Source organism: Haemaphysalis longicornis, unplaced genomic scaffold (genome assembly GCF_048455015.1).
Source record: "Haemaphysalis longicornis isolate Haplotype H1 unplaced genomic scaffold, Haemaphysalis longicornis Haplotype H1 scaffold_5, whole genome shotgun sequence".
NCBI lineage: Eukaryota > Metazoa > Arthropoda > Arachnida > Ixodida > Ixodidae > Haemaphysalis > Haemaphysalis longicornis.
In genome coordinates, this window is record NW_027526385.1 from 17,523,213 (window position 1) to 17,666,887 (window position 143,675).

The 143,675-nt window shown below is 47.1% G+C and overlaps 3 protein-coding genes across 9 annotated transcripts; 1 reads left to right on the plus strand and 2 right to left on the minus strand.

The window, feature by feature from the left end:
- Nucleotides 1–24,665: 24,665 nt before the first annotated feature.
- Nucleotides 24,666–36,834, minus strand: LOC144137927 (uncharacterized). Of its 2 annotated transcripts, none has more exons than XM_077669950.1 (6): nucleotides 35,104–36,834; nucleotides 33,323–33,392; nucleotides 33,049–33,246; nucleotides 32,483–32,550; nucleotides 30,787–30,865; nucleotides 24,666–25,092 (listed from the first exon to the last, which is right to left on the minus strand). In XM_077669950.1, exons 1-5 carry the CDS (start codon nucleotides 35,143–35,145, stop codon nucleotides 30,818–30,820), a joined length of 426 nt encoding a protein of 141 aa, XP_077526076.1. In that variant the 5' UTR covers nucleotides 35,146–36,834; the 3' UTR covers nucleotides 24,666–25,092; nucleotides 30,787–30,817. The 2 variants fall into 2 exon arrangements, with proteins under 2 accessions (XP_077526076.1, XP_077526075.1); XM_077669949.1 differs by having other exon boundaries at nucleotides 33,323–33,428.
- Nucleotides 36,835–47,964: 11,130 nt separating this feature from the next.
- On the minus strand, nucleotides 47,965–113,520 carry Arpc1 (Actin-related protein 2/3 complex, subunit 1A). Of its 5 annotated transcripts, none has more exons than XM_077669953.1 (10): nucleotides 113,417–113,520; nucleotides 67,220–67,305; nucleotides 62,793–63,080; nucleotides 61,830–62,007; nucleotides 60,053–60,162; nucleotides 57,184–57,362; nucleotides 55,750–55,850; nucleotides 54,866–54,943; nucleotides 52,906–53,086; nucleotides 47,965–51,849 (listed from the first exon to the last, which is right to left on the minus strand). In XM_077669953.1, the coding sequence occupies exons 2-10, from the start codon at nucleotides 67,281–67,283 to the stop codon at nucleotides 51,811–51,813; spliced, it is 1,218 nt and encodes a 405-aa protein (XP_077526079.1). In that variant the 5' UTR covers nucleotides 67,284–67,305; nucleotides 113,417–113,520; the 3' UTR covers nucleotides 47,965–51,810. The 5 variants fall into 5 exon arrangements, with proteins under 5 accessions (XP_077526079.1, XP_077526084.1, XP_077526083.1 ...); XM_077669958.1 differs by lacking the exon at nucleotides 113,417–113,520 and adding an exon at nucleotides 70,208–70,331; XM_077669957.1 differs by lacking the exon at nucleotides 113,417–113,520 and adding an exon at nucleotides 69,823–69,960.
- LOC144137928 (transmembrane protein 104) lies at nucleotides 70,557–107,578 on the plus strand. Of its 2 annotated transcripts, XM_077669951.1 has the most exons (13): nucleotides 70,557–70,776; nucleotides 75,677–75,798; nucleotides 78,899–79,040; nucleotides 82,308–82,463; nucleotides 83,753–83,825; nucleotides 84,515–84,582; nucleotides 84,685–84,715; nucleotides 92,883–92,982; nucleotides 94,289–94,418; nucleotides 95,804–95,897; nucleotides 97,145–97,437; nucleotides 101,074–101,331; nucleotides 103,103–107,578. In XM_077669951.1, exons 1-13 carry the CDS (start codon nucleotides 70,732–70,734, stop codon nucleotides 103,409–103,411), a joined length of 1,821 nt encoding a protein of 606 aa, XP_077526077.1. In that variant the 5' UTR covers nucleotides 70,557–70,731; the 3' UTR covers nucleotides 103,412–107,578. The 2 variants fall into 2 exon arrangements, with proteins under 2 accessions (XP_077526077.1, XP_077526078.1); XM_077669952.1 differs by lacking the exon at nucleotides 82,308–82,463.
- Nucleotides 113,521–143,675: the final 30,155 nt, after the last annotated feature.

Below are 143,675 nucleotides of genomic sequence, written 5' to 3' on the forward strand. Positions count from 1 at the left end.
TAGCTTGTCCTGACACACGATACTGCAGGGTCTACATAAAGCCCGTTTTCTCCGGAACCTAAGGGAAGGGGTTTCGTGAAAAGTCGCTCCTGGTGCGAATTCGGACGGAAACCGGTTTTCTGGGAGAACGGAACGAATTTCTTCCGTTGAGGATCCAAACAGAAAGGTTCCCGTCGGGAGTCGCTCCTGACGCGAATTCGGATGGGAGAACGGAAGACGTTCCGTTGTGGTTCGTTTTTGCAGTACGGACCCAACCAAATGGAAGAAGGGGTACTACGCAACGACAGCCTGATCGACGGGCACTGTGGCTCGGCCGCTTGGTTTCACTGCGGCTGCAGACGCAGCGAAAACGACATTGCAAATGTGTACACGTGTTTTTAGCCACCACACAGGCGTACCCTTTACTGCGATGTGCCTCAGCGGCCCAGAAAAACAGATCATCTGTTTCTATGCACACCAATTCGGGCATGCTCTCACTCTCTCTCCATTCCGCGCTTGGACAAATAATGGCCTCGTGGCCGGATATCGTGTTGCTACCGTACGAGCACGCAGGCCGGACGAGTCTTCGCAGGCCAGCTGAGACGCCCGTGTCCCTTCCCAGCCGATAAGGGACTGCGCCACTGAACACTGGCAACAGACGACCACCGCGCCCCACATGCACGATGCGCAAGGACGTGTGCAGCTCGCTCATCCATGCGAGCAGGCGTCAGTCACGGATGCATTTGCAAGTCCAAGCGCGCATCCTCGTCGCCTCGAACGGAAAGGACACGCGCTCGCCAAGAAAAGAGAAAAGCGCCGAATCGAAGACATGCGCGGCCTCGGTGTGGCGGAGAACGGGATGCTACGCGAAGGAGGAGGAGGTCGAGCGACGGAAAGGAAGATAAAACGGAAGTGTTGGCAGCACACGAGATGGGGGGCAGAAAGATTGATGACCAACACATTCGCCTGCGACGACACCATGCCTCACGTGTCCCCGGCGCGTAGAGAAGCTCGGCTGCAACCCGTCGTCGACAGTGCTTCATCTCTCGAAAGGAAGTCGTTTCGCGCTCGCCTCAGCAGGCCTGCCTGCGCACGAATCGCAAGGCAACGGCAAACAGTCCAGGAGAAAATTACTTGCCACCAAGTTTCCCTACGCCATCCCTCCATCGAGTTATCGGCTTCCTCCTATTTCTAGTGTCGTCAATAGATGTTTACTCTCTCTCTCTCTCTCTCTCTCTCTCTCTCTCTCTCTCTCTCTCTCTCTCTCTCTCTCTCTCTCTCTCTCTCTCTCTCTCTCTCTCTCTTCTCTCTCTCTCTCTCTCTCTCTCTCTCTCTCTGTAGCCCGCCGCTTGTCTGTTCTCCACATACCACGCCTAATCCAACGCCACCTCTTCTCTTAATTTGCGCTAGGATATGTTTTTTCCATACAAGTGTGTTCTATTCCAAAGCGTTTGCTCCTATCACCATTATTTCCTTAAATCGTTAAAGGGACCCTGCAACACTTTTTTAAACTTCCTTCCAAATCCAAGATGCTTTCAGAGCGTAGTCAACAAGCACAGTCAGCAGATAGGATAGGGGGTCACGGAGTACCTCAGCCAAAAATCCCTGCTCTATGCCCATCAGATAACTTAGAAACTTGCTCAAAAGAATTTTCTCCCTTTCCCAGCCTTGGCGTTCTTCGAGCGCTGGAATTACGTCATTGCAACAGTGTAGCCACTATTGGCCGGCTTCCTTTAAGTTGCAGCAATCAATGAATTCGATAGCCACTTTTAAAAATAAAGTCACAAAACAAAAGCAGAAACGGAAAGCGTATCTCGTGCGAAGAGCAAATCGCGCAGTGCCGCTCCGTGCTGGCGAAAACTACAGCTCTCGCAATGCTTCCAGACGCGAAGGAAAGAGTGAGAGCGTTTACCGGAAGTGTTGCAGGGTGTTCTTCCGAGTGTTCTACCGGTGAGTCATCACCGGAAGCACGCATTGGTTGTACGCCTTTCTCCTTAGTGTACACACCTTTATTCGTCCAACCTCTCTCAGCGTTTCATTACCCGAGAGAGTGGGATGACTGCTTCCGCATATATATTTGACGTTACTTTCGACCTCTCCATATTTTGAAACTCCACAACTAATCTCTCAATAGTTCCTGAGGCATCCTATTGCACGTGATTTCCCATACCACCGAACAAGGTGATGTCATTCGCCAAGTGGCTGAAATATTCTCCATTTACGCACTAAGCGACTTGAAAGGAAACTTAGATTTGCCCAACCGGCTATGTTAAGAAGATAACAAAAAGCTGCGTGGATTAGGGAACTGACTGGTCCGAAGACATTCTAGCTAAAATTAAGCGAATAAAACGCATGGGCATGGGCGGTCACGTCATGCACATGGGGGACAACATGTGCGACATCGGAGGCGCTACCAACAGACCGCAAACGCAATAGAGGTCGGTCAAGGGCTCGATAGGGGGGTGAGCTGCGAAAATTAGGGGGAAAGGATGTGCTCGGCTATATACGCCGTTGAAATCTTTGGTAGACGCCATCGTCGTGCGGTGGACACAAACAGGATGACGATGCTGATGATTATGACGATGATCCGTATCCCTGACTTCTCCGAGTTAAAGTTACTTCTGAGTACCGCAATTTAGACATACTGTGAACAATCTCGGTGAGATGGTGTCCCTTTGTCTCAGGCTTTTTCTAATAAAGAACTCCCCACCTTGCTTACAAAGGTTCACGTGCCCATACCTTCCTTGTACGTTCTCCAGGGGCATTATGCAGGTCTCGTGTGCTCCCTGGTCTCTCAATGCTTCCATCAATGCGACGGCGTCTACTGATAAAAATGTTTTATAGGTCTATAAATGTCATGTAAAACATATATGCGCGTGCACAAAAGATTGCGTGTGTAGTTTGTGGTGCGGTGGATTTACTTAGGACGACGACGACGACGACGACGACGACGATGGTGGTGGTGGTGGTGGTGGCGGTGGCTTCGACGGTTTTCATTTTTCCGGCCTGGTAAAGCGCCCAAAAGCAGGCTGGACACAGAAAGAAACAGTGTGGAGTGGCTAACAGCACTTCTAAAGTGCAAACTAAAATGCATCGGATGTAAATAAAGCAGAGTATGTTACACTGGCTAAGTGAGTGCATACGCGATGCTCATAGTTTGCGATGTTCGTAGTTGGTTGCATTCAGTTGACGACGATGATGGTGATTATGATAAAAGTCGCGGTGCTGCAGAGAGCGACATTCAAATCCGCCTACAAAAGATAATTGAATGCACCGAATCACAGAGATGGTTAAAATGGGTAAAAATTGGCGCGCTCTGTTCCGTTCCAGAAATGCGCAGGAGCGCTTGCGCTTTATTTTCCCTGCGTGGAAGCGTGATAGTCATAAAAATTTCGGAACACGTTACAGGGAGAGGTTTTACTCCCTGTCGTCGAAACGTGCGTGCCATTTATCGACCCTACTCGCGCGCAAAACAACAACAAAGAAGAAACGAACACATAAAACGTTGACACGTCTTGCACATGCACGCCCGGCATCCGTACTTCCTACACTTCCACGGCGCGCGGATCGCTACAGGGTGGTACTGGCGCGCACAGCGTCTCGAGAATTCATTCATTTTGTCTATTTATTTCTGCGCTCGACGACTGCGAGCTCGGAGGAACCCGAGGTGTATGCGTCTCCTTTTATTTTTGCTATCTCTTCGAGCCCCGCATTTTATGGTAAGCGTGGTGGATGTTGCGCCCGTCTTTCCAAGTCCGGTCACACGTATACGCTTTTACGCATCGCTCGGTTCAGGCCCTCGCGCATGCGCAGTGCGGCGCGTGCCTGCCAGCACGACCGATTTTCTGCCGCAGCATACTTCTCTTTTTTGTCTCTGCTGTACATCTCCGCGTCGTCTAAGGCGGCGGGGCTGGGCCCTGATGTTAATCGCTGACGTAGCGGTTCCCCGTTGAGGTAAGAAGGTGCGGTTACGCTCTGCTTTGCTCAGGTTGCTGCGGAAAATGCGGATATGCGCTCGCGAAATTACGGCCGACCACGACGATAAGGCGTCGCCGTTTCGTTTATTTGTTTACTTTTCTTCGCTCACCACTGCAGCAAGCGTTGGCTGCGTGCCGACGGTGGGAGGGCTCGAAATCTTCGAAGACAACGCGGGAGCTTTTTATAGCCAGAATAAAGAGACGCTGTCGTTGGCTCATTTTTTTTTTTTTGTGACAACCTGCAACGAGTTAATTACCGCCCAACTTTTGATTCTAATCAGATGGGAGTCCCGATACCTCTGTACTGCTGATCATCACCTCGGGACAAAAACCAGGAAAAACGCATACGTTAGTAGAACGTGTAATTTATTAGTTTATTTTGCGCTGTTTTTAAGTGCAGAGCACTTTAGGTGCTCGCCTTGTCGTCGTAGCTCGCTCGCTGGACCCAAGCAGAGCCACACGGCGTTTCGTCGTAGCGGCTGTCGTCGCGGCGTAACCCAGAGGCTTCGAAAGCCAAGCGGTTTAATAGTCATTACCGTTCGAAACTCGTAACCCGCTGGCGCTTGTCATTCATCTCCACATTGTTTAGCGCAACGAAAACTGCAGGTACATTTTAGGCAAAATATACGCAATTAACCGGCAGCGCCCGCGTTCATTAACTTCATTTAGTTAGGAACGCTCGTTGGGTTGGTTTTTGGCAGTGCAAAAAAAAAAAAAATGGCAGTGCAACGCCGGCACGTGCGGGAGGAAAAGCACGCACCAAAAGAACAGGACTCCCGCTGGCACTGTTTCAGGCAGGGGGCGCGCGAGCACTGCGAGGGCGGGAAATTTGAATTGCATTGGGTGGTAGCAGTGAGCGGATAGCGGCGCTACAGCCCATTATGGCGAATCACTACTCTGCACTTCCGACAGCTTTCACATTGAGTGGAACGGCTTTAATTTTGCACAAAGACGACAAGGAAGGTACGATGCACATATTAGACAAATAAATAAATAATAAATTAGACAAATAATGCAAGGGGATAGTAAATAATAATAATATAACAACTAAATTAATTTAATGCAATAATAACAATTGTCCTTGGGACGGGGGAACTGCACTGATCTATTTAAAATCCGGGTGCGGATGCAGACCGATGAGAGTGAGTGAGTGAGTGAGTGAGTAAGTGAGTGAGTGAGTGAGTGAGTGAGTGAGTGAGTGAGTGAGTGAGTGAGTGAGTGAGTGAGTGAATGCGCGTGCGTGCGTGCCTACATCTGTCTGTTATCGCACAGACAAGCATTCCTTTCTTCGCCAAAACTGATCGTAGCAACGGAATGCCGGCCCCCTTTGTACCTTCGCTCCCGCACGGGAACGACGGGAGAACGCGGCGGCGTTCGCAAATAGACGGGCGCGCATTGGGGAAGGCTTCGTGATCCGGGGCGATGCAAACTGCACGTGCGCGTTCTCGGCGCATCTTTAATTGACTGCATTGATCCATCGATCGGAACTGGGGCGCGCATCATTAGCCGCGGCGGAAGAGGGTATCCGCAGCACCCTCGCCCGATCTGCCAGCTTCGGCAGAGGTTGATAAAGGTCGGCCGTGACGTGACGCACGGGGAGATAGATCGAAGATGCCGTGCCTTCTTCGCGCGAGACGGGGCCGTTTTATTAAACGGGGGGGGGGCGCTGGATTCGGCCGCCAAATCGAAACTGACGGGGCTGCCGTGGAAATGTGGTATGGGAAATAGCAGGAGTTGCCGTGGTTGCCTCGCGATTTATTATTATAGCCCCGCAAAGGAACTCATAATTTGATTGGGTTAATTCTGCAATGAGGACAGGTTTCTAAGCGAACGTTGCACATACATGGCGAGGGTTTCGTGCACTTTTCACTATCGAGGCTGCACGTGTCTTCGAGGCGCAAGGCGTTGCAAAACGGACGCGGTCCCGGTATGTGTGCGGTTACCGCCGAAGTCGCACGCGTTCAAAATTTCGGTTTGCACGTTAACGTGCGCCAAAAGTACCCAGGTGCTCAAATTAATACAGAGGAGCAGTCCACTACGGCGCACCTCATCGCCTGTGTAGCGTCGGAGCGTTAAAACAGCATAATCAATCAATCAATCAATCAATTAATCGATCGATTGGAGTGGATTAGTTATCAATGGGCACCATTCTCAAGACCAGTACAGTCACAACAAAAGTGTGTGCGCATTTCCTAGCAATGGCCGCCATTAACAGTCAAGAAATAAAATCTGCTCGCATACTTTTCATCTACATTATGTGTCACCTCCGTGTCGTGTGCTAAAAGCTTCGCTGGTATCCACCTTCATAGAGTGACATGGCTCAATTTTTCTTTTTGTAGTCTGGAAGTTCGTTCTGTAGACGTCTCTGGGTTTCTAAAGCTCGAATAGGTGCGAGAGGGCTGTGGACCACGGCGCGCACGTGCTACTCCACAAGCATTGGGAATGCACCAATTCTGCAGGTACAATAAACCCTTGTCACAACGAAGCCCTCTATACAGAAAATTTAGTGGCTTCGTTATAAGCGGTAGTTCGTTTAAAACGGAGACGGCGTACTCTTAATCCACTGCAGTGGCGGCTGTGAGACACTTTCGTTATAAGGTTACAAAGCAATTTCGTTGTAACGGGCGTTTGCTGTGTAGAGAACAGCACGGCGGTATAATGGCGAAGTCGAGAACGCGAAAACGGGAAAAGGGTGTGTAGGTGTGTAGTGTGGCGTCGCGAACGAGGTGGCCGGTTCGATTCCCGGCAGTGTGGAACGTAATCTGCACGCAGACAAAACACGGAAACGCGCGTGCTGCGTTGGAGGTAACACTGAAGCCAGGCGCGAACTTTTCGGCGCCTGAAACGTCCAAAGTTGAGTTCAAAAATTCAGTCGGCGACAAGAGTAAGCTGGAGTTGAGAGTAAATTTACTCAACCTGGAGGATTGACTTTGAGAGCGCGATTTACTGCCGTATGCACAACGGCCCCGGCGCGGCTACGTACGTACGCACACGCGCATCACGGACGCCGCGGCGTGGTTGGTGACACATTCGTTCGGCGGCGCGCGCTATTCCCACTCCCGCGCTCGGCATTGTCCTGTCCCATGCCCCCCCACTGTTCCGTTATTAGCGTGCTCATTGTCGTCGCCGCTTCCTACGGCCTTCCAGCCCTCCGGGCTCGGGACTGCGGCCCGTCCCTTGCAGGTGCGCCCGTTAGCAACGCAATTACCGAGGCCGCTGGACGCGGCCCGTAGTACATGTGGTACACAGAGCCGCGTGACGGATTAACGGAATCGGGAGGCGGCTTTCTTGACGCAAGGACGAGCCGTTTGACGTCGGTGGAGATTCATTATCGCTGGTGACTTTTTTTTTTTTTTCAAAATGCGTCACCACGCACACTGTGGGGAAGAGAACGACACCGCTGACTTGCGACTGGAAGACGGCAGCTTAAGTATAAGTATTAATAGCTCACGCGTGGTTAAGGCGAAAACTATACGTTATAATGCGGTGCTCATATAATAATAAAAAAGGGCTTACAAGATGAAATAAGATGATTCAAGGCGTCTTGCTAGAAGCTTAATTATTCTACGTTTCGAGATAGCTCCTTTCCCGACTGCTGCAGCTATAGCCCCGTTCTAAATAGCGCGAATACGCAGCTGCGGCGGCGCTCGTGATCTCGAATCAAATCGCACGACAATAAACCGCTAAGACGGCTCTAACAGTAACGCCGACTTTCACCTAATTTTGATAATTACGTAGTTCACAGTTAAGTTGTAGTTGTGTAATTCCCATCTGCTGTCAATGCATACGGGCTTCGACGGGAGGGAAACGGGACATGTTTAACCGCTAGAGTAAAACTCTAGTCCTTCCAACTTTTAGTTCAGGTAATTAACTAGGGGGTACGTTCAATCGCAGATTACGAACAAAGGTGTTCTGTTCCATGCGTAGATGCGCCTGTTCCATGCGTAGATGCGCCGACTGACGTAAAACACAGCCCAGCCCCGCTGCTAGCCCTTCACAGAGAGAAACAACTGATGAATTTGTTTTTTAAAGCGAAGCTTTTAGTATTCTCACTGATGGCGTCTGCGACGCAAAAACGCCAGTGAAAGAAAAAAAAAACGCTTACTGTGACCGGAATCGAACTTGGGTACCTCGCGTTATGAAGGCGGCGTCTATCCGATTGCTACATTTCGACTTTTGTTTTCCCTTTAATGCATGGAAAATTTAGGCACACTCACATCCATACGTAATGACTAAAAGACAATACAACGGCTAGCAGGCATCGATAGAGAATCACAAATCCAACTGCGTCTTGCGTCCTTCCAAAGTCAGGCAAGCAGATACAGGCACCCAAAAGATTCAACCAGACCGGTGGATCATTCTGCGCCGCATGAACACTCCTCACCAACGCAGCCAGCTCACGATAAATGGGATTAGTAGTCCTGGGGGATTCCGCATGCCTGTCAGTCATGCGGCACTGCAACAAGCTGTACAAACCCAGCACTACAAAAACGTCATAAGGCACCCGATTAACATCATGAAAAGGCAGGAACCGAACGGTGTAAGGAGAAATTTCAATGTCCTTCTCGAGGGTCCGCTGCAAAACGTCCCAGAAGAACGCCGCGTCACGGCACAACACAATGATCAATTGTCTCTGGTTGATTGCATAGGCGACAATTGTCCAACCGAGGAATAGACGTTCCCTTTTCACGCAGCCACGTCTCAACTGGGAGTGTGGAAGAACGAAGCTTGAAGAAAAACGTTTTTGCATTAGGCGGAACACGCATACTCATTACACGTTTTAAACCACTGCTGGTCGAAGCGGTTTGGGAAACTTATACCCCTGTCACACGGGCACTTTCAATCGCGATTGGAGTGAATCGCGATCGAGTTTTCGAGCGCGCTCGGCGTACTGCCGCTGCTACACGGCACGTTTCAAGCGCGATTGAGAAGTTGCACGGGTTGCGCTTGTGTTCGCCAGATGGCGCTAACCATGTACTTGCGGCCGGCGTCTGGTAACTTCGCGCGGTCGTAGGTATACGTAACTATGTAAATATTACCTCACGCTTATTTGAGTCAAGTTATTTGACACAATTTGTGGTGTTAGTTGAAGTTGTCACATTCGGTGCCATTACTGAGCGGGGACGAGAGTATCGCCGCTTTCGTTCGATCGCGCTTGGAAGCCTCGATCGCGCTTGAGAAACCAGGATTGAGTTCGAGCGGGATCGAACTCGATCGCGATTGAAACTGCCGTGTAGCAGGTGTCCGATCCGGATTGAGCTCGATCCGGATCGACTCAATCGCGATTGAAAGTGCCCGTGTGACAGGGGTATTAGACAACCAAAGAATCCGTCACGAGAAATCTTCGCATTCAACCATCGTCGCTGTTTGACGGACGGGTGCATGATTTTTTTAGATGCGACGCTCAGAGCATCTCTTGTCGGCGGCCCTGTCCTTCCTGCGTGCGTCCGTTGTTGTCCGCGTGCGTCCGTTGTTGTCCGCAGCCACTCTCCCCCTCTCCTCTCCGATAGCGAACACTCTCTCGCGGGGGGCATTGGATTGGATTCGATTGGCTTGGCTTGGCTTGGCTTGACTTGACTTGGTTTGGATTGGATGTGGATTGGATTAAAGTGGATTGTGTTGCGTCATAGCCGCGGCACTCTCTCTCTCCGCGGTCTCCTCTCCTTCGGGCGCGCTGCGCATATAAACGGTGTGCCGCTCTCCGGCGGCCTTTCGGTCGACGGTTGCTCTCCGCTGGCGCTTGAACCCCCCTCAGCGTCGCATCACACCAGGGTTCCCGCGAGGGGAGGTGGGCGTAATTTTTGTGCATGAGGCATATACGGCTTTTGCCGCAATTATTCTCTCATTAGCAACGCGTCTCCCTCTGCTGTTGAGGCCCACTCCAAGATATATCGTCGGATGATCAAAATCGTTACACCACACCTACAGCTAATCTGCGCCCAAGTCCCCTAACAGCGCTGGTCGCGGTAGTAGTAGTGGAGACAGGAGCCAACGGAGCGGCGACTGTTCTCTTTCAGTGCCTCGTCTCCCCCATTATGCACAAGCATCCCGGTGCTTGCGGCCCATTCGGCAGCCGTAACAAGGACTTATCGTACATACACATACAGCACCGGCCTTTCTTCCGAGCGAAGAGCACGCACTTACGTAGTCCCGTCCTTTGTTCTCGCGTAACGCCCAGGGGGTGCGCGCGCGGTAACAAGCCCGTGTACCGCACGCGTCTCGGCCGGTGCAAGAGCCCGGAGAACGAGCGCAAGGAGAAGGGGGAGAGCATCGCTGGACGACAACGAAGGCTGGCTACCGGCAATATGTGCAGGGACAATGGTGGAAACGGGCGGAAGAGAGCGGAGAAAGGCCGACACCAGTCGAAGAAGAGAAGAGGCAGACTGCAGATTGGAAGGAATGGAAAAAGAAATAAAAAAAGTAGCCGGCTAGATGCGAACACCGCCGCGGAGTATACCCTCTCCTTCCGATTGTCTCGAACATTATATTGTCAACGGCTGCCGTTTCTCGGAAACGCTGCGCTGAATCCGCTAATGTGTGCAAAAGAAAAGGCGGCGTATAGGTCGGGAGAGTTGCTGGGAGGGGAATCACGATTGCGCGAGTTTGCAGCCGCTTCGAGCGCAGGTGTGGTCCTTCACTGGCAAGGTCGAGTTAACGAGCGCCGTGCGTAATTGTCCTCTCTCGCTGTCAGCGCGTAGTGTTGCCCAACTGTTCACCGGCCCCGGCGACCTGATCGTCGTCTACGCCTTAAGGGGAGCAGCTGGGTCTTTGGGACCAAAAAATTGCCCAAAAAAGCATGTTTTTAGGTATCACTTTTCTCTTGATTTGCACAATTTTTTCTCCGGAAATTCCGCACGTGGAACAGTATCAGGTACTTATAAAAGCCGTAGAGGACCGATTTCAACAAAGAAATAATTATTTTCGATTGATTGATTGATTGATTGATTGATTGATTGTAGCGTTTAACGCGCCGACGCAACGCAGGCGATGAGGCGCGCCGTAGTGGAGGGCTCCGGATTAATTTTGACCACCTGGGGATCTTTATCGTGCGCCGAAATCTCGTACACACGGGCGTTTTTGCTTTTCGCCTCCATCAGAAAAGCGGCCGCCGCGGCCGGGAATCGAACAATAATTATTTTCACATAATTCCCCACTTTTTCGCCACGAGTGGTATGGCAGTGATACAAACTTCTCGAGAGGTACATCCCAGCATGTAGTGCAGCTACGAAGATCATTTCTTTTGCACTGTGAAGCTGAATGTTTAAACCATGCGATATGGGAAGCAGGTTTTGCATTTTGTGTTTCAGTAGTTGTTTAATTAGCATTATTGTAAATTGGTTAGCAGGGGTAGTTCAAACTTAGAAGTTAGAATTAATGTAAACGTGTATGGTGCAAAACGAAAAAAAAAAGTTTCCGATATTTCCTTCTACACAACTTCTGGTATCTATTTATGTCTTGCTGGTAGTCTTTTGTTGAATAGTTTTTTTTTTCATTGTTCTCAAGAACGATCAAATAATTTTTTTTAATTAACTCTGAAACTAGTGATCTCACATCAAAACTTATTAGATATTTGAAATCAGCTAAAATAACTGAACAAGCCCATGAAGTTTCGTCAAACTTGGTTGGAAAGCAAAAAAAAAAAAAAAGTGTGCCCCCTTAAGAGAATCGGCCGAAACTTGTGGATAAACCGTCCTAAATCGGTTCGAAAATCCAAATGGATCTTTCCCACGGTCCGCAGACGTGCAGACGGCGACCAATGCGGAAACAATGGCCGCCACTGTCAGCGAAGCCGCTCGAGTTGCAGAGGCTCCAACGCGGCGGCGTGAAGGTGACACCTGGCACCACCATCGGCCGGGGCTCACAGCGGATGCATGCTTACGCCAGATCGGGAAATTTGCTGCCGCTATCCGAGGGGCCCACAGCGCGTTCGTCGTGCACACCGAGAACTGCTCGCTGCAAGACTGCAACGGTCGTTTCTAGTCAGAAGTCAACGGCAGCGGAGCGCCGTTTGAACAGCGTTGTTTGGAACGGCTGAAAGCAACCACGGTGTCGCTGTTTACCGCAGGCCACTGGTTTTAACGGCCGTTTTGCATCGCAGCGTGAGAAGCGTGGTTATAGAGCTGCGTTCTGGCGACACGTTCACGCGAGACTTCGCGAACTCGGGTACCGGTGTGAGACACGACGTGAAAGTGACCGATGGTCGGTGGGAGTCAGAGACTACTATGCAGCACATGAATATAATAATGAAAATGAACCGGGAATGGACGCCTTGAAGTCAAGCAATCAGGACGAGAGGAAGGTTTATGGCGTTTTGAACGGGCGCTGCAATGTTTCTTTGCGCTCTGGTAGTGGTTTACCGGTGGAAGGTACAAATTACTCTATTCCAATGACGCCGGTGTTATTACACAACATTGTACTCCCGTTTCTCTCTTATTATATTTAAAATCGCAACATCTAAAACCTCACAACACCATACGTGTATGTCGAGAGACAGAGAGGGGGGGGAGAGAGAGCTATGTTCCGTTCTCTACGAGAGCTAAACACAACGGAGCCGCCGACTTCTTCCTTTGACTCGGAGCCGTAAACTTGGGCTACTTATTCCGTTCTCACCTCCAAGTTCGGTCCTTACAGATGAGAGCGAACGGAGATCGATCGTCACATTATATGATGCTTCTTGGCGGCTATTGGAAGAGGGGGACGGTCACCCCGGTCATTGCCGCAAACGTCCGGCAACCGAGGGACGGCAGCCGATGCGGGGACAGCAGCAAGCGACGTGCCCAATGTTCTAAGTGCCGTTTCGAATGCCGGGCTTACGGTGTACGCAGCATCGCTAGGCGACGGTCTTGGTCATACCATCGGCGAAGTGGCCCCCGGGGGATATCTCGATGCAAGACGCATCCGATTGGCAAACAGGGAGCACAAGTAAAGGTAATATACGACTGCTGGCACCGAGGCCTAGAGGCCAACGAGTACGTCCGCCCATTCCTCTTTCTCGGCTACGTCTCCGTTTCCTTGCCCCGGGCTCCTGACTCAGGAAGCAGTGGAGGCGTCTCACCGAGAACAAATGAAAGATAAGTCCTTCCTTCGCAGCGGTCAAGGGCCAATTTATGCTAGGAAACCGTGAGAGAGAACGATCTTTAATGAAGTCTGGCGATGTTGCTGACGTCAGTTGATGATGCGGCGAAGACGATGGCGATGGTGTTGAAGAACTTGATGCACACAGAGACGTTGAGACTAGGAAACTGCCTGCGCAACTCCCTGCGATCTGCTCAGTCCGAAAAGGCTAGAGGGGTAAAAGCAAAAGTTTGGCAGAGGAACGACCGCAACAAGTGACGGTGGACATTGATGGCTGATCAAAAAGTTGCCCAGCAAAGCTGCCTATAATTTCATCGCAGAATCATCGTCATCATCACCAGCCTGTCCGTGTCCACTGCAGGACAAAGCCCGGGCCTTTTTCGTGTTCACCCGACCTTCCGGGCCTGCGATGCCATAGTCCATTCTTTGCCTACGAACTTTCTGATTTCATCCCTCCACTGAATCTCCTCCTTAGTGACAACGCCGTTCCTCCTCTCTAGAAGGCCAATACCGCGTCACTGGATCCTCACTAACGGCAGGATGAGTGACGGATTGGGGAACGTGAAAACCTACAGTTCCTCCTTTCTTCAGCAGTGTAACCACAACCCTTCTTCCCCGGGAGGAACAGCCCAGTACTTCGCTGCCGTGACGAGGGATGACGGAATCGGGACACGATAGATTCTGGCATGACCTGCATATAGTTTTTTTTTCCCCAGGACTGCTGGAGACTGGAATTCTTTACCTCCTGACGTTTTAAAAGCAAAAGATTTTGCAGAAGCGTTACAGCGTTATCTTTTTTTTTTTTTTTTTTTCAAATTAATGTGTTCTGTCGCGTTGCTCTTGTAATACATGTGTACAAGATGCAGGGTACAATGAATTGTTTCTGATATATTTATTGCCTATGTTTTCTTTCGTACTCGTCTCATTCATATGTTTTGTATAGCCCCTCCTGCTTGGGTCAAAGTATCTGTAAATAAATAAACTAAAATAATAAGGTGGACGCCGTTCGAATGCGATACTACTGGATCTCGGGTCCTGATGGCATCTCCTGCTACGGTAGCGTGTGGCAACGCCCGTCTTCGGGTTGCCAGGGTGAAGGGACACAAATCGACGGAGGAGAACGAAACAGACGTCCATTTGCACGGCGAGATGATGGGAGTCGAGTGCAAAAACATAGGTACGGCTTTTTATGCCGCCTACGCAGCGCTGCCAGATTGGAAAGAGGTTGCGACACCAGTCCCTGGTCAAAATTTCGCTATTTTTAGCCAGCACTAAAATACTGTCTGATAACGCTATTCTGGCTCCTGCGTCTCTTCTGCGCATACAATTTGCCGAAGAAGAGTGTTTAAGATGCGCGTGTTCGTTGCTCGGCTCAAATTTTAAATGAAAATTCTTATTCATATATGTCGCAGTGCTAAATAAAAGAACACTTACCCAGTTTTCTATAGGCGTGGTAGCCTCACAGGAAGTTATCACGCTTCCGATCCTATAGGGTCGAACATAAAACATGGCGCAACGCATATTTCTCTCAGATTATGTGAGGTTAGAGCCCTTTGTTTTAAATACAAAATGTCACATTTGGGCTTTGATTACTTTCAAGAGGTAGAGAAAGCCAAAAATACTTATCGGCCACAATAAATACGCGTGCACTCCGTGGTGGGGGCCACTCGCGGTGCTCAGGAGCTGGAAAAGCTTCCATTCAAGCAAGGAAAACCATGGTTCTAAGCAGTAACACTCTTTTAGGGGGCGAAGCCCCTCAGGGGCTGGGGCTGTCGGCGTCTCATGTCGTCGTCATAACCGTCGTCTCATGTAGCCACGCTACTACAACACCGGAACACTCGTTTACGCCTCGCGCTGGAACCCTTCGCAACGCGTACTGAAAGAACACACCGGGACACTCGTTTTCCAACGCCTCGCGCTGGAGAGCTTCGTGCTTCAAAGACAATGGACTTTTACAGCAAAGCTGTACACCTCTACCCTCCAACGGTTTCATTTCCGAGGGCAAAAACGCCAAGGCGCCAAGAATACACTGGTACTCTGCAGGCTTCGCTCCTCCCCAGGTTTCACGGTAGTGGAGATGGCCCGGGATTTTTTTTTTTTCACTACTTTTCACCAGCTATCGTCAGGTGTAACCGCACTGGTAACACCAGTGTCCCCCAAATTTCGCAGATTTCCACTATCTGGCGCTGGCAACGCTGTGCCACCGTTCCCCAGGATTCCCCGGGTTTCCCCGAGGATTCCAAAGACGCAGTCCAAGTCGGTCCGCTCTACAACACGCGAACGAGTCCGCAGTCCACGAGCACTACAGGGGTATCAAATCGGCGATGCTGCCCGTCTCGTGAGCCCATCACAATGCTTCTTAGAGGCGGGATGCCGAGAACAAAATGGGAGCACGACTCAGTCGTGCGACGGGAGATACCTCCACGGCTTATCCGGAACGGTTCGTCACACTCCCAACCCTCACAGATAGCGAGGTCGAGATGCTCACGCACGAGCACAGGAGCTGACAAGAAAAGGGTTTGCACCTTGTTGATATCACATTCGTATCATTTAGATTTTGCACCACACACGTTTTCTGTCTGTAGGTACTGTGAAGAATTAAATCAGTTGATAGTTCGCACATCGTCCTGTCTCTCTGTGTGTTGTTCCTTTCCTGTTTAACTCTTAAAACAGCGCGATTCAGCAGCATCGACGACCAACTAGCCCCAGTTCTAGCCTTGCTCCTAATCAGCTGCAGCATCTAGTGGCGTAGACAAATATTTTTTCCGGCTGTTATACGCCACCTGCAAAAAAAAAATCCTAGAAGAAAAGATAGCCTGTGTGCAAACGTCATTTCATTAACTGATCTATTTTTATTTTTGTTTATACATATCAATACACTGATGCTGAGTTTGAACAGCGTGGACGAAAAAAAGGTCGAAATGTGGCGGGGATGAGCGGGGTAGAGACACTGAAACATCCTCTCTGGCTACACCACTGGTAGCGTCGTCCCTGTACAGGTAAGGAAGTGGGGATGCAGATTGGAACGTTTTCATCCATCAGCACTGAAAAGGAAGACGCGGCCACGACATTCCCCCTGGGTCAACGGCCCAGCGTGGAGACGACCTTCCACGGCCGCGCCAATCTTAACACTCCTCTCTCCCTCGCCAAGCAAGATGAAAATTCATTGAAGTTTCGAGACAAAATCAGCACTGTCGGACGTCAACGAATCGCCCTGCCCTTGTGTGCCTTGCGTAGAGAAATTTCCTCATTCGGGTTTCGCTCAATGCTTTCCGTTGTGCTGGTCGCGATGTACGGGTCGTTCCAGTGAAAGCACGTAAAAGCAACGGTTTTCTCCGCAACCCTGTCTTGATCGTGCCGCAATTAAGCTTCCAGTGACTCCATCTTAAGTTTATTATCCTTCCCCGCCTATTCTTTATGTTCTCAGCGCTTATCGAGAGAGTGAATGAATTTTTGAAGGGGGACGAATGCCCTGATGGTGAAGAAAGACGAGGGAAGAGGAGGGGCCGATGAAAGAGTCGTCGCAGTTCAAGGTTATAGGGTTCCTGCAATGTTCGAGAGCTAAAAAGTCCCTTGAAGTAATCTTGGTTACTCAGTAAGTATTTTAACAGTTCGAATGAAACCATTGCTTGAGATCAACATTCGTGTTCCCCCAGGAAAACCACTACGCTTGCGCTTCGTTTTCGCGTTGACTGCTCAAAATTCAACGAAACATCCGCCGCGGTTGCTCAGTGGCCAAAGCGTTGTGCTGCTGAGCACGAGGACGCGGGTTCGATTCCCGGCTGCGGCAGCCGCTTTTCTGATGGAGGCGAAAAGCAAAAACGCCCGTGTGCACGAGATTTCGGCGCACGCTAAAGATCCCCGAGTGGTCAAAATTAATCCGGAGCCCTCCACAACGGCGCGCCTCATCGCCTGCGTTGCGTCGGCGCGTTAAACCCGACAATCAATCAATCAAAATTAAACGAAACCTGGCCTTAACAAAAACTATTTAACAGACGCAGAAATTATCCCCCTAGCCGAGATCGGAGATTAAAAACGCAGAAATTATCCCCCTAGCCGAGATCGGAGATTAAAAACGACAGCTACCACAAGGTTTCTGAAAAAAACAAAGCGTCATTTAATCAGCGCGACCAAACGAGTATAATTTCCCCCAGTCCGCACGGCGGGTCAGTTAATACAATAGCTGGTGAACGAGGAGGGATTATGGGATACTTGAAACTGTGAATAATTAAGCGTACGCAGTAGTTTTCATTCGAGTATTCGCGTAGCGGACACCACACACACGAGGATGCGCTCAGCTTGCCGACGGACGCAGATGCAGGGCTCAACCGAAAAGCCAATCGCATTACCTTCCTCCCCGCCCATCTCAGATGGAAATGTGGAAAAGCAAAAATAATAACGTGTCTGTCCGGTGACGCAACGTGCTCGCGCGGTTCCCCGCGTTCTGACAGCCAAAACAAATAAAGTCGGAGGAGACGGGCGCTCCGTGCCTTGCGAGGAAGCCCGCCGATCGATTTTACGGGGGGAAAACAGAGACTCTCCTCTCGCCTTTCTCTTCCTTCTATTTATTTCCCGCCGCTGCTTTCGTCTTTGTTCTCCTCTCTCTCTCACTTTTTGTGGCAATCAATGACACGCCGTGCACGTAAGGCAACACGGAGAGCTTGAAAACTCCGCAAATGCCGAGCCGAAAGGCGCCCCCGACTGAATTCGACAGACGCGCCCAGAGAAAAAACGTCGCTTCGCAGATGTTCGCACGAAAAAAAAAAAAAAGCGACGGAAATGTTGAAAAACGAACTGAAAAAAAAAAAACGAGGTCGGATCGTAGGTGGGCGTTCCCCCCTTAAAAATGTCTTCTGCGGCGCGCACTGAAAACAGTCGAATTCAAACCCGGACAAGAGAGAAGAATTGCAAGACTCCCACAAGCAGCGAAAAAAGAACTGTTTTCACCTGCGCGTACATTTTATCTCAGCGCACACGACAAAGCGGAAACATCGCACGACCAGGCTTGCTCAGCGGTCAGCGGCGATGGTTTCCGAGACGACTACACACACAGACCCCGAACTTGACCCGACAGCTGAAAGCCCAGTTACACGACGTGGGCTAGGCCTAAGTTCGACGAGAGAGCGTACACTGCGCGCGAGTCCCTCAGCGTCGGAGCAGACGATAGCGTCGTTTGCGTCCCCGCCGTCACCTGCGCCCAGCGCCGTTCCCTTGGAAGCGCACTCTGAGCATAGCGCGGGCCGAGAGTGAATCCTTAGAGGGTACCGACGGCCAAAATGTTTTTCCACGCGGGCGCCGCTGCGGTGTGACAAAGAAGGATCGATGCCGCTTTTCGCGCCGCCGGAGAGTGGGCTTCCCCGGATAACACCGCCGTGAAAATGCATCAGCGCCCGTTCTCTCGCGCGCGTGGTCGCTCGGAGACGCGACCGACGGAAGCGACAAAGGAGGGAAATACGTGCGTAGCGCCTCCGATTTCTTGCGCGTACGGGGAGACCGTGCAAGTCGCGTCAAAAAGGTCGCCGCGCGCGAGATGCGTTCGTGGCAGCAGGCCGTGGTGGTGCTCGATCGGCGCTTACCTTGTGGTCGATGCCGAGAGCTGCCTCGTAGGAGACGATGTCCGCACCGTTGTAGTAGCCTCCTCCGTCGGCCTGCGTGCCCGCCGACGACTTCTCCTTGACGATCTCGAGCGAGCCGGTGTCGTGAACGAGTCCCGCGGCGCCGTTCAGGAGGCGGGTGGTCGCCATGGATCGGTCGCCGCCGTGCTGGGAGAACTGGCTGGGGGGCTGGCTGCCTCCGTCCGTCGGGCCGCGCTGTCAGCGGCGCGGGCTCCCTTCGTCGCGGTTAGGCCTAAAACGCTCCCTTTCGAGCGCCGCGTCTGCGCCGTGCGTCGTCGCGCCGATGGTCGTTCGAAGGAGCGCGCCGTTCGTTTTTTCCCCCGGTTGCGTCTTCTCTCACGTGGGACCGCTCCCTCCTTTTTTTTCGCCTTTTTTTCTTTATTTTGAGACGGTGGTATGTGTCCGCTGTTACCTGCGGTGATCGAAGGAAAAGGAGGGGTGAGAGGTCAGGGCAGAGGAGCGCTTGAGTGTGTTATAAACGGAAATAGGAGCGCAAGAAGAAAAAAAAAACCGTTGAGGCGACTGGCGCCTCGTATCGGCAAAACGCAGGTGGGTAAGCGCTGCCAACAGTCGTAACTGTACGCTGGCACTGCGAACTTCAAGATTGTTGCGCGCCAACTTCTGCGAGAAGTGGTTTGTTCCCTACGCGCCAACTACTTGGGAGTTTTGAAACCGGAAAAACTTTGTGGAGGAACTCAGATTCGGCACAGCCACCCGTACTAAATCGTTTGAAACTCCGCCTTCGGGTGAAAAGCAAAAAAAAAAAAAAAAAACCCGAGTGTAAACCGCGCGGCAACAGCGCGCGCGCGCGCGACTCGGATGCTGCAGACGACAGCCAGTTTAGCCTCGAACTAAGACGCGCCTGTCAAGTTGCCGCACCACCATCTGTCCCCCGAGTATTGGATTCTTCCCGGTGCAAAAAGTGCGCTCTCTTCGGGTCAACCATTGACAGTTCACATGACATCACGCGCGTGCAACTTTTGTCATATTGCTTGCAAAAGAAACGGTGCTCCCACGGGAAGACAGCCTTTTTTTATCCAAACTCGATTAAACGAAATATAAGCGCCGCAAACGATCACTCCGGTTTGTTCTTTTGATAATTTACCGCCGCTGCCGAATATAGTGAGTAGGGTGAAGTAAAATGAAGGTGTTTTCTTTTTAATCTGACCCGTTATTGTCATACATAACATACTAGCGCCGCCGCGTCGACCGGCGAGACTGTGATGGACGCGTGCTTTGTCTGGCGAAGCCTGCCCGGCATGCACCTTCTTTGTCACAAGAGCGCTTCGTAAACGCGTGAATGATTTGTAACAATCATCAGGACAACTGAATAAGTACACTTACTTGTCTGTAGGTCAACTTAAATCCAAGAGGAGACTTCCTGAATCCGGAATTTTGAGCCGATCGACTAACCGCCACACAGACGTAGAGCGCACAGACGACGCGAACAGCAGACGACAGCGACACGCACGCTCTGCACAAATAATCACAGCACCGGCGGCACGGACACAACACAGCGCTTTCTTGCACGATCGGACGACGTGAACGCAGCACGATCGGTGCTGGCGAGATCGCTCAGGCCGAGATCGTTCGGCGCACACAAAACCGTCAGTCACGGAGAACACGTTTCGAGAAAGATACGCCGACTTCGCGTACTGTACACCACCACCAGCAACACCGCCACGGGACGGCCCGTTCGCGGGTTCGCATTGGGGGAGGGTCGGGCGAGGAGGTGACGCGACGGGTGTTGCGAAGGGGAAGGTTAAGGGACGGAGGCTGCTTCGCCGAGAAAGCAGCAAGATGTGCTCGCTACAAAGGCAGAAGAAGCACAAAATATAATCCTTCGCCACGTTCCTTTCGCAGAAACGTTCCCCGATCGCTTTTCAGGAGCGCCGGGGCAGAAGCCCAGTACAAAGGCGGGGTGGCGAGGAAGGGGGGAGAGGGGGGCAGGCGGGGCTGTTTTTCTTTCTGTTGCCCCCCAGAGCGGGGGGGTAGCGCGAGAGTTGAAGGGCAAGGATGCGGGGGCAAAATACTTGCCGGGAGGGGAGGGATGTGTCCCCCTCTTCGCTAAAGCCGAGAGGGAGAGTGCCCGAATACCTCGAGGGGGGAACGGAGGGGAGAGGAGACATGTAATGAATGGGGCCTAGCAGAAAAGATGTGGTTTGCTCAGGCTCCGCTTTTGATATTCTCTTCTTTTGTGGAGGCGTTGCCCCGCTTGGATGGAGGGTATGCCCCTCCTCCCCCCCCCCACGCCGAAAAAGAGGGCTTCCTTCCTTCTCTCTCGTGTTCGGTTCGACTCCCTCGCCCGCCTTTAATAATTCGCTTCCCGCCGCTTACCGCGACGCTTCTTGTCACACTCGTGCCGCCGTCACGCTAGTATTTCAACGGAGATCGCGAAGAGTAGGTGCCGGCTCCTACAGCGACGTGAAAGGTTTTCGGGGTCCAATGTTTCTTTGTTTGCTGTGTTGTTTTCTGTCAGTCGTTCCTTTCTGTCCCTCCCAAGACACTTTTTTTGCAGCTGTCTCTGGGTGGTTTTTGAATATTTTTGGGCTCGCGGGCAGAGTCGCGTTGACAAAGAATTTTGAACCTCGCGGCAAAGCCAACTTTCCGGTGAATGCTGTGTCGCTCTCAATCTGACGTAGGCATCTTGAAAAAAAAAAAACTCGTACTAAAATAGGGCACTTGGGCCACTCTATTACGCCAAGTTTCTTTCACTTGTCATATTAATTATATGGTCACAGTGAAGGGTTAAACGCTACAGAATTTCCGGCTGCTGCCAATACATGACCGGCTACGGAGGGAGTATTATTGTTACAGAAAACGGCTGTAGCCTGTAACTGCTGTTTAATCGAAACTATCCCGAAACAAATTGTATGGCAATTATCCGCTAAGCCGATTCTAACATTTTTTCCGAGTTTCGTCTACTTTTCGTAATTACGTAGTTCGCATTGAAGTTGTAAATTTCGTGAAATTCCCGATAGCTGTCAATACTTGCGATTCTACGAGAAAGAAATGGACAGCCCCGTGTTTTTCCGCTAGATTAAAACAGTAGCCCTTCGAATTTTCACTCAGCTGGTTAACTACGAAGTATGCTCAATCGCGTGCACTTCTTGGACTGCCCCCCACCTCCACTGGTGATACTTCTTCACATAGTGGAACGGCACTGAGTTTTTCTTTTGTTGTTTTGTTTTTTAAAGGTATATAGTCTTCCATAGTCTACAACAGGAGAGGTTTACACCAGAGAATGTTGAACAATCATTCAGCAATGCTTCTGAAAGCAGCACTTGCGTTCCGATATTTTATTTAATTTGCTAATTCGACCAACGGCGGCAGTGCCTCAGCGCATTTTTAGGCCACGGCAAGCAGCGTTCTTTCTGTCGGTTGTGGAAGTGCCTCCCATGCAGGCGACGCGTCATAAGACCTTTGCATGAGAACATTCTACGTGAAAACCAAAATGCCACGCGGATGTTCGCGAGCCACTTGTGTTCATCCTGTCGGGGTATAATTGAGCGTGCCAAATGTCAGAAAATGTCGTTTGCAATCTCCGTTCAAGGGTCGTGGGTCCATATTGTTACGTTTCGAATATGTTCTCAAGATGAAAATTTCGGAGATGTTTTCGTGGTCTTTATTGTATCTTTTCGTTCGCCGCTGAAACTTGGGACATGGATCGTGTTTGATGAATTTAGTTTTAGATGCGACTGCATCTCATTCACTCGCCTTGTCCCTCCATACGGCGTTGTCGTTGTCCGTCCACACCCCTCCCCCATTCTCCTCGACGCGTGAGCTGCGCTCTACGCCGCTCACTCCCTCTCCTCTCCGATAGCGAACACTCTCTCGCGAGGGGCATTGGATTGGATTCGATTGGATTGGGTTGGGTTGGATTTGGATTGGATTAAAGTGGATTGTGTTGCGTCATAGCCGCGCCACGTTGCGTCATAGCCGCGGCAGGGGGTGCACGGCACGTTTCACGTGATGGGAGAATCAACCTAACGGAAACAACAACGGAACCTCCTATGTGTCGCACCTACACAGGGGTTCCCGCGAGCTGAGGTGGGTATAATTTTTTTAGCCGTAGGCTTGATAGCAGTGAACCCGTTAGGTCAGTTAAGGATAAAACACCTCTTTTCGTTCGAAATCTTTTTGCGCTATAACACTGTCTGACGCTATGAGCTTTTCCCGAAAAATTTTTCGGCATACTCGTGGAAGCTAGTGCTTCATGTACAGCGTCGATAAATCCCGTTTTTAGTATACAACGCTTCATAATAATTCTGCATTTGCTAAATTCCCACGCGTGCAGAAATCGGAGTGGTGTGAAACGCGCATGCAGGCAGCCCTTATTCATCTTAGGTGAAGGAATACTATAAAATACAACTATTCGAATGAATGTCTATCGAACTGATGCTATAACTGTCGGGACTCGAGACCACGAGGGAGCACCGGACAAGCCATTCCAAGAAAAACTCTGGCTGATTCCTCCGTCGTAGGAATCGGTAAAACACGAAAGTGAAAATGGGGCAGCGAAATCTGCAGCTGAGCATGATTTCCGGGTCGGCGGCTGTGGCTGTCTTATGGGTGGGCTACGCGAGCGACGTCCTGCTGCCGGGTCTCTTGTGCAAAGGTGTACTAGCGTCATTTCCGTGACGGATATGACGTCAGTGAAATCTTAGTGTATACCAGCATCAAACACTTTCGTGTTAAAATATGAAAACCGAAAACAAACAACCCTAAGTATAACTTACTCTTTAGTACTAAAGGTTGCTTCCCCGCAAGCAGACCCTGTGTGCAGGGGTGCACCCTTTACAGGCCGCTTGCTTCGTTGTACTGGCGTCACTTCCGTGACGGATACGACGTCGGTGAATCTTTGTGTATCCGGGAATAAAACACTTTCGGGTTAAAAGAAATCCAGCAGGCGAAAGAAACGGAGTCGGGCAGGGCATTCGGAGAACTGCAGCAAACGGGCGGACCAGCGGAATGACAGAATTCGCTACCAACGGGCGCGACTAGCAGTAAAAGACGGGTACCTTGATGGTGGTATGGGATGACCAGTTCGAGGGCAAATAATTTGTTCGGGTAGAGAGAGACAAAAAAAAGCTTTAATGAAAACTAGGGCTGGGAGTCGGTTAAAAAATTTAACCCGGTTAAACGGCAGGCTATAATCGGTTAATTGATCCATTAATCGGTTGCGTTAGTTTAAGAAGAAAAACGATAAAAATAGTTTTCAGTAATGAGCCTAATGTATAATAGTAAAAGTATAATCAATATGCTCCCCGGCCCGTTCACCGACATTCCAAATGAAGTAAGCAGAGCATCGTCATCATGGCGCTGGTGGGGGCGGGACGCTTATCAGCGTACAGTTTGGACGAGTTGGAGACGAACATATAAAGAAGGCACAACAGAAAGTTGGAAGTTAGCGTTCTGTGTGCCTTCTTTATGTTTTGGGCGCTTATCAGCGCGTTCTTCATTAGCACTATATTTCTACAACCAGGAACTCCGGCACTCGCCATTATTACAAGGGGCGCCGATTATTCGTAGTTCACTTACGCCAGAGTTAGTTTATATAACGGTAAAACGCACACTAAGAAAAAAAGGAGTCCCTGTGACCCTCTTTGGGGGGTATTTACTTGCCACAGATTTGACTCTTCATCGACCCCTTTCGCAGAGTCACGCTACTCTTATTGAAAGGGGGTCACACGGACCCCGTCGCAGTAGTCACAGTAGAATATGGGTGACTACCTCCTTAGAGTCAGCACTGACTGCCACGAAAGAAAAAAGAGAGTCACGGGACCCCTGCCTGATGATCATCGCGACCCTGTAACAAGAGTTGTGAGGACGCCCCCTTTTAAAGAGTCCCGTGATGCTTATGGCGACAGAGTCGTGGAAGTGTATGGGTGACCTTCCCAGAGATGGTCAGTAATACTGCTGGTGGAATCATTGCAGTATACGTGCAAGTGCAATTTTAGCCCACATGCATGCAGCTTCATGAGCAGTTTCATACAAGTATAGCAAAGCAAACCAAAAGTATTTGAAAATTATTTTATTAAAGACGAAAGTGATACACATTTGAATGAAAAGCCAGCTTAGGGTATCACAGCTGTTTTAAATCACAAAATAACCAGCAAATAGCCTAAAAATACAGATACACTAAGCATGTTTTACTGCTTGCTATGGCTTGTCACAACGCAGGTTTGCTAGACTAACAGGCATGATATTAAATCACAAAAACAAGTTTTGTGTTAACCAGCTTTGCATACCTGCTGGTGCAAGGTTAAACTGGTGTGGAAATAAATTGCAATAATTTTTAAAGGCTTCTTTCCTTGTTGCTGTTTTTCTAAGGCAGACGTCTTACAGAAGTCCATGAAGTCAATCCAGAAATCTTCACAAGCCGTGCACAAGCGTTGCAAGGTGTCCTCGGGTCCTGGCGTCTCGAACCAGGCCTTGTCTCGGACCTGCCAGAAATATCAATGAAAAGAAATTGAACGATAAGACAAAAGCAAAATGAAATTGTAGCCAGCACAGTAAAATCATCAACAACAGGCTAACTGCCCAGTGCCTGACAAAAGAGAGGGCGAGGAGCACACCTCTTGCCATTACATTTCGTTGCTTCACCATTTGGCTTTTGTTATGAAATGTTTTGTATGAGGGAACATATGTATAATGTATGAAGTCCCATATGGACACCCCAGAAATGCAAAGGCTTCAAAAATTATTGCATCCATAAAGAGGATCTGAAAGCTCCAGGGAGGGAGACTAAGAATTTATGAGTGCAAAAGGCTGCTACTCCCCCCTTTTGATGGTATGAAAATATCTATGTAAAGCTTAAAGGCAGCACGAGTAACAAAGCAGTAAGTGAACTGAGACACCTGCTGCACAAAGGGCATGCTCCACACTGCAAAACACTGGAGGGGTACAAAGTCTAACTTAAACTGTTCAGTAAAAAGCATGAGGCAAGTTGGTACATAGTTCTTAAAAAGTCGAGTCCATAGCACATGACAAAGAAGATGATAGGACAAGCACTTGCTTGCAACTACGTTTATTGAGTGCATCGTCTAAAATGACACCCTTTAATAGTGGGCCGCACAATGGTAACAAAGGAATCATAGTGAAGTTTCTAAATATTCAAGCTCATTGCAATACAGGTTCACTGTGCTCCTGTTTTTTATGTAATAAACATCTAAAAGCTCCCAAATCAGTGCTTTAGCTTCTTTGCAGAAGTCAAACTTGGCCCAAGAAAGGCTTGTACTTGCATGATTCGCAATGAGTGGGTACATGCAAAACGCCAAGGGACAAATTGGATACATCGACTTTCCAGATGGGAACGACACATCATAGATTCCCCCCATTCCCTGGGCAAAAACCGCTGGGTGTGCTGCTTGTTGCGCTTTTCTTTTGCTTTTAGGCTTGATAGCAATTTGCCTGAACCTTCTATCTACGCTTCACTGATTAACTTTGACGCTTTTTTAAAGTTATTCAATACGCTGACTATATTTTCTACTCTGCATGCAATATCTGCACCCCGTTTCGTTTTTTCCTTCAACAGTTTTTAGCTTAAGTGAAAGCATGAAGCACTAAATAATGCTTACAGTTGTAGTTATCTAGATCACACTTATTACTGATGGAGAAGAAACCTAAGTTGTCAGTACAAAGGGCACCACTGCCTTGTTACGTGCCTCGGTTTCTTCATGTTTTTAGTGGCCACAAGAAAAAATTTTAAACCACTTGTCTATTTGAATTATTGTCAACGCGTTTAGTTTCTGTACCCTGATTTTTTAACTTCTCATATAATTAAATTTGGCACAAAACTTGTTCCAAAGTTTCTAATTCCCTGGATGGGCTTTTCTGCACGAGTTGTGAGCGATGCAGTAAAGCTGACACTACAGCCTTGATGGCACATGCCACAATAATTAGTTTCCCTATCCCAATTTATTGACTTTGGATGTCCAATTTTTTGTTCTCGAACTTCTCATGCACTAGAGGGGCTTCTCTGCACAAATTCAGAGTCATGCAGTAAAGCTGACACCAGCGTTGATTTCAACTCTTTTGTTACCGCAGAAAATTGACCAGTTTTTAGGGCTCTAAGAAAACATTTCTTTTTGCTAAATGTGTTGGTTAGGCACATAGTGCAGTGGCAAAAATGCGGATGATTCAACGTCCGTGCTAGCACCAGTTGTGTAATGTTTGCATAAATAATGATCGCAAAAAAAAAACCCAAATCAAAATTTTGTCACTGTAAAGAAAAATGAAAAAAAAAGAAGTTGTGTATAACAAACCACCAATAGTGGAAAAAATTTAGAATGCGCATTTTGAAGGTTTACATTAAAAAATCCTGTCCAAGAAAAAATTCACTAGTGAAAATTAATTTGTCCCCGTGGTGCCCACGTGGTGCTTGCACGCATGGTGCCTGCGTCTCGTGGTGAAGCCGAACATTCATTCCAAAATACACAATTTTGGATGGTTCTCTGAAATGGTTTGATATTATTAGGGGCCCAACTTAGTCCCCACGTGATGTAAAAACATCTTATTAAGGACTACAGCAAGCACCAGATTCACGGCAAGCAAGAGATGCCAAAAAATCCACTTGGAATTTAAAACCAACCTCAGTGGTGCATTTTTGTTGACATTCTGATCATCACTTATCTACCAGAACTTCCACTTGCGGTTTATTGTCATCTTCTGACTCGCTATGGTAGCCCTGCTTGCAGGAATAACTTGCGATGCACTAGAATTGTGCCCAGCAAGCTTTCGCACGGCGAAAAGAGTGCTGCCTAACATTTTCAAAAAGGCACCATATCAAACCTTTTGGAGACTGCCAGAATAGACAGTCGCAGTAAGAAGCAACACTAGACCTCCAAAAATAGCCTCGTACTAACAAAATTGGCCAGTGAACAGCTGGCAGTGTTCAAGGCTGATTGGAAATCTCTACTTGTCTGAGCTGATATCCGATGACTTGGTGTTATTTTTTGAGTTTCAGCTGGAGTTATCGCAAAAGTAGGGCATGAGTGAAGCGATATCACAAAAGGCATTCTTTTTTCGAGGAATAGTAGAGGGCGACGGGGGTGCTATGGCAAATCGGCTTGAAGTTGGGTAACTGCGTAGTAGCACGAAATATTAGGTTTGCAACACACAAACAGAATGAAAACTGCTCGATTCGCGGCCGCGGCGGCCGCTTTTCTGATGGAGGCGAAAAGCAAAAACGCCCGTGTGTACGAGATTTCGGCGCACGTTAAAGATCCCCAAGGTGGTCAAAATTAATCCGGAGCCCTCCACTACCGCGCCTCATCACCTGCGTTGCGTCGGCGCGTTAAACCCTACAATTAATCAATCAGAATGAAAACTGCTGGAAAGTGGCTCAAAATGCCACGTCCACTTGATACACATGCGGGGAACCTTCAGAAATAAGCTTTCACAAAATAAAACGACCCTTTCTTTGAACCAAAGCTCAGTAGTGGAAAGCTGGTGTCATTTCCAGGTAATTATCATCTGTCACTGCCATCGGATTGCAAAACTGGCAAAATGATTTGGTATTTGGCTTGCTGGAAGACTTTTGGTCAAGAAAATTCCATGGTAATGCAGCATGACCACGAGTCGCATGCTTTTTTATCAAGCGCAGCAGCAACGCTCCCTTCTGAGAAAACATACACACCTCACCTTGCAAAAAACTGCCGAAAATCTCAAGGTTGCCTAAACGTGTAGTGTCTAGACTAACCACCGTGGTACATGAGAAACAACTACAACATCACAAAATCGGCAATATAAAGCACCGATCACCGATGCTGTATATTCCTGATATCCATGTTGTCATTTCTCTTGCAACTAACGCATCCCACTGGTTAGTCTAGGCACTGCAGTTTTAGAATCAGTTCTAATTTTCCTGCTCTGGCTACACTGAAATTTCTGACGGTGTTTTTGAGGGTTGAGCAGCATGTGTTGTTTCGATAGGTGCCATGGCTGCTGCGCTATACAAAAAAGGATGTCACTTGTGGTTACGCTGCATTACCATTAGATTTTTTGATCAAATGGCTCACAGAAGTCAAGTATCAAATGATGTCGTCAGCTTTGCAATCAAGGTGAGAACTACCAGAAAATGACACCAGGTATGCACTAGTGAGCTTTGGTTTAGAGGACGGGTAGCTTTTTTTCAGTCAAAGTATTCGTGGATGTCTCCGCATGTCTGACAAGTGCACTTAGCATTTTCAGCCCTTTTCCTGTCATTTGTTTCATTTCTGCATTGCGCAATTTATATTTGGCACTACTAGACAGAGAACTTCAACCCGATTTACCTTAACGCCTTCGTTGCCCTCTACTTTTCCTCAAAAAAAGCATGCCGTTTGTGATTTCCCTTCACCCATGCCTTACTTGTGCAATAAGAGTTCCAGTTGATAGTCAATTGATAACCTCAAGTCATCGGACATCAGTTAAGGCAAGGAGAGAGCTTAAAATTGGCTTCAGTTTTGATTCTGTACGAGGATATTTTCGGAGGTCTAGAGTTGCTCCTCAGTAGAACTACATATTCTGACAGTCTGCCACAAGTTTGGTATTGTTTGTTTTCTAAAATGTTAGGTGGAGGTGCAATGCAGGAGGCTCATAGAGCTGAACGCCTTTTTCATTTGTCACGCAACAGTTACTCGGGGATAGCTAGCTGGGCACTGCTCCAGTGCATCGCACCTCATTCCTGAAAGCAGGGTTAGAAAAGTGAGCCAGAAGATTATAACAACCAGCAAGTGAAAGCTTCAACAGGTGCATGATAGTAAACTGACAGTGAAAGAGTTTTGTTTTCAGCCACAAGCAGTTTTTGTCCTATCCCGAATTTTTACCTTACCATTAATGCGATGTCAACCATTGACAAGATGTTTCTACATCATGTGGGGACAACTAGTGCCTCTAATAATGCCAAACCACCCGATTTTTTTCAGTAAACTATCCGAAATTGCATATTCTGAAACAGAGGTAGGGCTTCACTGCAGAACGAGGGCACCACACATGGTAACATGTTTTTCATATCTGACAAATTGTACTGGGCAACTAAACTTTTTTCCAAGATGTGTTTTTTATGTTTGGCAAAAATTATACTCCAAACTTTTTAAACTATTTGCGAACTGATATACAAAACTTATCCATATTTGCAACGTTTGGCCAAAAACTGATTTTGTTAATTTGCGAATCTGCTCTTGTTGGAAAGGGCATCGAATAATCTGCATTTTGAGCTGATGCAGAATGTGCCTAATCAATATGTTTACACAAAAATGTTTTGTTAGACCCCAAAAAATGGTAGACTTTCTGCGATAAAAAGAAAGTTACCGCCCTGTCTGCGTGCCATATTCTGAAGTCTATTCTTAGCAGATATCAGCGTCAACGCCAGAAATAGTGTACTTAGCGAGCATCGCAATGCATACGGCAGCTTCTGGATTTTCGGGCCGTCTCGAGCGTTTTGATGTTCGGGACAGGTTTTAGTAGTAGGAAGCATCGCTTCGTTCACAGAAAAAGAATTACCTTTAAACTCTAGCTTTAATCAGCTGTCATGAGACAAATTCAACCAAGCTATTTTTCTTAGAAAACTGTTACTAAAGACAACTGTTTTTCTAGTGGCTCATTTTATTCATGACTACGTTGGCTGAAGTTGTTGAAATTGCAACTGTGTGAGAACTTTTTATGAGTTGAATATGGGAGCTTTAACCTAATTGCTTGTAGTATTAGCATGAATAGGCCGATCTGGAAGACCATTTCGTGAGAAACGAGCGTTATCACTGCCAAAATAGCTTAAAAATACAAAACCCACCCACACATCAAGATATTCATTGATGCCAGGGTCCGTATGGGAAATTTAGGAGGTGTGTCACGGTGTCACAGTGGTGGCGTGGTTATCAGACCAGGTAGTTGTTTTGAAGGTTGGTAGCTAGTAGCTCACAATATGCCTTTTTTGTCTGCTTCTTCGGGTTTTTTTTATTGGAAGATTATTCGGAGCGAGATTATAGAGAAATCGATAGATGATTTTTGAAGACTGGGAACGATTCCAAGAAATTTAAGCAATTTTGCTGACACAACCGTTTTTCTAAAAATTCTAAAACCACACAAAGAAGCAACACTCAGTTTTTCCAAAGCTCCTGCGAAGTGATTTCATTAAAAGTAATTACTGCTGTACTTACCAGTGCTTCTCTGAAGGCTTCGACACCACTTTCATTCAGCAAAACAGGCCGCAGGACAGCGTATCCACCCCTCTTGCATCTAATGATAAAAAAAATACATATCACTGACATGGAAATTAATAAGATGTGGGGGACCAACAAAAGAGTATAGAAGAGGCCATAAGGAAAAATATCCACAGGGCTCCAGCTTAACAAATGCAATGTGGTAATTGCTACGTTCCTCATATTTTCACGGTGTATTAACAATTGCTTTATTATCAGGGTCTCTACTTCCGCACTACTTTCATTTAGCAGTATTAGAAGTGGAACTGGATTACAAGTTTGTGAAAAACGCGGAATTGCTGTAAACACACAGATGACAACGTCAGCACTGTTTCTGCAGCAAGCAAGCGATAACACATGCAGTAAAGGGTCCATAAAGACTGAATACAGCTTTGTTTAGTTTGAATGAACTAGCTTTTCAGTACTCACTCGGCTCCCTTCCAAGCCGGAAATACATTAGTCAGAAATACGCAAGCAACACAGAATATTTTCAAATTTCTCACTGAGGCTTTGGCATGAGAGACGCAATATGGGCTAGCACTAAAAAATGTCGACAGACAAGAGTCTTCTGCCAGCCCTGCTACATTAGAGTGGCGCTTCTCCACCACGTCCTCTTAGGTGTTTTTCTAGCATTTTCTGGGCATGTATTCGCTTCTAAACTTCACTTCACATCAGACTACTGCCCTGGTCAATGAAGGGAGGAAAACTGCTTCTTCCTGTGTTGTGGCCCACAAAAATGATTAAACATATCAGATGTGCAATATACATAGCAAAAGTTGCCGCAAGGGAAGACAGAAGCCGCACCGCACATAGTGAACTCCGTCTGGAACAACTTCTATCTAGCCTGATAATTTTACTTAGATTTTGTTTCGATGGTAGGCCATATTTGGCCCCTCGCACCAATTTGAGCCCTCCGGGAAGGCGTTGTTGCACTGTTCCCTTCAAGTTTCCATTCTTCTATTGCTCCCTTTGTCAATTTCTGCTCTTAAGGCTGACCAGCCCTCCTTTTCTTCTGTCCCCTATTTTACCCTCTCCCAGTCTCCTTTGCCTTTGTGCTATCGAGAATAACTGGTTTGCATGTTTTCATTTATGTTGGTTACATGCTCACAAAACCGGAGGGTGGAAAAAAAACTTTTCCGAACTAGTGTTTGCCGTGCTCAGCATTATTTTAGTGTAATATTGCCTTGAGGAAGCTTTGTCCACTGATCAAATCTGTCTGAATATTCAAATCCTCGTTAGGGTTTCTACAGCTGTTGTATGAAGGTTTCGACGTATTCATAGTATTTCAGGATTCCTTCACCTGCTTTTCTCAACGGAATTGGCGGTGGCCAATTTTTGGGCCAGAACGTTTCGCGTGGAATGACCCATTAGTATTATGAAGCTTTGGTTTTTTTATGTGAAGCCTTTGGTGCGTAAACAAAAAGCACAAAACTGACACAACCTCTCTGGGAATAAAAAAGAAGTGACACCAAGGTTCAATTTAAACAATTTTCACAGCATTTTAACATCCAAAGATGCCTTCGTGCAATAACAGTAGCTAACCGTTATTTGGAATTAATTTGAAATCAACAATATTTATGCGATCTCTAGGAGAGCAAATGGTGGTTACGAGCTGAACTGAAAGAACTAAGATAGAGACAAGTGTAATACAAACCTCCAAAAAGGCAAAGTACCCCGTGAGCATGGACATCCACAGGACTTGAGGATTAAGAGCAGCCATACCTGTTAGAGCCAAAGGTGAAGGCAAAAAGTAAGGGCAGGAGCAGTTGCAACAAATGACAATTTTACACAGATGTCAACCGCACAAGCAATTCGAAGTCTCAAGGGCCAGTCCAAAGCAGGCACAAGCAAATTTTATATCCCCTGAAACCTACTAAAACCCGCATAACCTCACACAGCCATGTCGATGAAAATCTGCAGCCCTGCAAGATTTTACCTGCTGTTATGACATGTTTCAAATGCTGGGTCTTTCCATGCCAAACAGCCAAGTGTATGGTGCTTGACACTCTAACCTTTCGGGAAAAATTAATTGTTGATGCGAATATTCTCTTGGCCTTGCAGGAGTGTGACACGTTCACACGGAACTCGGGAGAAAGGGAACAGAATGAGTTACAATGGCGAACGGTGAAAGGGAAACTTAGCACCAAACAAGGACACAAGGGTCAACGTGCAGCCCCCGAAATCCAGTTCAAGCGAAGAGAAAAACGGAAATGCTCTCACCAACACGAGAAGCCCCATTCAGCGATGTGTGCCGCGGGTCATCGTTGGTCCAGGTTGCAGCAGAGCATTGGCCCCCGAATGCATGTACTGCTCGGAGAAAGCAGCACAGGCAGCACCACGCCCTGCGTGGCAGGTGTGGTGATCCATCCTGGGCCGTGGCCACCAACCGCGGCCAGGTGTAGAACCGAGCCCGGTTGTCTGCAAGCCAACTCGCTCGTCTGGAACCTCTGGTACACAGAATCCGCAAGCCCATCTCCAGTCCTGGTTAGCTCACCAGCTTCAGAGTCCTCTGGTTCCGCGATCGGCCTCCACCCGAACCTTGTTCCTTGCTTGAGCACCTCCTCCTTAATTAATGTAGACAAGCTGATGTGTTTATGGCTCTGAAATACAGTACATACAAAATATAACGAGAGGGAAGATGAAGACTTGGTTGCTGGCTAGTTGAAAGACTGCGCAAAAGATGAGGGTGAGAGGAAGAGCGCTGAAGCATGTCTACTTGTGCAACACTGGTCTGCACGCTGGAGTAATGCCCAAGTGACAACATGTCTGGCAGACAATAATGATGCAAACAGGCGACTCACTAAATACAGAAAGTACACTCTGAGTGTGTGATCAGGACATGTAATATTTTGCACAGCTTTATGTCGGGCTAATTGGTGTAAGCTTTTAAAGGAAAATTGCTCTTGTTACGATCACAGAGACGGGCACAAGAAAAACGTCCGCTTTCACGAGAAGATGGCGCCGTCTACTCGTGAAATTGTACGTAGTTTTCTTGTGTCCGTCTATGTGATCATAAAAAGCACAACCTACCTTCAAAAGAATATTTAGCATGCTCCAGGCTTCTTTTGATGCCTATATTAAAGGATTCATTTTGCATTGGGGCCTATTTTCTTTACCTGCAAATATCGCGCGAACGTGACAATACAAGCCAATATGCCATTCATAATGGCTTTTCCCCATAAAAAGGACGCTAAACGGTCCCAACAAGTTTGCCTATACGGGCAGACCAGTGTTAAAAATGACGCTGCACCAAAGGGTTCAAAACGATTTACACCCCCCATGTACTGTTTTTTTTTGTAGTTCGGTTTGTTATTTCACGAAACGTCAAAGAAGAAAACTACAGAATAAAAAGGGAACACTTGACACACTTTTGAATAGCCTGCCATTGCAAACTAGCGCCGTGTATTACAGAATTGTACCGCTCCGCCCAACAGTCAAATGGTTTTCTGCGACCGACGGTGCAAAAAGCAGCCGTTAGACAGCGAACACAACAGTAGAGCTAGAGACAAGCTTGACGTGGGCTAATGGACGAGGGCAAAAGGAGTGGCTGAAGAATACGGACGGCATGAACAAGTTAGAACAGGCGCCTCGTAGGCGCTGTAAAATACCCCTCCTCCCCACACACACACCCCGAAACTTAATTCCCTGCGAGGCCACATGTCCGCCTTTCACCTCCAATTTCCACGTATATGAATTCTGTGCCCCTGTGAACTCTACGTGAACTCAAAGACGGGCTTCGTCATTAGCTCGTGAAGCTTGGCAACGTCAGGCGTTGTGGAACTGCCGTACTCGCTCGCTGGCGCGCGGCCCGAACTCTCTCTCCGTGTCCTGCATTTGCATACTATTTTCTCCCCCTTGCACATTGCAAATTCTCATCTGTTTAACTACATTTCCTGCGTCCTCACCTCTTGCCAACTTTTTTTTCCCGACAACGCCGCCAGCACACGGTCAACGCGTACGCTGTAGGGGCGCGTTGGCGAGCGAGTACGGCCACAGAACAGGGAGTACGGCAGTTTCACGACGCATATCGCGGCCCGCAGACCGCGAGCAGCCGCGAGGAAGGGCGGTCGCGGCGGCGGCAGCCGGTCTCGCGAGCGCGATAGCTTAGAACAGTCTCAAATAGGGAGGAGGGGGCGAAGGAGAGATTTCACAATGCTTACGAGGCGCCAGGCAGCAAGCAAACAAGCACAGCATATGCAACTTTTTCGGCATGTGTCCGGAAAGCTAACCGAGACAACTATTTCACTTGGTATTATTAGCAGGGACAGTACTCACGTGAAAAAACACGATGACACAGCCTTTGTTCCGGCTTCGCATTCAACCGTTGCACGCCGTCGACTTGCCGAACTGAAGAACTCTAGTAGACGATTTCAGGCGGTGCGCAATGAATTCCGCACAGCAAATTTCATACCGGTGTCACGCCGTTTCCATCCCGCAGCGGTTTTGATACGCGAATTCGACAAAAATGCGTCAACTCGCCCCGCCGGCCCCGCTGCCTTCGCGCCACTCACTGGCTTACTCTACTTGGCTCGCAGTGGATTCTATTGATTCGCGTTGTCTAAAATATTTGCATTTGTATTCTTGTTATTGAGTTTTAAAGCAAACGCTAGACAAAAGAAATCTGGTTCTGGCAGGAACTTTTTATATATGTACGTTTTACGTAATGTACAGAAGTTTTTATAAAACGAACGCAAATCAGTCACGTGACTACTTGGCGGCTTTTTTAAACGCACTAAAACAGGCGACGCTCGCACACAGGTTCAAATATATAATTGTGAGCAACATGCATGAATCATTTAAATAAAAAGATTGTCGCAATATGAAGTAGTTTTTATTGAATAAAAGCAACTACAAGTAAGGATTTGAATGACTAACACTTGAATTCTGCTTTTTGGTCGGGCAGCTTGGTGTAAGTTTACACGACATCTGAACCCAGAGCTCTGTACGCGCGCAAGTGCGATGCCTTACATCGATATGTACTTAATGTACAAAATTACTAGTGGCACATGAAGCAGTGAACATACTGCTTAATTGGTAAAACGCGAATGAGAATAACATCTGCAGTAAAGTAGGCTTTGTTGCACGACAACGAAGCTTTGCAAGAAAGCAGGCACGCAACATCGTGCATAGAGAGGCTGAATTGTAGAGCGGCAGAATTGTGGCGCAAAAGCTAGTTACGTACACGCCACACGTCCTGATATTCTCCCGCCTATTTTGTAGGGTTCCTGAGAAGGCCATTTAGTTGCGTAGCAATATATATTTCGAAGCATAGTTTTATTCGTGTTCTTATTCGCAGAGCGTTATCCGGTGCACAGTTGGCAATGTTTTTAACGTAAAAAATAGACAACCCATTTAAATCATATACAGAAGCAATGTCAATCATACTTTCTGCTTATTTCATCAACATTGAACAGCATTGCAGTAAAGACTTTAATTCGTATATATTAAGTATATTGTGTTATTGTTACATGTGGTTTCTATGCAATGTTAAAATATTTGCTAGTCTTTGCGCACTTTAGCATTTCCATTCGCCCATAGTTACCGACAATTGTAAGAACAAAATAATTTGGCTACCACAGGTATGGTATGTATTGTAGATGATTAGATGATTGCTTTCTGATACGACATATTCAAAAATATTGTTAAAGTGAACCTCTCTATGCCCACTCATGGCGCTTTTACGGCTGTACGCACTGCAGGAAAGCCAGCTTTATCAAATGGGAGGGCTTACGGTGGTGATGATGATGATAAACTCAGCGCAGGAAAGCCAACTTTAAACGATGGGAGGGCAAATTGTGGTGTCGTTGATAAAACGCGAAGTAGGAAAGCCAACTTTACAAATTTGGAGGGCACATATTGAAAAAGAATAATAAGAAGACGAAGAGGAGCAGGATGAAAAAGGCGAAGCTTTCTCCGATACAAATGAAAAGTCCACACTCCTATCCGCCAAAGTCCAAATCAATGACAACACTGAGCTAACCGAAGCAGCATATTCAGATGACCCAATTACACTCTAAAAATTATAATCACCCCATTAGCTTAGCTCAGCAATTTGCATTGTGGACTTTGCGTTTGTATCGTAGAAAGCTTGGCGTTTCAACCTTGTGTGTTCCATAAACAGCGTTAGATTTTTTATGCTTTACAGTCCTAGAAAATCAAATTTTGTACCGTTTGCACAGAAGCGGACAAAGTCACGGGACACACACCTGTGTGCCCTTACTTTTCATGTTTTTGTATCTGCGCCACTAAATCTTGCAATACGGTAGCAACAAACCTAAGTATCACTGTGGAAATTCAATCAGTCAATGAATATATGCTAAAAATGCTGTTGACCCGTGACTCCCATTGTAAAGTGCAAGAGTCCCGTGACCCCTCCCTGTTTTAACGAGGGTCGTGGAGCGTAAAAGAGAGTCTTAGTAGAGTCTAAGAGAGTCATTGCAGCGACGACTCCCTTTGGACTCTCTTTTTTTTTAGAGTGCGGTGTGAATTCCCGGTCGCAGTTTTTTCTACCATGTACATTTGTATTAGGAGTAGCAATTTTCCTGTTTGTCTTGAAGATCAACTTGCAGTTTCAATCACTATCATCTTTGATGATTATTGATTGACTGATTTGATTGATTGATTGATTGATTGATTGATTGATTGATTGATTGATTGATTGATTGATTGATTGATTGATTGATTGATTGATTGATTGATTGATTGATTGATTTCGGGGTTTAAAGCACCGAAGCAACACCTGGCTATGAGGCGCGTCGTTGTGGAGGGCTCCGGATTAATTTTGACCACCTGGGGATCATTACGAGCGCCGAAATCTCGACACAGGGGCGTTTTCGCTTTTCGCCTCCATCAGAAAAGCAGCCTCCGTGGTCGGGATCGAACTCGCGACCTGGTGCTCAGCAGCAGAATCTGAGCATACTAGTATCGTTTTTATTGTGACGTTAGGCGGGTTATTTGAACCCAAAAATTATTTTTGACACGCTTGCTTCGCGCACACGCTTGCTTCGCGCACTATCTCAGAAGCTAGCTGCAGCACTGTGGAGGCTACATTGTTGTCCCCCTCAGGGCGCCTAACTCACCGCGAAAGAGGCGACAAAAGGCGCCGGGGCCGTGCGGTGCCACTTGCCGAGAGGGGAGAAGGGAGTGTCCTTTCAGGCCCCTCTTCACGGCGGATTAGGCGCCCTCAGTGGGCGCACTATTGATAACAATGTGGCCTCCACAGTGCTGCAGCTAGCTTGTGAGATGAACTATAGTTTCATTTTGCTGACGTGACTTCAACCGATTAACCGATTAAAAAATTAATCGCGACCAGAGCATTAATCGATTATTCGGAAAGTGAAGCCCGCCCCCGATGAAAACTGAAGAGGTCAGCCCCACTAACGGTAGGGCTTGCTACTCCAGATCAGCGTTGCGGAATGGGCAGTCCCATTCCATTCGAATTCCATTTCGATGGAATTAAAGCTTTTCCCCATTTCCATTCCTTTCAATTCCGCCGAACACCAAAATTTTGCCCATTCTCACTCCTGGAATGGCCGGGAAGTCCAATTCCATTCCTGTAATTCCTCAACGTAGAAACTACCTCCTGGTGGCTGTATAGAGTTTCCAATGAATGCAACGTAGAGTTTATGTTTCCAGAAGCGTTAAGAAAAAAAAGAACTAAACCCCCTTCCACCCAGTGTGAAATCTACTGAAGCAGCGGAGCTTCGGGTTGTCTTTACGAAGATTCCATTTAGCTTAGGCTTCTTTCTTGTGCGTAATTTCACAGTCATCTTGGTGGCTAAGTGTCATGTAATTTGTTTCCGGGTAGTTCCGGTAAAAAAAAAAAAAGAAACAGTTACGGCCGTTTTCTGTAACCATACGCCCTCCCCAGATGGTCATGTATTTGTGACATTAACCAACTGTGAACTAACCAATTGTGACAAGTAAACGAAGCTCAGCAAATGGTAGAATCACCTTGGCAGCTAACAGTCATATAATTTGTTTCGGGATACGATAACACAACAGTTCGAGCCATTTTCTGTAATCATGCCCCCTCCGTAAATGGCCACGCTTCACTGGGCAGCACACGATGTTGAAAAGCCAGCTTACAAAATACTCAACCTTACACCGGTCCACCTAAAGTCGGCTTCACCTGTAAGCGGTAATGCATTGCTAGGTAGACATTATTTTCAGGGGCAGTATAAGCCGTCTTAGTGCATCGAAATATGATGGCCCTAGGACCTGTTTTAAGTTTTTCAATTACTTTTGTTTCTATACTGGGAAACGGTTTTTGTGCAGCGGATAAACCTGCTCCCGAGAGAGCGTGGCACGATACCAGCCGAGACTGCCGTCAGGGCCGGCGCCAGAACAGATCCGCTGTGAAAAAAAAATGGCCGCGTGGTCACAGACAGGTCCACTCGCTTCATCAAGGTCGCCAATAACACCGTGCAATGGTGTATCGTGCCTTATCAATAAGGTGTAACACTTGCGAGTTGTCTAGGGGAGGGAGTCGCCAAGGCGCAGTTTAGGCAGCCTGAGCCTGGCTGAGTATGCCTCTATGTACGGACATAGACATGAGTACAGACATAGGCGTGCGCAGAGTTCTCGATTTGGGGGGGCAAAGTCTTACCGCTGCGCCCCCCCCCCCCCCCCCCCCCCCCTCTTACCGCAACTCCCGACCTCTTCCCACTGAAGGTCTAGCGGTCCGAACGCAGTGCAAAGAAGGATGGTAATAAAATTTTTATTTCAGTGCGATAGAATTGCAACACATGCAAAATATTTCTGAGGAGAAATTTTTATTTTCAGGTGTTACATCGACATGGTATGGGGCAAATTTGGCGCCCCCCTTCAGATGATTAGAGGGGGCGGCCGCCCCCCCTGCCCCCCCTGTGCGCACGCCTATGAGTACAGAGTACAACTGATACGTGTGTGAACTGTTGTGGCTCTTATGTTGACTCCCACGCGGGAACTCTGGTGTCTGGACCTTGTGCCGTGGACATTACTGTAAAGAGCCTTCGGTGCGGTGGACCCTTTTTTGTGGGATGTTTACTTCGTTTCCTCTATTGCGTATATCCTGTGCCCTGTCGACCCGTGTAGTAGCTAACTACAGCGGGTCCTAGCTGTAACTAGTTTTAATAAATTCTTTTTCCGACAGACCAAAATTTCTGCGTTTAAGTGGCCCAACAACGACTATCGTCTTCAATATGCATACACGTCGCCAAAGACGAGGAATTGCGGCAGCTGGGTGACATCTCGAGCAGAACAACCACTTTTCCAATTCACAAGGGGCCAGTATTCCCGATCCATATTATAATATTTGCATGATCTACATGTTGTAATGGCTTGCTCTTGCGCGGCACTGGAAAAAGAATACGCTGCTGTCTAGTTGTTTCGTCTTGCACAGCCTTTCACGTGTTACCTTACCTCACTATGCATGGGTTTCGCGTATCATCACACCATGCCATTACCCTGTTGTAGCGAACTCAGAGGCGTCCGTACATTGATTATGCCCACATGCACTCGTAATCCTTTGCAGAGCACTGAGCCGAAATGTTATCCTGCCAGCGTAGTTTGGCATTCACCGTACGAAAGTGGCCAAATCTTCCACATTAACGTAATTCCGCTTGTTGATTGTCTTGGAATTGACACTATAGTCGGTGACAGCTTAACTCTGCAGCGGCTTTTTCAACATCAAGTTGATTTTGTGTTCATCCGCAACCAATGGCGTCTCGCCCGGTTTGCCATAATTAGTTCTCGGTGAAATTGTGAACGTTACAGAATTCCCGCCCGCTGCCAATGTACATGGCCATGTTTACAGGAGGAGTATGGTTTCAGAAAGCGGTTGTAACTGTTGTTTAATCGAAACAACCACGAAACAAATTGCATGTCAAATAGTCGCTAAGAGGACTCTAACATTACGCCGAGTTTCATTTAATTGTGTCATGGTTATTTAGTACGTAGTGAAGTTTCAAGCGTTACACAATTTCCGTCTCCTGACATGCATCATGCATGCCGTAGACAGACTACATTGCCGCCTACGGAGGGAGTATGGTTACAAAAAAATGCTGTAACACTTGTTTAATCGAAACTATCTCGAAACAAATTACATGGCTATTAGTCGCTGGTACGACTCTAACACTTCGCGGAATTTCATTTATTGTGACAATTACAGTAGAATCTCGATAAACGGAAATCGCTTAAACGGAATTGCCGCTTAAACGGAACAGGAGCCTGTAAGTTGGTTGGTTTTGTATTCAGATAACGTAAAAAAACTCTCGGTAATCGGAACTAAAATTTCCGCGTCACCGTGTAAACGGAACCAGAAATGGAGCTCTTGTGAAACCCATTGACATGAGAATCAGATTTTTACGGTTCTGGCCCTTTCGTTTTTCTTTTTTTTTTTTCCCTTCCTCCATGTTTTTTTTTTAATATAGCCACGTTGGCCTCGTAAGCGTCGTCTCGTTCGTGGTCAGCCGTGTTAGCGCAACGAATGCAACATCGCAGTTTCCGTTCCAGTCGTTCGGTCTCAATTCAAGACGACCGATGTTACAGGTCTCAGCTCCTGCCACCTCGTTCATGCCATCGTTCTATTCGCGCTTCATTACCGCGTTGCCGTCTTTCAAATTCGGTGGCTCGTAAGCACTCGCGAGGTTGAGGCCTCTAGCCTCCGTGAAGATGCAGTTGCAAGGACTCAAACAAAAATAATTGACGCATTTTGTAGTGCACAGCGGCTCATTGTTGCCAAATCAACTTTGTGAATGCTGTGCCTAAACCTCTTGTAGTTTTCTTGCTTTCTGAAAACCTGTGAGCTACATTCACCTTCTAGTGCTTAGAGTTCCATGGAATGGTATTAAGAGTGTATAAATTTGCACTTCCACTCATCTCTCTCAGTAAACGGAACTCCTGTTAAACGGAACTAATTTTTTTCGGTCCCTTGAAGTTCCGTTTATCGAGAGTCTACTGTATATAGTTCACAGTCAAGTTGTAAATATTGTGGAATTCTGCTGCCAATACGTGGGCTTCTGTATAAGGGAGGGTAACGGACAACCCCATATTTGTCCGCTAGATTAAAGCTCTAGTGGAAGTATATATACTCAATCGCAAATGACATATGTATTTTGTTTCGTGCACTCTTTGCACTGCGTCCAGCTTCGCTGGTCACCGTTCTTCACAGATTGGAAGGGCCCTGAATTTTTTTTTTCTCGAATCTCTGTCCACAAGACCTTTCAATAAACACGATTGTGTTCTTGTATGTGGTACCGCTGGTTCCGTTTGATGTCGTCACGGAGCAGAGTCCCCGCGCAGTGTATCGGGAAATTTAAAAGGTTGTAAATTTTTGGGGTGCGCAAAACGTCCTTTAAAGCAGGAATACACGTTAGCGAGTTGTCAGAATCTAGTTCTCTCTCTTCCCCCCCCCCCTCCCTCCCCCAAAAAGAAAAAAATTGCGCGAGGCACAACGTGTTTGCGCGTGTTTCCTCATCTTGCGTTTGCGTCTGCGTGCCCCGCAGGTCCCTTGCATTGATACTTTTTTTCGCAAATCCCTCTACACAAGAACTTATACCTCGTTCTCGTTCGAACCTACCCTTTCACGGGCCTCGAATCTCCCGTAGGCGATTAAATCATTCTCCGCTGCACCCTGAAATGACCCTGTGGGGACTTGATCATGCAGCCAGCATTGTTGAGAAATGTGCAAAGTCGTCCTTCCACGTCTTCGCCGTTTTCGTTTTCATTTTATTTTTTCTACTTTTTCTACGTTTCCTTCTGTTATTCTTTATTCAGAAACGAAGCGGAAAGCGCGTTCATTCACCGTGCCGAATCCAAAAGCACGCTGCCTGCACGTGTGCTGCTTTCTTAGAAAATTGCCGTTTCGTGCTCGCTGTGTGCGCGGGTGCGTCACCGCGACTGATGACCGCTTCTTTCCAACGCATGCACGGTGAGCATTGGACGCAGAGCTGGAAGAACGAGATGCACGCAACTTCTGGTCTAGGCAGTGGCGTAAATACCTTCTCTGGAGGACACGAAAATGAATGGCTCAGCAGCGGGACACACATTCTGGGGGGACTCTCAATTTATACTTTCTTTCTATTGGCCTTCTTCCTAGTGGCCGGATCGAGTATGGTCAGATATTGAAGAGAAAGAATCTAGGAGTCTACGCCTCAGATTTGCGTTAGATGAAGCTTCGTACTTGCGTGTCCTTGCTTTGTCTGTGTGCTCTAGATATCTTCTAACAGCACATTCGCTCTCTTGTGAATTTCTGATATACGAACAAGTTTTTACGCTCTCTTCGAATTCGTCTTGGCTGGTGGACTTGGCTATATTTGTACTCATTCTGGAGCGCATTTCCTTTCCCCACTAACGGGCACCTGATACGTGTGTACAAGCAACTAAAGAAGGGTGGAGAGGGAAACGACGGAGGAAATGCACGCACGCAGGCGCCGGTCGAGGCCACGAATAATTTCATCCGCTGTCTAGGAGGGCGCCGGATGTCCCTGTCGGCGGCCAGCCGTGCGTTTGACCGATACATTTCGAGCAAACTGGCCATCCATGTACATACATAATTGCGCAGCGCATCCGCCGTCGCGCGCCTTCCGAGTGAAAGGAGCGGCTTCTTCGTTCCCGTCTTCCGTCGTAGCGGTGGCCCAGATGTGCGAGACGTCCCATCGACGCCGGCACCAAAGCAGCCCCAGAAGCCACCTCATCAGGCCGGCTCTTCTTAGGCACGCCATTGGCTGTTCGTAGCCAGACCTCTCTGAATCAGCCAATGACAAGGCGCCATTTCCCTTCTCTCTCTCTTGAGCCGGCGCGCATCCTTTGAAGCAGGGCGCGACGTGACAAGGTCGTCGCGGGTGCGGTGATGAAGACCACATGTGCGTCCGACGGCAGCTGTTCGACGCTTGGCATGTTCTCGCGGGTGCTTTCTCCTTTCTCAAAGAACCGCTACCATATCCGCTGTTCCTTTATTAATTAGCGCTCGCGAAGGACGCGGCCCGTTGTTCCCAAATCAGCTTCCCGGCTTTCTTGTCGCTGTGGTGCGCTTTGAGGTGCCTCACTCCGTCAGACGTCATTGGTGTCGTCCCGAAAAAAGGCTTGCAGCATTTTCTAATCATACCGCTGCTCGGACAGACGCAATGTGACACCAGTCCAAGGCAACAGCGTATTCTGAACTCTGCGTTTCTTAGGTTAGTGACAGGCTGGCGCGAAATTAACACTGTCGATCAGTAGTAACTCGTCTCACGGGGCACTCGGTCGCCGCTCAGAGCCTTCGAACGTAAAACACGTTTCGCGAAAGAGCAAATGTTCGTCCGCGCCTGTCGAAGATTTGCGGCCGCAAAAGAGCAAATGTTCGTCCGCGCCTGTCGAAGATTTGCGGCCGCAAAAGAGCAAATGTTCGTCCGCGCCTGTCGAAGATTTGCGGCCGCATTGCGCGGTTTCAGAGTTAACGCAAGTCATTGATTGATTGAAGGATTTAACGCGCCGACGCAACGCAGGTGATGAGGCACGCCGTAGTGGAGGGCTCTGGATTAATTTTGACCACCTGGGGATCTTTCATCATCATCATCATCACCAGCCTATCTACGCCAACTGCAGGGCAAAGGCCTCTCCCCATGGAGGAAAGAAAAGGTTAGGAGAGGCCCTGACGTCACATTTGTGAAGCCGAGTGCCGCCATGACTTGAGCCCACTGAGCCCAGCACTCTATCCCATCATCCTTTGCAATCTCCGGTTTGATTTGACTAACATGGCGTCGCCCTGCCCTCCCGCTTCGCAACGAAAACAGCTTCGTCGCTAATTCCTCGGTACGATGTCATGTTCTAAGCTGTTGATTTCGCCTTCAATTTGCCCATTCTAACCCTCACCCAAAGTTTCAATCAAAAAACGGCCTTCGTTTTTGAGATAGAAGGACGATTTTTCAGCTCTTAAGCCTGGCAAAGTAGCGTTTGTCGTCGTCATAGCAACAGACTCGCGGGATGGCGAGCGCATACAAGTTAAGGCCGCCTCCGACGGCAGAGTTTTCAAACTGGCCTAATCTAAAAACGTTTGTCGTAGCGAGTGTACTGGTTTGCAAGCGTTGCGAGGCAGCCACATACTAAGCGCCTTAAAAATTTGTCCGTTCTATTTGCCAAAATTTGGCCGCCGCAGTTGTAAACAAGTAAGCAACATTGTCCATGGGCTCAAGAAAAATGACGCCACTTCCTCCACACTTTTCGCAATGCATTGGGATGCTAGGGGCCTCTCCTGAGTTTCTTTCCTCCATGCCTCTCCCATTATTCTCCAATTATCTCGGTCCTGTGCCAACTGTGACCAATTTTTCCCCGCGAACTTCTTGATCTCATCTGCCCATCTAACTTTCTGCCCCCCCCCCCTGCAACGCTTGCCTTCTCTAGGGATCCACTCTGTTGCCCTTAATGACCAGCGGTTATCTTGCCCTCGCATTACATGCCCTGCCCACGTCCATTTCTTCTTCTTAATTTCTACTAATCTGTCTTTAACACCAGTTTGCTCCCTTACCCACTCCGCTCTCTTCTTGTCCCTTTATGTTACCCCTATCATTTTCCGCTCCATTGCCCGCTGAGTCGTTCTCAATTTAAGTTGAACCCTCTTAGTGAGCCTCCAAGTTTCTGCCCCGTAGGTGAGTACCGGTAAGATGCAGCTGTCATACACTTTCTTCTTCAGCGACAATGGTAGGCTGCTATTCATTATCTGAGAATGTCTGCCATATGCACCCCACCCCATTCTGATCCTTCTAATTATCTCTGCCTCATGGTTGGGATCTGGGGTCACAACTTGGCCTAAGTAGATATATTCGCTTACCACTTCCACTGCCTCGCCACCTATCTCGCCACCTATGGGGATCTTTAACGTGCGCCGAAATCTCGTATACACGGGCGTTTTTGCTTTCCGCCTCCATCAGAAAAGCGGCCGCCGCGGCCGGGAATCGAACCCGCGACCTCGTGCTCAGCAGCACAACGCCTTAGCCACTGAGCCACCGCGGCGGCAGATTAATTTGCACGAAGCGTACTGCACGTGAAGGAAATCGACGACAAAGTGAAATGCACAGCTAGCGAGCGAGGCAGTTGTGTTTGCTTTTTACTCGTCGAGTTACCGCGACCGGCGCGGATGAGAGAACTCGTTTTCTGTCGTTGACCGCGCAGTAATATGGCCGAATATTCATCCCGCCGCCAGTCATTGTTTTCGCACGCGTGGCTGCACCGTTCGGGGCGATAAACTGCACGAGACCGGCGTTGTGCCTTTTTCGCCTGCGTTTCGCGGTGCGTCGAGGGTCGCGTGGGAGAGCGAGTCGCTAGGCGTTACGGCACCAGCGTTGCGTAACCGCTAGTCTTACGAGGGCCGCGTTACGCGGCACCGAAATCTCGTCACCCCTTTCTGAGCAATATTGATCCAGCTGTTCCATCATCCTGTTTTTACGACCGCAGTACTTGGGCCTTCCCAAGGCCGCTGAATCGCTTCATTTACCGTTAGTTTCGGTTTTGCGTTTGCCGCCAGTGCCGAGTGCCTGTGCTGCTTTGTTTGCTCCGACCCGAAGTGGCCCGAAACCGCAGAGCTAACCTTAGCCGACATTCTCTTTCGGGGAATTATTCAGAGCGTTTCGGTTCGCCGGATGAACCAACTGCTAATGTTTACACAAGATTCGGTGGAAGAAGGAAAGTGGGGCGGGGGGCGCTGCTTATTGCTACTGATAGTTGCTGCACACAGGTTATGGAACACTGCGACCAATTAAACAAGAAAAACAGAGCGCACACACGAGTCCGCCAACTGATAGTGAGGTTACGATCCATGCCTCATATCAGCTCCTAATTTATTTGGCCAGTCGAATTCCTCTCTCCCCTTCATTAATATCAATACTCAGGACGGATATACGCCGGCCTTTGTCACCACAATCCCACTCACAGTTCCGTTTTGAACGTAACTCAACCATAAGGGCTGCGGAACTAAGCCGTAATCGAGGGGTCACAGGAACACTATTCCTCAATAACCTTAGGTGAGACAAGACGAACACACTGCCATCGATGCTGTTTGGCCTCACCTAGTAATGAGCAACCATGTAGGGCAGCAGGATAAGGTTGTGGAAGGATTTCATGAGACGTACATCATCAGGGGGGGGGGGGGGGGAGCAGACATATTTTTGTGCATTCCTTTTAAGTGTGGAGCACTTCATGGGTGTGGCTTGTCGTACCTAGTCCGGGGTCACGGTACCTGGCCACCGTAGTCACGGCGTCACGCACCCAAACAGAAGCTTCGAAAAGATCACTGCTTCTCCTGGTCGGTATCAAACGTGGGTCCCATCGCGTCACAAAGCCGATGTCAATCCCATTGCACCAGAGCGGCACACGTCACTCATTTGCAAAGCGTTGGGGGTGACCTTTGCGCTGCTCCGTTTACATGGAGGCTGCCACTGCTGGGCCACAAATAAGCGCACAGAAATATAACACACTAATTGCCCCCAACTACCCAATTAATGAAAATTCAATCCAGCACCTTTTTGTAGGCCTTTTCAGGGGTTGTAATGCCCCGTCTTTACTACTTTTGGTATTAACGCCAGCCTGATATTGAAAAAAGTCAAGAAAGGGTGCCACACCCCCTGTGGCAAATCGTTGCCCTGCACTTCGACAGCTCTCAAGCTGAGTGGAACTGCTTTCATTTTGCTATCTGTGTCTGTCGGCATACGTCTCCAACAAAGATTTATCAACAAAAAACCTGATCTTCAAATGGCTTTTGAGCTTTCCCGAGGAAAGGCAACTAGTCTTTGAAAAGGAAAAACGGATCGGCTTACAGAGCCAGTCACTAAAGTAAGGGCGACATTTTGCGCGCAATTGATCCCTGGCCAACCCTGCATGTATGTAACTGTGTACCAGATATGTCAATGTAGAGCAAGTCTTGTTTTATCGGCAGCATCACTGGAGATGGGAGCAGCAGGCTGGGAAGCTACACCTGCTCAATGCATTGTTTGCGTGGAAAGTGTTAACGCAGCAAAACTATGGTATGGCATGATATCTGGCTTCAAAAAGAAAAAAGAAAACCAAGAAAAGCACCTTTCCAGGTTCGTCAAAATATACTTTGCACAAAGAGGTACAACCACAGGGCTAGTGCTCATCCAGGCAGAGGCAGCAACACCTTGCAGAACACAAGCAGCCAGGAGAGAAAAAGCACAAGACTTTTAATCATCGTTATCTTACAACCTTGAGAGGCCAGGCATCCCAGTTTCGGAGGCGTGACCACATCTTCTGACACAACAGCCGAAAACAGCGCAGAAAAGCATCACAGAGATGGCTCTCACAGCCCGGTACCAGTTTTCTTCCCCCAGATTTGCATCGCACAAACAAGCCATTTGGTGTAAGAATAAATAACACAATGTTTGGCCATTACTAGAGCAAACAGTTTCAGAAGACGTTCAGCGACACTGGAAAAATGAAGCAATGTCATGGCGACACTTGCCCAAATCACCGCAAGCAGCATAACGCAGCGAGACGCAGAGCACTGATTTACAAGGCGTGGTTTGTCTCCCATTTGTTAAGTTAATCATGTTTTCATACCTCTATTGGCCTGTTCCGTGCTTTGCACACATTACATTCATTAGACAGCGTTTCAGGCTGCTTTTCATGCACTTTTGCACCACATAACATTGCTCAACTGCTGCAAATTTAAGACTGGAACGCATCAGTTGAAATTTACAACTTCCTGAAAAAAGGATAACTTTGTAGAGACTAACTTCTAAGATCTACTAAATCCATCTTTAACCTTGTTCTTTACTGTTCTGTCAGCTAAGCAGAGAGAGGGCGTAGAATGAGAAGGGTACCCTAAAGAATTTTACAGTTTAGTGCACAGTGCTCCATATTTGCACATTAGTTACTAGAGGGACTTAAAACATGCTAATTATTAACCAGTCTCAAATGTCTAGACCATGTTATATACTATTTTAGTTAAGTCAAGCACAAACAAGCGGGGTCCTGTTGTCAACCATCTTTCTTGCGAATTTGTGATGGCATCGTCACACTAAGAAGTACAAAGGTCTGGATTTAGCGAATAGCATGCACCTGTATCTAACCTGAACAAACTGTGTTGACGCAAACAGTCGATTTGACCAAGAAACAGGGAGAAAACACAGGCTTCAAACACTGAAATAGCGTCAGCAGGGATTAGAAACCCATGCAACGTCATTGCAGTAGTCCACGAGGTGACCTGAATGTCGCGTGGCGATTTTTTCACTCCAAGCTTTACAAACAAGGGCTCTAGACTTCCATTAGATAGTGAAATGAAAACATTACGTGAACTAGGTTATACTACGCAGCCACAAACAAATTCAGTTCAGTGTCCTTCTCCAGACGGCGATCCCAGCAGCGGCAGCTGCTTTTCTAGTGGAGGCAAAAAAAAAACAAGAACACCCGGTTTGGGTGACAAGATTTCAACGCGCGCTAAAGATGCCCAAGTGGTCAAAATTAATCCGGAGCCATCTACTATGGTGTGCCTCACAGCCCAGGCATAGCTTCGGCGCGTTAAATCTCCACACAATCAATTTTTTTTTTCCTCTAAATGTCAATCGTTGCATATAACTCAATTACAGTATAGCCCACTCATAGCGAACCCAGTTTTAGCAAACAAATCTTCGTTTCCCATTACTACTGTATTTATTCGAATATAAGGCGAGGTTTCTTTCCAAAATCCGTAGTCACAAAGTCATACCCCACCTTACATTCGAAGCTCAGTATATGTATATGGCGATTTTTTGTACTCTCCAAACTGCACCATCGCCTTATAATCGTGACCGCCTTATAATCAAGTAAATACGATATCTGTACACATCGATTTTGTGCCCGATATAGCGAAAAGAAGATATAACGAACCGATTCCAGTTTCCTGGTGTGTTCGCTATAAGCGGGCTTGACTATACCAGCTGTTCACAAGCCCCACACATCGCACACAGTTGCAACATTGCACATGTAAAAACATGTGCCACAGATGAACTACAGGTGATACTTCAGGCCCCCTCTCCCTATATACATAGAAGAACAAAGGCAGGAAGCAGAAGTCCTCGACACAGTCATCATAGCTGAGCACATCAGTTGGTAGGACAAGAAGACAGCAACTCTGTACAATTATTGGCATTACTCAAGATCGAGATGATGCTTTGTAGACCCTGCTAGCTATCGGGCGTTGGTGCGCTAGCTTATTGTACAGGCTGGGCTAGCAGACAAAACTTGCGGGCACTTGCAGACAACTGCACGTTGACAACATTGTGCAGCTTCGGATAAAGCCGCCCTTGGATTCGTGTAACAGGATTAAAAAAGAAATAAAGCGTGCTTCAATACCTTTTTTTCAAGCTAATCATCCTCACTCGCACACTCACAGGGTACGGTACAAGAATACCTCGCATCAACATTAAACAAACCAACTTAAAGTAAAACAACAAAACTATGCTGAATTAGCTTTAGTGACAGTGATTGCATAAGCAACAGGCATCTAACATGGGTCCTGTAAGCGAAATCACCGCACGATGTTTCTCGTGAACAATCTGCAAGCATCAATTTACGTAAACTGTGAACAATACTATCAGGGACATCTGCTTCATTCCCCTTTTAATCCGTTGAGCTTTAAATTAGTAGGGTTTCTGTGATAACGAAAAAAAATACGGTAAGCTGACGGCAAACATTCCAAGTCACACTACAGTGCATCGCACTACTGCCATCACCTCAAGTGATTGGTGGAAACAGGATTCTGCAACCAGCATCCCATTCTTTCTTAGCAAGGCCTCTAAAACCAGAGGAGACAAATTCAAAAAGTCCTGTGCATTAGAATTGCTTTTGTAGCTACTCAGAGCTCATTCAACTAGTTTTACAAGTTGGCCTCATTCAAACAGCGGCAGCCTTTTTGTAATCTCAGTTGGATCACAAGACACCTAACCACGGCTTCACTAAAAGCACGCACTGCATCATCATGCAGGTAACACTCCGTTTGCATCGAAACAATGTTACAGAGGAACGCAAAAAAAAAAAAAAAAGGCAGGAAGGGACACCAATGATGGCCACAAACACAAGCAAAAGCCGCAAGGAATGCATACAACCTTCAATTATTTTTTCTCAATACTGAACGCACGAGGGAATCAAGTTGCAACACTGACAAAAATCACCAGCAGCTGAACTCTGCGAAGTCAGCGTTGAGCGTTCAAGGAAACCTAGTCCCGCAAAACGATGCCTGTGGCATTCACACCAACGTAGTCCATAGATCAGACACAACTTGAAGTTCATGCAAACGACACATCGCGAAGTTTTGCTTCAATGTGGCTCACTCATATCATTACTCTACAACTACCTACTACGTGAAGATCACCCACCAAACGTGTTGTTGACACTGCCTTTCCATATCAGTTCAAACACTGAACGTAGGTGCTGAACGTAAAATGACATAGGTGCTTAGGCCATTTTATATTTCTTCCCCTTAAGAAAGAACCCCATGTTTCAGTAATGAGTGGAAGGAGGAATGACGAAACACAGTTTGCAACATATCTTCGATAAATTAACCGGCAAAGTCAGTGATTTGTTAGAGAACGCGCAAGATTATTCCCAAGGGAAAAAAAAACTACGCTGTTGGAGAGAAATAATTCATAGGTCACGGGGGAAAAAAAGCAAGAAAAATACGGAGAAAAAACAAAAAAAATAAACGCAAGCACAGAGTGGTCGCCGACACGTGCAAAACATCTCCAAGTAAGCACGTGTCGCAGTTTCCACCTCACTAGGTTTAAAAAGAAACAAACAAAAGCGAGGGAAAAACGCAGCCCTCCATTCTTGCTTGTGCCGCAAGCCGACCGAAGCCGACCGCAATCAGCCAACTCGTTCCGGCTTGCCGCTGTCGATCTGGAAGACGTTCGCCGGGCCAGCCGCCGACCGGATTGGTGGTTCCCCTCTGGGCCGTCGCAGACGTCACGTGCAGCACGCTAGGGGTTCCCGTTGGTCGCCCATGCTGGGGCAGATGCCTACACCGATCGTCGGGGGTCAGACAATGCGCATGCCTGCCATCGAGGACTGCAGCGACTGCAGAAGATGGGGGCAAGAAAACGGTACTCAGGGTTAACTCAAAGGTACCGTTGATAATGAACGAGTGCGGCATGCTCATCAAAGTGTCCACTAAGGCAAAGGTGTTGCCTTCGAGATGGAACAAACACGCGTGAGAGTGAAACACGGTTACAGCAAATGCTGGACTCCGACAGAAGCACTTGCGGTTGTCACTTAGAATAACTTTTTCCGCCCATGCAAAGTGCTGGATGAACAGAGTGGGATCTTACTGTCGCCCCCTTTCCCACTGTACTGCTAGCTTGTGAATGCAAAAGGACACCGCCATCACGGTCCCCCCCCCCCCCCCCTTCTCTCTCCCTCCCCTTCCCCCTCCGTCCTCCGCCATCAATATTAACAGTGGAGCTGTTGTACAAGCTGCAAGTTCGCCATTGCAGGAAAACATATCGAGAAAATATCGAGAGCGCTTCCCTCGCGGCGACTGCACATAACAGCGCTGTTGTCAAGCGCTAGTGTGCACTGTTAATTGGCACGAGGAACGCGACAATACCGATGCATTCGATGATGACTGCTACAAGCACAGTGCAAAGTGTAACGTGAATTTACATGCACAGTTTGTGCAGCTAAACAATTTTAAACTTGTACAAATGTGTGCTGATGCGTCCTTCAGTGCTTGCGTATAAAGAAATCCTGCAGCTTCGCCATGGTTCAAGCCTTGCGCAACTTAATGCAAGCTCCGCCAGTTGAGCTCGTGGAAGTCTACAATGCCAAGATCAGATACACCCGCTCCAGACTGAACAGGCCACCGACATGCCCCCACCAGTGGTGGTGGCTCAGTGGCCACGGCATTGTACCGCTGAGCCCAAGGTCGTGGGCTTCATCCCGTCTGCGGCGGCCCCTTATCAGATGGAGGCAAAAAGCAAGAACGCCCACGTGTACGACACTATCCCCAGGTGGTCGGAAGTTATCCAGGTGAGCCCCACACTTATACATAGCCCAGGCGTGTCTTCGGCACTTTAAGCACCACCTTTTCCTGCCTCCCTCTCCCTCTCTCTAGGGGTCAAAGGTCAGAGGTACCTTGAGGTCCCAGAGGACGAGCCGTCCGTCCATGCCCTGGGTGCAGACGCGGGAGGCGTTGTCCCGCTCCCCCTGCACCAGGGTGACCAGGGTGATGGCGTTCTGGTGCGCCGTGTCCAGCAGGGTGTCGCCCCGGCTCTCCACCGCGTGCTTGTCCATGTTCAGGAACTTGCGCATCGCACTGCAGGTGCACATTTGGGGAGAGAGAGCAGCGAGTGAGCCCACTTACAGGGGCACGCACAGGGGCCTTGGCATTCTTACGGCTCCTTACGGGGCATCAGAATGCCACGAGTTGCATTTTACATTGCCCCATTTAACTGGCACGAAGGCGTTAGCACTAGACTACTGAAAAAGAAACCACTTTCCTCCTCTATCGTAGCACAGGAGTACACATCTGCGTATACACCATGTTTTACATTCTGCAAATTCATACCTTTGATGAACACCTCATCTGCTAAGGACAGCGTGAGTGACCCTAATAGCTTTGATCACTATGACATTATGCATACCTCGCATGGGACGGAACCTGCTTGCTGCACACATAGTAACGTTTCCTGGGACTAGATAACCGTGCTTAAGCTCAGACAAGCAGCCGAGAAGAGACCAGTATGCCACCCTTGTCAGAGAAACATTAGTCGTAAACACTGTGTAGCCATGGTATCAGCTTGCAGCTTTGAGCGTGTAGTAAATCCCTACATTTTCCTTTTTTTCATTCATGAGAAGTGTGGTTTATTAAGGCTGCTTCCCTAGCACGATCCCCACCAACCAATTTGCTGACACAAGCTAAGGCAATGCACTTGCAAGTTTTCACGGCAGCATTTGGCACACTTGCACTAAATAGTTAATAAATGAAGGATTACAAGAATGAAAATACAGAATGGGCCTGCAAATAACAAGTTTCACAAATTCAAAAAAGTGGGCCCACCTTCAACAGTCCAACTTTTCCACAGCGGCATTCTAAATGCACACTGCAAGCAGCAAGCTGGCACACAACACACACAGCCACAACAAACAGCGACTTTCCAGTCAACATTCCAGCCAAACAAGTACCAGTGTACTTCAACTAATGTTAGTGCACCACCTAGCTGGCAAACGTCAAGTGCAACCTTTATATGCAGCAAAAATGACGCAAGCAGCTGGCTACACTGCGGCACAAAACTTGAACAAAACGCAAACACTTAATAACGCTGCCATTAGGGGTAACTGCTGTCAGATAATCGCCCAGTTCCACACCATTCACAGGGTGGGTCACCTCAAACCGGTTTCTATACATCTATTATTCCAAAGAGCCGCAACCACCTCTAACGTTGATTTTAAAACCTGCACTCCATCAATGCCACTTTTTCACAGAACAGCTTACACCTGATGGCGGAGGCCAGAGCTGCTCTACAGGTTGGTTTTAAGCCCAGGAATCAGGAAACTTAGCTTGAATTTGGCCAAAACAGCACAGTGCCAATAACCCAGAAGACCTGACAAGCAGTAGCCCAATTCTTCCCTTCCTACTCAAGGCAAACCACACCACACACAGAGTCCCATTTCCAAAGCCATACCCACCGTATCCAGCCGCAGAAAGACTGGCAATAAACTGCTGCCAGTTAGCCACAAGCGGTTCACTACTGCGAACCACTTAGAAGCTGTTGACTTGCACAGTGCCAAGATGCGCATCTTTTTTCTACTCTCAGGGAGTAATTTGAACACTTTTTACTAATACGCATCTACAGGAGCAACGGTGTTCCAAGGGCCCACCTACAGCTACGAGTGCCACTCTACACGGGTACTTCTTCTAACAGGGACAGGGCTACAGCACACACAGGCAAGAAACAACAGCAATGTTAGCCTATGGGGGGCCAGGCCACCAAAGGTGAGAGTGGTGTTATTTCCGGGGGTGCTCAACAACCGAATGCACACCACACACACACAGTTTAGTTTCGTTCGCTTTCTGTTCTTCTTGCTCACATACGCAGCTGGGCTGATAACTTCGGGGTCACCGTCGGCTGCCGAACCTTGCTGGCTGTCTTCTGAAGCTACGACCTTACCACTGTACACGTTTGGGGGGGGGGAAAACGGCATCGAGTCAGCACGGCCTACACCCTAGGGCACGCAAAAAACAGCGCTCTGATGACACCAGCGAGGCACTAATGTTTCGACTGTGCAAGAATGAGCTAGATGGAGGGAAAAATTAAGTTTCGTAGCTTTTATTGCCCGGTTTTGCTGAACAGTGGACTAAACTTTACAGAGGATGTAGAGCTACATTCTGCTTGTTCAACCTCTGTCCTAAAATTAGGTAAACATCAGCTGTGGCTGTCTTTTATGAGGAATGCCTTGTAGGCTGTTCGAAATGGCATTGCTGAAGACATTATTCCCACTAATGAATTATGGTGGTATGGTGATGCCCACATATATAACAGAAAAATGACCCCTTCCAAGTAACAAACAAAATAACACAAAGACTACTACTGCCGCAAGGTGCATGCCAATGACTGCTGTACATCCAGACTAGAAAGCTGCTTTTAACTAATAAAAAGGCTTCCCGCTTCATCTCTTGTTGCCTCCTTTTGAGTCGCACCTTTTCTTTTCAACTATTCCACGGGATGTACCACTCAAAACTCCCTCACCCTCCGTCAAGAGTGACTAGAGATGGCTCAGACCAGGTAGGCTAGGCGAGCCTTATTGATTAAAATTCCCGCACCACTCAAAATACACTTTTAGACACCAGTGCAATGTGAATTCCGATGCAAGACTTTATGAACGGTGAACTCTCTCGCCGGCTGTGTCCTTTCCAAGTGAGAACTGAGGTGCCACTGCCACCGAAAATAAAGTGCCCCGAGTGAATGAATGGCTGACCTGACACCGTCGACTTCCTTGCGCTGCGACTTGTCCAGCTTGTCGACAAAGCTCAGCTGGCCATTGCTGTACTCGTACACCATGGGGCAGCAGTCGTAGCCCTGGCAGGACAAAAAGGTAAACATCAAGATGAACTCTGTCGGAATGCTCAATTATTCCCGCATTCCTCCAAAGCGGTCCCGCTCTCGCGACGGGTGTCGCGGCGTGCAGGAGCGGCAGCAGGCGAGATACGGCTGCTTCGTTTTCCCGTGTGCTGCGTAGCCCGCGGGGGTGCGCTGCTGTCCGTCAGGGGAGCGAAGGAAGTCTCTCTCGAGTTCGGACCACCGAAGGAGGCATAAGTAGGCCACCCCCGCTCCGTCGACCTGGGTCCTCTTGTGCTTTGTTGGAGCATCCCCAGCCCGGGTAAGCCTGACCGACCTTTCTATTTTTTATGCACGCGGAATCAGAGTTATCTAGTGTGTTTTGTATGTTTCAGTTATTCAATAAATGTGTTTGGGAGAGTCCAGATGTCCGTTTTTGCCCGAACCTGCTGTGGCCGCTATCCAGCGCGACGCGGGTTGGGATCGCTATCTTTTTCGCGCGGGAGCCGGTAGGCGAAGCCCGCTTACCAGGCTGAACAAGTAAAGCGACCCCATAACTCGGACAGTCTCTCTCGGTCATTTGGCAAATGTGCCTCAACAACCATCTTACAAAGAGATTTTCAATCCAAAGCACCACATGCTCACATGTGCCTGCATATTACTTTGGTGAAACATCGATGTCAGCTCATTTACTTGGTACGTGGTGTTGGTGCTCTGCGGCCATTCCTTTTATGACGTGGCAACGAGGCTGTTTTGTAGGCCTAGTAGTTCCCACAGCCCCCAGTGCGAAAAACTTGCTTTGGCTGTACTCTGGTCACCAATAGTGTTCCACAAACCGCTCACAGGCCTTGGTCGAGTGAGAATGGCAGAGATCGAAAGGTTTTCATCATCGTGGCGATAACGGAGGGGGAGCAATGTACCACGATATGCGTACAAACCTCCCAAGATGCCACTGTCAGCCGCAGCACTGCCACGACTCGGTGAATGCAGCTAACGTGATGATGGCAGTGTGCTGTTTCATACATTACAAACAAGCTTTTCCTCAAAGCTACGGGCACATGGTCTATGACCCATCTTGCATATATTTACGACATATCTATATTATATCTATATTATATCCATTATATCTATACACATCACTTGTACATATCTATGACAAAGCCACGGAGGTTGCTGCACAAACAATGCAACGTGGCCCCTGTCGACAACCTGCACGCCAGTTTCTCACGCGACCGCGGAACTGTAAATCCTATCGTAACTCGTAAATGAACCACCCGACAATTGAGATGCGGAGTCGAGCATGCCGAGACACCCCAGCTCGAAAGGACAACACAGGGAGGGAGGCACTACTCACAGCCACGAGCAGCCTGGTGGGGGAGACCCAGAGGCAGGAGAGGAAGGGCAGGTGCGGGGTGCGCACGTGCACAATGGCCATCCCGCGCTGGGCGTCGGCCACACACACGCTCGAGTCGTGCCCCACCCAGGCCAGCCGGCTGCCGTCCCCGCTGAAGCACACTGAGTGCACCCAGCCCACTGCGAAGAACGAGGTAGGGGGGGGAGCAGGGAAGGGGAGACTTCAAGTAAACGCACCAGCTACACAACACTGTGCAGTCACGGTTAAACAAAATGCAGACGCCAAAACACGAACCACAACATGCAAAATGGCACCATTTCTTTCCACGAAAGTCAGTCACATGCTTCGTAACAGTGACAAAGTTCAAAAAGGTGACTTCCCAACATGAACGCAGCTGCGTCATCACCATATTCTTCGATTTTCGTGTTAATTTTTCTACTGCCCGTGACTGTACATCGTGTGGATGCGAGCAACAGTGCCACACAGCGATGAAGTCATTGGACGTTACTGTGATTGCCTTGCACAATGTGTCGCGCACAATATGGGCACACACACCCCCTCCCATCGATGAACTGTGTATGCCTGAGCAGGGTAGCAATGGCCCCACAGGCGAAACATGGCAGCCTATGGAGCTGACGTGCTACTGTCTATGGGCTCACTTCCAGCAGGGAAAAGAAAATTAAAAGCAACGCCACATCCACAAAAAAAAACCAAACAGCACACAAAACCATTTTGCTTTTGTTTTCTCATGGCCATGTGCGAGTGTTACTTGGGACCCAGTTTAACACTGGCGCTGTAGATCATAGCACCAGTAACTGCACTCCCATTCAGACCCAATTTCTCACTAGTTCCTCGGCTCTGCATGACAATGAGCGCTCCCTCGAACGTACGGCCCCTTTTCCATGTGATGTTGCCAAGTCATTTTTAGCTTCATAAAGCAGCGTCATTCAGATGTATCTACTTGCATAGGTTACCCACATTTCTAAGACAGCTGTTTTGAAGGGAACGTCTTGAAACCTTCACTCCTAGGCCAGCCTTAAAGGGGCCCTGCAGCACTTACCATCGACCACTCGGAATGTATTTTGGGGTAAAAACTATCGTCCCAGCAATCTACTCCCGCAAGAATTATGTAGTTCACTATCACCGAAACTACGCGCGATGAGAAATCGCGCATAATTGTTCTCTCTCAACTCGACCGCAGACAACGCGGCGAAAGCTGCGCGCTCTCTCCCGGAGAGCGGGGCGGCTCGCGGCTTTCTCTTCGGCGGCCTTCGATTTATCACATGCCCAGGAGTTTTCTTCTTTGCTCCGCAACGTGGAGGGGTCTATTTACGGTCTGGTGCCACAAAAAAGCAGGCATGGCTGCCTGCTCGCAAGCGCACACTCGGGCTCGTACAGCGTCTTTGAAGCAATAAACGTTTGTTGTCGAGTAGTCTCATTGAAAAAGGAAGTATTGAGCTCATCACTCGAACTCCACGCACACTCAAAACACAAAAGAAACGCCAAAACTGTTCGCACAGGTTCAGGCATAGAAGAGGTTGATACACAGCGCCGATGACGGCGGATCGTCACAGGAAATGCCAGAAACAAGCCGCGAAGTTGACCAGCGACAGCCAATCGGACAGCCATGGCCTCAATGACGCCGTTTAGGTAATGCCAGGGGTGCATAATGAGGAGAATTGAAGAGAGCGCGGTTGGTTTTTCGGCATCTTTCACAGCGTTTTGCGCGCTCACCGCTTCATGTGCATGTGTAGCATTTGGCTAACACATTGTCGTGGTCCTCCCATAATAAAGGCAATTTAGGTTTGCTGAATGCAATTCAATTTTTCTGTGTTGGCCCCATCTGTCTGTACCTTTTGCTGCTGAATAGGGCTTGGCGCTCCAGACAGCGGCTGGAAGCTTGAGAGCCCTTTTTGCATTTCGCGGTGGAAAATTGTTTTAACTGCGTTTTCTTCACTTGATATCGCAAACATTACGCCCACATCCTTCTTTCTTTAAGAAAACAGTGCCAGTATCAGTTATGTACCGATACGTTGCTTCAAATATGCCTAATGTCTACCTTTTGCACAACAATGTTGACAGTTACGAAGCGTGCAGCAGATTCAGTAGTTTGGAAATATTTTGCCTACACAAACGTCTACTTTGAAAACACTTTCTGCCTGTTGGCCGGAAAGCTGAAACGAGTGACAGAATGAATAATTAGCCCAAGATAGCCTGTCATCCTTAAAGCACAATTCTCTGAAATCTCGAACAGGCCTCAGCCCCTTTAACTTCTATGAACAGGGGGGGAACCTTTGAAAAGCAGTATATAGGAGGCCCCGTAGCAAGACATCTACGGTAGACTTTGGAAAAGCATTTGAATCAGTAAAAACCGATGCAGTGCTGGAAGTTTGGAACGGACAGGGAGTAGAGAAGACATATAAATTACAATGGTATGCTTTTAAGCAAATTTTACGAAGTTTTTAGGAAAAATCATCCGTAACTGCCTTAATTTGACTTCAATTTCAATAGAATCTTTTGCCAGTGCCACTAGATCCTCGTGTGAAGCATTTCGTCGGAACTTGCGTACTGTCATTTCCAGAACTTCTTCAAGCCACGATATCTCAGTGCTGTCACTATTATACAAGCCATGTATTTCTTCCTCCCCATTCAAAATCATTTCTGTTCCCACCGCCATCTGTACGATAAGAAACAACTGTCTTGAATAAGGACTAAGGATAGTGGGAGCTCTAAAGGCCACCGGAGAAAGTAGGGGAACTGTGGCTAGGTACGCTGCAGCAGTGAGCACAACAGGGTGAAGACAGTCCTGTGGCAAGCCTTTCGCATTTCCCAAAAATCCTCGATGCCAATCTGCCCTAGTAATGCTCACCTCCGCTGGCCGACAGCTCGGCCATGAGGCTGCCGAAGCTGGCCCCCTTGTCCCCCCAGGGGGTCTGCTCGGGCACGCTGTCCACCTCCTTGATGTACGCAGAGAACACCCTGGGAGGGAGGGGGAGGAGGAGGGGCAGTTCAGAAAAAGGGCACACGACAAGCGTTGAACAAAAAGGGTGCCCTTTTGCTTCGTACGCTTTTTTTTTTCTTTTGGTACTGCATTGGGCGTTACGGGGAGGACAGCAGCCGTATATAATGCCCCAACCAATACTGTCACGGGGTAATGTTCCTTCACACCTCAATGGCAGAGTGGAGGTTAGATGGTTTATCGGCTGCTGCCAATCCCTGCTCTGCTATGGGTACGCTCCCCTGTACTGTTTGGGAACCAAGCTGCACACAGCCATGCAGTGGAATAGGAGGACACTCGGTGGTGCTCCGGATGCTGCTTCTGCTGCCACCGCTTCCTTGTGTACACCCATCAATTCCTTCACCTTGTACAGATCGTAATTATGTCCATTGACCCGCCACGGTGGCTCAGTGGCCAAGGCGTCGTGCTGCTGAGCCCAAGGACGTGGGTGCAATTCCCAACCATGACGCCCACTTTTCTGACGGAGGCGAAAAGCAAAAACGCCCGTGTGTTCGAGGTTTCAGCCCACGTTAAAGATCCCCAGGCGGTCAATATTATTCCGAAGCCCTCCACTACGGCGCGCCTTTGGCGTGCAACGTGTAGCTTTGGCGTGTTAGACATCATAATGTCAATCTGAATATCCCTCACCACTGTGACATGATCATCACCATCATCTAGGCTTGCCTTTAAAGGGTGCTCCACAGCAAGCACGCTTGCACCGCAGTGAAGACAGCAAGACGGTCACTAGCGGGGGAAAACCATAACAGCACGGGCTAATAACTGAACCGACAATTTATGGTAATTTTTATAACTACTTCTAGGGGAGGTACAAGCTGCAAGTTAAACCAATAGTGAGTAATGACATCACAGATTTCTTTCCCACGAAGAAACATTAGAACCATAACTGACAAAGTACTACAACCAAGGGAGACAAAGATTTAACTTTAACGGAATACTGAGGCATTGTGCTATACTCGGTGACAACTTAAGAACGGCACCAGAAGTTGCCGCTGTGCCTTATCACCGTAGCCGGATATTTCTCCGCGCGGCGCAAGTAGGGCGTTACTGGGAATATTTTGAACATGGCGTAAGCCGTTCCCGTGATTTTTTGGACTTAATATGCTTATAAATGACTCCAGTGACGACAAACAAACTGCGTGAGACAAGGCAGACGATATCACGCATTCATAGCAAACCCCTTTCAAAACGCGCGCGCACTGACGTCACGGGTCCGGCGCCTTGGCGGAGTGATACACTACATGAGGTGGTGCCGTTCTTGAGTTGTAACCAAGTATAGTTCACACTCATGGCAGAGTACCCCTGCAATCTGCAAGCCTGCCAGTCATGCAGGAAGGCATGCATAGAGTAAACAAAGGCAAAAAAAAAAAAAAAAAGGAACTGAAGAAGTTCTGTTGGCACAACCTCTGCAGCTGAACCACTGTGGCTTAGCCAAAGAAAGGCACCTTTCTGAAAGTTTTCAGCTCATGACATTCACCACGGTGCATTCCACAGTGATCGTTTGTTGGCAGCTTTCTTTCTCTTCTGTGCGAGATAAACTGTTTCGACTTCATGCACTAACTGAAGGAGTCCATTTCAGACACCTACTACCACTCTACAACCCACGGAGGGGACGGGAGCGGCACCGTACCGTGTGCGGAAGTCGGTGGACCCGCAGGCGAGCAGGCAGTTGTTGGGGTGCCAGTCGACGGAGGTGGCGGTGGACTTGATGGGCTTCTTGATGTGCTTGCTCACCCACCAGTTGTGGTCCTCCTCGAAGTAGCACACCGACACCAGCTTGGCGCCCGAGCCCACTGCAAACTTGTTCTCTGCACAGGACGACATTGCGGGGTTAGTACTGCTCTGCGGTGGTGTTGTCACTGTCCATGCCTCCGCCCACCACAAGCCACATGGTCCCGTTTGCTGGCCCTGTAAGGGTTCACCGTGGAGCTTTGGGAGGCTCGTCATTTTAGTACCCGACCATTTCAGGATCGCAAAGGCCCGAACAACGCTGCTGTGACTCCCAATCAATTCCAATATCACCAAATCCCAAAATGTACCCACAGCTCAGTTTCAGGTGTTTTCAAAACTTTCGGAAACCAATTTAAAGCAAAGGTCGCTATTTACACCCAATTGGAATTGTGGCCATTACTGTATTCTGAAAAGAAGGCTACAGAAATGTGTTCTTGGCATTGAACTCAGAATGGACATTTGTCCGTTTCATCTGGAATACAGCTTTGGAAAGCGCAGAAAAAAAAGGGGGGGGGGAAAAGAAAACGCAAGTTACGTAGTAGTGTTACCCTGAACAAGAAAACAAAACACTGGGACGAAACAAGGCTAACACAATGTTTCTGCATTACCCTCTACCATTTTCTCACTTGGGGTGAAGCTAGACAGCAGTCTAGATAGCTGTCACTCACTCTCGTGGACTCGTCAACATCTCAAATTTCTCGGGTACAAAGTGAGCACGCATGAGCGAGATGACTGACTGCAAGCAAAAACCAGGCCAGGAAAAGTAACTAACTACACCAAGAGTGGGACTGAGTACAAGTGGGTAACAAGTAAACACGGTGTGTGTGCAAATAATACACACACACCACCAGTGGAGACGTACCGAGGGGCGACCAGCGCACGCAGGTGGCGGCGCGGTTGATCCGCAGCAGCACCAGGGTGGGCGTCCAGACGGCGGTGGCGGCCTTGGCACCGCTGGGCTCCTCCGCGCCCAGGGTCCACACGTAGGCGTTGCGGTCAGCCGCGCAGGTCACGATGCGGTTGCTGCGGGGGGCCCAGTCCATGCTGGTCACCCGCAGGTCGTGCCGGCTCAGCGTCTGGCCCCGCGACCACGAGGGGCCGCTGCGCCGGTACAGGTGCACCTCGTGGCTGTTGGGGCACAGGGCCACCTCTGCGGTGGGGGAAGAAAGGGGGCAGTTTTTTACCCTAGGGAATAACTGGGGAACAGGCCACCTCTGCACTAGAAGTGGGTGGGCAATGGTTGCAGGGGAAAAGGGAGGGGGGAACATTGCGCTACGGAATAGTTTTACAGGTACACGTCACGGCTGTTGGGGCACAGGGCCACCGCTGCGCATCAAAGAAAAGTGGGGAGGGAAGACGCCAGTCACGCTATGGAACAACTGGGGAACCGCTGGAGAACAGGCCACCTCTGCACTGAAGGCAGGTAGGCGGTGGTCACAGGGTGAAAGGGTGAGGGTACAACCCTGCGAGGGAACAATTGGGAAGCAACCAAGGGCGCCTCCTCGACTTGCAGACGAAAAGTATGCAACAGAGCACTCGACCACTCTCGTTTCACCACAGATCAGCCTCTTTCAGCCAAATTCACACCGAGTCGAGTTTACGGAAAGCAAAAAGCCAGCCTCCACGTGTCCGAACGGCACTGTTGGCCTCGCAGGTGTTCAGCAACCATGCTGTGCCGGCAAAAGCACGTACAACTAGCGTGTACTGTAACTATAATAAACCGAAGGCGAAGAATGCTAGCTGCCAGCCCTCTGCATCCTAAGTATTGATTGATTGTAGGGTTTAAAGGGGCACTGACACAAAAATTTAGCATCTTGTTTTTTTCGTTGCGATAAGTAGCTAGTGACCTACTTATAACCTGTAGAAACCTCATTTGCTTCAGCGTGCGACGGTTGTTTAATTAGAGGGATTTTAAATGCGGCCAGTCGCAGTTTCGGTTTCAGCGAGTGCCGCGAAACGATGGATTTTGTGGATTTTGTGTGAACAAAGCTGACCACGTGACCGTCGGAGGGATATCACAGAGCAGAGCCGCCGTAGCACTGTCGAATCCGCATCGACGGCAGTTTCTGCGAATGCCCCCACGTACTTATCTCGTGAGGCGCTTAATTAAAAAGCGACCGTGGATGTGACGCAGGCGCTGCGAGTGCAAATGCTACCGCGGCTAAAGAACGACGCGCGACGCTCGAGGCGGTGGGTGGCAAGACGCGCGCTGGGAGCAGCCGGCCGGTCTGCCTACAGGTCCGCCTACAGATGTGTTCGGCTCAGCACTGCGGCGGATATTCGAGTGCCGCTCTCGTAAGCGGTGCAGATGACAATTTTTAATGCAACCCTCCATCGCATCATTAACTCCTTTCTCATTTAAGCCACTATGGTCGGGACTTGGGGACAATTTCGTGCAGCGGTAACAAGCCATCACTCGAGCTACCTGCGCCGGCCTGGGGCACTGCGCGGCCGTGGCCGCCGCCTGCACAGCGACCGTGCGGCTAGCTCAGTGGGCTTTTCGTGCCTCCGGCGCGTTTTCGCATCCAATGGTAATAAACAGTAATAGAAACAGAGTGCCTGGAATCGCTGTAGAACTTTGGTCGCGGCCAGCTGCCCGATTAGCTTACGAAATCACGGCGCCTCCGCCGCCAACGATCGGGTCGTTCGTTCTCGAGAGCAGAAGCTCCGCCCTCCGGCCCTCCGATTGGAGCGGCGAGCCGGGCGAGCCCGCGTAAAACGCCGGTAGTGCGGAAGCGGCAAACACAAACTCGTGACGTGTTTGGATGTTGTTTATTTACAATTGCGCGTGGTCCTCTGCTGGCTGCTCGGTTGCGTTTCGCACACTTCAAAATTGATTTTAAATATGTTCTAGGCTGTATTCGCCGCTGATATTTTGCAGATGATGTATATGTGTTCCCACCAATCTATCTCCGACGTTATCTCGCCTTCAAAATTTTGTGTCAGTGCCCCTTTAACGCGCCGACGCAACGCATGCGATGAGGCGCGCTGAAGTGGAGGGCTCCGGATTAATTTTGACCACCTGGGGATCTTTAACGTGCGGCGAAATGTCGTACACACGGGCGTTTTTGCTTTTCGCCTCCATCAGAAAAGCGGCCGCGGCGGCCGGGAATCGAACCCACGACCTCGTGCTCAGCAGCGCAACGCCTTAGCCACTGAGCCACCGCGGCGGGTGCATCCGAAGTATTACAGTTGGGCAATGCCAGAAGCACTGCTGTGTTTTGCCAGGAAAAGAACGGCACCTATTCAGGTACACTTGGTACTCCGCTTCACGCTACATGCAAATAGTAAAGACTTGGCCAACTTCAAAGTTAACCCCACTTAGCATTAGAAACTTATACACAAGTGCCTAATAAATTAATAACTGCAGTTTGTGCATCCCCGCATGACGTGCTTAACCCCTTAAGGGCTTATGATGACCTAGGCTCATCATGAGTGGTCGCCACTTTTTCACTATGACGACCTGGGGTCGTCATGGGTCTTTCGCAATGTTCCAAGGGGCTTTTCACGGGCCCAGCTCGTCAAATGGTGCTTTCCTACGCGAAGCATAGACGTCAGCACAGGTTTTGCCATTGGAACTTTTATTCAATGGCAGTTTGCACGCTAGATGGCGGCATGCGCGCCTCGTGTTTCCCGCACATTTTAAAGAAACATGACCCTATCGATGCTGGGTTCTTGAGCGGCTTTCTCGTGCAAGCGTGAGTGGTGAGGATGTCGGTGTCGCGTTTGATTCGGGCGAAGAGTGGTGAGTGTTTTACGGACAGTGACTCTGAATTTATTGCAGAATACACCTCAAATGCCTCAGGTATGGGGTATTACACGTGGGGTGAGGAATGACCAATAAAATATCATTATGCACCGTGAACCCTTTTCGCAATGATTTTTGTTTTAAAGATGTTCCTGAAGCATTTCACGCCATAAGAAAACTTGGCAATATTGGTACCTAGTTGAGTTTCTTAATGAGCCCTTAAGAGGTTTAGTTATGCTTCAAGGTATCTTATACGAACAAGTTGCACTTGTAGCATTCAAAGGACCAACAAAAGCCCTCGTCAAGGTGACGCCAGGCAGTGCATTCACACATTCGTTCTTTTTAACTCTTTCGTTACGGCAGAAAAACGGCCGATTTTGAGTGCTTCCAGAAAACTATTTTTTTCTCTTCAGCTAGTGGACACATTTAGCATTGCTATGCATGTAATTGTAGCTTATAGATTGCTCTCACATACACATACCAGCAGTTTTGTGAAAGGTACAATTACTTACAGTTTATTAGTCAAATAATCAGAAAAAAAAAATGCACAAAAAAGTATACACGCAATGTATATAGGCGATTGTAATGAGCCTAAAAATTATTTCAGGAATTCTAAGATATACAAATTGTTCCTACATTTCCTGGCTATGATTCAGTATATATATCAACGCTGTACACCAAGTTTGGTATTTTTGTGAGCCCGTCAACCTAGCGGAACTGACGGCTGTGCCACTCCTTGAAGCCACTCGAGTAAGTCGGTCATGCATCCCAGCACACTTTTTTGTGTTCTGACACAAAATCCTTTTCACTTTAGTGGTAAAAAACCAGCAAAAAAATCCAGCACTCTTGAGAAGTGTCGCGCATCGCTCTGTAGCGGTAATCTGACACGAGTGCCAGGCTATCATGAAGGTGATAACGCAATATGACGCGGTGCCATTTGGCAAAATATCCCTACCGTACGCTGTCCTGGCCCTACACATCAATGTGTAAAGCCACAGTCGTCAGACAGGAAGCCCGTTTTGTTTATAAATACAGCCCAAATACAGTGGACGCTGTTTTCACACAACTCGCCACTACCGCGGGTTCAAATTTCACTCTTGGCGCGGTCTCTGCACGCGAAGTATCAACAAAACATAATAAAATCAAAAAACGAGTTGTCAATAAATACGCCAGATGGCGCTAGCTGTCCACCAGGAGCCGTTTTTGGCTTTCGCGGGACGTTTGAAATCATCGGACACCGGCGTCCAATGCCTTATGGTGCCGTACTGAAAGAGTTAAAAAGCAAACAGCCAAGGCCGCTGAACTTTTGAAATGCCAGGAGCACTGCACCTTATGCACCTCTAGCTTTTTAACATCAAAAATTCTGCCAATCAGATTCTGAAGGTCCAGCAGACTTTTAAATTAACAAGGTGACGTCCATTCCCATTCTACCCTCAAGATTCATCCTTCACTGAACGCTCCACAATTCATTTCGAGCTGTAATAAAACCTGCCTCCTTCGAAGCCCCAGAAACAGAAATCTCCACAACACCCTTAGCTCACCTGTGCGATCCTTGTTCCAGGCATGGCAGGTGATCGGCTCCACACCAAAACTGTGCACGTCCATGGTCCAAACAGGGGGGGCGTCACTGCAAGGCACCAGAAAAAACGGTTTCAATTTGACACTGGTGTGTTGCCATTGGAATGCACCTTATGAAAATGGGAACACTTTTAACCCTGTAATGCCCAACCAATGAAAACAATAGATAAAAATTGTAATGCTTTGTTACATTGTAGTTTGTGACTCAAAAAATAAAACTAAAAAAAAAGCGAAGGAAAAATTACATAGTGTACCACAAACGCATAAAGAGTAAACATATATATACCTACATAGATAATGTAGGTATATAATTTAGCATATACCCTTTTACATGTAGGTATGTGTATACCTACATATAAAGTGGGTATATAATGTATCATCATTACCCGGAAAAAATGTGTATCATACACCCATTGAATGTAGGTGCAGACCCACCAGGAGCGCTTACAACGGAGGAATCCATCTTGCAAGCTGCATCTGGTACACAATGCAGCGAGTTATCAAGCTACAGATTTTTGAAAAACGCTTAGGAGATATCAGAAATGATACTAGTGGTCATTTCTTGGTGGTCGAAAGGCCCAGGGGCGAGTATAAAAATCCGAAAGATGGCGTATCTTATATGATACATTGAGCATTACAGGGTTAAAACCCCACTCACCACCTCCCTAACGGAGTGCCTAAACATAGCAGTCTACGGATTTCATAACCACTCCATGCGACCACCTTAGGAGCTGAACCAGAGCTTCCACATATGGGCTGTCACTACAAAGCATTTGAAGAAACACTTCAACTTTGACATTGGGGCGTGCTGCCATTAAAATGCCCCTCATGAAAATCGGAACTAATGTGCGCTTTGAAATCTTGTACACACAGGCATTTTTGCTTTATGCGGCCGCTTTTCTGATGGAGGCGAAAAGCAAAAAATGCCCGTGCGTACGAAATTTCAACGCACTTAAAGATACCCAGGCAGTCAAAATTAATCCGGAGCCCTCCACTACGGTAGCGCGCCTCATCGCCTACGTTGCGTCGGCGCGTTAAACCCTACAATCAATAAACTTCTAAAATCCTACTCACCCCCTTTGCGTAGTAACTTTACGGATTTCATAACCGCTCCAAATGACATACCCTTAGGAACTGAACCAGAGCTTGCTTATACGGCCTGTCACTACAAAGCATTAGAAGAAACACTTCCACTTTGACATTGGGGCGTGCTGCAATAAAAATGCCCCTCATGAAAATTGGAACACTTCTAAAATCCTACTCACCGCCTAATTACCTCAGTGACTAAACGCAGTACTGTAGGGATTGCATAACCGCTCCAAACGACATCATCTTAAGAACTAAACCAGAGCTCGCAACGAAACGACAGGCAGGTTGTGTCAATGCGACGTCAAACCACCCGCTTGCAACTAGCGGGTGCAACGACGTCCCAACAGGGAAGCCTTGTCTGGCGATGTCAGTGGCTTGGCTCCACAGTGGCGTAGCCGACACCTAGCGGGGTGTGGCCGAAACGCTTCGTGCTTCACACGTTATGCATGAATCGTCCCGCTAATGAGTGACGCACCGCTTGCTGTGACGGGAGAGCCACCCAGCAACAAATAAAACCATAACACTTAAGAGGCTGTTTGTTTACATCCAGCGGGATTTGTAAACCACACAGGCACGGCTGCTTGTGCGAGCCGTACGTTGTAAACAAAAACAACTCGTGCGCGGGTGCTAAAAAATCAAACGTAAGCTGCTCGCCTCGCTCTATTCGCATTAAAAACAACCGACAAAAAACCGTGGCCGGGTCGTTTCCCTTCAAAACCCGGGAAGAAAACTAACAGTCCACACCACCGACATAACTCCCGCGTATCTAAGAATAATGCAACAGCGCGGTAATCTACAGTTAGACAATGTTGCCGCCGAAAAACCGCCGACTGCATGCAGACAGCTCCCTTTCGGTCGCCCGTCTCTTTCATACGGCTTGCACCGCCACTCCTCGACTCGTTAAAGCCCCAATTGGAACACAAAAAGAAAGGCGCAACGCCGGACGCCATTCCTGCGGCTTCGGCTTGCGGCGCGTCCCAACCCGAAACCGTAAACGCCGAGGTTTAAACAGCCGCCACCCGGGTTGACGTCACAGCCAAATCAGCGCTCGCGTTGAATCATAGACTTGCGCAAGGTGGAATGAGAACGTAGAGTTTAGATTCTTTCTCTCTGCGCCCCACTTATTGTCCCAATCACCGGAAGAAACCGCTTATACTGGGATTTTTTTTTTTTTTCGGTTGTCGGATTTAGTTGCCTATTACCCGACTGTCGCGTTCGATCGTAAGCTTGAACAAGCCGCCGTCACATTTGGTTGCAGCTGCTAATACCAACAAACCAAAACATTAGCATTTCTTCTCTCAATTTTTCTGTTTTCACGTCCGACGTTTTTAAAGGTTTCAAACTGCCGCAACCGGATAGTCGGAACGATAATGCGTGCGGGCCCATCGAAAATCGTGGTTAGAAATGTCACTAAATGATCACATCCAAGAACTTACATTCATAGGGAGTTCTTTAAACGATTGAAAGTAACCTGTACCGTGCTTTCCGCTGTATCACCGCAGACGTCAAGGAAGACCTCAACGTCGTCGTAAAGCTTGCCGGCGTCAAGAAACCTGTTGCGTTGTGCCAGACAAGAACAAGATACGTCGCAGCCGTAATAGCAAACCCGAACGGGAACAGGAACAAGACGGGAAAGACGCGATTCCGGCCAAGGTAGAGGCCAAGCCGCACCCGGTACAAAGTCTGCCGGCCGTATCACCGGAACGGTTACACATCCTTCGGCAAAGTTTTAGGCCTAGCTGCTTTGCGGGGGAGTGACCCCGTCATAGCGGCCGACAGATCGGAGTAACGTTGTGGTTTTGGGGAATACATCGACGTTAATTTGTAATACCACGAACAACAAGGATTATGCTAGTTCTCACCTTCCTGTACGACAGCCTAGACATGAAAGTTCCCAAAGAAGCTCGCAGTAAATAAGCGAAACCTGTCGCCGCCACGGGTGCTCCGCTCGAGAAACTCGCGATAAAGCGACTCGTATTTTGGTTGCTGTTGGCTATTGCCGCGGATGCCGGTGCGGCTTAGCTCAAGCCAAAAATATCAGTGCCTTGAAGTTGATTCATAAAAACTTTTAAAAATTTCAACCATTTTTCATTTGTATGTATTTTTGTAGGACGTATAATTAAAAATATTTTACGCCTAATAAACATAATAGCTAAAAAGTTGCGAAGTTTAATTTTGTAAATCACCGTTGCAGAGCGCTATCATCGCCAGCGCGCCCAGCGAGGAGGCTGTGGCCCAGCTGGTGTGTCGTAAGGGGGGTTGTGGTTTGGGATGAAAGCATCGCGTAGCAGTGATCTCCCCCTAATTTCTTATAAAAAACACGCTCTTTAACAACTACTACCAAGCTTAACGCGCGCGGTTTACAGCTGTAAGGGAAAAACTAACCATGCCAGGCGACGGCTTAGACGCGTCGGACAGCATTTCTCCCCTGGTGAGTCTCATTTTTGTCAACCCGCTTTGAAGCGTTTAAAAAAAGCTTGTTGACGCGTTTCGGAATCTCCCTGTTGTCAGCCGTGTACCCGTTACCTCACAGTGCGTAGCAGTTGCGTCATCGTACGTAACTTCTCATCAGTGTTCAACAAGTTTGTTTCAGTGATCATGCATTCGCACATGTCTCGTTGTTGACGCCCGCTGAACATGACGTGTTAACACGGGAGGCCTTGTTGCGTTGAACTGCCCCCGCTTATTTTCTTGTTTTGTGCTTACTTTTGATGTTCATTTTTCGACTGCTGCGGGAATGGCTCCCTGAACATCTGCCGAGCTCAGTGGATTGGAACCCCAGGTGGTTTCCGGAGCTCTCGAGGTAGCATAAATAAGCCGCTTGACAGTCGTTTTCTGTTCATCGCATACTGCGAGCTCTTATGTGAAAAACGTCCAAAGGAGGCGAGCCTGTTTCGAATGGAGCTTTTATGAAGTGCGCTATGTCGCGATCCTTGCGATGCGCGCACTGCGTGTGGAGCTAATTAAAGCCAGGTAGTGCAACGCTTCAGGGTGAAGAATCGAGCGCACAGTACGGATCTACCGTGTAATGCCTTGCATACTGCTTGGATGCATGGTGGTACGGCACCTCAAGCTTTACTATCAAGGTGTCTTGCGGGAATTACTTGAGCCGATTTCATCTTACGTCAGTGTGAAGGAAAGGCGCGTAAAGACAGCACAACAGAGTGACCAGCATAACATGCGGTGCTTTTTGCAAGCTGTTAGTGGCGTTGGTCGGAATTTTTCGGGTCTTCCATCAGGTGAATACGCTTTGCAGCAAAGCCAACTTTCTTGGGAAAGCCCTATAGCTCTCAGAGTAATGTAGCTATCCTGGTAGTAATCACACAGCAATTGGCCGCTAGGAAGACTGTGTCATTACTCCAAGTTTCGTTTACATGTCGTAATTAGGTCACAGTTCCTGTCTGTTGTCCTTGTATAGGCATCTACGGAAAGAGCACTATTACAGTTGGCTTCTCGAATGTCTGCCTAGCCGTGGTGAGTTCAATCTCAGCTGGCATCATGAACAATTACCAGTTGAAGTTTTAATGCAAGTCACACGAGGCTACTGTGAAGCAGACAGCCCCAGATTGGTTGGATAGGGCAAAACTGTAGTCCATCCAAGTGTCATTGAGATAATTAACTCGGAAGCATGCCAGGTTGCAAGCAAAAACAATCATGTTTTGTGTCTTTTGCTTGCGTGGACGGTGTCGTGGTCAATACACTCATAATAAATTCTTGTAAAATTCAATTCATAGCTCATTTGCTGTTCATTTTGCGTGCTACTTTAACAGCTTTGCTGTCCATTCATTTGGTTTCCATTCTGCTATGGTCACAGTACAGACTGGCAGTATTGTAAACAACAAAAAATTTCATCGGAGACTAATGTCAATCAATTCCGCCCTGTTCGTAGTTCTTTAATTACTGACGTCTCACCGACAGATGGGGGGGGGGAAGAGATCTGGTCTGAAGTGCCATTCTAGTCATGCTTTTCATCAGCTTTGTTTTAACGCAAAAAATTTGCAGCCAGGGTTTTTCACCAACTTTGATTTAACAAATTTAGCTCAAACAGGTGACAGAACCAACATTATTTTCTTTATTTTCTCAGAAGCTACGTCAGGGAATCCTGCACTACACCCCTCACTCTAATAGCTTGCGAAAATGCATTGTTAAGAAAAAGAACACCCGCAGACAGCTGTGGCAGATGATGGAGAATGCAGCTGTTATATCAAAAAGTCAGGCTCGCGACCCCTGAATGTGTGATTAGGCGCTTGTAAAATGGCGGTCCATGCGAGATTCGCCAATTAATCATAGACTAAGATGTGCTGCTGCGGAGAATAGGAAAAACGGAGGTGCTTTGATCGTGTCGTGATGACGTCAAGTTCTACATGTGGCCTCTATCTCCTTTTTCTGTTTAAGCAATTGCATAGTTAGATGCTCGGAAGAACGGCTGCCTGAAATGTGGGCTGCTGAGCTCTAGCGATGTTCTTTTGCACGCTGCAGCCGTGTTTTGTACTCCCATGAAATTTGAGTCCACCTTAAAAAGCTCTTGGCTGACACAAATTAATGGGAAGCAGTCTTGTACAAACATAAAAATGTGGGTTGTTAAGGCGTTAAACCGCTGTTACAATAAAATCTCTTTATTCTTGGTTATCCGTAGTCCCACCCCGTCGACATCTGTTGAAGTCGCCACCGCATGCATGAAGATATAAATTTTCTTTTGCATTCTGACAATTTTGTTATTAAGAGGGTTTGCTGTAATTGGTAAATTTGTCGTGTAAAATTCTGAAACGAAAACCAGGAAATCTGGGTGTGTCTTTCTAGTGGGAAATTCAAATGGTTGTAACTTCTGTTTCAACGCACAAAGAACAATGTTAGTCATATTGCACTGCCTGACTTGTATGCAGTTCACTGATACCATGTTCAGCTACATCTCTCCAGCAGTTTTTTTTACAAAAGCTGCAACAACATTAAATTCAAAAATCTGAATAAATTCTAAAGTAGTTGCTTGACACAAAAAGAAAATTTATACTGCAGTCAGGATGAGAAGCTGCATCTTTTCCCCAATTTTCATCATCAGAACTTTAACAATGAAGTTTTTTGATCTGAGACGCTGTTTTTTTCTTAAGCCAATTAAATTGATGGAAGCCCAACTACATATTTAAAAACTGCTCTTTCTCACTCTTTGTGCAATAAACGTATGCTTAAAGAAACAGCTTGCATAGGCTTTCCAAGTGGTCAAGCTATATCCACTCACTTAACCTCATGTGTTTCATTACTTTATTTTCACCACTTATGGCAGTGATGTACATTTTTAGCCTCTGGAGCAATCCTTTGACTAAAAATTACTACTACGAGCTTCCCTTTTTGCCAGGGGTGAAGTTTTGCTGAAATGTTCGCAGATGACCATCTGATTGCCTTTTGTCGTTTATTTTATTGTTGTATAAATATGTGCTGGTTATTATGAATGTTTGCAGAATTCCACATTGTATTTTGTATTTTTGGACTGCATTTTTGTTTTTGTGACATTTCAGTAAGGTGGTATCTGTTGTAGCCGAAGTGAAGTGCTTGTCAAACAGGATCAAGCTTGCTTGAGCCTTATTGTCGTTGGTGTGATTTGAGTGATTTCAGCTTGCTTAGTTGAACAAAGTTTTCCGTCCATCGCCCCCCGCGTTTCCTTATCCGCATACTGTTCAGGTGGGCGTTAGTCGATATCTGTTGCTAACGAACACCACCGCTTTTGACAGAGGTTATCTCGACATTCCTTTGTTTGTTATCCGGCCTCTCCTGGGGTCTTCTGTTTCTTGTCATCCGTCGAGGTGTCTCTTTCTCCTGCTCTTGTTTATGTAGGCGTGAGGTAGCTTTTGTGGCTTCACATTGTGCGATATGAGTTGCTTCCTGTCTTCCTGTACAGTTTTCATTTTCGTCTTTTTTTCTGAACCCACTGCAATCAGCTGAGATGTTAGGCTCAGTTAGTTGGTGTTTGGGTGTCGTTCAGGAGTACTTCACCTGAGCACACTTTTCACTGTTTTTTTTTTAACTCCATCACTGAAACCCTGTGGCAGGCAGCATGCGTTGGGTGATCAACTGACCCGCCGCGGTGGCTCAGTGAATAAGGCATTGTGCTGCTGAGTACGAGGCCGCGGGTTCGATTCCCAGACGCTGCAAACGCTTTTCTGATGGGGGCGGAAAGCGAAAACGCCCATGTGTACGAGATTTTGGTGCACGTTAAAGATTAAAGGTCAAAATTAATCCAGAGCCCTCCACTACGGCGCGCCTCATCGCGTGCGTTGTCAGCACATTAAACCCTGCAATCAATCAATCAACAGGGTGATCAACTGGACGCTTTGGTGAGCTGAAAGCACATGGCAAATCTTATAGCTGAGGAGAAATGAAGGTTTCAGCTGTAATTACCAAGGCCTCAATCGTGGTGACATTAAAACTAGCGCTGATGATGATGATTGCTATTGGTTTGCCCTTTGTAGTGGGTTGATGACATGCCATCTTGCCAAAAAGGACTAATATACCTATGTTTTACACTCTTAGTTTAATACTAGCACTGCGTAGGGCAGGCACAAAAAGCTTATTAGGCACAAAATACTTCCATTTTCGGTTACAGGTGGTAACTGTCCTAGGCAATATTCCCCTCTCTGCTTTTCGTCCACCAGCATTCTAATCTTCTTTTCGTCCCCTCGACAGCCTTGAAGTTAACTTCCTCTGTGATACCCTTAAATCCTAGGGCTTCTGAAAGCCCAATATTCCCTTTATGTAGATGTGGATGGATACCCTCACATTCTAACACGATGTGCCGCATAGTTTCTGTTTCTTTTCCGCATACCCCATCATTTTGTGAATGCTTCCCCACAAATCTCTTAGTTTGCAGGCAACCTGCTCTAGCCTCAAAAGCAAAGCACTGCTCTGGGAATTATCGTAGAACTTTTCCTTTCTGATGTTCAACTTCTCAGCCCTGTACATCTCTAACGACGTTTTAGCTTCCATTTTTTCCCTCCATTTATTCGTTTCAATTTGCCTTGCCTCTTTTTTGGTTACCTTGGCTGTTTTGGATTCTCCACTGTTCTTTCCGTATTTCATCGTTAGCCTTCTAGTCTTCCTTAACCACTGCGTGTCCACGTTTTTCAAGTGCCCTAGGCGCTTTTCAAGCGCCTAGGGCAGAGCTGCAGCTTTCACCGCGCTACATTCAAGTGTTGCAAAGAAGCCACTGTGCAGATGACATTGTGCAACTTTGCTGTGCCTCCCATTGCCTCCACTTTTAAATGAGCGTAATAGGCTAGGGGTGCATTCTTGAGCGGGTTCTCGTTTTGTTCCCTCTCCTCTTTTCCTATCACCCTTCCCAGGTGGGGCTGGTGTACATATTCAACCTGATTGTGGGCACGGGGGCGCTCACGATGCCTGCGGCCTTCAAGGACGCCGGCTGGCTGCTCAGTCTCATCATCGTCATTGTGCTGGCCTTCATGAGGTCGGTGGGTTCCCTCCAGTGCTGTATACAGTGTTTTTTTTTTCTTTTGCCATTATGCAAAGTGCCAAGCTAATGGAAGTTTACCTGTTTCACCAATCTGTCTCACCACCTGGATTTTCGGAAATGCGGTCGGCAGGAGGCTGTTGCCTCCTTTATTAAAGACGGAGGCTGTTGCCTCCTTTATTAAAGACGATAGTCTTTCTTGGGCTACTTCAACACAGAAATTTTGGTGTGTCTGTCTGTCTGTCTGGGACTCAATTCAGTCACCTGGCCAAAGTGAAACGAAGTGTGTGCAATAGTCTTATATACCCACAGCCAAATCTAAACTTCTAAGTCCGGTGGCAATGTTCATACTTGTTAACATTGTTGAACAAGAACAAAACATTGCGCAAATATAAGGCAGAAAATCAATACATAAGTAATATTTGCAGTGTTCCTTTAATTAAAAATTCATGGATGCTTGGCTTTTGCGATTGCAAATGAAATACCAGATCAGCTGCAGAAAAGAAATCACTCCGTCTCCTGCTGTTGCCTGCGCTACTATAGCTCCTGGCAGCATTTTAAGAAATCAAACGGCAGTAATAATGAAAGGTTTCATGTTCCACTTGGAACACATGAGGAGTAGGGCAACGTGGTTCTATAAACGTTGTAGTAGGGTGCCTCGATTCACGCGCGTCTCCGCCGTACGGCAGCGGTGGCATCAAGGCACTTGGCCTGGAGGTGGAACATAATAAATTTAAATTGCCTTGAGCAAACCTCTAGCATATTTATCTAGGGAGGAGCGAGACGGGAAAGGAACAGCATCAGAGGTGAGTGGGAAAGCGAAGGGAGGCATTTACTTGGCAGGGGCGCCAGTTGACTATCGTCTTTCGTCGACATTTGCAACAAAAGGAGCAGATACGCAGCCGTTTTTATTTATTGCTTCAGTTTAAGTTATAATTTTGATGGCTTAGGTTGGTTTCCGGTGTTTCAAATGACTGCTTTCTGTTTGTTAAATTATGTTAGGTTACATTACGTTGCATTATGTTTTCTAGGGAAAGCAAAGTAGTGCCCCACATGGCATTTTTTTGCGAACTGCGAGTGGACGTCGCATAGTGGAGCGCTCATAGTACTGTCAGACAGCACTCTTGACAGAGCCTTTCTTGAAAACGATTAAAGGAAAGTGATTCACGAAGTTATGAAAGGAGTGATAAAGAGTGCCCCGGTGCCTTGCGTAAAACTGTGGTGTGCTGAAACAGCGGAGTGTCAGTGCAGCTTGCGGGAGATAAGAACACCGTTTGCCGTAAACGTTCGCGAAACTCCTTATCACTGCCCTGTCAGGGTAGTGGCTGGCTTTGTGGGACAAAGCAGGGTGTTAGTGGAGGATTAACGTTGGTCTGCCGCTTGCCGTGTGATAAAACGAGACCATTCTCACTTGTGCAAGCGCAGCTTTGTGCATGTGTGGTTGGGCGGCAGGAAGCTCGTATACAGCCTTCCCTTTCCACTGTGTGGTTTGCTCAGTTGTGGGTGCTGATTTCACCTTTCGAAAATCCCGCTCCGCTTCAAAGGAACTTCGTTAAGGGGGACTCCCATGATCACATTCTTATGGGACTCACTAGTAAATTCATGACCCACGGGCTGAAAACACATCGTGCACCAGTACAAAACATTTTACAGATCCATGAAAATGTTCCTGTTGGCCTAAGTTTGCTTCTCTTGGAAATGTACCACAACTTTACTCAAATAAAAAATAAACAAGAAATGCATTTTAGTTTACAATTTTATGTAGTTTTCATAAGATGACGCTAGCAGTGTACCACATGAGAGCTTCGTTTCGTTATTTTAGTACACAAGTGACATATTCCTAAAATAAGCAAACTAGACCTTTGCACACATTTCTATGTATCTGTAAAACCTTTTGTATTGGTGCAGGATGGTTTTTAAGCCCAAGGGTCACGAAGCAGCAAACTTTCAATTTTATCCCCTCTTTCCTGCCTTTCTTTTTTTTAATAGTGAAGAGGGTTGTTTTACTTAAACCTTAGGGTTCGTTTTCAAGCACAGCAACATTCCCAGGCATGGTAAAGTGCTCGTAGATTCTGTGAAAGATGGAGGTAATTGGTCAGACGACTACGTCAGATCCTCTAACAGACTTTGGCGAAAGAAATGAGGAGGAACACGAAGGTGTTGCACTTATCCATGGTCTCCTCCAGAACCCCCTCAATCGTGAAATGAAAATAGAGCGCAAAAATGACGAGGACAAGGAAGTCGCGTAGACTGGACAAGTGCTCCCTACCAACGAATTTTATTTCTAAAGACATCGTGCAGTATAAAGCCCAGTGCACCATGGGTGTGCCTACGCTTTCTTCTGTGTCCTTTAAAAAAAAACCTATATTTTCATTGTAAGAGCAGGAAATACCTGGCCCAGCAAAGCAGTCTATTAACCTACTTCTCAATAAAATGGCGTGGAATCGTGGAAGGAGATGATGTTGCCAGGGGGAGATTTTTTCTCGAGAGAACAGCAAAGAGGGAGGACTTTATGTGCCTCATCTCCTTTCCCCGGTCTGTCAGAGCTGGAGCTACCGTATTTATTCAGTTATAAGGTGAGGGTGCAGTTTGGAGACTCAAAAGAATCGCCATATATGTATTATATATACTGAGCTTCGAATATAAGGTGAAGTATAACTTTGAGACTACGGATTTTAGAAAAAAACCTTGCCTTATATTGGAATATTAGCTGAATGTGTTGCACAAAGCTCATCCCTACCACCTAACATCCTTGTGCTCTCCCTCATTCTCTGCTATTCAAGATGTCTGCCGTTGTAATGTAGCGAATTAAACCTTGACCAAAGTAATCTATTACAATCCATCCCTGAACTGCAGTCAAACATAACATCGGTGGTTGATGGGGGGGAAGTATAGCGTGAAAAGATTAGGCTAGTCCTTAGCTCACCCGCGATTTTCTATTGGGATGAAGATTGAAATGTGTGCCACAAATCTGGAGGGGTGTTTTCGTGGCGTTCGAGTAACAGAACAGGAGGACTGGATGCACTTGGATGGCAGCATCTGTCCCAGTTCCAGAGTTTGTTGCCCTGATAGGAATCCCCCTCCCACTTGCGCGCAGCTACCTGACGACGACGTTTGTGATCGAGGCGATGGCCAGTGCGAACGCGCTGGTCCACTGGAAGACCCTGCAGCACTACAAGCGGGTCGTGGACGAGGGCGAGGAGAGCAGCATCACGCAGGCGAAGCAGGAGGACATGCTGGTAAAGGGGGGACACCACTCTGTCACCTGGATCAAGGGTTCGACGAAATGTCGTCTGGGCTGGCATGGGAACATACCGAAGAAAAGCAAACACTGACCATGTATAAAGATACATTTGATGTTTCGTAACCACATACGAGTCTCCTCTAGGTCTCCTTGCTTCTCGTACGGGTCTCCTTGTTCACTGGAACAAGGAGACCCGTACGAGAAGCAAGGAGACCTAGAGGAGACTCGTATGCAGTTCCGAAACATCAAATATATTTTTATACATGGTTAGTGTTTGCTTTTCTTTTGTACCTTTATCACCTGGAGGGGGCTGCCATTCATCCAGACTTGTTCCAGGATGTATGATCAGCCTGCACAGCATCAAAAGACAAAGGTGCTGTTTAACTGCATTAGTAGGAACCTCACGGACCCTTTTTAGAGCGAGAGCTCTACTAAGACAGCTTTCAAGGTCATTCATCGCATCGCAATGACCTTCAGCCGCCGTTGCGCAAGCTGTGCCTTTCTTATCGCCTCGCTTGCTCAGAGCTTTTCCGTTGCGATACCACGTGACTAGGCGAGGGAAAATGGCCACTGCCCCTGCACCTTATCACCTCTTATCGCCTAGCTGTGGCTGAGCCACCTGTGCATCCGCTTCACCGCAAGCGAACCACGTGGCCGGACGAAGGTTTAGCGGCTGGACGAGGGTATAGCGACTGATATACAAAATCACTGTGCTGAGTGAGTTGTTTACAGGAATGAAAACAGGACAAACACACCACACACGCATGAAAGTGCTGCTTTGCTGGTGGTTTTGCTGGCCCTTGGTTCGTCAGTCTCGCCACCAGTGGCCTGCCGACTGGGCCCTTCAGAAAGGATGAATTCAACTGTCCGGTGAATATAGCTAGGCGGCAGGCTGCGAAATATCGAGCAAAGGCAAACTTTTAGGAAGCACTGTGTGCATAGTGTGTGCATAGTCGCTTGTGATAACTAGGTTTAAAAGTGCTAAACCTGGGCCATTTTTTTTCTTCTTTAATTTTGTTCGGAGGAAGGGATTGTGCTGTCATGAGCTGGGTATACATACCTGGCTGCTGTAACGTTGCAGAGTTACGTGAATGATAGTGCGAAGATAGAAGCAGCTCGAAATGAGGAGAGCAGTACTAGATAAACAAAAGGAGCTGTCAGCCACGAGTGGGAACACTTCCCCCAGCCTTCCCCGCAGGGAAAACAAGGGAGCGTATGAGGAAACTGCTCGTGTGAAGTCGGCAAAAATTGGGTTTGCATGTTGCTCAAACAAGGAGGCTGCAGTAATAGAGGTAGCCGCGTAGGGGAAATGTTAATTTGCTAAACTGTCTGTCTGATTTGCTAGCGTAACAGTTGTGTTACCAGTGGCCCAAGCACTGATTCCTATTTCATTCTGGTGCACACCTTCAGGGGCTGAATTTTGATGTCGCTGGAGCTGAAAAAAGATGTGAACTTTTGCGTTAATTTGGGGGAGTATGCGGGATTTTTTGGATTCCCATGGGGCGGTCCTATGTGAAGGCAATGCATTAAGGAACAGGATAGGGATGAAATTGCCTGACACACGTCATGCAATGTGACGCAAAATTTTATTGAAACCCATTTTAAGAGCAAATGAGCTTTCATTGTCAACATCGCATATTTATGCCTGATGGTCATCCGGTAGATGGAGTATTGTGGAGGAGGGTAGCAGTACATAACCTGAGGCAGTGGTCAATAAAAAAAATTGCATGGGGGAATAAATAGAAAGGTTGTGTATCTTCAAAAGTAATGCTGTGACGAAAAGATGCATGTAGTACTATTGTCTGTTGAGATCACGGGAGGGAAAAAAGTGTGTAGGGTTGTTTAAAGTGCACAGACCGTTCATTAAAGCCCATAACTTCTGCAGGTAATTAAAATTAGAAGTAATGATTTGTTAAAAGCATGATGAATGACACAGATTTTAAACACTCGTCATAGACTATGTACATATACGTATAATGCATAAAAATTGCTGCTGTAAAGCCCTTATAGATGTTAGGGATCACACAAGTAGGGAAAAAGCCTCACTTACGCATTTTCGATAGATGTTTGAATTATGACAGCCAAGCTCGAGTAAATCATCTTGCATTAATGGTGCATTACAGGGATGATAAACCACTATGGTTAAGGCATTGTGCCGCAGAGAACTTCGTTTACGGTTTTGATTCCCAAGTGTGGTGGCTGTTTGCTTTCCCTCCATTTCGTTACAGGGCTTCAAAAGAACAAGAAGGTTATCAAAAGAATATCTGAAATAGAGGTATAACAGAACGGCATATCCAATGAAGGCAAAAATCGGAAGCGCCCAGTGTACAAGTGATTGATTGATTGATTGATTGATTGTGGGGTTTAACGCGCCGACGCAACGCAGGCGATGAGGCGCGCCGTAGCGGAGGGCTCCGGGTTAATTTTGACCACCTGGGGATCTTTATCGTGCGCCGAAATCTCGTACACACGGGCATTTTTGCTTTTCGCCTCCATCAGAAAAGCGGCCGCCGCGGCCGGGAATCGAACCCGCGACCTCGTGCTCAGCAGCGCAACGCCTTAGCCACTGAGCCACCGCGGCGGGTCAGTGTACAAGTGCTTGCGAAAAATTGAAAAACGGCCAGCTGGCCTACGCCAATCCTGATGCCTACATTGCAACTACCCTTATAGCATAGATGTACTGTATTTTTGCGTGTATAATCCGCCTCTGGATATAATCCGTACCCCCACTTTCAGCCCGCCGGAAAAGAAAAAGAAAATCATCGCATATTGCCCGCACATTTGATACAGGAAAGGCTGCACCAAAGCTACTACTGCTCAAGCAACACATCACGTACTATGTAGACAGAAAAAGTGTACATTTAGCAAGTAGAATACACTGACTGAAAGGCAAAAGGCACAATTCACTCAGCATCACTGACCTCACTAGAGCTATCGCGTGAGGTGCAGTCCTCACTGTTATACACAAGGTCATCTTCAAGGCACAACGCGCAGTGCAGCTTCACGGCACAACACGCATTGCCATGAAGCTGCCCTAAAGGAAAAACCCCGCGTATTATCCGTAACTTCTACTTTGCCACTAAACTTTTTGAATTTTTGGTGCGGGTTATTCGAGTGAAAATATGGTAGCTTCAGTGTAATAAAAACTGCTGTTCAAACTTTACTGTAAAATATGCACGCGCTGCTTTAAACTGTAAATTAACTGCCGTCGTTAACGCCGTCATAACGGCCACTCTGGTGGCTGGCGCGCCCTCTCTTCCAGTCGTACTGCGGCTCTCCTTCTTCTTCCGGCTGCGCTAAGTGCCTCCAGTGCAATGCGTGGCCCGCATCACGGCTGGTAGATCGTTGGGCCACCCTTCCGAGGGGGGCCACAGGGCCAAAGCGAAACTATATGGCCGTTCAGATCGAGAGGTTAACTGTGTGAGTAACGAGCGCCCCTCTTCAATACCGCCACCTCAACCCCTGCGGGAAATTCCCCCGGTCTCTCTGATCTGGTCTGGTGGAGGAGACGGGCTGCCCTCTCCCTGCGAATGGAGGCGTGTCCTATCCTGATGGCGTGTGGGTCCTGTACTCTCCGCTTCTGTCTCTCGTCCGTTCTGGGCATTTCATGCTGCTGGTCCGCCCTCTGCCTTGCTCGCTGGTGCTGGTGTATTCCCTGTGTACTGTACTCTTTCTTTTTTTTGGGGGGGGGGGGGGGGGGGAATTGAGAAAGGGGAAAAAATCGAATGTTAGATCTAAGGTCAGCTCTACTAATGGAAGCGGTTTCTGTTCCAGAAGGAGATGGCCACCGGTGGAGAGAAAGAAAATGGGGACATGAAATGCCTAAAAGGAAGCAAAAAAGCAAGGAATGGAGGATGCGTGTTTAGTAGAACTCGTTTGGAAGGCTGAATTTAGAGGAGGCAGTCGATAAACATTGAATAATTTATGTTAGTACAGAGTCGTTGAAGAAAGCTAAGGAAAATAGACTACCCCAGTGGGTTGGTAAGATGATGAGAATAAAAGCGAAGCCCTAATTTTTTGTATTTCTTTTTTTTTTCAGGGCGTGTACTTGCTTGAAAGGAAGCAAACGAAATTGGCAGCAGGAGATCGGGTCTAAATTATAAAATTTCATCTTTGTCTTGTTCGTTTTTTTTTTTTCTTTCAGACTCATTTGCTTCCAGGTTAGTAAATAGCAAAGCAGGCCTAGTAAGCTCATTAATCATCTCCGTCAAAGCTTTTATCTAGAAGCTGAACTCAAGTCAGGTTGCAGGCAAGATTTTCTATTTGGTTGTGTAGATCTTGTCCTGGGGGCACTAGTGATAGTTACTTCAAGAGCACACTGCAAGGGTAGCCTGTGACATTCAGACTTTGCCATCGAGTTGATAGCAGCACCTCACACGCTTGTGATCTTCCTTGGACAGTCGGCATGTCTGAAGGGGCCTTGACCGGACTTTGCAGCCGAGAACACCGTGGCCGTAGCAACACCGTGACCGTAGCAAACCTGAAAAAGTGTGCCAGAAACTAGTGTTGCAAGCTGCTGCAATAAACACTGCTTTTGAACCCCATTTAAGCTTGCCACTGAACATAGCAGAGATTTCCACCATGTCTCCCATTATAGGGACCTGTTTGCAGGAGTCTCTTCCCATTAAAAAAAGTTTAAAATTTGCCAGCTGGTGCAACTAAGAAAGCCGGACGTCTTTGCTCGACTTTCTTCCCCTGTTCTCGCAGAACGAGCTCAAGACGGACGACATCATCTCCAAGTGCGTGGACCAAGACGAGAGGGTTCCGCTTCTGCTAAGCAGTTGAGTCCCTGTTCGCATAGTTTGACTCAGTTCGATGATACTGTACAAACCAAAGATTGACACTCGGTGCTACTGTCTGGGCAAAGGGCAAACGAAATGAACGAAAGTGCCATACACAATACTAGCAGTGCAACAACAAATACAAACTTCTGGCCTTTATGTAGAAGGAGGACCGCGAGCTTCTCCGCAGACAGCTGAACCATAGGCTGCAGCAGAAACCAAGTGATTCCACTTTAAAGCCCTCTAGATCGCAGTAGCGAGAAAGATTTTTTTATTTTTTTATTTTTTTGGCAATGTGCATTACCCCCTCCACACACTGCTGGTAGCATTGCATCACACGCAAAAAAATTTAACTGCTGTATTTTTGTTTTATGATCTTCTATCCTGAAGCCACCTAATCAACATGTTGCTCGGTGACCTCGAGAACATTTGTAGGATTTTGTTTGCTACAAATTCCTATTGTGTGCACAGATCAAGGGGCCTCATTGACAGGATCTCTTCACCGCTGAACTGTTGTGCGTTCGGTGGGTCCACGTGGTTTCAGGCTTTGAAGCTTCAAAATGAGACTCAAAATCTTGTCTGCAAACAAGGCCCCAGTGCTTTCCACTGTGCAAATTCAAGCGCGAGATGTCTTCTGCAGTTGTCTTACGAGATGTTTGAGCCTTTCCTTTCATTCTGTCCTGCCCAGATGCTGCGGAGAGGATGGCGGAGTCGTCGCACGTCAACTACTTTGCCATCACGGAGCGCTTTGAGCTGGTGCGTTTCCCCTCTGTATCCCGTGCTTTGACATCTTTTTTGGTGTGGCCAGCCCAAATGACTGATTCGTGCCTTTTCTTTCTCTCCCTCTTTTTCCCCAAGGGCAAGATGGCCTCGCTGTTCTTTAGCAAAGGTAAGGGAGATCCACGGTAGCCTAGCGTTTGGCGTCTTCTTCTGCTGAGCGAATGTTTTGCAGTGTTGTGTTGTGCGTGTTGTGCCACAAAAAAGCGAGCATTTGTGGGTCAGTGTGCACACCAACTCTTCTAGGTTGAAAAAGGTTCACTCCCTTTTGTTGGCCATGGGTGCGCTACTGTATATATGAGAAGAAATCAATAGTGTTACAAGCTGGTGGCAGCCTGGCATGTGCTAAACTGTGGTGACCACTAAGCCTAGATTCTTGTCTTTATTCCCACCCTGGTGAAACGAAAGACCACAGTGGTAGCATGCGCAATTTAATTTAATTTCATTTATTTTGCCCTCAGGCTGTGATACATTATAGAGGGGAGGGGTTACAACAGCAAACAAATTAATTACGGATGCTCTGTTTGTAATTAAACTGTGACAATAGAGCACTTTTATAAAGGACTAAAGGACTGAGGACAATGTTGAGTGCATGTTAAGGACAATGTTTGGTGCATGCTCAAAGGCCTGTGGTGTGCAAAGCCAGGGCATTGCTGCGATGCCTGAAGGACAAAATTTTACATAAACATTCACAGCTTTGTGGCTTTGTTGTTAAAGGAGTACTGACACGAAAATTCGGGTTACTTTTTTTTTTCGCAGTTATGGGTGCGTACCAGCCCAGTAATCATAGAATGAACATTAGACAGTCGGTCGCAGCGTAAATAATTATTTACAACTTCGTTTATTTGGGTCAGCTTAGGTTTCTGTGCTTTCTCGTGCACACAAAAATTAAAATGTATTTAACATACGTTGTACTGAACGATTACTGTTAAAACTTGCTGGGAGATATGTCCATGTACAAAGGAAGCCTTTTACGCCCGTTATCTGAGCTTTGAAATTTCATGTCAGTACTCCTTTCAGCTGAGTTACAAGACAGCAGGGTTGGTTCGAGTTCATGGAAGGCCAGTATGTGCCTTCAGTCCAACTGCAGATAGGCTGAAATGTGGTCGGTGAGCGTTGTAGAAAGGACGTCCTCCTACTTGTTGCAAGGACGCGCTGCTTAAGGCATCTTGAAGTGGCAGACGTTGCTGAAGGAAGGCTTGCAAGGGAACTGAATTGAGATATCAGTATACTGGTATCAGTATATCAGTATAGCAATCTTGGAGGCTCACTAAGAGAGTTCAACTGAAATTGAGAACAACTCAGCGAGCAATGGAACGGAAGATGATAGGTGCAACATTAAGGGACAAGAAGAGAGCGGAGCCGGTTAGGGAAGAAATGCATGTTAAGGACATATTAGCAGAAATTAAGAAGAAGAAATGGGTGTGTGGGCAATGCAAGATAACCGTTGGCCATTAAGGGTAACCGAGTGGATCCCCAGAGAAGGCAGGGGGTGGCAGAAAGTTAGATGGGCTGATGCGGTCAAGAAGTTTTCAGGGATAAATTGGTCGCAGTTAGCCCACGAGCGGGATAATTGGAGATCTATGGGAGAGGCCTTTGCCCTGCAGTGGGCGTGACAGGCTGGTGATGATGATAATAGCGCAGAAAAATCTCCGCAAACATAACTAAAAGAAAGCGAAGGATTCAAGATCCCTGTTTGGTTTGAATGTGTTTGTCTGTCTGTCCTCTTGTGCTGTCAATTTCTTTCTCTCCTCCTTCCTCTTCTTTTTTCCCTCCCAGGTTGTTGTTTGCCTTCTTGTTGCCTGGTCTCAGTTTTGTGAGCCGTGAGTGTCACTTGTTTGTGCCTTGGCTTTCTTCTTCTTCTTCTGTTCTCATCTATTTCTCACAGCGTCGTGTAAGGACACTGCCCTCATTGCAAAAGCAAGTACAAAATGTCCTGCTAACTTTTAGTGATCCTAAAGACTCTGAGGACTCGAGAGCAGTATATGGGGCGCTTTGCTAGTTTAGCTCTTTTTAACGTTGTGTGAATAACACCGCAACCTTTATAGGTAAGGTTCAGCACTTTCTGGATTTTAAAAAAAATTTGCTGTGCCTATTTTGTTTTTTATTTGAACGCGTATCTTAGATCTTAATCAGTGAATACAAATGCAGCTAAATGCGCTTTTTCTTTTTCTTTGTTTTTTGCAAGTATGTGTTTTGGTTGTAGCATTGCTGCTGGCATAAAGGACGCAAAATGGCAGACATAGAAAATGGCACGCTTATTCATCAAACGACAGCTAGAGTCAAGAAAGGCTCATACGCGAGTACAAGCCAGTTGGACGTGAAGTCAGTGCAGCAAGCATACACCTTGCTTCTAGTCAAGTCCCGATTTACTCCGATTGCAGTACATGCGCATACGCAAATACACACAAACAAGTATGCACGAACACGTATTTGCTTTTTTTTTTTCTCTCTCTCTCCCCATCCACCTATACAATTATCGGAAAATTGGGAACCTCAGGAAAGGTGTCGAAAAAGGATAAAAGACTTCTCCGAGTACCCTGTGCGGCACACAGGAGTTCACAAAGTACTTAGTGAAATGCACACTTGATTTATACCACTTGAGACCACACAAGAGCAACAAATAGTGACCTGAAAATGACAGAAACAATCTCCAGAAATCGTTGTAGAATGCTTAATCTTCTTGCAGCTTAGGAAGGGGGATATTCAAAAACCACCGTCCAAGGGAAGCGGACACTAAGGAATACTAACCTTTGTGGGAATAGTGACCTTTGTTGGTCAAAACTGAGCTTCGTTCGATAACCTCAGCAGACTTTTATGTAACCCAAAAAGGCTGCACCCGAATTGTAGGGCCAGTGTAGAGTGGTGCGCATTGAACAGACCTTGTGCGCTTTTCAAGCTAAGCGCAGAGTAGGAGGAGTCGTCTTTCATTACTGTCTGTTATTTGTGCCTCTGTGGTGACATCACATCCACTCGCAAGCACACTCCATAACGTTTCCAGTTTCACTCAAAAGCTCACAAAGCCCAGCCAATGTTAGTAATTGTGGGACGTAAAGCTTAACAGATTCTTTCTGTGGTAACAGACCTTTGCAGCCTATTTTATAAGCTCTTGTTAGGTCTACATTCTGGTAAACAATGATGCTTTGGTCTTTTTTTTTTTTTTTTTTTTTTAGTTAAAGGCTAAAGAGCTTTTAATCACTCAATGAACCAAACGACCGTAGCTTTTCTCTTTTTTTCACTTCACCTGGCCTGTCCATTTTGAAGCACGTTCACATGGCTGGCTCTGCTTTTCAGCCTTTCTTCTTCTGCGTATGAATTTCTACCTTCTATGTATTTGCTTCGTTTAAAGTTGTTATACTGCGTTTAGTGCTTGTTATGGTTTGTGTGCATATTTTGGGGGTCTGAGCAGTCATTCCCTTGCTTACGTTTCACACAGAATAGTAGCTCCCGCTTCGCCGTAGCAGCTTAAAAACGTCAACTGGGACTTGAATCGTAGCCGTTGTGAGCCTTGCTTGCGTGTGTCCGTTCATACAGAAAAGTGGAACGAGCGTCGCTGCTTCTTAAAAGGGCCACAGAGGCAAAACACAAGTTTGGTTCATTCGATAGATTGCCTCGTTAGAGTCATACTGATACCACATTTAATGCACGCTTCGCTCAAATTATCTACATAATTAGGAAAAAAGGAAATGACCATGCGGCCCACTCGCTCATTTCCCACAGTAGAACCTATGATGTCATATGTGGCAGCTCTGCGATTGGCTGACGCCGGCAAAAGCAAACGCAAATTAGGAGAGCTCTGAGCTTAAATATAATGCGTATTTATTTTACAGCAGTAAGAATGGTGGGGTAAACAATGAAAGTTACGTCACAAACATATACCGTATTTACTTGCATAATGATCGCACTCGCGTAATGATCGCACCCCTGAAGTTTGTCGTCAAATTGCCGCAGAATTATGTCGCGTGGGTGCCAGGTCTAGCCGGTGATGGTTGTGCTTACCTCTGTTTCCTTCCCTTTCAAAGCGGACATGGCTACGTTGCTGCCGCAGACTTTTCGATTTTTGCTATATTGGCTAGCATGCGTTCAAATATTGATGAGGAAGGAACTCACTAAACCACATAATGTACTCACAAGACAAAGAAAACAACACGCTCAGCTTTCCGCGTCGGCATCCATGTCTCTTTTGATATCCCACACTGTCGCAGCATCAGGCAGTTATTCGTCGACCTGTTGCCACCTCGCAGCAAACTGGTTCCAGCGCATTCCGTAATTCGGAAAAAACACTGCATTTTGCGTGCTTTTGAAACCGGCTGGTGGCAGTGTGGGAAGTTTTTATTATGTTTTTATTTGTTTTTATTATGTTCATGAGCATTCTTTGTAAAAATTTTGACCCACAACTTTCGTGCATTTTTTGTGCTCAAAAGTGTATTGTGAAAAATTGATCCCGCGTAATGAACGCAACCCTAAATTTGCGTCATTTTTTTTTTTTTTTTTTAAGTGCGATCATTACGCGAGTAAACACGGTAAGTACCGATGGGCACTGCTGTTGGCACTGGGCGCATTATGCTTGTTTTAGCTGCACAGCAGTCCGCTGCTTTGGAGCTGTCTTACACGACACTCACCGTGACCCTGTTTGTCGAGCATACCCCATGTTTCACGAAACCATTACTTTCTGCCATAATAAAAACAAGCCAGGTGCAAATACGGTCAAAAACAAAGCAACGGCGGACAACGGTCCGTGACTCCGTATGGTAGCGCCATCTGGGAGGACTGCAGAGCGTAATGGTGCTGTGGAAGTTAGTTTGGATACCCACCCTCGAGACTTCATGGCAGACGTCATGAAAACACACGATTTGGCGGGAGAATGAAAATTCTAACCTAAATTGATAAATTTGTCAGTGAATACGGCATTGTTTGCTGCCGGACAAGCGCTGGTGGCACTATAAAATGCGAAATTTTCCTAATAAAACAAACTTGTATTTTCTCTGCATGGCCGCAGACAAAACAAAAGTTTGGTCTATTAGAAAGACTGCTTTGTCTTGGTAACAGTGATATCAATTTTATCACAAACTTTGGACAAATAACGAAGATATTAAAGAAAAAACTCCCACTTCCCCTTGCGGGAACCCCTGTGTAGATGCGACACATAGGGGGTTCACGTTGCAGCGTTAGACAGCGGAGGAACGGCGCTGGAACGATGGAGCGGAGTGGCGCAGGCACCGCGTTTTATAGAGCGCATAACGGTGAGGGGACGCGCCGGCGCCAGTGCGTCTGCCGCGGCTATGACACAACACAATCGAACACAATCTACTTTAATCCAATCCAAATCCAAGCCAATCCAATCGAATCCAATCCAATGCCCCTCACGAGAGTGTGTTCGCTATCGGAGAGGAGAGAGGGTGAGCGGCGGAGAGCGAAGCTCGCGCGGCGAGGAGAATGGGGGAGGGGCGGACGCTGACGACAACGCCGACGACGCCGGATGCAGGGACAAGGCGAGTGAATGAGATGCAGTCGCATCTAAAACGTGTGAAGCATTGACAACTCCCTAGCCCTTTCCAGCAACTATTCTATGACATCACAGAATCATGTTTGTGCTATTCGTGGCCGCTGACCGGACCCATCGCTAAGACACACGGCTGCACAATTGTAGCAGGTCCTTTAGTTCCTCATGATCACATCACTTTAATGCTAGCATGCAGTTGACACGCTGGAAATTATGCTTTTAGTGCCGGCCCATATGGCATCATTCCTGCCTATAACATATAACTGTACCTTGCAATTTGAAAGTTTTTCAATACTTCTTGGGCGTTTTCTTTTAAGAAACAGCTTTCACGGCTGCAGTGGAGCTGAGTAAGGTACTGAGGCGCAGTTCTTTCAAATTAAATGAAGTTTGCCGTATTTTTACGCGTATAACCTGCACCAAAAATGCGAAAATTTGAGTAGCGAAGTAGGGGTGCAGATAATACGCGGGGTTTTTCCTTCAGTTCAGCTGCTTCACGGCAATGCGCACTGTGCCGCGGAGCTCCTAGGAAGCAACACTGACTACACCTTCCATGGCATCGGTTGCGCAAAACATGCAAGAATAAGGAAGAAAAAAATAAGGACGAGCGCATTCTATAACCACTGAATTTTGGTAGCGAAGTGTGACTTTTGCCTTGCAGTCAGTGTATTCTACTTGCCAAATATACGCTTTTACTGTCTGCGTAGTATGGGATGTGTTGCTTGAGCAGTAGCTTTGGTGCTGCCTTTCCTGTATGAAATGTGTGGGCAATACGCGAGGATTTTTTTTTAAATTTTCTGGAGGGCTGAAAGTGGGGGTGTGGATTATATGCAGGAGCGGGTTATACGCGTTAAAATACGGTAGTTTGGTCCTAACGGCCTCTTTGTCATCACCGCCTCAAACTAACCTTTTGTTGGAGCTGTTTCTGCCACCCTGTAGTGACTAGGTTTATTAAAGGGACACTGAAGTGAATTTGTCAAGCTCCCGTTTTTGCTTGCACTGCGTAGACTGGCTCAAATTAGCACACTTTTCATCGTTTATCCGGTTGACAAATCGGTAATTATTTTACAAAGCGCGAAAGAAGAAAAACTACCATGCGCGGTTTGCGGCGGCCGCACCAACTAAGGCTGTGACGTTGAGAGGAGGGGCGCCGTGATTGGACGATGCCCAAGGTTAGCAATCACACAAGTTTCGGTTTCGGTTTCGGTTCTGTAAAACATAACCAATGGCTTTGTTGGATGGGCATTCTCAATATCTCAGTAATCATCGTACCGCGCTTCTGCCATGTTGTCGGCTGTAAAATGCACAAGATAAGCCTCCCAGGACGGCTTGTAGTCGTAGCATTCATTAGCCGAGACCTACGCAGTGCATGAACGCCCTCTGCGTACCCGCAGACGCCCAAATGTCATGCGCTTTTCCCCCATATTTGGAGCTTGCCTCCCTCATGCCTGTATTGCCTGTATCGTAAAAAGCGTGCTCGCACCAGGCCAAGGGTCTGTTCATTCTGGCCTGTGCCCACTGCCTGCAAGCAGTCGGTGCTTATGGCAACAGCACGCCAACGAGAACTCGCTAGCGCGCCAGTGCCAGCCTGCGCGCGTTTTGTGAACTAGTTCGTGTAGCCATGAACGTTGCGGCCCCAAAAAAGGTGAACTCAATATAGAAAACATCGGCGGAAAACAAAAAAGTTAACTTACAAAAAAAAAAAAAAAGCACGTACCCGCGGGGATTCGAACTCGTGACTCGCAAAACTTTTACGGTGAATTCCTAGAGCCCCAGACTGCTAGGCTACGGAGCGGGACGCGAAAGCCTTGCTAATATAGGGTATATATTGTACAACCGGTTTACACTTTTATTTAGTTTTGGCATTTCAAGCCGCTTAGGTGACTATTTGTTGTACTGCGATCATGCAGTAAGCGTCGTCCGAGTTTCCACAGTAGCTCACGTCTAGCAATTGCATTTCGTAGACGGAAAAGCGTTCGCAGATGCGTAGTCGTGCTGCTGACCGCTGTGCTTGTTCGCCCAGCGCAAAAAAGTGCTTCCCGCGCCCTAGTTTTACGCTGTACGGTAAAAATATCAGTTGATTTTATTTGCTTAGTACCTATATTGACTTCGCTGACTCTTCTCCCGCCTTCAAGAGGCCTTATATTTTCCTACTGGCGTACCAGTCAGCGAAGCGTCGCATGTGCAGCGCTTGTGTGAAGCGACCTTGACTTGGAGCTAGATACAGTGTACAAACAAACCAAGTAAAGAAAGGCACATTCTTTCATTCACAAACGTGTCCTGGCTTCGTTTCAACTAAGCGAACGAATTGCAACCAAGCAATTTTTTTTTAACCTCCTTGATTGCGACGACCCGCCGGCGGCCGGCGGACGAAACGCTGGGCCGACTGACTCTGTCGGCCGGGGAGCCGTGCAGTAGCGCAGCCGTGGCGCAGCCAATTGCCAGCTCATCCCCTCCTGACGTCACACGAAAACGCCACAGAAAATGGGCGAGCGCAAAGAGAGGAGGACAGCGTTTTCGAATTCGTTTTTCTACTAAATAAAATCGCGTAAACGCGCCTAGAGTGGTCGAAACATGGCCTTGGGACTCCGGACAACAATTTGCGCTAGTAATCCCGCAATGTTTACATATCACTTCAGTGTCCCTTTAAATAAGTGCTCTTTTAACTACCCTGACCGAAAATTTTCTCTCAACAATCTTGGCGTTAGGAGATTGAGCCCCGTGCTACTCTCCACCCGTGTGTTTCCTCACTTTCCCACTTTGTTCCCTGTGCTTGCAGTGGGCGTGAATCTGTTCTACATCATCATAGCGGTGTACCTGTATGGAGACCTGGCCATTTATGGTGCGGCCGTTTCAAAGTCCCTGCGTGATGTCGCGTGGTAAGCCCGCCCTGTTTTGGTTCGTTTTCAATTACACGGTGTTTTATGCAGTTTCTGGCTACACCACTGGCATGGCCACTCGTTGAAGTGGCAATTGTTTAATACTGCAGAAAGCGCCGAAAGCTGAAAAGCCCATTTTATACGTTTTTCTTACACGTTACACATTTTACATGCGTTACATGTTTTTCTTCAGTGCGATTTGTGACGTCATGAGTTGTAAATGGCGAAACAAAATTGAGCGAGAATGTTTTCCTGGTTTTTTTTTTCTTCGTTTCTTTTCTCTGTCTCTCCGAAAACAACTGTAAGGCAGAACCACATATACGCAAAATGTCTGGAAGTCTTAGTTGAATTTGTGCCTTAAAAGAGACACATTTCAGCTCATTTAGCTGTATAGAGCCCCAACCTCGCTACCTCAGGCAGCAGGCTTTGTTTCAATGCCTTCGTGAACGAGTGTGGTGAGAAGAACTATAAAGTGGGAAGCAAGTACAACTGTCAGCAGTGCATCACTACAAACAGTAGCAGAAGTGTGACATTGTTAGTGGGAGCTGTGCATACTTTCTAAGTCCATCCCCCCATCGACAGCAGTTGATGGCAGGATCACAGTGTTGATGTTGCGTGGTCTGCTCCGTTTGGGATGCTATGTTTGCCACGCAAAGAATTAAATTCCGTTGGTGGGGAAAAGTGCCTGCTATGATTATTTATTTCTTAACAAATGGAGAAGCACTTATTGTCAAATAACAGTGGGAAGAGCTGAGAAAGCCGTGATCTTTGTACTGAAAGAAAATGTTTATTCCAACTTTAGTGTCCCTTTAAGGGAGGCATGTTTACGTTCCCATGGGTCTTACGCACGGGACTTAGAAACCATTGTGCACCACCAACCCGAAAGGCTTTACAAATATGTATCAATGTTCCCAATGGCCTAATTTGCTTATTTTAGAGATATGTCACTTCTGTACTGAAGTAAAAAAAATTTAACTCTCTCGCTTGCTAGACATCTAGCGCCATCTAGTGAAAACTGGTAAAACCACAATGAATTTTTTGGTTTTTTTATATATTTCAGTAAAGAAGTGATACATGTCTAAAAGACGCAAAATAGGCTGTTGGGAACATTTCTATGAATATGTAAGACTTTTTGTATCATACACGATGCTTTTTAAGCCCGTTGGTCATGAAATAATAAGCCCTATAAAGTGTTGGCAGGTGAGTCTCCCTTAAACTTTCTGGATCAGTTCAAACATTTCATTCAAGCAATCCACCCCTACATTGGTGACGTGATAAGATAATCTTTTTGTTCTCCACTTTTCAGCCAGGTGCCGGAGTTCCCTGTGCACAACTCGACCACCCTGAATGACTCCCTCAATGTGACCGACCTCGGTGACCTCCCGTGCTGGCAGAACTACGGCATCACTCGGGGAAACACCTACCGGATATTTCTGGTACTGCGCGAACACACCACTCACTCGAGCAGCTGCATCGCACTCGTGAAACTTTGCAACGCCATTTGCAGAACACTTTGTCCGATATTTTAAGACAGTGCGAGCGAGCTTTAGTTTCCACTAGTCGGGAGTGTAGCGGATCGGTTTTTCCCAGCATGCCTGGCATTGAGATTGCTGACTAATCAGGGTTCAGCTGATAGTGAGGGTTTCAAGGTCGTTGTTCTGCGGAATGCACGTCAGTGCGCGACATGCTAAAGTTGGGAGAAATATCGTAAATGTTTCCCATTGAAAAAAAGCACAAGCTGCTCTCAGGCCAAGGCAAGTTCCGTGACACGAAACAGTTGCAATGTCAAATTAACGATACTTTTTGTTTTATCAGTAGTGGGATACAGTAGAGCATGGTTTCTCAAAGTGGGTTCCGCGGAACCTAGGGGTTCCGCAGGCCCCTCCTCAGGGTTCCGCGAGCCACTGATAAATTTTCCCTGGTTCTGCAGTCGCAAAGTCTTATATGGTAAACTTGAGGTGCGATCGATCTAAGGAACCTCCATTACTCACGCCCGAGTGTCAGTAAGCACATCTCGGCGCATAACAGGAACGCGCGAGCTGCGCAATAAATCTCGCCAGCAGCTTGTAGCCAGCCGGACTCCGAAAACGGGCCACCTGGTTAAACTATTCCACTTGAATCTCGGCCTTATATTACCCCCATGCGCATTTCTCCTGTTTGGAGATAGGTGGCGCTAGCGTACCCATTTGCGTAAAGTCGACGGGAAAAAAAACGATACCCTTGCTTGCTTTTGAATTTATTGCACATTAATGTAGCATGAACGGAATGAAAACTGGCGGGAGGGGGGGGGGGGGGGGGGGGGTTCCTTTGCACTTAACGGAACTTAGCAGGGTTCCCTGGGACCAACATGCTTGAGAACCCCTGCAGTAGAGATATGTATTTGTATCTCAGTGGAGAAATACTTTAGTGAAGAATACATATGTGTTTCATTATGTGTACTCTTAAAAAATAAGCTGACATATTTTTACGGCAGGGGAGGTACATCAGCTGCAAACAAAGGGAGTTTTTCCAGCAGATCTTGCTTTTTATTTTGCCATGCCCTCATTCCCCCTCCTCGCATTTTTTTTTTTTTAAATTGGGAAATCTTGATGAAACTTCAGTGGTTTCTCATTACCTTGAAGATTCCATTGATGACAATGCCATGGCGGTGGCATTTATTCATTACACGATGCTTGTGCTCATCTCCAGTGCTAGAGACACTTCTCTTATCACGAGCCTTACAAGTTTGAGCTGTGCATTATCACGCGATTGTGCGTTCTCAGCTTTTGCCTGGAAAGATTATCTGACCCTTGCACTCCGTTCTTGTTGTCCTTGCTGTCAGCTGGGCTTCCTGGTGGTGGTCGGCCCGTTCACCTTCTTCAACGTCCAGAAGACCAAGTACCTGCAGATCTTCACCACACTGATGCGCTGGATTGGTGAGCATCTTCCCCCCTCTTTTCTCTTTCCACTTCGTTTATTCATCCAGTGTTTACTTTGGAACATTAGTACAACTGTGGGTGAAACATTCTTCTGGGCCCACTCAGTCATTAAATTTCGAAAATCGCAGCTGAGACTTGCCTAAGTGGATGGACAGGAAATGCAGTTAGAAATGACGGAATCGATCACGTAAAATTGCCTGACTTGATGGAATGGGGAGCAACAGAAAATGTTATTAAGGAGTGGGAAACGGGTCGATTTACACATTACGTGCAAAGGATAATGTATTTGCAAATTACATACACGGCTGTTGCAGGGGGTCGCTGAGATAGTTCCCACGCAAGTCCACCTCAGGGAAATTTCCTCCTCGTTGGTGTCTGGCTACGATCTTGGTGGTGATGTCATACCCTCTTGTGTGGATTGCGCTCTTTGCATCAGTTGTCTAGGCACTGTACGACGAGCTCACTTTTCTGGGAACGGCTGCCCCGTGGCAACACTTAAAGGGGGACGTGGCTCTTAAAACTATTTCTTTTTAATTTCTAAGTAAACTCTGTGAAACTTGCCAGTCCTGCTGGTTCTTTTTTTTTTTTTTTTTCGCAGATTTTAAGTATTCCATTATTTTTGGAGGCAGTCAATTAGTTCCCAAGATAATTAGAGGCAATTAGCCCTTGTTGGAGTAACAATAGACAAGACAGTATTAGCCATTAAAATGTAATCTTTAGATTTCTCGATACCATGAGCCCTGGTGAATGCAATAAGAGAAGCTTTTTTTTTTTTTTTTTTGTGCACAGTTTGGAACTAATTTTACAGCTCATTAAACTTTGGGGTTTGAAATGGGCATTAAAAATGGTTCCTGGCCACTGGTGCCGTCCAAGTTTAATGAGCTGTAAAATTAGTTCCGAGCTGTGCATAAAAAAAAACGCTTATTGCATTCACCAGGGTTCGTAGTATTGGAAAATGTAAAGATCACAATGTAAAGACCCCAACAATGAGTAATTGTCTTTAATTATCTCGGGAACTAAATTACCAACTGAAAATATAGTGGCATATTTGATATCGACGGGGAAAAAAATGCAGCAAGACTGGCTGCTAGTTTCGCAGAGTCCTTACTAACTGGTGTTAACACCTGTACTATATGATCGGAAACCACCAGTGAAGTGAAGCGCAAAGCTTCGGCAGGTGACTGGAAATGGTCGCTTCATCGCTTTGTGCGCTCCCACGTCAAAGCTCGTTTGTGTGCTTGCAGCGTTTTCCTCGATGATCGTGCTGTGCACCATGGCCCTGATCGGGGGCCGGGGCCAGGGCCACCCCCCGATGGCCTCCTTTGCGGGGCTGCCCGCCCTGTTCGGGGTGTGCGTGTACTCGTTCATGTGCCACCACTCGCTGCCCTCCCTGGTGACCCCCTGGCGGGACAAGCGGCGCCTGTTCCCCCTGCTGGCCGCCGACTACCTGCTCATCCTGGGCTTCTACACGCTGCTCTCCTTCACCGGCATCTTCACCTTCCCCCGCCTGCACGACATGTACACCCTCGACTTCCAGGTGGGCCTCTGGGTCGCACTTGTGGCGGTGTTGTGACACCGAAATGCATGGCAGGAAAGCTAACTTCACACAATGAGTGGGCACATGATGATGGCGAAACAAAAAAATCCCTGGCCATCTCCACTAACGTGAAACCTGGTGAGGGGCGAAGCATGCAGTGTATACGTATTTTCGCTCGTATAACGCGCACCAAAAAATGCGGAAATTTCAGTGGCAAAGTAGGGGTGCGAATAATATGCGGGGTTTTTCCTTTAGTGCCGCTTCACGGCAATGCACGTTGTGCCGTGAAGATGACCTTGTGTACAACAGTGAGGGCCGCAGCTCAAGTTACAGCTCTAGCGAGATCAGTGACACTCAGTGAATTGTGACTTTTGTCTTGCTGTCAGTGTATTCTACTTGCTAAATGTACGCTTTTTCTGTCTACATCGTATGTGCTTGAGCAGTAGCTTTGCTGCAGCCTTTCCTGTAAGCAAGGATTTCTTGTTTTCTTTTCCAGCGGGCTGAAAGTGGGGGTGTGGATTAATGCAGGGGCGGGTTATATGTGTGAAAATACGGGAAGTGTATTCTTGGCGCCTGGGCGTTTTTGCCAATGGATATGAAACTGATGAAACTGTTGGGGGGTGGAGGTATACAGCTTGGCTGTAAGAGTCTCTTGTCCTCGAAGCACGAAGCTCTCTAGTGTGGGGCGTAAACGAGTGTAGTGGTGTTTTTTTGGTACATGTTACAAAGCGCTCCAACGCGAGGTGTAAATGAGTGTCCCGGTGTTTTAGTACCGGGACTACATGAGACGACGATTACAACAACAATCAACAACCACAAGACAGCCAACAGCTCCAGCCTCAAAGGGGCTTTGCCCCTAAAAAAAACTCTTCCCGTGATCAGAATCGAGCCTGGGTCCCTCACATCATGAAGCCATTGTCTATCAGATTGCACTATTCCGAAACGGTCTACGATTGGTGGCGAAGGGTAGGGGGGGCTCGTCTTTCTAGAGAGAGATTCGTTCACGAGGACGTGGGTTCGATTCTCGGTCGCGGTGGCCACTTTTCGATGGAGGTGAGAAGCAAAAATGCCTGTGTGTACAAGACTTCGGCGCACGTTAAAGATCCCCAGGTGGTCAAAATTAATCCGGAGCCCTCCACAACGGCGCGCCTCATCGCCTGCGTTGCATCAGCGCGTTAAACCCCACAATCAAATCAATCAATCTAGAGTGAGATTCGTCTTCTGTTGTCTGAGTTTGGACTTTGGTCGCAGACGGTTTGCACTTTGATCATTGACAGAGGCTTTGACTTTTGCGCTTTAACCATCAGGGTCGTTAGACTGAGGGGCTTATGATTTTTACATACTCCCGTGTCTTGTTCACTTAGTGCGTGAGACCATGTCTGTCCCGGCTTGAGTTATGGTCCAGTAGTTTAGTCGGCTTGCATTTTCGCATTTGGTATGGGTAGCTCTGAATCTCTCCAAAAGAAAGCCATTGGGTTCATTTTCCGCCACTGTGTCTGCAACTTTCTTCCCTTCATCGCATGCTGATCAACTACATCATTCTAGCCTTTATAATGGAGATGCAGGTGGGATAGGCTCATCTTGATGCACAAGATATGCATGGATTGACATCTTTTTTTTTCTTTTCGTTTTTTTGAAGTCCAATTTTTTTTTTGATTAATTGGCACGCATGACAACACAGGCTTTGTTGAATATTCCTCCTTTCAAATTGCACTTAGGTGCTTTTACATTTTTCTTCCATTCGCATAGAATCAAGAAGCGGAACAAAGAATATCTCAACGTCGCAACATTTATCAGCTGAGCTATTTTTGGGGCACCTATTAAGCCATGTTTTCTGATATTTGCATCTCTGGTGTGCCTCTTTAGCGCCTTTACTCCCAGAGTTTGAAAGCACCTTTCTTTTTTTTCTTGTAAGGCACAGTTATAGTTCACTTAGGGTGTGTGACTTTTGTCTGTCATGTATACATATTTTATGTAAGCACCCGGTGCTGCTGTCTGCAATAAGAGAGCACTTATTGTGAGTGAACAAGAAACTACATCTGGCTTTCTCAGCAGCTGTGACTTGACGACTTCCCCAGTAAAGATCCCACATCCTCGAACAAAGATAAAGTGTAATGTCTGTGACAAAGGCAGCTTATGGCTTGTGTGCAGATCAGTTGCTTCGCTAGCTTTACGAGGCCCTGCTCTTCCCTTTATAGCATCTTGACAGACGAGAAAAGAAAAAAAAATGGTTCTTTGGGGGGTGGGGGGGATTTTGTCACCCCTGTACAACTGAAATTTATTGCCAAGAGAGAGGAAGCTGAGAAGGCATGCTACTGTCTTGTCTGTTTTCCGTCTTCACAGGCTATGTTCCGCCATGCATACCTGCTAGAAATACAGGCCACCTCTATCTTTTCATACCTGTCAGGTTTATTGATCGCTTGCTTATTGATTTCTGTGACACAATAGGCCACACCCACGCCACACACGCATATCGTTTGAATGCCACACTCCCGCCAGTTTGTGGCAAGTGTGGGGAACGGCTTTCCGTGCTCCGCGTATTCATTCAGTGCACATCCTGCAGTGCCGCCAGAAATCGACACTTTCCTAAAATCCACACATTTCACTACACCCTTCACTTTTCCTAGAAGATGAAGCAGTGTTCCCTTACAAATGTGTTCTAACCTACCTTGCGGGTATCAATTTCTTGAAACTGGAATCGTAAAGACTTGAGACCCTCTCATCCTTGAGGGAGGTGCTGATGGTTCTTTTGTTTCCACAGGGAGCCCTTCTAGCGCATCGCCCTCTGAGGCTCCAGGCGATGTCACATCTCAACCACAATCCCCTTTTACCTCTTCAGTCCCAGGAATGCACAAATACAAAAATCTCCTGTAACGTACTTTTATTCGGTTCATTATCTATAGAAATAAAGGCAAAAAAATTACAATAGCAAAAAAACATGCCAAAGTAATAAAATTTGATGGTACCCATTTCGGTACTCTGGGTTTCAGTGCGTGCGGAATGCAAGGACAAATATTTCTAAAAATGCTACAATGCTTCTAAAATGCTACAAAAATGCTACAACACACTTTTATTCAGTTTGTTGTCCGTTGAAATAAACGCAAAAAAAATTACGATAGCAAAAAAGCAAACAAAAATAATGAAATTTGATAGTACCCATTTGGGTACTCTGGGTTTTGCTTACCCTGTGGACGCATTCGAGCGCCCGCACTGTTGAAAGCCATTTTTGCCGCCTGGATCTTCAGAAATGCCTGGACATATCGCGCCACCTGACGGGGCTTAGTGAAAGCAAGGCCTGCTTTTTGCGGGGAAACAACTTTTGATGCGCGAATTTCGAATGGGGGAAAGCTTTTGCCTTTATGGTTGTGGTACCCATTTGGGTACCCAGGGACTGAGGAAGTTTATCCATCATTATGAGCATCTTCATGTTTTAGTCTACAGGCCCTCTACACCCATATATACAATTTTTAGGCAATACCATACTCACCTCATACATATTCTATGCCTGAACCTGACATTGAAAGACCACTTGATAGAGTCTGGCGGTCTTTGGTCGTAGATGCCCTTGCGACAATAAACACAAACCTGCTACTGCTACTACTAACTCCTCTTCCTGTTCTTTCCTTCCCTCTGCAGCCCAACAGCGGCACGGACAGCATCATCCCGCACATCCCCGTGCTGCAGTACTTCCTGTCGCTGTTCCCCGTGTTCACCCTGAGCACCAACTTCCCCATCATCGCCATCACGCTGCGCAACAACCTGCGCTCCCTCTTCCTGCGCGAGGAGCCCTCCCGGCAGCACCGCACCGCCTCTTCTGCATCCAACAACTCTCTCCTCTCCACCTCCTCCTCTACGGCGGGGGCAGCTCCTCCAGCGAAGCCCAGCTGCCACCAGGTGAGACCGTTGTTGGCTCTCTAGGTACTTTTTTCCCAACAATTCCCAGATCTAGGTACTCTAGGAAGCCTTCCTCCCAAATGTAATTTGCACGGGGCTCCAGTGATGCACACTCTGCTTCAGAAGTGAAGTTCCCAACTGTGGATTGCAATTTGGGCTGAATTTGTCCTGGAAAGAGGCACATTGTGTGGTCTAATGTGGTAATTGTAGTGGTTTCGTTGTTCTTCAAGCACTGCGAGTGACACCATTGGCATCAAAAAGCAAGTTGTCCTTGTTCGTGGTGAAACTTGGATGGAAATTGTCACGCATTTTTGGAGTTGCTTGAAAATGGGTTATGTGGGTGAGAAGATTTGAGTAAGTGCGTTGCACTTTAGAAAATAATTGTCTTTTAATTTTGAGGGCAAGAGCTGTAATGTATTCAGCAGTGTGTGTGTGTGTGTGTGTGTGTGCGTGTGCGTGTGCGCGCGCGCGCGCGCAGTACCAGAAGATTCCCGTACCAGAGTTGGTGCACAATCTCGTGGGCCTCATCATTGCCTCTTGTCAAAAATGATCAATGGTGATCTTAATAGCATCAGAAATGTAAAATTCTAGTGGCTGATTCGTACAATTCTGCAGGAATGTTGACAAGACCAAGTTCGGTACCTTAGTGCAGTTGTCTTAAAGCCATTGTCTTTTATAGAACAGTCTAGCATCCAAGCGAAGGTTATTTCCAGTGAGTTTTAAGAAGAAAAAGAAACATTTTTATTGCATGGAGGGCATTACACAGCCATCGTCATTGTGATCATCACTAATCTGCTGGAGACAAACGAGATGCACTAAAATGCTCGGCGGGCTGGAACTTGAGATTGATACCCCCAGGCTGCAAGAGAACTCGGTGAACATAGCTTGAAACAAGCTTTAATTAGGCATGCAGATTTTCGCTCATTTTATTGCAGTTATCCTTATTTTAAATCAATCAAAAAGGTAGTCTGACTTTTTTAACATCTAGAAATACCCAAAACGAGAAGCCCAATTGAAATAATTTTTTTATTGTGCTTCTCTTATTTGGTATTTTTAGATTTGGTTCTTTTGTAGCGCGTTAATCTACACAGAAAAAAGTGGATCCAGTGAAAAAAAATCCCGGGCCATCTCCACTAATGTGAATCGTGGGGGGGGGGGGGAGGGGGGGAGGGGGGGGGGGTCAAAGCATGCAGTGTATAAGTGTATTCTTGGCACCTTGGCGTTTTTGCCAACGGAGACGAAACCGTCGAGGGGTACAGATATATACAGCTCTGCTGTAAAAGTCTCTTGTCTTAGAAGCACGAAGGTGTCTACCACTAGGCGTAAACGAGTGTCCCGATGTTTTTTTGTACGCGTTACGTTCTAGCACGAGGCGTAAGCGAGTTTCCCGGTATGAGGCGAACGACGATTACGATGACGACGACAGGAGACGCCAACAGCCCCAGCCCCTAAGGGGTTTCGCCCCCTAAAACCTGCACTCCCATATTTCAACTTGCCAATGGTGATTAATTACAGGGGTGGAATTGTGATTTGTGGGTGTTTCAACAGTGTCCATTTTATGTCCATTTCAATCGTGACATAGCAGCATTTGAAGGCCTCTAATCAATGACATGCCTAGAAGTTGACACCCTGCCTTACTTGTGCTACATCGCATCCGGGTCGTCACTCTCAGCCAGTCAGGGCTCATTCGAAGTGGACACTTTGAAATGGACAGAACTGGGAGTTCTGCCCCAGGAAAGTTAATTCAGCTCCATTTTCATTCTCTGCGCAGATTCTGGTGGAGCGTTTCTTCTTCCCACTTCTGGCCCTGCTCCCTCCCATCCTGGTGGCCCTGGCCACCGAGAGCGTCGAGTTCTTGGTCGGCTTCACGGGCTCGTACGCCGGTGCGGTCATCCAGTACATCATACCGGTCGCGCTGGTACACCGAGCGCGCAAACAGGTTCTCGAGGCACTGGGACTTGGTGTCAAGAACCAGCACGCGTCCCCCTTCCGCCACGGTGCCTGGCTGGTCTTTGTGCTGGTGTGGGCCGTGGCGTGTGTCACGCTGGTCACCGTGAACCACATACTTGTGCGCGGATAGGCTTTTGTTGAAATATCACGGTGCTGGTGTGACTCTTGCTATGGTGCTGGTGCCAGTACCAGGCCACTGTGCTCATGTGGGCCGCGGCGCGCGTCACGTTGGTCGCCGTAAACCACATACTCAGGCGCACATAGGCTTTTGTTGAAACACCACGGTGCTGGTGGGACTCTCTTGCCAAGGTACTGGTGGCAGTACCAGGCCACCGTGCTGGTGTGGGCCGTGGCGCACGTCACGCTGGTCGCCGTGAACAACGTACTCGTGCGCGCATAGGTTCTTGTTGAAATACCACGGTGCTGGTGGGACTCTCTTGCCAAGGTGATGGTACCAGTACCAGGCCACCATAGGACAGCTTGCTGCAGCGCTTCAGCCGTGGTGTGTCACTGTTTGTTTCGTCAATGTTTGACCGCATCCTGATTCAAAGCAAGAGGCAGCACCTGATGACGAAGGGAAGCGGGAGATTCCAAGGTGCTGGTACTTTCGTGGCAGTGGCATTGGTCATCGCTGGTCAACGCAGTCATCGCTGTATCGCTACAATCTTGCCAGTGCCATGTTGCTCTCTGAAAGTGTCCTACCAGTCAGAATCTTAATGGGGGAAGGTGAAAGGTTCTGGTACCTGCACTTGCAGCAGCGCTGGTACCTGTGTGGACCGAGACCAGTCATCGCTGTACTGTGGGGACCTTACCAGTGCATAATTGCCCTCTTTGTGAAGTCCTTAGTGGTACCACACTTTGCGCTTCTGTGCCTTTCTCGGGGCTGTATGCCAGACTGCCTGATGGAGCATTCCTTGTACTTGACAATCATCATGAAACCTCCTTTCCTTAACTCACCACACCGACTCACATGAGAGTGCTCATAAAGGCTGGTTACAAATTTTGCTGCATATCAAATTAGGCTGTTCATAAAAGCTGGCATTGTGAAGCATGCCGTTGGCTGGGGAACTGCACCCTACTATGCCCTGTGAACACTGGTACCTCTCTTACTCCCCTATTTATGCCGGCATACTGATTCACTCACAGCTCGGTACGTTCGAAGAGTTGTGTGCATCATTGCAATCTGCTTTGCCGCATCAGTGTGGTACTGAACTTCTGCCGTTTTTCCCTTTATTTCTTCAATCGTCGACAGCTAAGTGCACTTAAAGGTGTATGGAAGTCGTGTGCCGCATACTTGGAGGCGGTACGGAAAAATATAGGTGGAAATAGGGAGTGTGAGTGTATTGCAGTTTTGCTGGTACCAGGGTGCGTTACGTAGATAGAATAAGTGTTGCTGCCTGATTGCCCAAAAAGCTGGATTCCGAAATGCATTTGCGAAATTTCCTGGAGGGCTACTACAAGTTTCTAAAAGTCGAGCTAAGTTCAGGTTAAAGTTGCAGCGGTTTGCCAAGGGGGATCGTATGATGGAGGGCGTAATCATAATGTGCATGTACCGAGTGCTGCAATGAAATTTGTTTTCTTGAAAGCTATGGGAGAGGTTCGGTAAAAGCTTGAGTACATGCAATTTATAGCGACAGTGCTGGTGACGCTTTAGGAAGTAGTGCAAGGCTGGTACTTGCACTCTTTCGTGTGATAAGGTTTATGCTGAACGTGGATGCAATGTTGCGAGTCTACGGCTTTGCAACTCTCACCACTACCAACCCCTTTCGTAGTTGACGCACTTACCTGTTGTCACGGGATGAAGTTGCCGCGGCAGGTGCGGTAAATATTTTGGAGGATAACAGCAGTCGAGCTTAAATAACGTGACACTTTTTGTCGCAAGCCCAAGTGAACTCGCCGCATACTCTTTTTATGTTTACACTGACAGCACCCCGATGTTTTAGTGTTTAGTTCGACGTTTATTTGCACCTGCATTCAGCATTTGAGTGGCCATGCTTTGAGGTCTAAAAATACTTTTTTTCTTCTTTTTTGCAAAGTAGATGCGAAGTTTCTGTACGTGTGCAGTTGGTGTTGATGTTGGTAATGTTTAGTTATGCCACTAACGAATACTGTTCATGTTTATTACCACTGTCTGCCATTGTCTGCAAACTGGGTTATGGGGTTTCTGCTGCGAATTTGAATGATTCCATGTTGCTTAATTAACCAGTTACGGACCAAGGGTTGGAATTGCAGAGCAGTATAGTGACTGTGGCAGGTAGTATTCCACCACAGTTTGTAGGGTTTTAACTTGAAGTGTTCTGAAGAGTTCCTAGGTGTAGCACTTCATTTCTAATGCCTAAGTATTACCCTATTTGTCCTCAACAAGCTGCTTCATCCGGCCTGGGATCACTAGGGTTTTTTTAAGCTTTTTTTCTTCTCGTCACCTTTCAAACTCTGCCCAGCTACATTTAACCCAAATACTGTCACGTTTGAAAAGTACCGTTGCACAATACTAATAGCATTAGGTAAGTTATGAGTTAAAGACCGCTGTCATTAAACGACACATACATTAGTGCCAGGTTGCTGAAACGTTAGCACATTTGGCAAGGTCATCGCTTGAAGCTTACTTTGTCTTTTTTCTTTTATTAGCTGTGCTCATTCCCTCCAGACTTTCCGTTTACTTTTTTTTTTGCTGATTTTAAGCTTTGATTTTGGCGTAAAGTACTTTCTTTCCTATTTCTTATTTTCAGGGGTTGATACCCTAAATTGTTTTTACCTAATCGACATTTCTTTGCAATCAGTTTTATAGTCTAGGTTTTTGTGTTCAGGGGTTTACCCTGTATTGTACAATTTTATTGCTGCGGTAAGAACAGAACTGAGACTGCAAGCACAGTTGAATTCAGCAAGCACACAACAGGACTATTTTCAAGGCCAAACTGCATCCTAGCTGCAGACACATATCAGTGGAGTCCCGTTTTGTGGAATGTTGTATCGTACATCAATTTCCTGGACCGGATCAGTTCCATCATTTTTGCAAACATGGCTTACTGAGGAACTTGCGACTCTCGAAGCCTTACTCACTGTTGTCATTAGTGGTTGAAGTTGTACAAAACCCTGGATTAGCAAGTGCGGTTTTTCTCTTTCCAGTGCTCGTGCAAGGAGTAAATCATTTGTGTTTTATTTGTGGCAGACATGTAATTCCCCCAGTACGTGTGAATAATTTTTGTTTATTTGTGGCAGGAACAGAATTATGGGGCCACCTTAGCTTTTTGGTGAAAGTATTGTCCTTTAAAACATGTTTCTCATTTTTTGCGTTTCCTTGTGCTGCGCACATGTTTAGTCAGCAGCACTACATTCCGTTTCCTACTGCAACTACAACCCACACCTTAGACCATGACTGTTTGCATTCAAAGTTTGAGCAGCAGTAGCTCAGAAACTGTGCAGCTAGCTCCCCATTCTCCTTTTTGAATATCGTTGAACTGGTTGTGGTTGTGGAACAAAAAAAACTGAAATTTCACGTAGGCGCCTAATAGCGCAGGGCTGTGATGGTGTGTGTGCTATTGTTTGCAACGACTTTTTGTACTTGCCTTTGTTTGTTTGTGCCGGTTCATGACCACGCTCTGCAAACAGACTGCGGAAATCTGCACGTTAGTCTGCCCAAGTCAAACCCGAGTGTTGTGTAAGAATTCATGTTGATGCTGGTGTGTGCAGTGAAGACTCGCAAACTGTGTGTGATGAACTGTGCCATGCACCGCTCTGGCGTGACTGTTGATGTTGCCGAAGCTTACCGGGAATATTTTTCTATGGATGGAGCGGTTTCCCAGCTTCGAAAAAAAGCCCTCCGAGAAGTGGACAACTTCTCGTCTGCTTGGCCGGTGTTTGCTTGGCGTGATGTGCGAACACACGTTGAATGTTCCTCGTCTATTATGTTCGTTGGTTTTTTAAGTAATAGTTTTTCTTCTATACAGAAATCCAAAATGTGGTCTAGTCTCGCAACGTGTAGGTTCCACACTGCTACTGTCGTGCCAGACATGACACCTGGCGTTTATTTTTCACCGCGTGCTTATATTGAGTTCTGCTTGTATTTCTCCTGTGCTGGTCATTCTGGCAATGGGGGTTTCCTCCGCCCATTTTGCACGACTCATATTTTTTAACTTTTTCCTGCATTTTTTTCACAAACCACAACCCCCCTCAGGTTTTAGGATGTTTAATAAGTTCTTTTCGAGTGTTTGCAGTGATTGCGAGTGATTTGTGTAGCAACTCGGTTTATTTTCCCTGTGCAAAAACGAAATGATTAAATTGTTGTATTTTTGTGAAATGCTTGCCGTCTCATTTACTTCAGTAGGACTTAGCGTTGGTATGTGCCATTTGTGTCTACCTTTGTCTTAACTTCTTTAGCGCCCTATTCTTCGTAACTCGAGGTAATTATGTTGCCCGTCAAAAAGGAAATTTTCTTTCCAAGAGCAAGAACAAAGGAACCCTAATTAGCACATGTGTAGTCCTGACAATATAGGCAATGCGTGTCACAATAAATATAGATCAGGTTAGCAAAACCTTTCGGGCAGTTGTGATATTGTAAGAATGCCACATTGACAACATCGAGCAATGACACTGTTAGTTGCAGTTGCAGTAGAACCCCAATTATAACGACTTTTTTTGGGCCGTGAAAAAGCGTCGTAAAATGCAGGTGTCATAAAATCCAAGCAACAAAAATTACATCTATAAAAACAGTTTCGTGTGACAGATTTGCAAATCACTTTAGTGTAAGTTGCAAGCTAATGCTTTGCAGAGCTCGGAAACCCGAATCACTAAAAAAAAGGTAAATGTGAAAAAGTTGATGAACCAAATGCAAAAGAAAAAAGAACCACATTGGCTAATATACGTTGTGGAACAGGCTGTCTTCCTACCACATGCTCTTTCAATTGGCATGGAGGTTTTACGTGTCGAAGCTATTGCCTAGGCTGCGAAAAATGGCTGGAGAGTAATTTGGACCACCTTAAGATCTCTAACATCGTCAGTATTCAAGTAATGCGATCGAACGGAGCCAGAGGCCTCGCCACAATCGCCCAGTCACATTTCTTGGCTTTTGTGGATTTGGTCGGGCGCCGCCAATCGCACAGACTAATTTCTGTGATGTCGAAAAGACTTCATCAGAAAGTGGTGAGGGAAACAACCACTGCTGCTGCTGTTTTCCCTAATATATACATTATTAGTTTGAGGTTTGCGGTCGAATCCGTATCACTGTTATCAAGACAAAACAGCCTTTTCAATGACTCAAACTTGTATTTTCTTTTCGTGGCCCCTTTAAAAGTAATGATAAACGCCGCACGCGCGTCGCACTAGTGATACTGCATAAGAGTGTCAGCAAGAGAATTACAAGACTACACAATGAAGAAGTGCAGCTAAAACTACTGAGCAAAGGATTGGCCATTTGCTGATGATTTTGCACGAGGACCCGTTTCAAACCTTCAATCAGTGTCAGCCCGATTGCTCTGCACAAAACAGGAACAAGCAAAGTAGGCAAAATGGGGGAAACTATGACGCATTGCTGTTTTTTTTTCTCCTCTCCTTGAGTCCAAAAAAGATAGCCGCAAATTAATTTTAGTATATTCAGCCTGAATGGGCTCTGATGGTAAAGGGGGGATTAAAAGAAATACGAACAACAAAACGCACAGCCTCCAACGTATATTGTACCGTATGACTGTAAATTCAGTGAACTGCACAAATGCGCCATTCTTAATGGTAACTTGAGAGTGTAGCCTACTCTTAGAGGAAGTGTTTGATCAAGAAGCGACGGCGGTAATTTATTTTGAGTCGTCTTTTCGTCAGATATGCTTAGCCCTACTTTTTTCGTATTTTTTTAATCCACCCTGTACCTTACAAAGATAGCTATGCGAAAATTTTATCACATGCACCTCGCACAATGCAATCATTCTGTGGCACCATGCCAAAAATGTGCACGTCTCGTTTAAGCGAAGTGCACGAAGTTGCAGGCATTCACTGCTGGGATGCATCCAGTTTTTCTACCTCATGGTCTGCCACCGCCTGATGCGCACTGCCGTCGTTTCTGTCTCTCTCTTTTCATGTCATGTTTTATGTTTCGTTTTTGCCATGACACATTAGCTTATTTTTCTTGTGTGTGCTTATGTTATAGACGCCAAACCACCACGAAAGGCCGAATGATCTATCATGTTTATTTTTATTATTATTTTGTATTAGTATTATTGCTTTTTTTTTGTTATTGCAACACAATTTGCGTTGTGCGCTTGATATGCTTCCACTCAACCGTCTCGTCCGATCAACCGTCTCTCTCTCTCTCTCTCTCTCTCTCTCTCTCTCTCTCTCTCTCTCTCTCGCTCTCTGTGTCTCCGCCACCTGTAACCCTCCTAGCTCGTCACCGCGCGTCTACCTCCTCTCCCACCCATCAGCCAATCAAAGACTAGTCCCCCTCTTTAGGCTACCCTTTATTTTGGCTTCACATTATTGACCACAAAATCTTGCACTCGTCTGCACCGTCGGCGTTCGGGTGATGCGAGCTGCACTATAGCTTCACTGCCGAATGGAGCTGCGCAGCGGCCGAGCCAGTTCACGCGCAGTGCTGGCGAATCGAAGGGGCGTCTTATCAATCACGACATCCTTTTCAAATGTCGTCGGCGCGATTACTGTGGCTGGTGTGTGTGTGTAGTTGCGCGGACGTTCTCTTCCGGGGCCCTGCATCGCTATTCGGGCTACCTGCGCCGACTGACTCACAGTGCAACCACGCGGCAAAACGCGGACGGTGTTTATAAGCCGTGGAGGCCCGCGGGCACAGGCCGTGTCCTCAAAGCTAATTAACAGCGTCAATGTCGCCGTTGTTGCGAGCCGAGAGCGCACGTGCATCGCTTCGCGGGGGGTTCACCCTGCCTCCCGAGTGAAAAGGGGAGCGATAAATTGGTCTGCAGAGTTTTGTTCTTTTCCTGAAGAGCCAAGTTTGCCAGAGACAAGCAGGAGACGGGTGGAATTTCGCTTATGTGGACTACGATAACAGCTACAGCTTGATGTGGGCCAGTTATTACGGCAGGACTTAAAGGTTTTTTTTTTTTTTTTAAGGCGCAAGAAAAACGCGGACCTTAGAAGAAGACGAACACGACAAACGAAGTGCCACTTCTAACTAAACTTTATTAATGAAAAGCGCCGCATTTATACGTTACTCAAACACGACGTCACCCATCAATTCTGGTCCGCTCTTCAAGAATTCAATCTCTCGCTGAAGGGTAATAGATGGTTTCCCTATGCACTCCTCGACCACTTTTTCGACTGACAACGCCGCGATAATTTTTTTCAAGGTTATCACTGGCCCCGCGCAGAAATCTGGTTTGCTTCAACCTTAATTGGTACGCGCTTGTATTGTTTACGATGGTCGGACATGTGCCCTCCAGCTTTGTTTTTCACAGCCCAATTGTGCTCACGCGCTCTTTCGCTGAAACAGTTCTTATTTAAAATTGGAAGAGGAATTTTCGAGGCCATCCATTGCCTGACATTGAATTCCTGAAAAGCGGACCAGAACACAATGAGTGACGTCATATATAAATGCTATTCTTTTTTTTATTTCATTAATAAAGTTCAGTTGGAAGGGGCGCTTCGTTTGTCTTGTTCGTTTTCTTCAAGGGTCCGCGTTTTTCTTGCGCCTTAAAAATCCCGGGCCATCTCCACTAACGTGAAACCTGGGGAGAGGCGAAGCAAGCAGTGTAAAAGTGTATTCAAAGGTTGTCTCTCTTGCCACACGGCCCGCGTTGATTGTGCGCCGGGGAAGCGCCGGTGGGAGGAGGAATCGCGCGATGATGATGATGATGATGATGATGATGATGATGATGGTGGTGATGATGATGATGATGATTTGCATTGGTTTCCCCTTTGCAGCGGGGCGATGACTTGTCATCCTACCAAAAAGGATCAATATTCCTATGTTTTTCTCTTGGTTTAATACTAGCGCTGCTTAGGGCAGGCACAAAAAAACTTATTAGGCACAAAATACTTTTTTTCCTGTTACAGGTGGTAGCTGTCCTAGGCAATATTCCCCTCCCTGCTTTTCGTCCAGCAGCATTCTAATCTTCTTTTCGTCCCCTCGACAGCCTTGAAGTTAACTTCCTCTGTGCTACCATTAAATCCTAGGGCTTCTGGAAGCCGAATATTTCTCTCATGTAGATTTGGATGGATACCCAGTCATTCTAACACTATGTGCCGCATAGTTTCTGTTTCTTTTCCGCAGACCACGCATACCGCATCATTTTGTGAATACCTGCCCACAAAGCTCTTAGTTCGCAAGCAACCTGCTCTAGTCTCAAAAAGCAAAGCACTGCCCTGTGATTTATCGTAGGAATTTTCCTTTCTGATGTCCAATTTCTCAGCCATGTACATTTATAACCGCGTTTTAGTTTCCATTTTTGCTCTCAATTTACCCGTTTCTATCTGCCTTGGCTCTTTTTTGGCTGTTTTGGATGGCTGTTTTGGATTCTCCACTGTTCTTTCCGTATTTCATCGATAGCCTTCTAGTCTTCCTTAGCCACTGCGTGTCGACGCTTTTCAAGTATAGGTACCTAAACACCTTAGCTGCCCACCTACGTTGATCCATTACTCTCAACCTCCTCTCAAAACATATTTTACTCTGTGCTTCTCGAACTTCAAACGACGCCCAGCCCATATCTCCCTGCACTGCTTCGTTAGTTGTTTTTCCATGCGCGCCTAAGGCCAAACGTCCTACTGTTCTCTGGTTTACTTCAAGGCCTGATAAAACGTCTGATTTTAAGCAGAGTACAGCATTCGCAAATGTGAGACCCGAAACCATTACTCCTTTCCACATTCCTCTCACTACATCATATTTCTTAAACCCCCACAGAGCTCTATGCTTCATTATGGCTGCGTTTCGCTTTCCCTTGTTGCCCCTCATGAGTTCTTAAGTAGTTATCCCCTTCGTTTATCCACTCTCCCAAATATTTATATTCCTTCACTCTGGGTAATTCACCGCGCTGGATAGACACTACGTCGGTGGTAGCGTCATTGAAAACCATTATTCCCGATTTTTCTGCGCTAAAATTTCACCCGAGGTCGGTGGCTTCCTGGCCGCTAATATTTATTAGCCGTTGCATATCGGTCAGGTTATCCGCTAAAAGAACAATGTCGTCTGCGTATAACATTCCCGGAATACGGCTTGCACCGCCACTCCTCGACTCGTTAAAGCCCCAATTGGAACACAAAAAGAAACGCACAACGCCGGACGTCGTTCCTGCGGCTTCGGCTTGCGGCGCGTCCCAACCCGAAACCGTAAACGCCGAGGTTTAAACAGCCGCCCCCGAGCTTACGTCACGGCCAAATCAGCGCTCGCGTCAAGGTGGAATGAGAACGTAGAGTTTAGATTCTTTCTCTCTGCGCCCCACTTATTGTCCCTATCACCGGAAGAATCCGCTTAATGGGCGATTTTTTTTTTTCGGGTGTCTGATTTAGTCGGCTCCTATTACCCGACTGTCTTGTTCGATCGTAAGCGTGAACATGCCGCCGTCACATTTGTTTGCAGCTGCTAATACCAACAAACCAAAACATTAACATTTCTTCTCTCAATTATTCTGTTTTCACGTCCGACGTTTCAAAGGTTTCAAACTGCCGCAGCCGGATAGTCGGAACGATAAAAATGCTTGCGGGCCCATCGACAATCGTGGTTAGAAATGTCACTAAATGATCACATCCAAGAACTTCCATTCATAGGGAGTTCTTTAAACGATTGAAAGTAACCTGTACCGTGCTTTCCGCTGTATCACCGCAGACGTCAACGACAACCTCAACGTCGTCGTAATGCTTGCCGGCGTCAAGAAACCTGTTGCGTTGTGCCAGACAAGAACAAGATACGTCGCAGCCGTAATAGCGAACCCGAACGGGAACAGGAACAAGACGGGAAAGACGCGATTCCGGCCAAGGTAGAGGCCAAGCCGCACCCGGTACAAAGTCTGCCGGCCGTATCACCGGAACGGTTACACATCCTTCGGCAAAGTTTTAGGCCTAGCTGCTTTGCGGGGGAGTGACCCCGTCATAGCGGCCGACAGATCGGAGTAACGTTGTGGTTTTGGGGAATACATCGACGTTAATTTGTAATAACACGAACAACAAGGATTATGCTAGTTCTCACCTTCCTGTACGACAGCCTAGACATGAAAGTTCCCAAAGAAGCTCGCAGTAAATAAGCGAAACTTGTCGCCGCCACGGGTGCTCCGCTCGAGAAACTCGCGATAAAGCGACTCGTATTTTGGTTGCTTCGCCTTGCAGCATATGCGTTAGGTTGAACCCTACTTGAATTTCTTCCAGTTTCTTTTCTAACCCCGCCATGTAAACCACAAACAGTATTGGGCTCAAATGGCATCCCTGTTTCAGTACCGTATGGGTGTTGGCCTGCTGGGCGCATTTCTGTCCCTCCCATGTAAGCTGTCCTTCTGTCCTTCTGTCCTTCCCATGCGCTTGCTGAGGCGGTGGCGCCCTCTCTTGTGTTGAACCGGATTTAAGCAATTAAATGAGAGACAGACTGGCCGTAAGTTGTCTTCGTGTCACACGCTGCAGCATGCTAAGAAGTCCACTTTACAGGAGAAAACCTGGCGTTTGAAACAAATTTCGAGACGGAATTTAACAGATTTGTTATTAATTCAATCAAATCCTGATTATTCCTGGATTTTACATTAGTTTAAATTATATCAGTTTTTTTTTTGAACGGGTTTTATTCATTATACACTTGTTTGTTTGGCCATCGTTTGATAACTTGATTTACCGGGACTACATGAGACGACGACAGGAGACGCCGACAGCCGGAGCGCCTAAGGTGCTTTGCCCCTAAAAACCTTTTAGTTACGATATTAGAAAAATTCTTCCCTCGTGCTCTGATGGATTTGAGCCCTCGGTCCGACACTCGTTAGCAAAACATGCCTAACTTTATTCGGCCGCTAAAATGCCGGTGATGCACGGGATTGCCTACAAGCGTTTTCAACCTGGTCTTAATAACGGGATCCGCGAATTAGTTAGTTAAATACGAAGCTTTGTAAAACCAAGAAGTAATTATTCCTATGAATAATTTCTATTTCCCAATAATGTAGGGGTTACTTCTTACGCAAATGTTCCGGAAAGTTTTCCTGTAAAAACTGTGCACATTTAGTCCTAACTTTATGAACTTGTATTTGTACGTCTGTGTGTCTGTGATCGACCTAGTACAGTCCAGCCCGCTTATAACGAACACATCGGGAAACGGAAGTCACTTCGTTATATCCGGTTTTCGCTATATCTGAACATAAATATGTGTGTGCAAATGGTAGCGGGAAATGAAGATTTGTTCTTTATAGCCGGTATTTCGTTAATACCGGCTTCGCTATAAATGCGCTATACTGTAGTTCTCATGGCAATATTTCTCATGGCATTGGTAGTTCTCATGGCACAGTAATCCCCAGAAAAGACCCAAAATACGATGAAAAATTGGTTTTACGCTCCAAAGCACGTGTATACGCGCGTTTACCATCCAGACCGGCACAATCTTTCGAAGCGCCCTGATCCCCACCGCCTGCTTTTGTGTGCGCGAGTGTGCATACAAGAAAAACACTGCCTTGTAATGCGATATCATTAAATGGTTTTATTGAGCGAAACAGCCGTCGTTGGCGTCAGCGTCTGTAACAGCAAAACGGCTCCTCGGCCACGTGTCTTTGAAGCGTTCCGTGGCACGAGGCGTTCCATAGCACACGCATAACCCTTTCGGTCGTGGTGTCTTATATCTAGGACACAAACGAAAATACTTGTAGCAATTTGAGAACAAAACCAAAACAGCTAGTTTTCTGGGAAATAGTTCTCCAAGGATTTCTCTTTCCATAAATATCAGCATTGTTCGTTTTTTGCTACAGCTGAACGTTAGAGGAAGGCATTGCAGTGAAGACCAAACTGACATCGAATTGACCTCACTCAGGGGCCGAAGTCCTAGTTTGATTACATGGCTGTAAGTAAAAAAAAAATGCTTTCAGTGCCAGGCTTCATTTTTGGTATGTGGGCTGACTGATTTTTAAAATTTAGAAAAACGAGCAAAAATTCTGCTGTATTTTAAACTTTTAATTGCCTAACGCCGAATTAAATGCAGTGCTTCTAAATCGCTAATTACTTGCACCACAAGCTCATTTTTTTCGTTTGTAAGCTTGTAGCATCGCAATAATAAGGAAAACGCACGCAAAAAATACTTTTGCTAGAAATAAAAAATCCAGGGCTGAAAGAGTAAACTCGCCAACAGCGAAATGTTGGCGCCCACGCTACGGAACGGGAGGACAGGGCCAAGAAAAAAAAAATTAGCCCCATCTTCCCGAAGGAACGCTGAGTAGATGCGGAGCATCTCGGGGTTCCGTTGTGTGTGGGGTGGTGCTGACGCTTGCTTGCGCCAACCCACTAACTGACGGGACTGTTGCTTTCATCACACTTCATCGGAAGAATGGAGTGAAGTGGAGTCAACCGCAGCAAGCGGTGAACTGAACGCGCGCAGCGCGCTACCCGATTTACATTCAAGGTTGAAGGAGAGGAGACGAGAGGAGGGGAGTTGCGCAAGCGCCGAGCATGCGCCGCGAAAGCAGAAGCGAGAACGCGTGAGAAGCGAAAGCGAAGTGCACGCAGCTGGTACGAGAGAAGAAGTGGCGGGAGTATCGCGCAGCTGTGGGAAAGAGGGAAGGAGGAGAGTTGTGCATGCGCAGTGCGAGTGCGGACGCCGACACGGGACATGCCCAGACTATAAGATGCTCCGCATCTAAAATCAGCGCCCTTCCACTCTGTGAAGAAGATGACCGGCGAAGCTGCAGGACGCAGTCAGGAGCACACGAAACTAGTGTCACTAAATAACCTAAATTTAGTGACGCCACACGAAACAAGACACGTTTGTATGTAATTTGCGATTGAGCACGCTTCCTAGCTGAATGAAACTTGGTAGGACTGGAGTTTTATTCTAGCGGACAAACACGGGGCTCTCCGTTTCCTTCCCGGGTCGTAGGCATCTTACTGTCCTTAAATTGCCGCTCGACCACGGAGGACAGCTGTCAGGTGCATGGTGTCGCGCCGCGAGGCGTCCGGTCTGTGTGTGTGTGTGTGTGTGAGGGAGAGAGAGAGAGAGAGAGAGAGAGAGAGAGAGAGAGAGAGAGAGAGAGAGAGAGAGATCTTTAATGAAGTCTGGCGATGTTAGCTGGGCTAAAATGCCTAACTTGCGGCGCCAGTTGATGACGTGATGAAGATGATGGCGATGATGTTCAAGAACTTGATGCGCCCAGAGACGGCGAGCTATTCACAGGTCTAGACCTGTGTGTTACAGATGCTCTATCAGAGCTTTGGTAGCCCGTAAAGCACGTTTGGGACAAGCCCATGGTCCTAAAACGTCCTTTATCTGCATGTCCACGGAAAGCGGCAGTCCCAAAGCCACTGCGAGGGACACTCTTTGAGCACTGAATCGAGCACATTCACAGAGCAGGTGCTGCAGGGTTTCTGAAATCTCCCACTAGCACAACGGACGTGTTATCCGTGAGCGCGTCAACCCTGGAGAAGCGTGCACGCAGGGGTTTATCCAGAATTTCGATTTTGGGGGGGTGTCGAAGTCCTCCTGGAGGGGGGGCGGGGGAGGTTTGGGGGGGGGGGGGGTATAAATCCTTGGGCAGGGTGCTTGTGGTTGTGGAAGCTTTAGGGGGGGGGGGTCGAAATTCTTTTGGGAGGTGTTGGGGGAAGTGTATAAATCCCTGCGTGCACGTACCCCCCCACCCACCACCCGCACACACACGCACACGCACACACACACACACACACACACACACACACACACACACACACACACACACACACACACACACACACACACACACACACACACACACACACACACACACACACACACACACACACACACACCCGTGCACGAAAAAGGGACGCCCGGTAATGTTCGCGCTCTTTACACAGGAAGGACACCGGTCAAAACGTCGCTGCGGAAGCCCTTCAAGCTATGCGGGAAAAACACTTGCCAAAACGTCATACCAGGAGCCTTTCAAGAAGGAAACGAAATTGGCGCAAAAATTGTCCGTTTTACGCCGATTTATCCACGCACGCTGTATGCGGAAACTGAGGCCTATACACAGCTTCGTTGTAAGAAAATAAAGAGAGATGAACGCGCCTCGACTTGAAAGCAAGCTGTTTACCCGTAAAACGACTAGCCTTTGTTAGATTCGGAAGTTTGGTGGTAACGGCTGCGGATTGAATAAGCCGGGGGTGGGGAAGTGGAAGGGTATTCTCCTACGCGGGGTTCAAAACCCTGCGCTCGTTGTGAGGTCGTTGACTTGAGAAGCCACGCCGGTATAGCGTGGGGCAAACGAAATTTCGCAGTTCGAACCCTGATGACTTTTCAGCGCTTTTGAACGCGAATTTCTTCCGCGTGTCATTGCACCTGCGTCGTAGCAAATGCCGCCGATGAAAAACGAAAATTGAGACTAACTCAGTTTTGGAAGGGGCGATATATATTCGGTTGCTGCTCCCTTTTTTTCGGCTCTTTCTCTCCTAATATGATAAAGTATATAGAACGTTTTCCTTATTTCCCTGCCGACGTTGTTTCCCCCCATTTTTAAAGAGGGGTGCTTACAAATTCAATTCGAATAAATATTTTACCGGAAGGAAGCGAAGTACACCGTTTTCCTATAAAATCCAATGTCTCAGAGACGCAATGTTCGCTACGATAATATTCTGTGGTTTCGTTTAGCATGCATCCAATGCGTGAGCGAAGATGAGCGTTTGAATTTCGCGCAATATCCAGTGCGCCGCACGTCCGCCGATAGCATGAACGCGCCTTAAGATAGACTGACTGACTGACTGACTGACTGACTGACTGACTGACTGACTGACTGACTGACTGACTGAGTGATTGATTGATTGATTGATTGATTGATTGATTGATTGATTGATTGATTGATTGATTGATTGATTGATTGATTGATTGATTGATTGATTGATTGATATTTTTCTTCACTGCCGTACTCAAGGGCCGAAGGGGCCGCTGCCTCTCCCCGAATTTTTTGAAAAAGCTGGCGGCTGCGGGGATGCTTACTATCAAATAAGCAATGCCGATAATTATTTCCCTGTCCTCAAGCTACGCACTAAGCTCACGAGGCTCTGATTATGCTCTCAACACGACGATTAGCCATTTAACTGTGAGTCCTCCGAAGAAAAACAAACGATGAACAAAGGAATTGGTAGTTCACATATAGAGTACGCGCATGCATGGCATTTCGAAGTTTTTTATTGCTATTTTTTAATTGATTCCTTGTTACAACTTTTTTTGTTTGTTTTCCTCGTTTCTTTTGTCTCTTTCTTTTTCCTTGTTTCATGCTGTCCCTCTCCATTTTTTAGCGATCTGACACCTCAGCGAAATTAAATCCCGTGTGAGCCACTGCTGGCGTGTCCCCTAAACAGAGGTGAAAAAATTATGAATAGTTTTTTCTGCCAGAAAAAGGGAAAAAAACGTAGTGCACATTGATCTCTGGCGAACAGGTGGCCCAGCGAAGCTCAATTCCCATCAACTTTGATCGCAGAATCACAAAAACTTTTACCACCCATTCCTAAAGAAAGTTGAGAGAAGCGCAAAACTTTCTCACATCAAAAGTGCGTCAAAAGTGCGTCGAAACGTTCGCTCCAAGTGCATCCAGTCCATCGTCAAACCTTGAAAGACCCAAATCGGAAGTCGCATGAAGCGACAAGCTTCATGCGTCAAGCTTCTGTTCCCGGAAGAGGAGGGGTTGGTTTTTGTTCTCTATTCCTGCGACTGAATTCAATGCACATGGTCGAAATGAAGAAGCTGAAACTGGTCAGATATCTTACCTTCTGAGAACTCTGAGTGAGTGAATTTCAGAGCTTGTGTCTTAGCGCGGGATATTAAAGGAGCACTGACACGAAAATTTTATGTTACACTTTTATTGCTTTTATCGATGCTTAATGGTCTGGCCAACCTGAAACAGCACTTCAAATACTTCAGCGCGCGATAGCTAATTACATTGAACGGCCTGAAAATCGTTTGTTTCAAATTCCCGCGCTTTCATCCCGAACGGCGCATATGACAGACTCCCTGCCTGACCTCACCACTTTGTGCGGACGTCACCGGCACCCGCTTGAGAGGGTGTTGCGCCCGCTCGCCGCTCGTGGGGCCGCGCGCGTGAAGTGACGTCATGAGTTTTTGACGAGCGCTGGCGCGTCACTTTTTTTTCCTTTCCTGGAGTGATGTCACGCTGATGTCCATTTTCTGAGTGCCGCTCCGCGCGCTGCTCCGTCGGCGCGATAAATGAGATCCGATTGAACTATGTTCTTCGCGTCGCAGGCCGCTCATATTTCAGCCAGGGTATTCTGTTGAGTGAAGGAAGCGAACTGTGCAATAATATTAACGCCGAAAATTGGTGTCAGTGCTCCTTTAATAACCACCACCACCACCACCACCACCACCCTCATCACACGCTTTCCCACACACCACCTCGTTGTCTTGGATAGGCATTCGTGGACGAAGTGGCTCGCACCACCGCCCCGTGCAGCGAATTCATTCTTCTCTGTCCTGGTTCAACACGTGAAAGACGGGTTTATTGAGAATTGGTTGCGGACAACCCCTTGCGAGCGTAGAACTTCACCCGCCGTGGTGGCTTAGTGGTTACTGCGTTGGGCTGCTATGACGAGGTCTTGGGTTCGATTCCTAAAAGCTGCGTCATGGCCGAAGAGTAACTCTTGTGCACAGAAAGGTCACATTTTAATTTGAACCGCTCCTGAGACACCGAAGGGCGTTTTAACATGATCTTGTCCCACGGGCTGCGAACATCTACGCGGTCCGTATTAATTACGGCGGGGGCAACAATCGCGGAAGGTGCGGTCGGTTTTGTTTGTAGAGCGCCTTGTGCCGGCTTTTCTCGTCTCTGAGATCGGCCTGCTTCCGTGGCGGCCGCTCTGAGAGTGGGCTTCGGGGTGACGCGCTCGCAAAAGAGGAGCGCGCCGTGGCCGATTGTCGGCCCCTGCTCCACTTGTAAGCCGGTCGCCTCTTCTCGGCTGGCGGGGGGGGGGGGGGGGGGGGGGGGGGTGCATGCACGCACGCGTCAACGCACCGCCCCCCAACGAAGCCACGGGGCGACATTCCGGACTTTGTCCTCACTGTGCGCCGGCTGGATGCGCGCCAGATAGGCCGCCGACGACGAAGGCGGGACAACATAAAGAGAGAGCCCTCCTCGCACGTCCGAACACTTGTGCCTCGCTCACGGCGAGATTATTGCCCATTCGCGCGAAGATGCTCGTCTGAATGACTGCACGGATTTCTTTTTCGGCATTCAGGGACTTAACATTGTGAGGGGCCGGAGCATTTTAGCGAACATCAAGGATTTTTGCACTTTGTACAGCTGCATTGAATTTGACATCTGTTTTGCGCGTCTAAAATGATTTACACGAGTTTTTAACCCCTGGTAGCATTACTGCGGCCATACGCCGCTGTGTTATCTGGTAATTTACCGCTATGTTATCATTCCTTCGTAATTACCTATTCTCTTATTAAAACCCCGTGTAATCTTATCGGCATTGCATAGCGTCGTTGTTCGTGTAATAAGGTGCAAAGGCCTCGCGAATTTCATTTTTTTATTTCCCGCAGTTTTGGCTGATTTGGGCTTGCGTGTGTGACCGAGTGAGTGAGAGATCAGAGAAGAGCAGAGCAATAAAATAATAGTGAAAAGCTAATTAAGAAGCAAACGCTATTGACATCATCAAGCTGGCTTCCACTTTCGTTTTTTTTTTTTTTTTTTTTTTACGATGAGTCGAGTCTGATTACGCAGCGCATAAGTGGTGCGTTTGAAGCACGTAAGCTTTAGCAGGTGTGCCCTAAATTAGGCTGCGAAGTTTTTGCCGGTCTCCTGATTTATTTTTTCATCCGGCAACACGTAGCAATTTACGACTAAAGTGTTCTAAATCCACTGGTTGTTACACTTGTTACTCACAAAACCAACGTATGTAAGTACGTAACAGAAGCGTAAACAAGTACAGCTCCCGGGCCCAACACAGTTCTTTCAGAAGTAATAATCACTGAAGATTTATTCCGTCTAACGCAAAGAATTTTCGCACAACTATTAGGGGCAAAGCCTCTTAGGGGCTCGGCTGTCGGCGTCTCATGCCGTCGTCGTAACCGTCGTCTCATGTATTCACGGTACTAAAACACCGGGACACTCGTCTACGTCTCGCGCTAGAACGTAACGTGTACTAAAAAAACTCGGGGACACTCGTTTAAGCCTCGCGCTGGAACGCTTCGTAACGTACTAAAAAAAAAAAAAACACCGGGACACTCGTTCACGTTTCGCGCTAGAACGCTTCGTGCTTGAAGGCCACGACACTTTTACAGCAAAGCTGCATACCTCTGCCGCCCAACGGTTTCATCTCTGTTGGCAAAAACGCCAAGGCGCCAAGAATACACTTATACACTGCGTGCTTCGCCCCTCCGCAGGTTTCACGTTAGTGGAGATGGCCCGGGACTTTTATTGAAGGCGGAGGCTTGCTTTGTGCGCTGTTTCAAGTTTAGCTCTCTGCTATATGTTCAAGAGCCATGGTAACTATCAGGATTAAATCTATGGGCACTAACATTTCCCTACGAATTACGGAAAAAAAATTTCGGAGTTATGGAAAGAATTTTTACAGTGTTCATATCCAGTCTATACTCTTTGCCTTATGCGAATTGCCACTTTCTTGCAATGGATTTTACTAGGTTCCCGAACGGTCGATCGTTTTAAGCCAAAAGGCTAGGGATGCCGAAATTCCACTTCTCGTGGGTGAAGCGAACTTCCAGGCCGGTCTGCCTATCCTGACTTCACGCGGGCTTGCTAAGACCTTCAAACAAGTGCTACATGACCGAGGAACGGTAGATCTGCGGTACGACCGAGACACGCGGAGAATGCGAGCGTGCCTGTGCGCAGGCGACGAGTGCGGCGACAAGTGCTTCGCCACGCTCTGAAGCGCGCCGTGACGCATCGGAAATTCCTCGCTGTCACGTCTGTCACACGCGCGCGCATACGCGAAAACAAACGCGCCACGATTTCTTTCTCTGTTTGCGCCGACTCCTGGCGCCGTTCGTGCGGCATTTTCTCCACGTTTGTTAACAGGCATTGTTCTTTGCGTGCATGTGGTTAGGGGCCCCCCTGTCGGCTTGCTGGCTTCAGGACAATGACCTGCGAAAGCTGAGAAATAATAATAAAAGAATAATCTTAGCTTACTTTCCCGTTATCCGATGATTGATAGCTTGTATGCGTAAATGTCTTGAGCTTGTTTTATTATCTCCGTTCTGCCAAAAACCGGTGGAGTCCGGTCGAATACCGAGCCCCTTCCGTTTGGGTGGAGTCTAGTTTGGGTCCGTTCTTGAAAGGTGAGAGAAGAAAACTGGATCTAGCCGCTGTGGAAGCCAAAAACTCGCCGCCACGGTTGTAAGCTGGAGTCTGGAAGATGTACTGTGGTGTGCTGCAATTTCTTTGTATGATAGGAGAAGCTAAGTGAATGAAACAAATTTGCTAGAGGTCTCATGTTCAGACGCACTGGGGTATGCGGACGTCTTCTTGAAATTGCTGCCGATTAGTTCCGTTTTTACAGCCGAGCTGTTTAAGCTTATAGTTTCACCGTCGAGCGTTACCGGAAAACTCAGCGCCAGCCGAGCGCACGAGAGCGTGCGCCCCGTGAGGAGCTCCCGGCGTCGGCCTGTCCGACCTTCGAGAACACTCTGCCCAGCGTTCGTGGCGTGATCTCTCGCGCGCTGTTCTTCCCGCCAGTTCACGTGCGTTCGCGCCTGAAGTGTGGGGCACAGACGCTGAGTTCGCGCTACAGACGTCGAGTTCGTGAAGCCGGTTGGCGCGGGTTCTACGCGTGGGTCAACTTTGAGAGATGTGAAAGGCTGTGCACAAAACGACCCGGGCCGGCCAGACATGGAGAGCTTTAAGCGGCAAGTAGGGAAATGCATGTGAGGTGCAACAGCAGGGTCGCCGACGAATGGGGAGGGGCTGCCAGTTCTGCTGTTTCTCTAGCCGTGCACAACCTGCGCCAACCTGCGCCAAGATGCGCCAAGCTGCGCCACTAGTTCAAGCTGTGACAACCAATACAGAAACGGATGCTGATGTTATACTTTTTCTCCTGTAGCTGCCTCCACTCTCAACTGCACTTAACGGTGAACGGTTGAATTTTAGGCGGGTTAGAATCATGGTACGACCACAGCCAAAAAGTTGTCACGAGTAATATAGTTACTTCCGGATGCAAAAATACTCACAGTTGCGGATTTCAGTTGTGCCGCTGAATGCGGGGAGAGCGGTCCGATTGTAGATCTGAAGTATTCTCACGTGTGCGACTTACTACATGCTCACGCCGGTACCTGTTTCGTCTGCATATGCCAAATTCATTGTTCCTGCAAACGTAACATTCGCCAGCGATCAATCTCTACGAACGGGCGTCTCGCAACTGCCAGAAACTTGGAAGTATACATTCGCGAGACTGTACCGCAATGACGCGTGAAAACACTCAAGCAGTGCTTCTGACAGTTATCAACAGTCAGGCTTTGTTTTTGAAATAGCAGCGGAATTACATTGTGTATGCATACGTTTGGACGGCGAATACTGCAACTGACAAGACATCCCCAAATGTGTGAACTTGTTTTTCTGGGTCGGAGTGTTCCAGTAGCATAATGTCTGGGCGAATTTACGTATTTACATTTTTCTACTAACATTATGCGTCTGCTTAAAAGCAATGATGTCTTGCAATGCTTTGATCTCATTGCTTATAGCTGGCGGAGCTTCCTTGTTTGTTCAGATTAATTTGCGCCCGAAAGTGAAGCGTGTAGATCACACGGGAAGTTCTGTGAGTCAGTTGCACAGTGAAAGGCACCAATGATAGGCCTATACTCACCCTGGAACGCAGAACCGCCATCTGACGTGCAAGTTGCAACAATTATCCGCGGGAGGTATTGCGGTATGATAGGCGTCTGATGTAAGATGTGTGTGTCCCTTCGGATAAACTGAATTTAATCGATAATTTCCATCGCTTCGTTATAACGACGTTGCAGCGACAAGAAGCTGTGCTTAGCGCGACGTTATGCGCGCTTACCGGTGCAAGTGACTTCGGCGCAGACGACGATTGTGCAGCAGACGACGCTACTCGACGCTCGCCGAAGTAGCACTTCTTTGATGCAAGGAAGCAAGGAAAACTTTGTCACGTGTCTTTTTTTGTGGGCTTATTCGGGCACTCAAAACGTCCTAGAAGCGTTTGTAGCTCAAAGGTATACACGACTTCTCGCTAGTTGTGTCCGACCCAGGCTTTTTCTCTGGTATTCTGCAACCACGGTTATAAATCTCAATACGCATTTCTGTGGGATAGCCACAGCACAGGCACTTCGACGAAAATTTAAGGATGAAATTAACGTATTTCTTATCAAATATTTCGTGTCCCTCGAAGCATCACACATGAATGGTATATCCGGTTCTCGCAGTTTCGTAGGGTGGTTCACCGAGCAGTCAACAGCACGAAATTTGCGCACGTCGGTCGGGCGGTGTTGGTCCGTCGAAATCTCTTACGTACTTAGCTTTCGAACAACAGCATACCAATTTCTGACCCAATGTCATTTGCTAAATATTTGCTTATGAATAGGTTATTTTGCAGATGCGAACTGCAAGCTTATTTTTATATGCTTAGAAATGGCTAGGAGATGGCTTCCCTACAAAATTAGACCCAGTTCAACCCACTGTGAAATCTGGTGAAACTGCTGAGGTGTGGTTAGAACGTCAATGAGCGCTCGCCCTATAGAACGGCAGCGCCGTCTCCGCCGAAAATTTCACGGTTCGCGCAAGCGAATCGGGAGCTAAAGCTCGGCGGCGGGAAGGAGAGGAACCCGCCCCTGCGAGACCACTGCGCCCTTTATCCGTGGATCTGGGAACAAGTTTCTGCGAGCTCGTCCCGCTGCGTGACGCACGACACACAGCAGACTTCCGAACAGGCTTGATCTACAACAGCTCCGCGGTAACCAGATTATTGATAAGGCACTGAGTTCTCACGCAACACAAGGCTCCCTACGTCATGGTATGCCATAGAGCTAAATTAATAAACAGTCTACCCCAAAGCTGGCGACCATTTCGCTCTCACTTATGCCCAAACCACCGACGAAATTAGGAAACAGCAGCACAAAAACGCCTGTGTAGGTATCATCGTGTTTCGGAAATTGAAAGTAAAAATCGATTCGGGCACGATGACAATAGGTATACATACGCCATCGTGGCCTCGATTTGGCCGTCGGATAAGGAATTTAATTTCCCAAATGACACTCATGTTTCGCTTCTGCGAGATAACGTCTGTACAGCTGAAGTTGTCGTCTTGTAAGAGGTTGCCCACTATTGTGAAACGCCACGCGTGCATGGTTGCCTTTCGGTCAAATAAACAATTAGGTGGCGGTGAGTGGTATGTCCTAGTTTCTACGCACCTCAGGGCGGAATTCTGAGTTGTGCCCGTGTTCAAGAGTGTCCATTCCGCGTTCATCGTGACGTATAGTTGCACTTGCAAATCATCTGACCGATGATAAGAACAGAAACCGGCGCCTCGCCTTGCTTGTACTGTGCCACATCCGCGTCGTCTGTTTTCAGCCAATCAGGGCTCGCTCGATATGGACAGTATGAAATGAACAAAGCTGAGAATTCACCCCCAGGGCTTTGCACTTATATGCGGTGCTTTGTTTAATAAGCGTCTTGTGGTAGTTGTTGCTCTTTTTCAGGTCATATATTCATTTCCGTCCGCCCAAAATAGCACAAATTTCCGCTTTACAAATCCACCTGTGTGGAAATAACAACAAAAAAGTTCACATTCAAGGGCAAACACATGGTCTGTGAGGGAGGCCCTGTATATTATAGTGAAGGGCATTGGCTTCATTTAGCTCGCACGGGAGATCCTTGACCCGCAACTTGGCGCGTGTCTTGTGATTCTCATTTCGAATGTCCCCGCCGCCCTAACCGTGGTACGATGGCTGCGGCTATTACTCCTCGGCAGTGTCGGTAACGACGCTTATACTATATGTATAGTTACACAGAACCAACTCGCTTATCTGTATATATGTCTTGCTGTTTTTCTTTAATCAGCAGAAACAAATGTCCCGGCCGGTGGCTTACTGGTGAAAGCGTCCTTGAACGGCACCACGGAAGAAGACAGAGTTGAAATAAAATGTGAAGGCAAAGAAGGAAGAGAGAGAGAGAGAGAGAGAGAGAGAGAGAGAGAGAGAGAGAGAGAGAGAGAGAGAGAGAGAGAGAGAGAGAGAGAGAGAGAGAGAGAGAGAGAGAGAGAGAGAGAGAGAGAGAGAGACCGCCCCAAGCTGTCCAAGTTAAATTGTATCCATCCAGCAAGCAGCAAGCGGCGCAACTCCGGTTTATATGCCCATCTTCGGTGCGCTAAGAGCTAAATGAAATATTTGCATTGGAAACGAATCAATTGACAATCTCGAAAATGATACACTGTGGGGTAAGGGGAAAACGTTGTGCTTGGAGTGTATTCACACTGAAATGAAACTGCGTGTGTAGAATGACGGTAGTGTGCGCTGTTGACTGACAATAAAAACAGGTAACGGTATAACACTGCTTGCTTGGAAAGAGCTCGCGATTTGCCCCTTTCGTTGTTGATTCCTTCAGACTGACGACGTTTGGACAGCCAGTATATATGGCCTCCAACACATCGAGAGAATCACACGACGCAGTCAATACAAGGTGAAGCAATTCAATGATTGATTTTATTGAGAACACACGCAGTATTTTTAATGAAGTGTACAAAGCAGAAATTAAAGAGGTGTAGGGTGCAGCCAAACTTGTTGAACGACGTCAACAAAAATTGAGGCGGAGGGGGGGGGACAGAGATCGTGCAATACTGGCACTTTGGTACAACAGTGAATGGGACCAAAGAGTTGTATGTACACTTACCTTTGTTAGTAGCACCTTTTATTGTCGTCTGTTGCCTTAATAGAAAAGAATAAAAAGAAGAGTAGGGTTTTGTTTATGTCTACTCGCGCATGCTTGACTACTACATTGATGCAACGCCCTGAGAAGCTCCATATATTTTATCCTCTAACCTGCTTCATCATAAGCCACTAAACGAGTTTTCGGACAGCCGCCATTACTAAATAGGAAAAACTCACAAAAATGTTTTTTTTAAAATAATTTTTCGCATTGGACTTAGTAACGATCCGTATTGTGGTAATCTCAGTTCAAGTCACGCAGCACACGCACTCGTTTCTGAGGCGCCACGTGTGGACAACTGGGTTCTGCTACAAACATTAACTATAAACTCTACAAGAGATGAAGATAAAGTCGGGCATCACCGGGTGTGCTCGAAGCTTATACACGCGCTCATTTAATGGTGGTACAAGGACCAGTAATCGAATACGAAGCGTGGACGGGCGTACCTTAATTGTCACGAGCCGATGATAGCGATGACGGCTACGGTACACCTTTCCGTCCCTCATTCGAGTCATTTCATTCTAAGCATCGATTATCCTGCCCTAAAAGTCACCGGTTGCAGCCGTAGAGCTCATGGAGCAAGCAGTGCCCCATTCCATTTAGCAGTTGAGAGCGTAGGCATACTTCGGGGCTGTGTTTCCATTTCCAGGAGAAGAAGTGCATGCAGGCTTCAAGCAAAAGTATCCATTCGATTGTACGTGATATCTACACGTGGGCGCTCAACTTCTGCCAACTCGACCAGGCACTACAAGTCGCACTGACGAGCCCATAGGTCAGCAGGACAGCGCCGATTCGCATCTCTTTTAGGACCATACTCAATAACCCAACTTCTCCGCTGTTTAGCGCGTTCCGGATGCCTTAAAACGTTACTTATTCAATGCGTGCTACTGGTGACCCCTTCCGGTGCCGTTAAGGCTCACGCTAAGGCTAACGATTATTCCCTCCACCGAACCTGCACACAGCCTTTTCCTCGTATTCTTACTTGACGACCGCTAGAGGAGGCGGGCAAAGGTGCCGCAAATTGCGCCCTTATATAAGAACGTGCTCACAGCGGCGTGCCTTGTCGGTTTTTATGTAGACCAGCGGGTCAAGCAGCCGGAACGGCAGCCTTGAAGCAGCGCGCGCAGACGACCGCGCGGCTAAAAAGAGCAGACGACGCGCGTAAACCCGCGCATCGTCTGCTGCTATCTCCTGCCGTGCTTGCAGCAGGCGGCTGCTGCGCTGGGGAGTCGCTCGTGCGTGGGAGTTTGTTCCTCTTTTGCTTGTTTTCTTGAATTCCTTGGACCTGGAAAGAGGAGAAAACGCAGAAACGGGCGCTATAACTTTCACACCCTGGAAGAAACAATCAACAAAAACAACAGCAACAAAAAAGGTTTCCTCTTTTTTTATCTCTGCGAAGTTATATCTTTGGCAAGGCGCCATATTACTGGGTGTGCAGAAGTAGATTTACGTACAGCATGCGCGCTTTTTCCGTCTAAATTTGGCGCCACTGATGAGGGGGTGAACGCGGTAATCACGCACTGTCTCAGGGGCACGGTAGATTTTTACTGAGACGGGCGCACTGGCATTACGCTTTTTTTTTTTTTTGCACCAAAGTACGTTGAATTGTTAGGTGACTGCACACTTTGGCGAAAGTAGTGCGGATAAAGCCACAAAATTCAGGTAGGTTTAAACACGCAACGAGTTGAGCTACAAATAGATTTACAGGACTGATATAATACGCTCGTACGAAATAGATCGTTTCTGAGCTTGAAAATGACAAAAAAAAAACTGTAAAGACCCCAGTCCATTCCCCGCACGGAACATCACAAATTGTGAAGGCAAGTCGTTGGTGCTTAATAAAAAGCGCACGGCAAAAGACATCACCTGACGCCCACTTGCAAGAGTTCGGGCAATGCACCTGTGGGCTTTTAGTGGGTATCATTTACGATTGCTGCCAGCACCAAGCAGTTCCTTTTTCGCGAAAGAACTTGATATTGCCTACAGCTACGGCAAGAATAGATGAGATACCGTTAGTTGCACATGAAACGCCCTTCTTTGCCCTTCAGCACCAATTCTGTCTAGCCGCGTCCAGCCATAACATTTCTTGCCTCGGTTAAAAGATGATTTTATAATCAATCAATCAATCAACCTTTATTTTCGGTGCCCAGGAACAACCCCAGGGTCTTGGTACTGGTACACCATACAAAAAAAAACACTACAATTAAGACAAGACAACATACACAAACTATATGTATGACATAAACAATAAAGTAAAAATAGTTACAGAAATCTTAGAAAGCAAAAAAGGAAAAAAAAAAGAACAGACAGTCAAAAAAGAAAAGGCAGGCTTAGTGTTGCAAGCCATGCCACTCGGCCAGCAAAACGTTCAGTAGATGTGAAAAATAGGAACTATACAAGCAAATATTGAATCAACATGACATAGAGTATACGTATATAGCCAAGGTTTTCTAACAACATATTAGGAAGTTCCAAAAAAAAAAGGGGGGAAAGCTTCAGCATTACCAACACTGACACTAAAAACGTACAAATATTCAAGCAACACAAAACAAGAAAAAGTGAAAAGCAAGCAAGAACAGTTTGCACATAATACATAGGGTACATAAATTTGGAATGACATAAAGGACTTAAGCTACAACAGTTTTCAACTCATTAGAGAACAAAGTAAAGGAGCTCTGGAATATATCAAGCCGAACGGAATATTCATTATATGCACATTGTATTCGGCAGATGGACGAGCGTCGGCTATTTAAAGCAACTGGTCTGAAAGCTGGAAATTTTCTGAAAAGTTTATTTGGCAAATTGACATTGATAAGTGTAACCAAATCGTCACACAAAATATTACCATGAAGAAGTTTATAGAGAAAGATAATATCAGCTCGCATTCGTCGACACCGAAGGGAAGGAATGCTTTTCAGAAGAGACATGATGCCGTTTGCGTCGTCTTGCACATGACGGAAGCGGTGCTTAAAGATAGAAAGGAACTTATTTTGAACCCTTTCGATACGGTCACTATTGGACTTGCAAGTTCCATTCCAGACAACAGACCCGTATTCAAGAAGAGGTAAGCAGAGAGCCGAATACAACTTTAAGAAAGGAAGCGGACCTTTAAACTCTCTAGAATATCTGCAAACAGCACCCAGACAACGAAGAGACCGACGGGTAATTTGTGCAATGTGGGAAGAGAAAGTCAGAGAAGAATCAAACAGTACTCCCAAGTCCCGAATTTCGGTCACCCTCGGCAGTGTGGTGCCTGCAATTTCATAAGGGTATTGCAGTTGTTGGGTTTTTCTACTATAGGAGACAACTTTAGTTTTTGAAGGGTTCAAAATAAGGTCGTTTTTGGTGCACCAACGATGGAATGACACAATATCAACCTGAAGAGAATTACAGTCCTGAACACTACGCACTTCTCTAAAGATTTTTATATCATCAGCGTACAACAAAAAAGAAGAATTTTGAATGGCAGAAGCAACATCGTTAATGAAAATGGAAAAAAGAAGGGGACCCAGGACGGAGCCTTGGGGTACACCACTGGTTGCTTTGTACCTAAATGATGTTTGACCGTTAACACTTACATAGCAATATCGCTCCTTGAGATAACAACGTATAAGACCCACCAAAGAAGCGTGTACATCTAACAGAGTGAGCTTTGCAAGCAATAACGAGTGGTTGACAACATCAAAGGCTTTGCTCATGTCACAGTAGACCACATCCAGTTGGCTTCTACCAACGACTGCTGGGACAGCCTTCTCCATGAAGCATACAAGGTTCGTGGAAGTTGAACGACCACGCATAAATCCATGTTGATTAGGAATGAGGACATGTTTAAATGAGAAAGACAAGACCGTATGAAGAGATAACTCGAAAATTTTAGAGGCAGAACAAAGCAGCGAGACAGGCCTATAGTTTATAGCATCAGTTTTTAGGCCTGACTTGAAAACAGGGAATACGCGAGAGATTTTCCATGAGCGAGGAAACGTTCCCGACCGGAGACAGTTATTAAATATTGAAGTGAACACAGGAACGAATATATTTGCATATGTTTTTAGGATTGCAGCAGGAATACCATCTGGCCCACAAGAAAGCGAGGGCTTGAGCCGCTTGATGCTGGTCCGAATGATGTTCTCGTCCAGTTGTAAACAACCGGAGTTCTCGCCCTGGTGACAAGGGGCGCTGCTGTTGTCACTACCACCGCTAATCCCAAAAAAAGAAGAAAATTGACGAGCAAAGCAGTCGGCCACCTTGACAACCTCATCGCCGTTGGAGTCTAGAAGACGAATAGAATCTTTAGTTGTACTAGATCTAGAATGAATGTATTTCCAGAAGGCTCCCGGTTGGTGAGTTGCTTTAGTTTCTACCGACGCCAGGTACGAAGTATGATCACGTTTGTGCAATATTTTACATAGGGCACGTAGGCGCCGGAATTCCTGAGCAAACTGGTTGGCACCAGAGCGCTTCATCTTTCTGTGCGCACGTTCCTTGAGAATAATAATAATAATAATAATAATAATAATAATAATAATAATAATAATAATAATAATAATAATAATAATAATAATAATAATAATAATAATAATAATAATAATAATAATAATAATATTAATAATAATAATAATAATAATAATAATAATAAGAAGAAGAAGAAGAAGAAGAAGAAGAAGAAGAAGAAGAACTTTAGTTTTCAGCAGACGGTGTTACAATGCCTGCTGACGGGGCAGGAGCTAAAGGCATTGAGTGCCTGACCAGGTCTCCTGACCCTCTGCAGTTCCCAAAAAAAGGCCACGTTTCAATCAAATATGCGTGCTTAGCGATAACATCCGGCAATACAGATAGTTAGCTGAATTGGAAATAAATTATGTTGGGCAAGTTGTAGGGATTATGAAAACTGACTCTGTTGTCGGGCGGCATTAGGGACTCTGCATCTGTTCCGTGGGAAGCCTGCACAGAAAGGTCATAGTGACGCCGCGCTATAGACCGACGGAGGAGGTCATAGGGCTTTTGCGGTGAACGGGCGACCACAACGCGCCGGTCGGTTTGGCGGTGTTCACCCTCTCGCTTCCTGTTGTTGCGCTGCGGAGCTTCGACACTCCCGAGCTGCTCAAGGTACAAAGAAGTCAAAATCTGTGAGTTAGCTAGGCGCCGAAGATTTGCATATGCGCCTGAGCGCGCCGAGGCGCGCAGCAGGGGCAAAAAGGGTTGTTTTATATACGGCATGTGGCTCCATAATTAAAGCACGCAGAACTTTCGTACTCAGCGGTGTTTCGGTGCCTTCCACAGAGTAGCGAGCGGAAGAAGAAAAGGAAAAAAAAAAAAAAGTATAGGACTTTCTCCACCCATTTCCTGGCCAATTCCCCTGAGTGGGTAAGAGCCATCGAACTGGTATACCACCACCACCACCACATCGAGAAATTTTTCCTCGTCATTGTGACATAAATAAAGCAAGGATCGAAGTACAGAATAAAGAAGGAAAGGAAAGGAAGCGAAGGAGGGACGAAAGAAAAAAGAAAAAAAAAAGAAAGAAAGAAAGAAAGAAAGAAAGAAAGAAAGAAAGAAGGAAGGAAGTTACTGATAAACGTTTATTGGAGGGTAAACAATGAAGAAAGAACGAATAAACGAACAACAAAAAAAGCTACAAAATAGAGCGAGTTGAGAGAGAGAGGAAACAGAGAAGAGAGAACGAAAGAAAGAAAGAAAGAAAGAAAGAAAGAAAGAAAGAAAGAAAGAAAGAAAGAAAGAAAGAGGATAAAAATAAAGAAGAGGCGAGTGGAGTAGCAAATAAACAACAAGTTGGAAACGAACGTAATGGAAAAAAGTACAGGAAAAGCAACAGTGACAACAAGGAAGACGTTAAGGTCATCCCGGTGATGACGCTAATGGCGCTAAGGAACGGCGGCGAACAAAAAAAAAACGAGCGGAAAAGAACAAACAATGACGTTCCGTCGTAGGCGCAACTCACAACCGCGCCCGCGGGAGTTTTGTCACAAGGGCCACACTTTGTGCTCGTGTAGCGCGCCCAGCAAACAGCGGCGCGCTTTCTGGAAGCCCCGTTGTTCAAACGGTGTGCGGAGAGAGAGCAACGCTAGCGCGCACTTGCGGATGAGCCGCCCGCATCACGAACCGTTAACGCGTGCCGCTATAAACCTCCGCGCGCACCGTCCCTACACCCCCTTGTGCGCAGCACGTGCTGAGGTCAAAAGGACACGACGTTCCTTGACCTACATTCGCATGTGGGCACTACTATACCGTCAGTTACAGCTACAACTACAACTACAGCTACTACGCAGTCTGTAGTTAGCGTGAGAAGGACTGTAAATGTAACATATGCGACACTCTTCGAGAGGTCCTGCTTACAGCTCCAGAATTCGCAGGCTTCTCCAGATTTCGTTCTCTTTCTGCGGAGATATATCGTGTACGCACGCGAACACTGATAGTGCGTGCGTGCGTGCTTGTTCGAGGGTGCGTGCATGCTCTCTGTCTGTCTGTCTGTCTGTCTGTCTGTCTGTCTGTCTGTCTGTCTGTCTGTCTGTCTGTCTGTCTGTCTGTCTCTCTCTCTCTCTCTCTCTCTCTCTGTGTGTGTGTGTGTGTGTGTGTGTGTGTGTGTGTGTGTATGTGTGTGTGTGACAGAGAGAGAGAGAGGAATCCCAATTGTAATTAAATCAAGCTAAATATATTTAAAAGGGCCCTGTACTGGTAAAGGCTTTCTTTGTTTCCTTCGTGCGTAGTAGTTCTGGGAAGGATGTAGCTTTCGCCAGCGCATCTCAACCCGTGATAAAGTTATCTACTTTGTTAGCACTGCCGCTAGCAGAGCTGACCTCTCCAGCCCACATTAAAGAGTTCTCTCTCTCTGTTTCGCAATTTTCTTCCCGTCGCTATCGAATGTTTCCCTGCTGCAACCAAAAAGCGGTGATATTGCTTGTGTGACGTCACGTGGGAATGCCAACAAGAATGCCCGACTTAGAAGACCGGCAGGCATGGGAAAAAAGTATTCCGCGCGAATTTGAAAGTCATCCGACGTTTGATATATCCGGCTCGGGTACCTAAAGACTGGAAGCGCCGATTGTCGATGTTTTTCAGACGTCGATAGAAGTGGAAGGAAGTGTTGCAGGACCCTTTAAATGTCAAAGCGAACAGGAACGGGCACAACGCGATTTTACGTTCAAAAGATTTGAGCTCAAGTTGAATAGTTTATATAACTGCGGGACTTGTAAATGGACATGTCTTCATTACTCTCTCTCTCTCTCTCTCTCTCTCTCTCTCTCTCTCTCTCTCTCTCTCTCTCTCTCTCTCTCTCATAATCAGTTTAGTTCTATTTTGAGAGGGAGAGAGAGAGACAGTTCTTTAATGAGACCGAAGAGCTTTGAAACAAACCATTATCTTCTTTCTCCTTTTTGGTTGTTAAAGAAACATGCGTAAACCCACGTAGGCGGTATCAGACCCGCTGTAGTTAAACTACCGGGTACGGCAACTTCGTGGAGCCCTTTTTTTGTTGAATCTCCCAACACACCGTGTTCCCAAAGGTACTGATTACGCAAAACCAACGGCAGCTAACCCCGCACTCATAGTAACCTCAAATTCCACGCGCGAACCGAAACAATGCCCAGAGGCAATTAGATTCACAAAATAAGATGTTCACCGAGGCCTATCCCACGAGTCGCATTTGTTCACACTGTCTCCATCGCAAGGGTGAGATCGTATTACGTGAAATGAGAGACTGTTAAGCCTACACCAAGAATAAAAAAGGAAAAGAAAAACGAGGCCTTTGCAGCTCAGCAAGGATTGTTTGGGTTATCGCTGCGAAGATTACGTTTATCTTTCTCCGTCTACGTCCCCGTGCGCCTCTTAATCCAGCGAGAGAGTGAGGCCCGACGCGTCACGGCACATTATACCGTTTCTTCTCACGCTTAACCAGCGCGGGAACGCGTGCCATCACGGTCTCGTGAGCAGGACGTCTCAAGCACGGTTTGATGCTGCGCGAAGCACGCGCGATGCACAAGACGGCGCGGAGAACCGCACTAAATATAGCCGTAACCCATTTCCATTGAGTCGCGCATGCCGCGGAGGCACAGGAGGCGGGCATTGTTCTAAAACGCCGCGCGGTCAGATCTCCCGCCGCTCCGAGATGCGATTTGGCGAGCGCCGCGTGGTGTCCGTTGTTTCATAACTCGCTTCGTCGAGGCATGCAAGCCCGTGCGAAGATGCGATGATTATTGAGATGGTTTGAGCTTTTGTTTCGATCCAACGCTGTTTCGCCGCGCGTTTGTTTGGCATTCGCGAAAGGAAAAGGAACCGCCCCCCGCCAGAAATATACGCGCGTCGTCTGCTACGGGCAGCGTCGCGCGCGGCTCGTGCGAACTTGTCGTCTGCGTCCGTTCGCGAACAAATCGTCTGACAAGTGCAGCTTCGTTCTTTCGCGACATGGAGGCTGTACATCTGCTGGGAGATAAATTGCCCGGATTACTCGCTCGCTTAGGCTTTTTCGTGCGGACCAAGCCTCTCTTCTATACGATTTGTGATTCGTGGTTCGTTTTTCTTTCGCTAGAGCTTTTGTTTTACATTGGAAAGGTTGGGCGCGAATGTGTTCACGGCTCCGGAATATGTGTCATGGCCATACGTCAGTGCGAACAGCTGTTCGAGCCGGAAAAAGCGCCGTGCGGTCCGCAGAGCTCATCGTGCAGGAAAAAAAAAAAGAAATGTCAGTGCCCTTTTATTTTGAGAAAAATGATGACCAGCAGATCTGTGGTGCATGTTGTTAGAGTCGTCTTAGCGGCTAATTGTCACATAATCTGCTTACGGATGGTTCCGGTAAAACAACAGTTACAGCCGTTTTCTGTAAACACACTCCCTCCTTTTATGGTAGTGATTTGACAGCAGAAGTAATTCTGTTACGTTTACAACTTTACTATGACCTAACTAGGACAAGTAAATGAAATTCGGTTCTCGGTGCACGTTAAAAATCCCCAGGTGGTCTAAATTAATCCGGAGCCCTCCACAACGGCGCGCCTCATCGCCTGTTTAGTGTCGGCGCGTTAAACTTCATAATCAATCAGTCAAGGAAACGTACGGCGTAATGTTAGAGTCGTCTTAGCAGCTAATTGCCGTATAATTTGTTTCGGGATACTTTTGATAACACAAGAGCTAGGGCCGCTTTCTGTAATCTCTCCCCCGAAGATGGCAATGCTTCACTGCGCAACAGGCAATAAGTGAAATCCAGCTTAAAAAGACCAAGCTTAGACCGAGTCCCGTACAGTTGGCTTCGCCTCAAAACACATGGCTGGAAATAAATTTTTCCAGGGACAACCCGTCTTATATCAAAATATGAAGGCCCTGGGACTTTTCTATATGCTCTCTCTCTCTCTCTCTCTCTCTCTCTCTCTCTCTCTATATATATATATATATATATATATATATATATATATATATATATATATATATATATATATATATATATATATATATATATATATATATATATATAGAGAGAGAGAGAGAGAGAGAGAGAGAGAGAGAGAGAGAGAGAGAGAGAGTCACGCCCCGGGGGTTGAAAAGAAGGTGCCCTTCTCCCCGTGTAGTCTGAGTGGCGCTGGCTACCACCCTCAAGCGTCAGATACACTTCTAGTAAATATAAATAGCCCAGAAAGTGAAGGAGAACACAGTCGCCCAGATAGCCGAATTGGTAAGGCATTCGAGATCTAATCGAAAGGCGTGGGTTCGGTCCCCACTCTGGGCGCGTGTTTTTCTTTCTTTCTTCCGTATATTAAAAAAATATATATATTACCTTCATTAACCGTACTAAAAAAAAAAAGAGCCTAACCACACCCCTATGCCTCCTTTGACGTTGTAGACTGCCAACTTATCTTTCTGTATTTCCCCAACGAGCCCCTCATTTCCTTACTATATTATTCTGCGAAAGCCTAGCGAGGGTCTCGATTCTGGCAGCCTTGATGCCTAGGTAGCATAAGAGGGCTTCCCGCCAGTTACCCGCTCATGACAGGCTGTAGACGTTCTAGTCACGCCCCGGGGGTTGAAAAGAAGGTCCCCTTCTCCCCGTGTAGTCTGAGTGGCGCTGGCTACCACCCTCAAGCGTCAGATACACTTCTAGTAAATATAAATAGCCCAGAAAGTGAAGGAGAACACAGTCGCCCAGATAGCCGAATTGGTAAGGCATTCGAGATCTAATCGAAAGGCGTGGGTTCGGTCCCCACTCTGGGCGCGTGTTTTTCTTTCTTTCTTCCGTATATTAAAAAAATATATATATTACCTTCATTAACCGTACTAAAAAAAAAAGAGCCTAACCACACCCCTATGCCTCCTTTGGCGTTGTAGACTGCCAACTTATCTTTCTGTGTATATATATATATATATATATATATATATATATATATATATATATATATATATATATATATATATATATATATATATATATATATATATATATATATATATATATATATATATATATATATATATATATATATATATATATATATATATTCATACGCTAAAAGTGCGACGCCCAGATTTACGATCCCGGGGATTTGAGTGGGCGCCACTAGGTGGCGCTACGCTCGCGTGTGGTTCCTGTCTACATCGCTCTGTTGTCGAAGCTAACCTCCTGGGTCCTAGCCACAGACAGCTTTGCTCTAAAAGCTCAGTAATGGCATACCTTTCCTCACTTATTGACAGATACATAAATGCACCGTGCTTATCACACCTGACATTGTGGAAAGCGTTGCTACAAAGCGCACCCAACGACCGAGCTATAAATGGGTGAGTGAGTGAGTAGATTTTAGCTAACAAACATCAGGTGCTTATGTTAGGTGCTTATATTAGGTGCTGATGGCATCAGGTGCTGATGTCCAAGCATAGCTAGTGGTACACGGTGCCGGTTGAAGGGCAGAAATTACAGGTGTGGTCAATGACGTGGAAGAGGGTGCTATAAGGATATGTTTTAGTCATGACCGAGCTCTAACTATTTTTTTTTTAATTGCGACAGTAGCTCTAACTAATGAGCTCTGGTGGGGGGTTTAATGCGCCGAGACACCATTTGTCGTCGAACAAAAACCGAAAGGCGCGATAATTAAGCTAAAACAAACAGATAAATGGTCTTCAGTATCCGTCCAACTTACATGAAGAAATTAAACGAAAACCAGGGGTGACGCATTCAAGACATCATTAGCCCGAACCTTCGCTATTTGTTACCTTCTCAAGCGGGCAAGGCCCTCACCGGACACCTGTGTACTCAAAGCGACACAAATCAATCGTCTGCCACGGAGCAGACGATTCACCTAGACGTACGCCTTCTTGGAAACTAGGGGTGCCATGTACCTGTACACAGGTCTCTACTTCAATCAGACGGGCGCTTGCACGATTGCGACAGCACGGCGACGTTAGATCGAATACCTTATTTTTCTAGCTGACTTTTTCTCCTCCATTTTTAGACTGCTAACGACCGGCACCCAGCCGCCCCTATATGCACGTGTTCGGCTCACTTGATTCCATAGCAATTAAAGAGCCATCCGTTCCACTCGTCAAACGTGCAACGCACCGGACAGTTCAGACAGACGATAAAACGGAGCCATCAGTAACCTTGGGGAAAAACAAACAAAACGTAAAAACGGCTCTTCCTCTGCGACTTAGATGATTGCAGAATGAATCGGTTCTATATACTTCTACTCTAATTCCAGCTTTTCTCGTTTTTGTGCCTTTTTTTTCTCATTTACGTCATGCAGCCCTCTGCGCCAAGCCGATTTCCCAACGCGCCGTGGCGTACGGTATCCAGCCCATTTTTGTTTCCTTGGCTGGCCGACATTTGCGACACCTTTGATCCGAGCGTCGTCGTTGGCAAACTCGCTTTCCCTTGAGGATGTGCTCTCTCGCCCTGTCCTGCAACAGCGGTTGGTGATCGCACCGCTTTCGTTGGACTCTTCTCCACTCTTGAAGTCGCCGGTTTCTCCTTGTGTCGCAGTGGGTGCCTGTTTCCTTCTCCTCTTTGGAGCCCGACGCGAAGTTGGGCAACGATCAGGTTCAACCACCGCAAGGCCGCACGGACAGGCGTGAAGCCGAGACGCACTTAATTCTTTAGCCTTTTCGTATTTCTTTTTTCTTTTGTCTTGCCCGCATGCGATCCAACTGAAGCAATTCCAAAACGCAGCTCTTCCGTACGATCGATTCTCTACACTTGAAGCCCGCCGATGGGCCGTAGGTTAATCCAGAGAAGATCACCGCTTGCTTTCCTCCACTTGCCATATACTCATTTGTTCGCTTATTGGCGCGCTGTTAGCACAGAATTATGCCGTTATTACAGAGTTGGAGACCGAAAAGAGTGGCACGCAATAAATGCTCGCAGGAGAAAGGAGCATGTTAGAAATGTTTAATCGCCATCTGTCGCGCCAAACTGCTGCTGCAAAAAAAAAAAAGAATACAAGAAGGAGCTATACATGATGCAACACAAGACACTTCTTGTTGCACAAGAATTCGCTTCAAACCTTCATGCATCGCAAAACGGATACGCGAAAAAATGGTAAAAGGGCAGAAGTCTAATGCTTATTTTGTCTCTCACTGATAGCCTTTCCATTTTCAGTATTTTCCTCCAGTCGCAAATCTACCCCGCGACCTCCCGTCGCTTATACAGGGCGACCCCTCTTACTTTCAGTTAACCTTGTGATCTCTCTCTCTCTCTCTCTCTCTCTCTCTCTCTCTCTCTCTCTCTCTCTCTCTCTCTCTCTCTCTCTCTCTCTCTCTCTCTCTCTCGATGGTCGATGGGTATGCAATACTAGTGTGTTATTTTTGTTTCTCATAAGCAGCGACGGATCCAAAGTTGGCTCTCATGGGGGGGGGGACTTTGGATGAAATTTAACGCAAATGATTTGCTCTAGTGTATTGGTTTAAGGTAAACGTTAGAAAACGGGAAAAATAAATCGCGAAAACTTCCAGTGCTGTGTCCGTAAAAAATCCGCCTTTGTAATGACAGCTCAATTCAGTCAACTCGACTTGAGAAACTTGTGAAAGGCTGCGTGAAAAAAAAAAAAAAAAAAAAGATTGCAACTTATGTTATAACGATAAACTGCGAGTGCTGATTCAAATATTCAACGATTAATATTCCCCATTCTAAACGTGTGTAGGCACAGTTCATTAAAACTGGGGAGATGTTTTAGGGGCTGTTGGCGTCTGCTGTCGTCGTTGTCGTCGTGTCTCGTGTAGTCTACGCCTCGCGCTAGAACGTAACGAGTATTAAAAAAACACACACACATACACACCGGGACACTCGTTTGCGCCTCGCGCTAGAGAGCTTCGTGCTTCAAAGACAAGAGACCTTTACGGCAGAGCTGTACATCTCTACCCCCCAACGGTTTCATCTCCGCTGGCAAAAACGCCAAGGTGTCAAGAAAACTCTTATGCACTGCATGCTTCGCCTCTCCCCAAGTTTCACGTTACTGGAGATGGCCCGGGGTTTTCCTTTTTTTTTTTTTTTTGAGACTTTGCGCACGTTTCGGGCAGCCTCGACAGTGAACGCGTTCGTTCACTCTCGTGCACGTATACAATGTCAACGTGTGCCCAAATCAGTTTGTGCACACTACAGGAGTCTGCAGAGCTGCCGCTTCAAGGGACACGAGAGCTGGGTGTGTCACAGCTAGAAGCAATCGACCGTGAGACGGAACATTGCTGCGGGCACAAAGGCGGAGTCTTCCGTTCCAACGCGGAATCGCCGCAGTGCACTCTCGGTGTATACACCGCTGTGTACCGAGGGTCGACCCTGCCCCATTTCGGCAGCTGCACGCGTCGGAATGTCCACCGCTACGCCCTCGGGGAGTACGCACATGGCAGGTGCAGAGGCAGGTACACTGGGTGACAACATTGCTTCGTTGTTCCACGAGGCCCCTTGAAGATGCAGTGCAGGGAAAAGCCTTCGCAGGGACCGATCCACTGGTCCCACAAGTGCGGTGCAGCCGAACTTTTGTTTGTTTATTTACTTATTTATTTTATTGCAGGTTCCTACAGCGCCCATAGGGCATTATTGTAGGGGGGTTAATTTCGAACCGTATACAGTACGTAAATGTGTCAGTGTGAGACAAATAACAATGATACACTTCTTTGAACAGCAATACACGAGTAAAATATCGGGGAAAAAATTATACAGCATGCTCGACAGCCTCAGCGAAATTAGTGGCAAGAAGCACTTCATTTGGGAGTTTATTCCAGTCACTAATAGTGTTAGAAAAAAATGAATGTTTGAACACGTTAATGCGGCATTGGTACTCTCTAATATTTATTACCTTTAATTATCTTTATTATGGGAATTACCACTATATCGCGTTTGTCATCAAAAGAAAATAACAACAACAAAAACATTGCGAAGTACGAGTAGTCACGATGAAAACTCCCGTTGATTGATTACAGTCGAACCTCGTTATAACGAAAACTGATATAGTGAATTATCGGCTATAGCGAACTAAATGCAAACTTCGGTTGCTCACGCTTTATTTCAGTGACGCTTATTCTTTTTGTAACGAAACGAAAACCGCCAGTTCCGCTCGCGATATCGGCTATAACAAAGAAATATTTTGTTCGCGCGGCACTTAAACTGGGTAGCTAGTTTAAAAGCAAAGTATAAAATATAGAAGATGACTGTTTGTAAAACTACGAAAGTAGAAAAGGCCCTTTCGTGAGTGAATCGACAATGTAGAAAACTTCATCCAGCAGTGCTGTGAATAGCCGTCAGGCGGAGATCGCATCCTTCTTCCAATAAATTAGAACGCATGCCTGTTTTGTCAAACGTACTTTGTTCTGTTGTAGTTTCGATTTGCCATGTTCCGGTCCATTTATTCTGAAATGCCAGAAGGAGGCAGTTAAGTATTACCTCGTCTATAGCGGGTTCGAAGATTACAATAATGCGTTTATTTCCTAAGGTTTTTGCGTTTTTTACCTTTACTGTTACAACGAATATAGGATATAACAAACTAATTAACTGCTCCAATACTACTTCCTTATAACGAGGTTCTACTGTATGAGATTTAACGCCCCCACGCTTCACAGGCGATCATGCGCACTGTAGTGGAGGGCTCCGGATTAATTTCCACCACCTGAGGATCTTTGACGTGCGCCTAAATCTCGATAACACCGGCGTTTTTGCTTTTCGCCTCGATCAGAAAAGCGCCCGCCGCGGCCGGGAATCGAACCCGCGTCCTGAAAACACCCGTTAACAGATCCTTCGAACCTCCTCGAAGGACATCGGGCTGGGAAGAGGGGGTTTGTCGACCTCTGGGTCGCGTGAGGGTGCAGAATGCAATATCTGCTCCGCTAATCACCACAGAGGTCCCGTTAGAGCCTCTGACCTTGGGACCTCCTGTATATAACCCAAATGTATAAATTTCAGAAACAAACAAACAAACAAAAATGATTGATTGATTGGTCGATCGATTGATTGGTTGGTCGGTCGGTCGATTGATTGATTGATTGATTGATTGATTGATTGATTGATTGATTGATTGATTGATTGATTGATTGATTGATTGATTGATTGATCGATCGATCGACTGACTAACTGACTCACTGACTGACTCACCCTTGACTCACCCTTGACTCACCCCGCATATAATAGGCGCTCCTCGTCGGCTTTCCCGGAACTAAAACGCGCTGTAAGCACGAAGTACCGGAAACTCTGGTGATCGGAACCCGCTCGATGTGCGCACCAGCGGCGGAGCCTCCAGGGAGGGCAACTCTCCCCTACAGTGTTCCTAAGAGTATATACCCCGCAATGGACTCGGGTGCAGTAGTGCGCATTGGAATAGGAGGGGAGTCGTAGGAAAGGTGGATTTGAACTGAATTCCGAGTACTTTGATTTGATGGCGATGTTGCGCTACCCAACACAAGGCCGAGTGTTCGATTCCCCACGCAGAAAACAAAAATTAACGCCCGTGGGCGGGACATTTCTGCGGACGTGAGAGACCTGTAGAATGTGGTCTAAATTAATCCATAGCCCTCTATAGAGCACGCACCACATATCCCACGTGAACCTGAACGCCAGCATGAACGTTTGATGTCATTGCAAATTATTTTCGTGCAAGCAACAACCATTTTTTCTCTGATTTCTGCATTTCCATGACGCACTTCGCAGAAATACTGTAATAATTTTCAAACAAGTACACACGCTACAAGTGGCAGCACATTTCGAGTGAATATTGCGCGGTGCATGGCTGAAGAGCAAGGGAAACTTATTTGGAACCTATAACTAGCACGCGCGCGTTACATCTAAAAACTCGATACGTTTACTGTGTTCTCTAATGCGCTTACTCACAGTTTGTAAAGTGAAGGCAAGCTGAGCGAGTCGGTATTTGATTGTGAGACGCCAGACACAACTAACCATTACTTGCCTTTGTGCGACTGCTCGGT

Bases quoted from the DNA above. Each gene is read 5' to 3' on its own strand.
- LOC144137928 (XM_077669951.1), top strand. From the start codon at position 70,732: ATGCCAGGCGACGGCTTAGACGCGTCGGACAGCATTTCTCCCCTG. The intron at 70,777-75,676 runs GTGAGTCTCATT...CACCCTTCCCAG, and splicing joins CGGACAGCATTTCTCCCCTG to GTGGGGCTGGTGTACATATT. The intron at 79,041-82,307 runs GTAAAGGGGGGA...CCTCTCTTCCAG, and splicing joins CGAAGCAGGAGGACATGCTG to TCGTACTGCGGCTCTCCTTC.
- LOC144137927 (XM_077669949.1), bottom strand. From the start codon at position 35,145: ATGCGAAGCCGGAACAAAGGCTGTGTCATCGTGTTTTTTCAC. The intron at 33,247-33,322 runs GTGAGCTAACCA...GTTGGCTTGCAG, and splicing joins ACCAGAGGACTCTGAAGCTG to ACAACCGGGCTCGGTTCTAC. The intron at 32,551-33,048 runs GTGAGAGCATTT...TGGCTCTAACAG, and splicing joins GAATGGGGCTTCTCGTGTTG to GTATGGCTGCTCTTAATCCT.
- Arpc1 (XM_077669953.1), bottom strand. From the start codon at position 67,283: ATGGACGTGCACAGTTTTGGTGTGGAGCCGATCACCTGCCATGCCTGG. The intron at 63,081-67,219 runs GTGAGCTAAGGG...CCCCCACCGCAG, and splicing joins CTGGAACAAGGATCGCACAG to AGGTGGCCCTGTGCCCCAAC. The intron at 55,851-57,183 runs GTGAGTAGTGCC...TTGTCCTGCCAG, and splicing joins CCACCAGGCTGCTCGTGGCT to GGCTACGACTGCTGCCCCAT.